The sequence below is a fragment of the Daucus carota genome, chromosome 4 (genome assembly GCF_001625215.2).
Source record: "Daucus carota subsp. sativus chromosome 4, DH1 v3.0, whole genome shotgun sequence".
Classification (NCBI taxonomy): Eukaryota; Viridiplantae; Streptophyta; class Magnoliopsida; order Apiales; family Apiaceae; genus Daucus; species Daucus carota.
The window spans coordinates 43,490,037-43,592,299 of NC_030384.2; the positions used below are offsets into that span (position 1 = coordinate 43,490,037).

General features: G+C 34.2%; 12 protein-coding genes and 1 non-coding gene across 24 annotated transcripts; 11 read left to right on the forward strand and 2 right to left on the reverse strand.

Annotated features, from left to right (window-relative positions):
* Nucleotides 1-489: 489 nt before the first annotated feature.
* LOC108215944 (protein FORGETTER 1) lies at nucleotides 490-12,366 on the forward strand. Its single transcript, XM_017388584.2, has 36 exons — nucleotides 490-822; nucleotides 983-1,039; nucleotides 1,161-1,247; nucleotides 1,355-1,414; nucleotides 2,261-2,326; nucleotides 2,479-2,652; nucleotides 2,721-2,851; nucleotides 3,034-3,110; nucleotides 3,720-3,901; nucleotides 4,051-4,128; nucleotides 4,700-4,832; nucleotides 5,390-5,450; nucleotides 5,547-5,628; nucleotides 5,734-5,862; nucleotides 6,015-6,164; nucleotides 6,267-6,366; nucleotides 6,440-6,559; nucleotides 6,880-6,936; nucleotides 7,051-7,151; nucleotides 7,235-7,407; nucleotides 7,564-7,657; nucleotides 8,059-8,156; nucleotides 8,236-8,371; nucleotides 8,546-8,652; nucleotides 8,793-8,888; nucleotides 9,006-9,093; nucleotides 9,218-9,341; nucleotides 9,503-9,575; nucleotides 9,657-9,780; nucleotides 9,859-9,936; nucleotides 10,016-10,134; nucleotides 10,265-10,315; nucleotides 10,428-10,530; nucleotides 10,948-11,076; nucleotides 11,820-11,931; nucleotides 12,050-12,366. Exons 1-36 carry the CDS (start codon nucleotides 640-642, stop codon nucleotides 12,100-12,102), a joined length of 3,786 nt encoding a protein of 1,261 aa, XP_017244073.1. The 5' UTR covers nucleotides 490-639; the 3' UTR covers nucleotides 12,103-12,366.
* Nucleotides 12,367-14,865: 2,499 nt separating this feature from the next.
* Nucleotides 14,866-26,995, forward strand: LOC108217424 (protein FORGETTER 1). The gene is made up of 34 exons (XM_064092210.1): nucleotides 14,866-15,021; nucleotides 15,113-15,151; nucleotides 15,290-15,343; nucleotides 15,475-15,648; nucleotides 15,731-15,861; nucleotides 16,038-16,114; nucleotides 16,757-16,938; nucleotides 17,087-17,164; nucleotides 17,720-17,852; nucleotides 18,317-18,377; nucleotides 18,470-18,551; nucleotides 18,663-18,788; nucleotides 18,878-19,027; nucleotides 19,124-19,220; nucleotides 19,295-19,414; nucleotides 20,048-20,136; nucleotides 20,219-20,355; nucleotides 20,510-20,603; nucleotides 20,833-20,927; nucleotides 21,006-21,141; nucleotides 21,291-21,397; nucleotides 21,519-21,614; nucleotides 21,750-21,837; nucleotides 21,955-22,078; nucleotides 22,205-22,283; nucleotides 22,360-22,483; nucleotides 22,560-22,637; nucleotides 22,720-22,838; nucleotides 22,969-23,019; nucleotides 23,136-23,238; nucleotides 23,518-23,646; nucleotides 24,218-24,329; nucleotides 24,454-26,189; nucleotides 26,766-26,995. The coding sequence occupies exons 1-33, from the start codon at nucleotides 14,866-14,868 to the stop codon at nucleotides 24,480-24,482; spliced, it is 3,450 nt and encodes a 1,149-aa protein (XP_063948280.1). The 3' UTR covers nucleotides 24,483-26,189; nucleotides 26,766-26,995.
* Nucleotides 26,996-28,387: 1,392 nt separating this feature from the next.
* On the forward strand, nucleotides 28,388-47,219 carry LOC108218393 (nuclear-pore anchor). Of its 5 annotated transcripts, none has more exons than XM_017391306.2 (48): nucleotides 28,388-28,845; nucleotides 28,926-29,072; nucleotides 29,645-29,743; nucleotides 30,030-30,158; nucleotides 30,244-30,336; nucleotides 30,416-30,481; nucleotides 30,761-30,850; nucleotides 30,946-31,023; nucleotides 31,213-31,322; nucleotides 32,140-32,260; nucleotides 32,413-32,505; nucleotides 32,693-32,741; nucleotides 33,441-33,544; nucleotides 33,621-33,689; nucleotides 33,898-34,041; nucleotides 34,128-34,232; nucleotides 34,344-34,457; nucleotides 35,485-35,563; nucleotides 35,965-36,014; nucleotides 36,107-36,180; nucleotides 36,485-36,587; nucleotides 36,691-36,825; nucleotides 36,944-37,042; nucleotides 37,124-37,165; nucleotides 37,245-37,298; nucleotides 37,507-37,686; nucleotides 37,782-37,829; nucleotides 37,958-37,999; nucleotides 38,463-38,549; nucleotides 38,641-38,715; nucleotides 38,801-38,985; nucleotides 39,075-39,177; nucleotides 39,529-39,645; nucleotides 40,369-40,461; nucleotides 40,686-40,844; nucleotides 40,919-40,972; nucleotides 41,231-41,344; nucleotides 41,450-41,527; nucleotides 41,621-41,770; nucleotides 41,845-41,916; nucleotides 42,238-42,393; nucleotides 42,484-42,537; nucleotides 42,650-42,758; nucleotides 42,831-42,919; nucleotides 43,006-43,134; nucleotides 43,363-43,464; nucleotides 44,723-44,900; nucleotides 45,629-47,219. In XM_017391306.2, the coding sequence occupies exons 1-48, from the start codon at nucleotides 28,540-28,542 to the stop codon at nucleotides 46,936-46,938; spliced, it is 6,237 nt and encodes a 2,078-aa protein (XP_017246795.1). In that variant the 5' UTR covers nucleotides 28,388-28,539; the 3' UTR covers nucleotides 46,939-47,219. The 5 variants fall into 5 exon arrangements, with proteins under 5 accessions (XP_017246795.1, XP_017246798.1, XP_017246796.1 ...); XM_017391309.2 differs by having other exon boundaries at nucleotides 42,843-42,919; XM_017391307.2 differs by having other exon boundaries at nucleotides 38,466-38,549.
* Nucleotides 47,220-47,649: 430 nt separating this feature from the next.
* On the forward strand, nucleotides 47,650-53,499 carry LOC108219117 (bifunctional D-cysteine desulfhydrase/1-aminocyclopropane-1-carboxylate deaminase, mitochondrial). Its single transcript, XM_017392405.2, has 10 exons — nucleotides 47,650-47,983; nucleotides 48,132-48,197; nucleotides 49,503-49,697; nucleotides 49,772-49,882; nucleotides 50,713-50,804; nucleotides 51,064-51,156; nucleotides 51,969-52,026; nucleotides 52,114-52,227; nucleotides 52,489-52,586; nucleotides 52,978-53,499. The coding sequence occupies exons 1-10, from the start codon at nucleotides 47,750-47,752 to the stop codon at nucleotides 53,180-53,182; spliced, it is 1,266 nt and encodes a 421-aa protein (XP_017247894.1). The 5' UTR covers nucleotides 47,650-47,749; the 3' UTR covers nucleotides 53,183-53,499.
* On the reverse strand, nucleotides 53,430-54,939 carry LOC108219118 (uncharacterized). Of its 2 annotated transcripts, none has more exons than XM_017392406.2 (2): nucleotides 54,800-54,939; nucleotides 53,430-54,035 (listed from the first exon to the last, which is right to left on the reverse strand). In XM_017392406.2, the coding sequence occupies exon 2, from the start codon at nucleotides 54,006-54,008 to the stop codon at nucleotides 53,622-53,624; it is 387 nt and encodes a 128-aa protein (XP_017247895.1). In that variant the 5' UTR covers nucleotides 54,009-54,035; nucleotides 54,800-54,939; the 3' UTR covers nucleotides 53,430-53,621. The 2 variants fall into 2 exon arrangements, with proteins under 2 accessions (XP_017247895.1, XP_017247896.1); XM_017392407.2 differs by having other exon boundaries at nucleotides 54,698-54,833.
* Nucleotides 54,940-55,532: 593 nt separating this feature from the next.
* On the reverse strand, nucleotides 55,533-57,796 carry LOC108216489 (peroxynitrite isomerase Rv2717c). 2 transcript variants are annotated; one of them, XM_064092575.1, is made up of 5 exons: nucleotides 57,524-57,796; nucleotides 57,289-57,429; nucleotides 57,131-57,199; nucleotides 56,559-56,633; nucleotides 55,533-55,649 (listed from the first exon to the last, which is right to left on the reverse strand). In XM_064092575.1, the coding sequence occupies exons 1-5, from the start codon at nucleotides 57,668-57,670 to the stop codon at nucleotides 55,644-55,646; spliced, it is 438 nt and encodes a 145-aa protein (XP_063948645.1). In that variant the 5' UTR covers nucleotides 57,671-57,796; the 3' UTR covers nucleotides 55,533-55,643. The 2 variants fall into 2 exon arrangements, with proteins under 2 accessions (XP_063948645.1, XP_017244748.1); XM_017389259.2 differs by lacking the exon at nucleotides 55,533-55,649 and having other exon boundaries at nucleotides 56,171-56,633.
* Nucleotides 57,797-61,195: 3,399 nt separating this feature from the next.
* Nucleotides 61,196-61,713, forward strand: LOC108218083 (uncharacterized). The gene has a single exon (XM_017391006.2). The coding sequence runs from the start codon at nucleotides 61,296-61,298 to the stop codon at nucleotides 61,530-61,532; it is 237 nt and encodes a 78-aa protein (XP_017246495.1). The 5' UTR covers nucleotides 61,196-61,295; the 3' UTR covers nucleotides 61,533-61,713.
* Nucleotides 61,714-67,490: 5,777 nt separating this feature from the next.
* Nucleotides 67,491-70,985, forward strand: LOC108215818 (aquaporin SIP1-1-like). 5 transcript variants are annotated; one of them, XM_017388402.2, is made up of 4 exons: nucleotides 67,491-67,644; nucleotides 67,774-68,090; nucleotides 68,324-68,596; nucleotides 70,639-70,985. In XM_017388402.2, the coding sequence occupies exons 2-4, from the start codon at nucleotides 67,800-67,802 to the stop codon at nucleotides 70,783-70,785; spliced, it is 711 nt and encodes a 236-aa protein (XP_017243891.1). In that variant the 5' UTR covers nucleotides 67,491-67,644; nucleotides 67,774-67,799; the 3' UTR covers nucleotides 70,786-70,985. The 5 variants fall into 5 exon arrangements, with proteins under 5 accessions (XP_017243891.1, XP_017243890.1, XP_017243889.1 ...); XM_017388401.2 differs by having other exon boundaries at nucleotides 67,495-67,702; nucleotides 67,789-68,090; XM_017388403.2 differs by having other exon boundaries at nucleotides 67,497-67,640.
* A 547-nt stretch (nucleotides 70,986-71,532) lies between these two features.
* On the forward strand, nucleotides 71,533-77,445 carry LOC108219335 (apyrase 2-like). Its single transcript, XM_017392734.2, has 9 exons — nucleotides 71,533-72,179; nucleotides 72,736-72,864; nucleotides 72,985-73,041; nucleotides 73,137-73,229; nucleotides 73,517-73,722; nucleotides 73,848-73,939; nucleotides 76,406-76,623; nucleotides 76,726-76,915; nucleotides 77,037-77,445. Exons 1-9 carry the CDS (start codon nucleotides 71,895-71,897, stop codon nucleotides 77,147-77,149), a joined length of 1,383 nt encoding a protein of 460 aa, XP_017248223.2. The 5' UTR covers nucleotides 71,533-71,894; the 3' UTR covers nucleotides 77,150-77,445.
* A 6,877-nt stretch (nucleotides 77,446-84,322) lies between these two features.
* LOC108216626 (NAC domain-containing protein 92) lies at nucleotides 84,323-86,321 on the forward strand. Its single transcript, XM_017389442.2, has 3 exons — nucleotides 84,323-84,666; nucleotides 84,936-85,240; nucleotides 85,628-86,321. Exons 1-3 carry the CDS (start codon nucleotides 84,465-84,467, stop codon nucleotides 86,264-86,266), a joined length of 1,146 nt encoding a protein of 381 aa, XP_017244931.1. The 5' UTR covers nucleotides 84,323-84,464; the 3' UTR covers nucleotides 86,267-86,321.
* A 2,240-nt stretch (nucleotides 86,322-88,561) lies between these two features.
* TRNAI-AAU (transfer RNA isoleucine (anticodon AAU)) lies at nucleotides 88,562-88,635 on the forward strand. The gene has a single exon. It is a non-coding gene; the product is annotated as a tRNA-Ile (tRNA).
* A 528-nt stretch (nucleotides 88,636-89,163) lies between these two features.
* On the forward strand, nucleotides 89,164-91,380 carry LOC108215697 (thioredoxin-like 1-1, chloroplastic). The gene is made up of 4 exons (XM_017388242.2): nucleotides 89,164-89,495; nucleotides 90,136-90,312; nucleotides 90,426-90,590; nucleotides 90,791-91,380. The coding sequence occupies exons 1-4, from the start codon at nucleotides 89,295-89,297 to the stop codon at nucleotides 91,076-91,078; spliced, it is 831 nt and encodes a 276-aa protein (XP_017243731.1). The 5' UTR covers nucleotides 89,164-89,294; the 3' UTR covers nucleotides 91,079-91,380.
* Nucleotides 91,381-94,216: 2,836 nt separating this feature from the next.
* Nucleotides 94,217-98,525, forward strand: LOC108218686 (uncharacterized). 2 transcript variants are annotated; one of them, XM_017391749.2, is made up of 5 exons: nucleotides 94,265-94,397; nucleotides 94,657-94,917; nucleotides 95,708-96,327; nucleotides 97,164-97,204; nucleotides 97,284-98,525. In XM_017391749.2, exons 3-5 carry the CDS (start codon nucleotides 95,931-95,933, stop codon nucleotides 98,229-98,231), a joined length of 1,386 nt encoding a protein of 461 aa, XP_017247238.1. In that variant the 5' UTR covers nucleotides 94,265-94,397; nucleotides 94,657-94,917; nucleotides 95,708-95,930; the 3' UTR covers nucleotides 98,232-98,525. The 2 variants fall into 2 exon arrangements, with proteins under 2 accessions (XP_017247237.1, XP_017247238.1); XM_017391748.2 differs by lacking the exon at nucleotides 94,657-94,917 and having other exon boundaries at nucleotides 94,217-94,397.
* Nucleotides 98,526-102,263: the final 3,738 nt, after the last annotated feature.

Genomic DNA, 102,263 nt, shown 5'->3' on the forward strand with positions numbered 1-102,263 from the left:
AAATTAATTATATATGCACTAATTAATAGTTACACGAGGGAATGTTATATCTAAACATATCATCACATTCACAAATTAACCTAAATAATGTTAAAGTGCTAATATTTTTAGCTTGTGCTTATTTAGATATTTTATTTGCAAGATACATAAAAATATTTCCTTTTTTTATGTAAAGAATGAAATCATTATCACACCATTTATTTTAATGATTGACTTGTTTTTATATGATGAGAAAAAATCACAAATATGAAAACAGATAATCACTCTCATAAGAGTCAGTTCCAAAAAAAAATTAAAAAATACTCCCATAAGAGTCGAAATGAATAGGAGAAGATTGAAACAAAAGCTTAGATATGCAAAAATTTATATTACCAATCTACCCTCAATATAATAAGTTTTGAAATTCAAACGGTCGACACTGCTTCCCTTTGACATATATACCCTCCGATATTTCGTTCGTAGAAAAAAGGTAACCCAAGCGTCTCGACGAAGAGAGCGGCAAAACCCACTTTCTTTTTGCCGCTATCATCTATTTTGTCATTTCCTTCTCTTCTCTCCACAACTCATACTCATCTCATTTATTCCCCATTCTCTTCTCGTGTTAACTTGTTTGATCTCATTTTCATCTAATAAAAAAAAATGGAACATCACCCGGCGGTGCTGCGTAATTCTCCGCCTCCGCCGCCGCCGCCGGAACCCTTGCCCGGCGGTTGTCAAATCAGTTGCGCCAACTGCGATGAAGTTCACACAGTCAGCCGATCTGTATCGGAGTTCGTGTGCTTTGGTTGTGGATTGGTTCAAGCGATTGGAAGAGCTGATGAGGTTGCTAAGCTTCTTTATACAACCATACTTATTTTCATTTGATCTGATTACTGATTAGGGTTTTTGTTGTTATAATTTGCGCCGATTGTGTGATTGCCTTTGTGATGTATATATGAATACAGAATACTTGTATGTTCCTATAATTATATTGAATGATCAGGTCTCTAGCGGTGATGTCGAGTTAACACATCCGCTGCCTCCCGAAGAATCCGACGAGGTCGTCTCTTTATACTCGTTTTTATATTTAACTAGAAGCTCGTAGATTAGTCTTCTCTATTTGTGATAGATGTGTTTGATGTATATACTTGCATATTATTTATTTTATGTGTAATGATTAGGGCACTTTCCATGATGTGAAGTTCTCAAAGCATTCTTCTCAGCAAGAGGATGTAACGTGTCCTCCGCCTCCGAGGGAAGTCAAGGAGGTTGCTTCTTTATCCTCATTGTTTATCATTAGGTTTTAGTTGTTATATGTTCGTTGACCATGCAAGTGTCTTGTTCGTTAACTAGTGGTATTATTTTTGTTTTTTAGGGTTTTAGCGGTGCTCCCAAGCTGTCAAATCCTCCTCCGCCTACCGAAGATGTCAATGAGGTTGCATCTCTCACTTCATCTGTATATCTTACTGGGTTTATTGTAGTTATCGTGTATTCTGATCGTGCAATGTTTTCATACGTGCACAATGACATATGCCCTTTTGCTTCTGTTTATGTGAAATGATTAGGGTTCTAGTCGTCTTGAACACCCAATCATATATTAAATCCTATTATTTAGGGAAGATATTTAGCATATATGCTAATGCTTATAGTAATAAGTAATGAACCCAAGATGTCTGCAAAGAGTGGATTTCAGCATTTATTTGTAAACTAGTGCTAATAGTGAACTCAAACTGAAAGTGGCAATGGTTTGCTTATAAAGAAATAAGCTTTTTGGGTCCTAGCTGAAATTTATTTTGCAACAGATATTTTTAGAAATAAAGGGTGCATGTGTCGTCAAAGCCTTTATTGTGACTTCAATGCTAGAATTAATGCGAATTATCTACGTCGTTAAAGCCTTTATTATCTATGTCGTTAAAGCCTTTATTTTGACTGCAGTGCTAGAATAAATGAGAGTTATTTACTTCTCCTCTTACACTGTCGGGCTCACTAGAAATTACATATTGTTATGCTTTACTTTTATCAATACGAGTCCATTATGTAAACTCTCGGTTCTAGAGATGCTTCAACTCACTAGTTTAATTACATATTTACCTTCCTTGGATTTTTTACTAAAATGATACTTAGCTGCAATTATTAGACACAACACACTTCCACATTTTTTTTCCTGATATTTACTGTATTAGTTATTCGCAGATGTCAATACCTGTTTAAAAACAGCAATAAGAAACATCATACTAGTTTTGATATCTCTAATGATTAATATTCTGTGCCTAAACTTTAGGTAGCTATTGAGGTGGAGCGGGAAGAAGATAGTGGTGGTGTTGCGGGAGAAACTTTTACCGACTATGTACATACTTGTCCTCCAGGCTGAAATCTCTATTTTTTCTGTAGATATTTATCTATGGTTCCTTGTTTCAAACCCATCAAAACTAGTGCAATATATTTACTTAAATTTCTTGTTGGTTCTGAAATTTTATAAATATTAATGTTTCAATGTAGCGTCCTCCCAAATTATCTGTTGGTCCTCCTCACCCAGATCCTATTGTAGAAACATCCTCCTTATCTGCAGTGCAGCCACCTGAACCAACATATGATCTACGAATCAGGGGTGACCTGGAAAGGACAGAAGCTTTGTCGTGCTTGCAGATCGAGACACTAGTATATGCTTCTCAGGTTTTGTCATATTATAAAAGCTTTTGATTTGCATTTGCTTCATCTACATAACTTTGAGTGCATTGCAGAAACACCTTCAACGCCTTCCAGATAGTACTAGGGCAGGATTTTTTTTAGGAGATGGAGCTGGTGTTGGAAAAGGCCGAACGATTGCGGGATTGATCTTGGAAAATTGGCAGTATGGGAGGAAGAAGGCTTTGTGAGTTCATGGTTTTAAATATTTTAATGTCATCGTGTATGCACAACTGTCTAAAAGCTTTATATTACCATCTTATTTTTTCTGGTCTGGTAACCTGAATGGTAACAAAGTTCTCTTTTAGACCTAGATGTCAGTAATTCATGCATTTTTATTTGAAGCCCTACCTTGATGATCATATTCAGGTGGATTTCTGTTGGTTCAGACCTGAAATTTGATGCACGGAGAGACTTGGATGATGTTGGTGCTAAGTTTATTGAAGGTAGTTTCAAGTTGCAATCATTGTAAATTTGTAATAGTAAATGTCTCTATGACCATCCTCTTCTTTTGGGTTATCATTGTTCTTTTTCAAAAGCTGGGCTAACATTTTATTTGGTGCGGGAATAAGCAGCCAAGTGTTATACTATTTAAGTGTTTACTGGTTCCAGCCCCTTTAGATCTATGAACATTGAAATGTTTAGAACCTTGAGGCATGAATTTTTGTATTTATCTTCGCTCATCAGATAAGTGTACTTTGTATAATACACCTCTAGAAGTGGAAGAGATAACATTTAGACAGCATTATGAATTTATGTGCATTTTTTTTCCTTTTATCGAATGAATGAACAAAACCATGTAGAAGGGAAAAATACACCAGTTAATATATGGGATTGGGGGGCTGTGGTAATGCATAGGAATATATGATGAATGTCACATTAGCTCTTTTAAATTTGGTGCAAGATATCACTAGTATGATGTTGCAGTTGATGTCAATAGCGCTACCTTAAATGTGTAACAAAAAGGCGGGTGAAAAAATATAGGTCAAAAAATTGGGGAATGGAGAGTGAATGTTCTCGTCTTGACGTCTTGTTTATCTTTACCCTAAATGTAGTGCATGCATTAAACAAGCTTCCGTATTCCAAGCTTGATTCTAAGGCTGTTGGGGTTAAGGAAGGAGTCATCTTCTTAACTTACAGCAGCCTCATAGCGTCTTCTGAGCAAGGGCGTTCTCGCTTAAAGCAGCTTGTACAGTGGTGTGGGAAAGATTATGATGGCCTAATCGTGTTCGATGAGGTACCCAATCTTATCCTTTGATAAAGATGATCCGTTTCTACGACCTCATAGTTTAACTTTTGTGGTCATGTATTCATGACTGTTACATCTTTAGTATTTATTACCTATCATTTGCATCTTGTCGCTAAGAATTGGGAAGTATGTTGTAGTGTCACAAGGCAAAAAATTTAGTACCTGAAGCTGGACAGCGGCCAACGCGCACAGGAGAAACAGTTCTGGAGATTCAGGTTTGGTTATCAAAGAGTTATGAAGCTCATTGCATACCTTTTAGGCTATTATATATTCTTTTGTTTCGTAGAAGACTTAAGGATGCATAACCACTTTGCAAACTGTGTGGCAATGTGACACTTTACTTTTTTAATTAAATTCTTTTTTGGCATTAGACCTCTATTGCACTTTGAAAAGATAACATTGGTACTATTTTACTTCTTCAAAAGTATGCTTATACCGGGTAGTTTAGTCTTGATCATAGATGGCACTGTACAAAATTACCTGCTGTGTTCGTGACACTGGATTTCATTTTAATATTCTTGTCAGTAGGCACCTAACCTGTTATGGAGAATGGCCAGGCAGACAGTGTTCTGTTTGATAAGACGATACTGTTGGTAGAAATTTTCATAATATATATTTTCGCCTGGTATATAATATAATTTTCTTTTTGAAATAAGTTTATTTCTTTGAATGAACAAACATGAGTTTACCCAATATCACTTCCTACAATTTAACTCACTTTACACTTATCTGATGATTGTCAAAATTTCATGGAATCTCTTGCCTGATTTATCATTTGCTTAACAGGCCTTGCTTCCTGAGGCGCGGGTTGTTTATTGCTCAGCTACTGGTGCTTCAGAGCCTCGCAATATGGGCTATATGATTAGACTTGGTCTTTGGGGAACTGGAACGTCTTTCTTGGACTTCCCTGATTTTATAGGTAAAATTATACTTAAAAATAGTTGCATTGCATAAGATGTTAAACTTTCCTTTGTATTTAGTATTCTGTATGTTTCTGAGACTAATTTGTGTTTTGCTCACAAGATGTTACATGTTGACTATAAAAGGTAGATAGATCTTGTGCTTTTTTAAGCTCTATTGAGGTTTATTCATCCAATTGCTATGGTGAGCTCTACTAGCAGTTGAAATTTTTATGATAAAATAATAAAAAATCCCATATGTATAGTTCGATGATCAATTGTTGTTGCTTAAATATATATTAACAGAAAACTAGTAATGTTGACATGTCACACCTTGGAAAAAACTATTCTGGCATTAAGTCCCTACTTATCTTTTCTATGTTCTGCAAGTTGCTATTTTTATGGGTGCACTTTCTCTTTGTGTTCTATTGTTTTTTATTTTTCCTCAATTGCTTTTTGTGTATAATTTTCTTTTATATCTTTAGGCATCACTCTGGCTATAGGTCAGTGCCCTTGTTTATGTTCCTTTCTACATTTGAAGTATTTGGAACTTTCTTATATTGAAAATTATTTACAGGGTCGCTGGAAAAAGGGGGTGTTGGTGCTTTAGAACTAGTTGCCATGGACTTGAAAGCAAGGTTTTATAGATTTTAATTTTTCTATATAAACTCTATTACAAATTGATCTATATTTAAAGAAAGTAAATTTTAACTGGAATATCTTTCATAATTCAGAGGGATGTATCTATGCCGTACTTTGAGCTATAAAGGGGCAGAATTTGATGTGGTTGAAGTTCCCCTAGAGGACAAGATGATGGTATTCTTTAGCTTACCAATTGAACATTTTAGTAATTAGTTGGTTCCTTTTACACGAACATAGATTTTCAATCAAGTTAACACATGGTCTGCTATTAAATTCCAGGTTATGTACAACAGAGCAGCAGAGTTTTGGGTTTACCTAAAAGAGAAATTGGAATCTGAAATTGCCTTGCTCACCACTAAAATGCCTAAAAATAGTCAGTTATGGCTCCTATATTGGGGAAACCATCAGGTTGATAACCTCATTTTTCATAGCTATTAACTTCACTCAATGCATTTATATTTTCTTAAGTTTATTTTGTCTGTATCACCCGCATATTAATTTTAATTAGCTATGTTTCTTTCACTAATATTGCTCGTATGTTTAATGGTTGTGTCCTTCAGCGTTTCTTTAAACACATGTGTATGTCGGCAAAGGTGCCTGCTGTTGTAAAAATATGTCATCAGGCACTAGCAGAAGATAAGTGTGTCGTCATTGGTCTTCAAAGCACTGGTGAAGCCCGAACCGAAGACGCTGTAGCAAAAAGTGTGAATGTATTGTCTGCTACATTCTGGAAACTTGTTTTTTCATCTTGTTCATTTCATGACAAATGAAAATGCATTGTTATTCTTAGATATTCATTAATCTTATGGCAGGGCATTGAACTTGATGATTTTATCTCGGGACCTCGTGAGCTATTGCTAAAATTTATTGAAGAAAGTTATCCATTGCCTGAAAAACCTGCATCTTCATCAGGTAAGTTGTTTGTTATCTGTGAGATCAAGTCCTCATGTTAAAAGACAGAATACCCAATTTTTACTAATGACAGGTGAGGATGGAGTAAAAGAGTTGCAACGCAAGAGGCGCTCTGTGACAACTGGTGTTTCATACACAGAAAGAACTAGGAAAGCTGCAAAATTGCAAGATGAAAGTGATACAGAAAGTGAAAGTAATTCTTTTATTACATAATTTTGACATGAAGTGCTTTGTGAATTCTTCTGTTTCTTCTTGGTTTATCTTTATTAAGTTTGACTTTATTCTTTAATTTACTATGAAATCTGCAGACTATTTGTTGGTTACATTCTAATGTTTTACCATTTCTCTTATTACAAGATATTATTATTTGAAGTTTATTTTCAGTATGTGCAGAAGGAATGGTTTTGTTTCTTTTTACAATATTTATTATTTCAGACATAATGGTCCAGTTAAAATTCTCAGCCACAGTTTTGATCATAATGCCAATTTTTTAAGTTTGCTTGTTAAATGCAGCTGATTCTGAGTCCGAGTCTATGGAATCAGATGATGAATTTCAGATCAGTGAGATTTGTAAGTATTGTTTTTTATTAAATATATGACTTCAGACATGATGGTCAGTTGAGAATCTTGAGACACAAAATTTTGTCTTAATGTCTATTCCTAAAGCTTGCTTGGTCAATGCAGCTGATTCTGAGCCCGAGTCTACGGAATCAGATGATGGATTTCATGAGTCTATGGAATCAAATAATGGATTTCATATTTGTGAGATTTGTAATTCTGATACGGTACACTCTTCTAAGTGATATACGACCTGTTTCAAGTATATTTTGTACCCGTATATATTGTGATCTATTATCCTTAACTGCAGGAAAGTGATAAGTTGCTCCAATGTTCACGTTGCAAGCAGGTCATGCATCCTGCATGTTTAGTGCCACCTGTGACAGGTTCGGTTTCTGCAGATTGGTCTTGCCTTTTATGTGAAGGCAAAGCTGAGGAGTATCTTCGACAAAAGCGCAAGTCTATAGCACAACAACTAGAGAGGTGTGTATACTGTATAAATACAGAAGGAATTTATCCTGGTCTAAATCTTATATTGTTTTTATCTTTACTAATTTAAAATGTTTAACCTTCCTGCCACAATGTGTGTTCAATTTAGAATCATACTACTTGATCAAGAATTGTGTGACTGTGATGTAGGTATAGTAAAGCTGCAGAGCGCAAGTCACAAATTTTGGACGCCGTACGTTCTTTGGATCTTCCCCTCAATCCGTTAGATGACATTTTAGATCAGGTTGTTCAAAAGGATCTTCAATTTTCTGTTTTCTTATGCAATTGTTGAACACTTACCTTAAGTCATAATCTCATCTTTTCCATTTTGGCTGTTGTGCATACTAGCATATTAAAAGACACCACTGAATTTTGTAAATCTATAAGCGTTATGTTTTACCTTTTCTTTTACGGACTGCTGCATTCCTCTTTTGATTAAATTGCTTGAACAATATCGACTCTACTGTAAATTAGATTTATGTTTATGAGATAGTGGATCAAATTTGTAAATATTGTTTCTTAGCCATGCCTCAGAGATAGGTACTAAGGTGGTGTGAGGTGCATTATAAGCATATTATATGGAAGTTCTTTCCTATAATTTTTTAAATACTGCATCTGTCTGAATATGAATTCTGATATTTGCAGCTTGGAGGTCCTGATAAGGTAGCAGAAATTACAGGTAGGCGACACAGGCTGATCAGGGAACGTGATGGAAATGGTGTCAGATATCAGCCTCGGAACTCGTGAGTTTTGGCTTAATTGCATCCCTGCGTGTTTGCTTTTATTTTGAGGCTGCTGACATGCTCTGTTCTCTTGTTCCAGAAAGGATGTGTCCATGGAAATGGTCAATATAAATGAAAAGCAATTATTCATGGATGGCAAGAAGTTAGTTGCCATAATATCTGAGGCGGGTTCTGCTGGCGTATCTTTACAAGCAGATAAAAGAGCGATAAATCAGGTATATACTTGACGATGCAGTACCATTCTATTTCCAAACTTTACCGCTACACGAACTGTGAATTTGTTCTTTCTTTTTTATTACTAGGAGAGATTTCTCCAACTTTATGCCAGTCATACCAATGATCTTTTCAGCTTGTATTTATATTTTGAATTTCATTAACTGTTATATCAGAGGAGGAGGGTACACCTTACTATAGAATTACCCTGGAGCGCTGATCGGGCAATTCAACAGTTCGGAAGAACGCACCGATCAAATCAAGCTTCTGCTCCAGAGTATAGGTGGGCAATAAATCCAATTCTATGAAATCATTCTTTTAGTTGGCAGCAATATGTAAATTTTCATAATAATCTTCTCTTATTCATTTTGTCCAGTTCTTATGTTGGATAAAGTAATTTTTGTTTTATTGCATGTGTGACAGGTTACTCTTTAGCAAGCTTGGTGGTGAACGCAGATTTGCTTCCATTATTGCCAAGAGACTAGAATCTCTTGGGGCACTTACACAGGGAGACAGACGGTAGGTTGGTTTATAGTTAGTGAGAGTATTTAGTTGGGTGAACATAGATAGCAATACGACCACTAATTTACTGTCTCAAGTCACTAATGTATTTTCTTGTTGCTGTTTGTGGTTTAGTGCCGGACCTTCACTTAGGGCTTACAACTATGATAGCCCGTACGGAAAGAGGGCCCTTGCAGAATTCTATGATAGAATTGTGAATCAGGTCTCAGGAACTAGTGTTTACTGTATTATATTTGTGTCATATATAATGCTTTTTCCTCCTGTCTTGGTTGGTGTCTTGGCAATATCAGTAGGTAAAATATGAATGGCTAATTCCTGTGCTACAGAGTTCTCTTCTGGACATACCTCCTGGATTTTCCATTGAAAAGCCGAATACGATAGAAGAGTTTATCATCAAGGGAAAAGCTGCTCTGGCTTCTGTTGGATTAGTCAAAGACAACTCATATGTTGGTAAGACATTATCAACTTCTTTTCTTTTTTATATTTTAGAATATACTGAAATATTTTCGAGCATATGTTAAAAATGCAGGAACCATTATAAAATAATAGGCGAAAAACTGCCTGTATCAGTATAAAAGAATCTGATATACTTTATCCGTTTGTATGTTTAGATGACAAGGACATTCACAATGTTGCACGTTTCTTGAATCGGTTGTTAGGGCTACAACCAGAGATGCAGAATTTGTATGTAAAATGTTGATTACATACCTGTACACTTTATTTTTCTTCTTTTTAAATGTGTAAAATGGGTGTTTTAATATGCAGGCTTTTTGAGTTCTTCGTGAGCATCCTTGATCTTTTTGTTCAGAATGCACGACTTGAAGGTCAATTTGACTCGGGAATAGCAGACCTGAAAGCCAATACAATTAAACTAAAAGGACTGCCAAAGGTTACAACTTTGCTTCAACTGTTATTTGGCTTCAACGTGATAATTTGAGTTGCTAAACATGTCCCATTTTCATTGCAGAATGTTCACGTTGATCATCTGTCTGGAGCGTCAACCGTTTTATATACATTTACATTGGATCGAGGATTCACTTGGGAGGCATGTTATCTCTGAATATATAAATGATGATGTTTAATGCTAAAGTTTCTTTTTCGATAACAGCTCTACTTGTTTGCAGGCTGCATCAACGTTGCTTGATGAGAAGAAAAAAGATATGATTGGTTCCTCTAGAATAGGGTTCTATGAATCCAGGAGAGAATGGCAGGGGAGAAGACACTATCTTTTGGCATTTCAAGGGTAACAACTTAATATTTGGAAGTTTATCTTTTGCTTAAAGACTTGACCTCTAACTGCTCTTCATGTATTATTAAAAACTCTAGTAAACTGGCCGCTGTTTCCAGTTTTTTAACCTTTGAGTCGTCTTTAGGTCTTCTGGAATGTTTAGAATTGTCCGTCCTGCTACCGGGGAAGCAGTAAGGTAGTGTGAACTTATACTAGCCCTTTATCTTTTCTGTGGCAATCCATTATATGATGGGTTGCTGAGGTTCTTGTATGTTGTCTTTATGCTACTTTAACTCTTCCATGACCAGGGAAATGCCTCTTTTAGAGCTTGAAGAGAAGTACAGCAAATTAAAATCTTTGAAGAAGGCTCGTACATGCTGGGAGAATGAGTTTCGTGTATCCTCTAAACAGGTTAGAGATACATCTAAATGTTACTTGGTGTTTGCTTGGATACATGCCAACAATCATGTTGCAATTCATTCATTCCATTTGACGGGTAATCTGGTAGCATCATTATATACTCATACTCCGCATTATTTTCATTTTTTTACTATCTTTTTATTGCACTGCATTATTTTTTAAAACCCTCATCGCTGTCTATCTCTATATAGATCTTCAGTCCCGTCTATAATTGCATTCCTAACTGATCTGTTCCAAATCAGATGCAACAGTGGCTACACAGATCACTTTTGTTTTCTTGATTTGATTTTGCTTTGAAATGTAGCTGTAAAAATGATAGTATGAGTTGCAAAAGCAAGTGCACACCCACACTATGTTTATCTTTGGTATTGATGATTTACCAACCTGTACATATAACTCAACTTGCAGTGCATGCACGGTCCCAACTGTAAGCTAGGTGATTACTGTACTACTGGCAGAAGATTACAAGAAGTAAATGTATTAAGTGGCTTAATACTACCTGTCTGGGCAACTATAGAAAAGACCCTTGCCAATCAGGTTAGCAAGAGCCCATTTTGTACCTCATTGCCATGTCTTAATTGCCTGCAAGTTCTATTCTTAACAATTATCTGATTTTAGTGGTTTAGTAATATTTGTTCTCATGGTCAAGAAATTATGATCACATGTTAGCGCAACAGTGCACATCTTTTAACGATGTATGTGCTGTGCATTGAAACAAAATGTTATTTACAAGAGCTTCTAGTTGCATATTGGTTTTACATATCTTATGTTTTTGTGTTAAAATATTACTAAACTCACGTAAAAAAAAATATTGGCTTCTGGTTCCCAAGTTTCAAAGTCCCATACAAGTTACTCCTATTCCTATATATATCATTTGTATTAGATGTTATACGACAATGACACATATTTTTGACCATGTAACTTTATGATTACTCCTATATGCGTCATTGTTATATTAGTGTTTTACTACATTGACATCAGTAGTTGCTCTAGAATTGATATGGTTTGAGTAATCTTCTTTTAACATGTCATTAGAATCATTATCTTTTATTGGATCTTTTTCTCATTTGTTTTGCATGCACATGCAGTATAACTTCAATCATTATGTTAATGATAATATGTCTCTGCCCTCGTGAAAAGTAGAAATGAATAAAAGATAGACTATGCCAGTGAGAATAGTACGTGGATCTCTTGTTTTGGCTACTAATTGGATCTCATTTTTCAAAAATTTCATTTACAGATTATTTGATGTTTATATTGACTTGATAACTTTTTTGTAGGTTCGTAAAAGTCATAGACGACTCCGTATTGTGCGTGTAGAGACTACTACAGATCACCAGAGAATTGTTGGATTACTGATCCCGAATGCTGTAGTTAACTCTATGCTGAAAGGTCCCTCACCCCCTCTCCCTCCCTCCCTGTATATATATATAGAGGCACTTGTTCAAGAGTATATATCTCAATATTTGACTTGCAATTCTAATGTTTATCAATTTGGATCTTTCTACAGATTTGGTACGGGGTCAAGATATCAATGACTCACTTGCATTGGAGGACAAGTAATACATAGTTCTCAGCTACTTCTTAGCCTTCTTTTGCTCGTCCAAAATGCATTTTTGTGCTTGTGAAGCAGCTCTCAACTCCGGGAATGCATATTGGTGATTAGTAATCTCCAAGTATATTACCTTAATAGGAGTATTTATTGGTAAAAGAAATAGTAATCTTGAAGCTCTGGCTAGACATGTGAAAAAAGATGTTTGTTTAAGAACAAAACCGAAAATTATCTTGAAATATACAAATTTCTGTATTGCAATTTTTGAACTAGAATGGGATGTTTATTTACATTAATCACTAACCTATCTTAATGGTGGTTGGATTTTTGAACTAGAATGGGATGTTTATTTACATTAATCACTAACCTATCTTAATGGTGGTTGGATTGATTAAGATTTATTTAACCCATCTTAATGGTGATGAGAAAGTTTACTCTGGTAACATACAAACAATGACTAACTTATTTTAATGGTTGTTTGACAAATTAGGGTTTGCTTTGGTACCAGGCTCATGGGACCCCTCGTTATAGTTGTTGATTATGATAATTTGTTATAGGTTATAAAATTACCAACTTCTTACAATTTATATAAAAAAGCACTGTTAAGTTGGATTTAATTTTTTTTAAAACTATTATTTTGTAAACTTTACAAATATCTAATTTACAACTTCTGCAATCTCATTTGCATCTGTTACAAATGAGGTTGGATAAAATTGAGGTTGCAGTTATTTGCAACCGTTGCAAAATATTGTTGTAAATGAGGTTTGCAGAGTTGCAAACTGTATTTTCATAAATAATATATAAAAAAAATAGTACTCCCTCTGTCCCATTTTAACTGCCTTTTTAGAGAGATGCACACTAGGGGTGGCAGTTTCGGGTAACGGGTCGTGTTCGTGTCAGCAATCGGGTCAATTTCGAGTCAATTTCGGGTCAAGCTAAAATCACTTAAAATTGAATAAAACTGAAAATTGAAGTTATTAGAAACGAAATTAGAATTTCGGGTCATGTCGGGTCCATTTCGTGTCAAAACGGGTGATTTTCGTGTCACTTTCGGGTTTTGTCTCAGTAAATCGGGTTACGGGTTTGGGTCGGGTTCGGGTCGGGTTCGGGTCGTGTCTGATATTGCCAGCCCTAATGCACACAAACCAATTTTTACATTTATGGAGGTGTTTATTTGAATACTTTTACCTAGTTACCCCTAATAAAGTCAAACTAAACCACTATTTGTATTGCATAGAAAATATAAGGTGCATTAATGAGGGGTAGAATTGAAATTCACCTGCCAAATAGTTCATGAAAACAAGAAAAAATCACTTATTTTGGGACAACAACCAAATTCTAAAAAGGCTGTTAAAATGGGACGGAGGGAGTAGTTTTTAAAATACTGAAAGTTGGTGACAATATTTTTGTAAAAAATTTCAAATAGTTAAACCGTTACGAAAAAAATCCTTTTAAATTTAGTAGTAGTAATTTGTAACTCGGCACACGTTAATTTTAAAATAATTTATTTTATCAATATGTTTGAAATATTATAAATTTATACGTCTTTTTAATTATTTTAAAGTAGAATATATGATAACAGTCATGATTTTTATATTAAAATAGATGTTATAAAAATTAAATTCTAAAATATTAATAGAAATTGACTCCAAATCCGAATTTATTTTTTTATCATATCTAATAACTTTTATAATACGAGTTAATTTTTTTTAACCAATACGATAAAAAAACATACAAGATATAATATTAATAAATGATATGGAGAATCACTTTTGATCGTGACACTTGAGATATTAATATTTGAAATTTTAATAATAAAAGGTATCATACGAGCAAAAAAAATTATTCATTATTCATCTATACTATACTATAATAAGCTAACATTGTTATATTTGTAGTCCAAGGTTTTAGTTATAATTTTTGGTTTAGTAATCTAAAAATTATAATGATGTTATAAATCAAATTACGTTGAAAATCGATTGATTAGATTACTGGATATTTCAAAGGTATTACACGATCGGCTATGTTTGGAAAAGATTTAAATTTTTTGATTTTTTAATTTTTAAATCTACGTGTACTAAATTCGGATTAAATGTACTAAAATCCTGACACACACACATATATATTAGGGTTTGTCCATTTTCAAATAATCGGGAGAAAATATAGTTAGTTGAATAATATAATTTAATTAAAATTCAATCTATTAATATTAAAATACTAATAAAATGATGTTAAAATTTAAATTATAAATAATAAATTACGAACCATACACCCACCCTTCGCACGGGTTAAAGGCCAGTACAATGAACAGAGGAACGTATATTTATCCATGTACATTTGTAAACGTCGCAAAACGAATATCTTCATATATTTTTAAATAAAAAAGCAGGCCCTAGAAAGATTTTAATAAGAATTTCAAAAAAGATAATACAGAAGTGCAGGGCAAAGAAGCGGAAATCGTACTTAAATTTACCATACAGCCCCTGAAAAAAAAGTTGCAAAAATGAAACGGTCGAAACTTGTGCCATTGACGAATTTACCCTCACCATATCTGTAGTATTATAAATAGCGTGGAAAGACATGCAAATGAGTTGTCAATAAACGTCGAGAGCTCCAAGCACACAACTCACTTTGTTTCTTCGCAGCAATTTCATTCTCAATTCAATTCTTTTCTTTTCAATCGCAATTCTCCTCGATCTCTTCTCAACTCGTTTAATTTCGGATTCTCCTCTATCTCTTCAACTCGCTTAATTTTATTTCTCTTTAATTTCAAAATGGCCAGGAACAAGGCACCGTGTTTTTCTCCGCCGCCGCCGCCGAAACCCTACAGCGGCGACTTTTTATTCGAGTGCCGCCGATGCGGTGAATTTATCACGGCCAGCCGATCTGAATCGCTGCTTGTTTGCTCCGCTTGTAGATTTGCTCAGAAGGTAATTAATTAATTCCCTCTGCTAATGCTTTTGTTATTCATACACACAAATTTTATTGATGCGTTTGTGTTTGTGTTTGTCTTAAATTTAGGTTGTTTCTTCTCCGCCTCCCGAAGAAATCAACGAGGTTGTTTCTTCATCTTCACTTCATATTTTCTCCGAATTTGACTAGTGCAAATCATATACATCTGCTAGAAATATGTAAATAATTGTTTTTGTACAACTATTAGTCACAATTTTGAGCCATCTGTATTCTGTATCGAAACAGGTGGAGCAGGAAGAAGACTGCGGTGCTGTTGAGGGAGAAACTTTTACGGACTATGTACGTGTGCTGTAATGTTGAGTTTGATCTGTTAAATTCATTTTTAATTAATTGCTTCTTTGTTTAGCTATTTACCTTAGATTGCTTACCATTATAACTAGGTCTAATAGTTTCTTTTTATTTCGATGCAGCGGCCTCCTAAATTATCTATCGGTCCTCCTCACCCGGATCCTGTTGTAGAAACAGCATCGTTAGCTTCAGTGCAGCCGCCTGAACCCACATACGATCTTCAAATAAGGGATGACCTAGAAAGGTCGAAAGCATTGTCGTGCTTGCAGATTGAGACACTAGTATATGCTTCTCAGGTCCCGTCTTATTACCATAGCTATTGGTCTGTATGTGCTTTTTCTGCGTGCTTTTATCAATGTAATTTTGTTTGTATTGCAGAAACACCTTCAGCACCTTCCAGATGGGACTAGGGCAGGATTTTTTTTAGGTGATGGAGCAGGTGTTGGAAAAGGTCGAACAATGGCAGGATTGATCATGGAAAACTGGCAGCAAGGGAGGAAGAAAGCTTTGTGAGTTCATCGTTACTCTTTTCCACATTCCTTATGCACCTTAGTCCTAAAAGCTTTGAATTTGCATCCTAGTTTCTATTTTATGTTTTGGTCTGATAACATGAGTTTTCATTTAGACATATATAGATGTCATTAGTTCATGTTTCTAATGTGAACCTACGTTGATGTTCTTATAGGTGGATTTCTGTTGGTTCAGACCTGAAATTTGATGCAAGGAGAGACTTGGATGATGTTGGTGCTCCGTATATTAAAGGTAGTTTCAAGTTTAAAAGCGTTGTGATAGTAAATATCTTTAAAAGCAATCCCCATTCTATTCTAAAAGCCGCTCTAACATGTAATTTTGGTGTGGGTACGTAAACTGATAAGTGTTATCTTATTTTTTGTGTGTTGAGTTTAGTTTAATTTATCGGTACCTCTCATCTTTTGTATATAATGAAATTGTTTGAAAGCTTGAATTTGGAGTTTCCTTCTTGGGGATTGGATTTTTATTTGTTTTTCTTTTGCATATCAGATAAGTGTACTATCTATATATATTAGCTTTATGTGCGTTTTGCGATTTTTCCTTTTCTGTTATAAATGAACAGTATTGATAGATTGGATTGGCATTTGAGAAAATTGTGGAGTGAATGTCCTCAATTTTAGAATGTTAAGTATTTCTCCATGTATTGAGTCATTGATTTGTGCTTGATATGTAAAGTGTTGAAGCAGCCTTGTAAATGTTTAATTTATTAATTTTCTTTAAGCAGGCCCTTTAATTACGTTACATTGTTGTGTTTCTCTATAATAATATAGTAGCATTCAAAAGATTATATATGTTTTCTTATGTCAAATTTGCGTACATGTGCGGTGTAAACATTCAAGGACGGGTACTTACATTAATTAATTTTATGTGTAGTGCATCCACTAAACAAGCTCCCCTATTCGAAGCTTAATTCGAAGGCAGTTGGGGTGCAAGAAGGAGTTATTTTCCTCACTTACAGCACCCTCGTAGCCTCTTCTAAAAATGGGAATTCTCGCTTGAATCAGCTAATACGATGGTGTGGGCAAGGTTATGACGGCCTTATTGTGTTCGATGAGGTACCCAATCTTATCCTTTAATAAGGATGATTTGTAAGACTTCAATACTAGTTCAACTTCAGTTCATATGTATGCACAACTGTTACAGCCAAATTATTTATAACCTATCTCTTAAATTTTGTTGCTGAGAATGGAAACTATCTTGTAGTGCCATAAGGCAAAGAACTTGGCACCTGAAGCCGGAGGGAAGCCAACACTCACAGGCAAAGCAGTTCTTAACATTCAGGTTGGGTCTTCTAAATATTTTGAAGCGTATTGCATACCTTTTAGGCAATTATATTTTATTCTGTTTCACGAATGAAAATACTTCAACATATCTTTTCATTCATAATTGTTTCTAAAGCCTTTTTATGCAAACTGCATGGAAATGACATGCTTCCTTTTTTGTGGAATTTTTTTTAGCACTAGACCTTTAGTCCACTTCAAAAATAAAATAAAATGGATAGTGTGTTTGTTGAATCTTCAATTGTATGGTTAGCCTGGGTAGTTAGTCCATTGACGTAGTTGCCACTATGAAATTATCTGTTGTATGTGTTACTCTGAATAATATAATTTTAATTTCACATGCATGTCAGATTCTAACATTCATGGAGAACAACACGAAGACACATAGTTTTTTTTTTGTGTAAAAATAGTACTATACAACTTTGCACAATATATGTTTTGCATGGTACCGTTTTTTGTATAAGTTTATTTGTTTGCATGAGCTCACATAAGTTCAGCCATTTTTACATCCTGCGCTGAAGCTCGTCTCTTTACACTGATATGGATTGCTTAACAGGCCTGCCTTCCTGAGGCCCGGGTTGTTTATTGCTCAGCTACTGGTGCTTCAGAGCTACGCAATATGGCCTACATGACTAGACTTGGTCTTTGGGGAAAGAGAACATCTTTTGTGGACTTCCATGATTTTCAAGGTACAATTGTTCTTAATAGTTACTTTGCACAAGATGCTTAACTCGCATTTGTATTGATTCTTTTGCATTCCTCAGACTAACTTTTGTGCTGTCCACGTGGTCGTGTTATATGTGGAGTGGATTTTTACTTGGCTACATGTTGACTTCTGAAGGCAACCAGATTTTTTAAAGCTATATTAATTAATGTGTGATTATGAAATTACAACTAATTCTGTCTTTCGTAATGAAATTGCTACTTTGGTGGTCTTTCTTGTTTTCGTAAGTTACTTTAACGCCAGGAATTACCAAAATCTATATCATTATTTTGCAAGTTGCTTTTGTGTTCTCTAGTTCTATTGAGTTTTGTGTATCTAAAATTTATCAAGGTCTTTAAGCATCTCTGTGGCTTTGGGTCAATTTCCTTGTTTTCGTCCATTTGAGATTATAAATAGATATCTCATTGTTATTTTGAAATTTATGTACAGGATCACTGGAAAAAGGGGGTGTTGGAGCTTTAGAACTAGTTGCCATGGACTTGAAAGCAAGGTTTTTGGGTTTTGCTATACTGTATTATGAATTTATCTATGTTTATAAGAAGTTAATTACAACTGGAATAATGATTATAATTTATCATTTAGGGGGATGTATCTATGCCGTACTTTGAGTTACAAAGGGGCAGAATTTGATGTGGTTGAAGTTCCACTAGAGGACGACATGATGGTATACTATAGTTTACTCATATTAATGGTTGAAGTACTTAGTTGGTGCCTTTCTTAGGAATATATAATTTTTTGTAATCAAGTTTAAGAATTGCATGTTATTTAATTTCAGGATATGTACAATAGAGCTGCAGAGTTTTGGGCTGACTTAAGAGTAAAATTGATGTCTGAAGTTACTTTGTACAACGATAAGCCTGAATCTGATCGCATATGGCGCACATACTGGGCAAGCCATCAGGTTGGTGGTCACAATTTTCATCTTAGTTAACAACTTATAATATCAATCAACAACGTATTGTTTATATGATTTATGGTTGTGTCCTTTAGCGTTTCTTTAAACACATGTGTGTGTCGGCAAAGGTGCCCGCTTTGGTAAAACTATGTCTTCAAGCCTTATCTGAAGATAAGTGCATCGTCATTGGGCTCCAAAGCACTGGTGAAGCCAGAACAGAAGAAGCTGTGGCAAAATATGTGAGTGTATTGTCTGCGACATTCTTGAAACTTGTTTTTATAATATTCATATCTGCACATCGATGCATTTTTGTTGTTATATATTCGTCAATCGTATGGCAGGACGAGCTGGCTGATTTCATTTCAGGAGCTCGTGAACTATTGCAAAAGTTTGTTGAACAAAATTTTCCAATGATCCCTAAACCTGTATCTTTGTCAGGTAAGTTGATGTTTGTTTTCTGGGATCAATTCCTTATGCCAAAACCTAAATTAACCAATTTTTACTAATGTTAGATGAGAACGGGGTAAAGGAGTTGCGTCAAAAGAAACGCTCGGCGGCAACTGGTGTTTCCTATAAAGGAAGGGCAAGGAAAGCGGCCAAATTGCAAGCTGAAATTGATGCCGCAACTGAAAGTAATTTTTTATCACGTAATTTGATATTGCATGCTTAATTTGTTATATCTTCAGTCTCTTGCTGTTTTTTTTAAGTTTTGACTTTATACTATAGTTTACTACGAAATCTGAACACTATGTATTTTTTACTGTTGAAAATATAATTAGATCCAATAAAGTTCACCTCCTGACACCTTGTCAGACAACTGATAACATAACATGGTATAGACTCTGGTTCGGAGAGTTCAATACCCTCCTACACCTTACTCCTTATATTATTATAAATAAAAATTTGCACTGTGATGGACCAAAAAAAAAAAAAAAAAACCTCCAACTATTGATAAAAAAATTTGGACCGGCTAGGACCAGAAAGGGACAAACCAACTAGTAATTTACTAATTAAACCCAAAAAATGGGGTTTCAAGTGAGGGAATATTGAAGATATAATAAGATCCAATACTTTGTAGTGCTTTCCCATACTCTAAAGACTCTTCTTTAAATTATAAAATTGATACTATATTTAGTCTGCACTGCTTTGGGGGGGATTCTTACTTTATATGCTAGTATGTTTTTATTGGTATTAATTACTTCAGACATAATGGTGAATTAAGAGTGCTGAGACTCAAGTTGCTTTCATAATGTATATTACTAAAGTTTGCTCGGTAAACGCAGCTGAATCTGAGTCGGAGTTTACGGAATCTGATGATGAATTTCAGATCTGGGAGATGTGCAATTCTGAAACGGTACTCTCATCTAATTCATATCCGAACTGTTTCAGTATCTTTACGTACTGTAAATGTTGTGATCTATTATCCTTAATTACAGAAAAGGGAAGAATTGCTCCAGTGTTCATGTTGCAAGCAGATCAAGCATCCTGCATGTTTTGTACCACCTGAGGAAGGTGCGGTTTCTGCAGATTGGACTTGCGTTCCATGCAATAAATATCTACGAGATGTAGATTGGTGCGTATACAATTTAGATACACAAGCAATTTATCCTGGTCACCCTCTCCTTTCATTTTTCTTTTTACTAATTCATAAAGCTTCACCTTCCTGCCACAATGATTCAATCTGGAATACAAATTAGTTGATCAAGAACTTTATGACTGTTATTTAGGTACAATAAAGCAGCAGAGCGCATGTCGCAGATTTTGCGTGATGTTCATTCTTTGGATCTTCCCAACAATCCACTAGATGAAATTATTTATAAGGTTGTTAGTAAAAACAACCTTGACTTTTCTATTCCTGTATGTAATTGTTGAATGCTTAACTTCTGTGATAATCCTCATCTTCTCCTTTTTGATGTTGTGCTTTCAAGCACTCAATAGAGTGAAGACACTGAATTAAGTGGAATCTTATATGATATTAAGTGGAATCTCCTATGATTTTACAAATCTATGACGATGCATCCTTTTGAAAATAAATTCCACTGGTTTGCAGCTTGGAGGTCCTGATAAGGTTGCAGAAATTACAGGAAGGCATCGCAGGGTCATCAAGGCATCCGACGGAAATGTCAAATATGAGCCACGAAACAGGTGAGTTTTCACTTGCCTGCATCCCCGTGTGTTGCTTTTATCATGTGGCGGCTGACATGTTCTTTTTTCTTGCTCCAGAAAGGGTGTGCCCATGGAAATGGTCAACATGAATGAAAAGCAATCATTCATGGATGGAAGCAAGTTAATTGCTATCATTTCCGAGGCTGCATCTGCTGGTGTCTCATTGCAAGCAGATAGAAGGGCATCGAATCAGGTAATAGTGGTTAGTCGACAATATTGCACCATCTATTTCCAAATTGAAGTGCCACACGAACTTCAAATTTCCTTTTTTGTTCCTACTAGAGATTGCTCCAACTTTATGCCTGCCATTTCAACAATAAATTTTAATAATTGTCATGTCAGAGGAGGAGGGTACATGTCACCCTAGAATTACCCTGGGGTGCTGATCGTGCAATTCAACAGTTTGGAAGAACTCACCGTTCGAATCAAACTTCTGCACCAGAGTATAGGTAAGAAGTAAATTCCAATCTTTTGGAGACATTCATATGTTGTTAGCAGAATATCTTCTCTTCTTCTGATTCAGTTACTATTTCGGATAAAATAACATATGTTTTATTTGTTGTATAACAGGTTACTCTTCAGTAATCTTGGGGGTGAACGCAGATTTGCTTCCACTGTGGCAAAGAGGCTTGAATCTCTGGGGGCTCTTACACAGGGCGACAGACGGTAGTAGAGAGGAGGGGGGGGGGGGGGGGGGGGCGGGGGGGGGGGGGGGGGATCTGTACATGTGTATCTGTAAATAAAAGTACTGCTGCTATAAGAAACCACTAATCTATCTTCTTATTGCTGTTTTTGTAGTAGCGCTGGACCATCACTTAGCGCTTACAATTATGATAGCGTGTACGGAAAAAGAGCACTGGAAAATTTTTACCATAAAATTGTGAAACAGGTTTTAGTAACTAGTGTATTAACTGTGTCTAAATAATCAGATATTGCTCCTTTCTTCCATCTTGGTTGATGGCACCGGTATGGAAAATATATTAAATGACCGATTCCTGTTCTGCAGAGTTCTCTGCCAGTTGCGCCTCTTGGATGTTCCCTTCAGAAGCCGGAGAGAATTCAAGATCTGGTTGTCAAGGGAAAAGCTGCACTTGAATCTGTTGGAATAGTCAAAGATAACACATATGTTGGTAAGATATTGACAGCATAAAGATTACCTTATTCCATTCCCAGTTAGTACCTTAATATCTGATAGAGCATAGTCTGCATATATCATTATACAAGAATATCACTTAAATTTTCAAATGTATCTCTAGGTCATGAGGACAGGGACATTCATGATGTTAGACGTTTCCTGAATCGGTTGTTAGGGATCCAGCCAGAGATGCAAAACTCGTATGTATTATGCTAATTTCATGCTACTACGCTTCATTTTTCATTTAAATTGTGTAACATGGGTGTCTGTATACAGGCTTTTTGAGTTATATCTGAGTGAAATTGATCTCCTAGTTGAGCAAGCCCGAGTTGAAGGTCATTTTGACTCAGGAATTGCAAATATGAAAGCCAATACCATCAGAATAAAAGGACAGCCTAAGGTTACGAATCTGCTTCAAGTATAATTTGGCTTCATCGTGGAAACTTGAGCTAAAAAAATTTCCATTTTTATTGCAGAAAGTTCACATTGACCATCTGTCTAAAGCGTCCACTGTTCTATTTACACTCACGCTGGATCGAGGATTCACTTGGGAGGTATGTTAACTATCTCCAACTGTTTAAATGAAAATATTCAGCGCAAAGGTTGCATTTCATTGACTTCTCTACTTGTTTGCAGGCTGCATTAACATTGCTTACTGAGAAGAGAAAAGACAAGTCTCCTGCCTCTAGTATTGGGTTCTACAAAACTAAAAGGGAAAGCTTAGGAAGAAGGAACTGTCTCTTAGCTTTTGAAGGGTAACAACTTGAGTTCTGAAGTATATTAGTAGTTTAGTCTAAGACTTGACATTTAATTGGTTTTTTCGCTTATTGGAAATCTATGGACTGACCATTATTTTCTCTTCTTAACTTCCGAGTTGTCTTTTAGGTCTTCCAGAAAGTACAGAATTTTTCGTCCAGCTATTGGGGAGGCAGTCAGGTAGCTTAAACTATTACCAACTCCTTATTTTTTCAGTGGTAATCCAGATGTCATGGGTTGCTGAAGTTCCGTTGTATTAATTAATAAGTAACTTTCTTCAACTCTTCAATGCCCAGGGAAATGCCTCTTGCAGAGCTAGAAGCGAAGTATGAGAAGTTTTCTTCTTTGGAGGATGCTCATGCTTGTTGGGATGATGAGTATATGTTATCATTTAAACAGGTCAGATACATATCTGAAAGTTAATTTGTGTTAGCGTGGATGGGGTGGAAAGTAATGCATCTGACAATGGAAAAAATCCATAAGGATTGCGCATTGTCCTACCCTGATCCATTCCAAAATGATTACAGCCCTTTACATGGGAATTTAATTCTTGATTAGATTCTATAGTAGATGCTTAAGTTAGCTGTAGATATTAATTTCAGTTATGCTCCCATACTATATTCCTTTTTGTTATTGATGTTTTACCAATCTGTACCTACTTTACAACTCAATTTGCAGTGCTTGCACGGACCCAGATGTAAGCATGGGGATTATTGTACCATTGGCAGAAGATTACAAGAAGTAAATGTACTAAGTGGCTTAATACTTCCTGTCTGGGCAACCGTTCAAAAGATCCTCGCCAAGCAGGTAAGAAATAACTTTTTGTGCTTGATTTCACTGTCTTAAGTGTCTTCGAGTTTTACACGTTTCTCATTGGCTTCTAGCTGCATAAAAATTCAGCATTTTGGTCTAGTTTACATATCTGTATGCCTTCGTGTTTAGATGTTGTCGAACTTACATTAATGAAAATATTGACCTTTTGGTTCCAAAGTTTCAAAGACCCATTAAAGCACACTTAACGTAGTGCCTGACAAATATGTGGCCTTGTATCTTTATGACCGCTCATTCTTGGAAAAAATTTCCCTTTGTTCCCGAATCTACAATAGAAAAGAAAAGAAAATCAGAAAAATTTTCCTCTCCAAATCTTTCCAAAAGTGGGAAGAAGATTTTGGATATATATATATATATATGTTAATTTTTTTTCCTGTTCCTTAGCTTTCTTTTCCTTTCCTTCAAATACAATTATAGAGAAACAAGTTTTAGAAATAATATTTTACCTTTGTTTTCTTTATTCCTAAAAATTGTTTCTGAACAGAACGTCTCAATATTATAGAGAGGAGTGTATTATTTTGGAGATTGACTGATAACTATTTTGCAGAATCGTGAAATTGATAGACGACTCCGCATTGTGCGTGTTGAGACAACTACAGATAGCAGGAGAATAGTTGGATTACTCATCCCGAGTGCTGTAGTCAATTCTCTGCTGGAAGGTCTGTCTCTCTTTTTCTATATATCGCTAGTACTCCCAATCGTGCATGTTTTAATATTTTGGTTATGATTTTTGCAATTTCAGTATTGTTTCTTTGAGTGTTTATTCATTTTGATCGTCTACAGAGTTGCCATTTCAAGATATTGATGAGTGAAGTGCAATGAAATGAAGATCTCTTTCGTCGAAGGAAAACTAATCATAGCCCTCGGATGATTCCCTGCTCTGTACTATTTTGCTTGAAATATTTGAACCAGGTTGAGCATCATTTGACATGGATGACTAAAAGAACCTAAAATTTGGTGGCTAACTAGGAAAATGCCTTTTTTAGAGATAGAAGTCAGAAAGTTGAAATCTTTGAAGAAGGCTCGTACTTGCTGGGAGAATGAGTTTCTAACTGGTTAGAAATACATCTGAATCGTAGTTTGTTTTTAGTTTTTACTTGGATACATGCCAACAATCATGTTATGGTTCATTGATCCCATTTCACGGGTAATTGGCTAGCAATCATTTTATTCTCATACTTTACACATTTTTACTATCTTTTTATTGCATTGCATTATTTTTCCATCTCTCATCTCCTATTCTCCTTGTATCTCTTTTAAGATCTTCAGCTCCGTCTTTTAGTGCATCTTTAGCTGATCTGTTCCAAAATCGGATGCAACCTTTGCTACACAGATCACTCTCTTTTTATTCTTGATTTGATTTTGCTTTTAAAATGCAACTTAAATGATAGTATGAGCTGCAAGTCTAGAGGTGGCCATTCGGGCGGGGCGGGGCGGTTCGGGCCGGTTCAACCGCGGGCCGAACCGTCAGCGGTGAAACCGTAACCGGCACGTCTGAAGTGGCGGTCCGGTCCGTGCCGGGCCGGGAGAACTGAAACCCGGAACCGTGTTATACGGTTTATACGGATTAGACGGGTTGACGGTTCGGGGCGGTTTGGACGGTTAAGTGGTTGACGGTTTGGTTCAGCGACGGTTTCTTCCTTTCACCGGTCTGTTGTTTCTTGTTTGGTAGCTTTTTGGACTTTTGAGTAGTCATTAGTCAGTGCTTTGTGCTTGTTTTTTTCTTTCAATTTTAAGTTTATTTTGTTTTTTCAAAAACAAGCGTAAATTTTATTATTTCTAAAATTTTAAAAAAATCGATAGTAAAATTGTATATGATATTAGATTTGTAAATTATTGACGTGATAGTTCAAATTAAGATGATTTGAGAACAATTTATGAAATAGCTAATATTTTCAAAAAATTATTATCGTGTAAACTTAATTAATAGGAAATTGGAATTAGAGATTAGATGAACTGAAAAAATTTGGGATACTGAGCTGGGGATCAATAAAATTAAACATGTTGTCAGTATTGAAGATTAAATAATTAAGAGTGTCAATGACTTTGACCTGCGCACATGCATTATGCAGGTAAGTTTTGGTGAACTTCCACGGTTCCGCGGTTCCATGCTTTCCGGTTCCGCGGGTTTCAGCGGTTTCGGGCCGGTTACGGTTCGGTTCCTTATTTCTCAACCCGTATTCGGCACGTGCTCAGTATCGGTTCATCCCGGTTTCGAACCGGCCCGTGTTTAAGCGGTTTCGGGCGGTTAAAAACCCGGTTCGGGGCGTGCCGGTTCAGTCGGTTCGGCCCGTTTGGCCACCTCTAGCTGCAACGCAAGCATACACCCACACTATGTTTATTTTTTTGTATTGATTATTTACCAGCATGTACCTACAACTCAACTTGCAGTGCATCCACGGTCCCGGCTGTAAGCAAGGTGATTACTGAACCACTGGTGAAGATTACAAGAAGTAAATGTATTAGGTGCCTGAATAGTTCCTGTCTGGGAAACTATAGAAAAGACCCTCGCCAATCAGGTTAGCAAAAGCCCATTTTGTGCCTGATTTGCTTTGTGTTAATTGCATGTGAGTTCTTTTCTCAACAGTTATCTGGTTTTGGTGATTTGTATCACTTGTTGAGCACATTGTATACCGGATTCTGATTAATATTGGTTCTCATGGTCAAGAAATTATGATGGATCACATGTAACCACAGCAGTACTCATCTTTTAACGATGTAAATGTTGTGCATCAACGACAAAATGTTATTTACCTGAGGTTCTAGTTGCATATGGGTCGTGCATTTTCTTTTTCCTTTGTGTTTTAATATTTGCTCGAGATTTGAGGCAGTTTAAACAATCTTCTTTTGACTAATCAAAATAATCTTTGTCTCTTGTTGAATCCATTTCCCCTTTGTTTGCATGCACATGCAATAAAATGTTAACAAATTAATACGTATCTGTCCCCGTGGAAATTATAAGTGACTAAATATAGCCTGTGATGGTGAGAATAGAACAAAGGTCTCTTGTTTGGGAGACGGCTGGGATTTCATTTTTTAAAACTTTCATTTGCAGATTATTTGAGGGTTATATTGACTTTATAACTTTTTTGCAGGCCCGTGAAGTCATAGACGATTCCGTATTATGCGCGTAGAGACTACTACGCGTCACCGGAAGATTGTTGTAATACTAATTCCGAATGATGTAGATAAATATGTTGAAAGATTTTTTCTCAATATATGGATGTATATTATTGTCCATGAGGCGCAAGCATTTCTGAGTGTTATGAATTTATAAATTGCTAAATTAAATGTTTTGATATCTCAATATTTGACTTTGCATTTATGTTGTGTTAAAGTTGAATGTTTTCACTTGATTCATGTTAGTGACTAATAGTTGTGTGTTGTTTGGTTTTCTGTTTCTTCAGAAGGACTTAGTTGTGAAATTTATTTAATATTATAAAAATTGATAATTAGAATTAGGAATATTTATAAAAAAAAAATTCACAAATTATTAGAAAAATACGATTTTTCAACCCTGCAATCTCATTTGCAACTGTGGCAGATGAGGTTGCATAAATTACAAATAAAATTTCTCATTTGCGATTGTTGCAAACGAGATTGCGAAATTTCAAGTTGTATTTGTGGTAGAATTTACAAATGAAATTTCTCATTTGTAGATTTTGTAAACGAGGTTGCAAGTCGTATTTTCGTAAATAACTTATAAAAACTGATATTTTTGAAAATATTGAAAACCGACAACAATATTTTTGTAAAAAAATTTCAAAATGTTAGGCGGTTATGATAAACCCTTAAAATTAATGAGCCACATGCGATAACAATTATTAAATCATTTTTAATTTATTTTAAGGATCAATATATATTGATTATTTTATACAGTGTAATGTATAAGTTTGTTTTCTCCGTTTATCAAGACCACATGGGTTGATAAATCGGTACAATCTTTTTTATAAGAAATATGAAGTTCGTTAAATTAAAAAAATCAAACGCTACTTATTTTATAAATTTTACCTATTTTGTAAAATAATGTTGACAGTGATACGACGGAAATTAAGAAATATAGTTCATACTGTATATATTCATACACATGTCGGCACAATTTTTTTTTTACGTGCTGGGCACAATTTTTATTTTATAAAAAATTTGAAATTCAATAAATTAGGAAAATTAAACATTACTTATTTGATATATTTTATCTATTTTGTAATATAATGCTGACATTGAAAGGTGGAAATCAAAAAATATAGTTCATATTCTATATATTCATACTTATTACATGTTAGGATATATTTACTTAAAATAATAATATATTTACTTAAAATAATAATATATTATTTAAATAATAATATATTTACTTATTCTATATTATTTACTTAAAATAATAATATTATTTAAATAATAATATATTTACTTATTCTATATATCATACTTATCATGTTAGGATATATTTACTTATTACATGTTAATATTTTAATAAAAATTGGGGTTACAGAGGACAAGTCTCATCTGATTTTTTATCAGGCATTTTCCAAAAATTCATTATTTTTCTAAATATTTTCAAAAAAATTAATAAAAGTTCAAAATTTCAAGAAAAATGATAAATTAGATAAATTCCCGTTTAATTTCAATAAATCCACGGCAAAAGAAATAAAGAAACAAACGGTCACACTACACAGACAGCGCTACAAAACAAATAAACTTCCTCCCCTCTCCTTATTGTTTGCACTCCCAAATTCACCTTTCATGTTTTAAATTCTGCTCTGATGCATAAACCCTAGCCTTCTCTCTATTTCATCCGATTAAATCACAATCTGAAAAATACTTCATACTCATACATCGTGCACGCATATACAATAACAATCGACGGAGATGCCGATATTTCTATCGGACGAAGAGTTCTCGCGGTGTTCGCACGACGGAGCTCTCGTGGCGGAGAAGGCGGACTCGTATATTAGGGATTTGTTTAATCAATTAGAAACCGTTAAGGCTCAGGCTGATGCGGCATCTATTACGGCGGAACAGACTTGTTCTATGCTTGAACAGAAGTATGTTTCACTCTCCGGTGAGTTTAGTGCGCTCCAGTCTCAGAACGAGCAGCTCAACGCTTCTCTCGATCAGCGCCTTGCAGAGATTGCGCAGCTTCAGGCTGAGAAGCGCCAGACTTATATGCAATCGGTTAGATTTTGTTTTAGGGTTTTGTGATTAGTTTTTTGTTTGTGTTGGAGGTGACTGTGATTTGTTTGTTGTTTGAGTAGATTGAGAAGGATGGAGAGATCGAGAGGCTGAATACTGAAGCGTCGGAGTTTCATAAATCGAAGAGACAGTTGCTGGAATTGTTGGAACAGAAGGATATTGAGATTAGTGAGAAAAATGTCACGATGAAGAGCTACCTTGATAAGATTGTGAGTAGCATATTTATGTTTTTATTGCATATTGTTTAAGTTTATTAGGAAGCCTAGGGGAACTTGTTGGTTTCATACTTTCTTCTTGTGCTTGTTCCATGTCTTCTAATTCATTTTTACGATTCAGAATTATGCTTTTATTGGTTATATTTCTGCTGCTGAAGTGCAAGCATCTCGCTGACAACTGTATGATTGTCTATATCCTATGAGGCCGGGAATATTGAAAGCATTAATCATTTAAGCAATATAGGGAGCTATATACACAGACTATACCCTTTTAAGAAGGGAATGATGTAGTTTATGGTATTGGCTTGCAATGAGTCTGTACCACCAAACTTAAATGAGGCATGCATGATGTTGGGATGTTCCTGCATCATTTTTAAGTTTATGCTTCCATAGCAGTATTGCTTAATATTGTGTATCTGAATATATTGTAGATATTGAATAATAAAGGTTTATATAATGTTCCAGATCAGGGAAGTTGTATTGTTTTTGGTTAACATTTTTGTCATAGTAATAAAGTTCTATCATGATGAATCATTTTGTTTCCCTAATTTATATCCTTTTGAAAGGTAAATTTGACTGAAAATGCTGCCACAAGGGAAGCCAAAATGTGTGAAGCTGAAGCAGAGGTGGCACGCTCTGCTGCTCATTGCTCACGTCTTTTACAGGTTTGTTATTAGTTAAGTACTTAATCTTCTACTGTGGTCTGCAAATATTATAGTCCTTATCGTTTAGTTGATTGTTGTTTAGCTGATTTACAATTTAGGACTCATTGGTTGATTGATTTTTTAATTTGCTGGCTTCAAAGTTTGCTCTTACCATAAACTTTTTTCTTAGCAATTGGTGGTTTTCTATTTCCTCTTTGAATTGCTGTAATGCATTTCACCTTAATAACTCTGTGTTGCTCTATAATATACTTTGAGTCTTGACCTTTAAATTTTTTGATACAAGCAGGAGAAAGAGCTTATAGAAAGACATAATGTCTGGCTTAATGATGAGCTGACCGCAAAAATTAATAGTTTTAACGAGCTCCGTCGAGCACATAATGAGTTGGAGGCTGATATGTCTTCCAAGCTTGCAGATGTAAGTTATATTGGCGAGTGCTACATGTTTGTCAGTCTTTTTTATTATATTTCTTAAAATCTGCCCTCTATTATATTTGAATTAGGCTGAAAAACAGTACAATCAAAGTCTAAGCACTTTGGAGCGCAAGCAAGACAGGGTTAAAGACCTGGAGTCACAGCTGAAATCTTTGCAAGAGGTTAGTGCAATGTTACAATCTCTTGAATTTGTGTACGCATACGAACGTATAATTTTCATACACGTTTTGTACTGTGAAGGATTTGTGTTCTACAAAGGAAGAGGCAGCATCTGCTGAAAAGGGATTTCAGGCGGAAGTATCTACGGTAGTTTCATCTACCCTCTACCTTTTAGACAATTTTCAAATGTTTTATCAAATGAAATGAAGAATTTACATTTTATTTGGTAAATGATTTGTCTAATGCTCTTATCTGTTCTTTGATACCTTTCAGTTTTATGACCTGCTAACTTCTATAATATTAATGCACAATACTAATTATAAAATACTGAAGCCTCAATGTCCAGTATGAATTGTGTTAAAATAAGCCTTTTTTCTTGTAAATGCTACTTGCTATGAACATCTTTTATTGCTCACATCCTTGCAGTTAACCAAGCTTGTTGATTTATATAAAGAAAGCGTAGATGAATGGTCTAAAAAGGCTGGAGAGCTCGAGGCTGTGATCAAGGCTTTGGAGGTTAGAGTTTGTTTTATATTTTTTCTGTTATATGATTGCGTCATGCTCTTATATGTTCTAAAGGTTTTGGAAGTCATTCGATCATTCTTTTTCAGATACATTCTAGTCAAGTTGAAAATGATTATAAAGAAAAGCTTGACAATGAAGTTTCGGCTAAGAAAGAGTTGGAGAAGGTATGCTGTTGGCTGGTATCTTTCGACACGACTGTTTTAATTTTTAAGAGTTTAATCATCTGGAATACTGATATTGAGTACATTGCTTTGTATTGGCCAAGTTCACGAGCTAAAGATAATTATTTGTAATTGCAGTTTGTTGCTTGTTTGCATGACATTGGCTTATGTTACCTTTTTGTTATTTTACAGGAAGTTGCATCTTTGAAGGAGAAGCTTAACAAGTGTGAAGTGCAGCTGGAAAGTGCTAGGAGTGCAAGTGAGATGAATCTTATAATATCTGGAGCTGAAAACCAAAAAATGTATGTCAGTTTGAGTGGTTATGAATATCATACAAGACTAATCTCTGTGCAGTTTTGCCTCTGAAGAAAATTGAACAAACTTGACCGATCTCTGCACTTAAATTTATACATTTATTGTACCAAGGCTGATTGGGGAGGTTTGTATTGATGAATTATATAAAAGACATGTCTTGAGGATATGTTAATTGCTTTTCTGTGCAAAGTTCTGAGTTTTGTGGATCCATTGAAGCCTATTTTTTGTTATGGGAAATGGTATAGGGGGGTTTGGTATACGTATATGCTTGTTTTACCTGCTGGACTTGCTTTTAATTACAATTAATTCATATACGCTACAGGTTATTATATGCTTGGTTAGTTTGATTGTTGATGATTGCTCGAATAAAAGGACATATGATTTTATGAAAAGCCTTCATATATATAAATATGTTATATATATATTAAGGAATATGTTTTTTAATCAAGTTGTGTTGCATTTTTGCCATTCCTTGTTGCTAGATGGTTTTTAGAATGGTGAAAAGTATAATTATTCATTTAAATATGCATTCTTAGATGTTGGTTTCTTCCTTTATATGTTGTTGAAGTGATGCACGAACTTTAACATATGTGTATTAGTTCTGAAATGCTGAATTGCCCCCCTAATGGTAATGTGTCCCTCATTTATCAATTATCACATTCAATAGCTGATGGCCTTGTACACAATTTAATGAGCCTTGTTATCAGACTGGGAGCATAATTTTTTTTTTTTTAATCTGCATTAATTGTAATTCTTGAATCTTGACCTGAGTAGTATTACATTTAGTGCCTTTTCTCGTTACAGTTGGGTTGGCAGAGAAGAAACAAGTGGCAGAGCTGAGGATAATCTTATGCTGGTGCCCTCTATTCCTGCAGGAGTTTCAGGAACTGCATTAGCAGCTTCGCTTCTTCGAGATGGATGGAGTGTATGTACCTTTATTAATTTTTATATTTTGTTTTTATGTTCTATAGAAGAACTGTTTTTCTGAAGGGAATGATGTTTGTGATCATTTATTGATTATTCATCCGTTTTTCTTCCCTTTTATGTGCTCCTTATTTGCTTTTTTACAATATGTAGCTAGCTAAAATGTATGCAAAATATCAAGAAGCTGTTGATGCGTTACGGCATGAGGAACTGGGTAGGAAGGAAGCACAGGCGATAATGGAGCGGGTACAGTCATCATAGTCATTCATATAATTGGGATATCATGTTTTTATTGTTGTTGTTGCTTATTTTGCATTTTTAAATATGAAAATTACTTCTGTTATATCTTGAATTGTTATTTATGTTCATTGTTGAAATAAATTCGTATGGATACTATTCTCAGTTATTCATTTTCTGTTTTGTTTTTACATAGGTCCTTTATGAGATTGAAGAGAAAGCTGGTCTAATCCTAGATGAGCGGGGTATGAGCTTATATTAACTTCCTGCCTGTCTGACTGAATTGACATAATTTGTTGTAACGCACAAAATTGGCACCTAGTCGAGGCTGCATGAATATGTATACATAGACGTGTCAACATATCATTTTATGTATTACTTGTAACAATTGATTTATGGATTTTAATTGCTTCGGACCCTGTTTTCGTCTTTGTTTTCCCTCAAAATTATCTCAAGATTACCGAAGACATGAATAATGTGACATGTTTCTCCATTTGCTTCATGAATCATAGTCATCATTGATATATCTCTAGTTCTCTCTTTCCCTTAAATTGTATTTTGATACAATTGCGTCTTAATAAGGTTTCTACATGATGATTTCTGCACTCATTAAAATTAAAAAGTTCCATTTGTTCCTTCTCTCTTGATTGCTTCTTTTGAATTTGATTTATTCTGTTGTTACATAAAGTGCAGACTACCTCCAGCCTCACTGGTGGTGAAATAATAGTTTGTGTTGAATCCTTATTTTACTGCAATGCAACGTGGAGCAAATATTAAAGTATTTATGTGCATAATTTTGCTAAGAGCAAATTGGATTTGTGTTTTGCGAAACGAAGGAATCTATCTAATTTTGAAACTACACTTATGTTTATGTGAGTTTATGTATTGTAGTGTACATAAGCGCTGGGACTGTTAAATTATGCAATTTCTTTTTTGTTTTACAGCGGAACATGAGAGATTGATGGAGGCTTACTCTGCAGTTAACCAAAAATTGCAGCATTCCCAATCAGAACAAAATAATTTAGAGAAGACAATCTTGGATTTGAAGGTTTGTTGCTTGTCAATTTAGTTTTCCCCTGTTACCCATGCTAGTCTGTGTTTTGTGCTCATGCATGTTATTTCAGGCTGATCTGAAGAGGCGTGAGCGCGATTTTGTCGTTTCACAGAAGGAAGTTTCCGACCTTCAGAAACAGGTTAGCTTTTGTAGCTACATCTGTTCTTCGGTTAGTATTAGCTGAATGTTCCAGTGCCAGCATTTGGGTTTTACTTGAATTTTGAAAGCTTTTTATTATGAATAGCATGTACTGTTGTTTTGGAACAGCTGTCAATATTGCAAGAAATGTGTGTGCATATCTGTAAGCTATGGTTACTAGTTGGTATGTTTCAATTTGATTTTTTCAGGTGGCGGTTCTCCTAAAAGAATGTCGTGACATACAGCTTCGATGTGGGTCTGTCAACCATGACATTGATGGTGATGCCATCAATGCTTCTTTTAATCAGCTAATAGCCGAATCTGATGCTCAAAGGGTTATATCTGAACGTCTGGTATGCTTAATCAGGCATGGGAAGTGAGGAATAAGCATTAGATAAAAGAACAGAGTCTTCATGTATTTAACGATAACTATTTACAGGTGACTTTTAAGGATATGAATGGCTTGGTTGAACAGAATACCCAGCTGCGAAGCCTTGTTCGTAGGCTTTCAGACCAGATTGAGAATCGAGAAGCAGAGCTAAAGGTTTTCCTAACCTATGCATACTAATTTGGTTTTTTGTAAATCTTATTTAAGGTTTACATGCTTTAAGATTGCTTCTCAATCGCAAACTTATATGTTTCTTTTGGTTGACAGGAAAACTTTCAGGAGGAACTTCAAAAACGTTCAGCTGAAGCTGCCTCTAGAGTTGATGCAGTATTAGCTAGAGCTGAAGAGCAACAGCTGATGATAGAGTCTCTTCATGGTTCGGTGAGCATACTAGCTGGTCTAAGTTTATTTTTTTTATAGAGTAGCACTCTGCTGCAACCCTTCAATTAAAGAACTTGCAAACGTCTTGAGATATTAGAATCTATATAAAACTAAATTAAAAAAAGATTAAATTTAAATTAAAAATTTAAATGATCCGTTAATTAATTATTTGCCGAACCAATGATTTTTTTCAGGAAAAAATTAAACAGAAGCAACTTTTTTCATATAAATTATGATCTTAGAATCACTTAATATTTTGAGATAAAATCTAACGTAAATTAACGGGGGTGTATTCGATTGGGATTTTAATGGATTGTTTTTAGTCTATGGATTTTAATGGATTGTATGGGATTTTGATTTTGTGCGGATTCTTGATAAAATGTCGCAGAGTTGATGGGATTTAGGTACAATGCTTCAAAATCCCATTGATTTTGATGGGATTTCAAAAAACTTAAAATACACTGAAGAATGCCACAAAATCCATCATTTTATGAAATGAAAAAAAATCCATCAGCATTTGAATACCATCAGATTTTAATGGATTTTAAACAATCCCAATTGAATACCATCGGATTTTAAAGCATATTTAAAATCCCAATTGAATACCACCAGATTTTGTAGCATAATTTAAAATCCCAATTGAATACCTCAAGATTTTATTGGATTTCAAAGAATCCCAATCGAATACCCTCAGATTTCATGAATGCAAAAAAATGCTTTAAAATCCCAATCCAATACACCCCTCTAAGTGTTTATAAAACCAATCTTTGTAGAACTAAACTTTTTTTTTGGTGACAGGTTGTTTTGAAATATTTAGAAGTTGAAGTACACTCTCATCAGAAAGTTTTATTAAGTTAAAGTTAATATAGACAATCAATTATAACATGACCAAATGTTTGTGAATTGATCTCACGGTTTAACTTTTTACGTTGGTTTGCAGGTGAATAATAGCCTATCTTATAATGGCAGATATATTATTAAAGACAATATTATTAATTTTGCTTTGTATCCTTTTCTACCTCTACAGGTTGCTTTGTATAAGAAGTTATATGAGGATGAACAGAAGCATCACTCTTCATCTCCTAGCTCACCAGAAGCTCTTCCTGGTGCTTTTTCGTTTCCATTTTGTAGACAGTCACTGACTATTGTGTTTTATTATATGCCTTGATGTTTAAGATGCTATATAATTAGCATAATCTAATGTCAGTGTTGGGACTGCAACTGTCCTAAGTGTTTCATTTGGATTGTTTAAACACATGCATAATAAGTGGTCTTAAATGCGCAATGGCCAATGGGGATGTTTTCATGCTTTATCTTTGGATATATCTGTATTTGCTTACTACATACTAAAAACGGATTTATAATCGTCCGATGTTGAAATATTGTATTTGTAGTGCTCGTTCCTGTATGATGCCTGTTCATATTTGTAGATATGACCTTTTGTTTTATTAAAATAGCTGCCAGTACTATTTGCTCGTTTGGTTTGCTTATGATGTTGTCTGTGCAGTCTCAGAAAGTCGAAGGAATGGTGTCAGGCTTCTACAGGAAAGCTCACAGGTGAGACCGAGTTGTATACAAATCAACTCTGCTTTCTGTGCATTGCTGGTGTGAGTGTTCTTCACACATACCTAAATGTCTACATACTGCAGGAAGCTGTGAGAAAAGTTCATGAGCAGGCATCTGCACGGGTGAGGAGTCTTGAAGAAGACTTGGCAAAACTGAGGTACATCTCTCTCTGTGTGTGTGTGTGTGTGTGTGTGTGTGTGTATTTGTCCCTCTTCCTCTCTCTCTCTCTCTATATATATATATATATATATATATATATATTTGTATGTATTTATGTATACCTTTATCTCTATCTCTATCTGCCTGTCTGTTTTCCATATTATGCTTACTAGATAGATATCAAACCTTGAAATAAGAAGCTTGCACTTTGTATTTGGAAGCTGGTAGAGTTTTCAAATTACCACTTTTTAATGGATTTATCTGAACTTGGGAATTGTCATTGTGCTTTTATTTATGTATAGGAGTGAGCTTGTAACACTAAGAATGGAGAGGGACAAAATGGGTTTAGAAGCAAAATTTGCACAGGAAAAACTTCATGGATCTATGAAAGAGTTTCAGCACCAGGTGAGCATTTTCTCAAGCTCACAAATTTGGATTCCATCTTCACTATATAACTCTCCTGTTATTGTGCAACAATCTGTTCATCTTCTCTGTATCCTTTTGACAGAGAGCTGATATGGATAACCTTATTTCAAGAAATATTGAGTTCCAACGACTGTTAGTCGACTATCAACAGAAAGTGCGTGAAAGTTCAGATTCTATACAGGCTTCTGAAGAACTGTCAAGAAAGTTGTCTATGGAGGTGAAGTTTTCTTTCTTTGACTGTCAGTAGTTTATAGAAATATTATTACTTGGAAAGTTTTTCTTTTGTTTTTGCATATTGTTTAGTTTCACTATTAACGCGATAGATTGCATGGCAGGTATCTGTCTTGAAACAAGAAAAGGAAACTTTGTTAAACTCTGAAAAGAGAGCTTCAGATGAAGTTCGTAGTTTGTCAGAAAGGATTCAGCGATTACAGGTTTTCCCTATATAATGTGTAATATGGCTTCTAAGCTTGTTATGCAGTTCTAATTTATTGACAAGTCATTATCTTGTGTAGGTTACTCTGGAAACTATTCAAAGTGCGGAAGAAGTTCGTGAGGTAGTCTTATGTTAGGTATTTTGTTTTTCATGGCAACCTTTTGCTTGAATCATATTAACTACGTTTTTTTGATCTGTAGGAAGCCAGAGCCAGTGAGAGGAGAAAGCAAGAGGAGTATATTAAAAGAATCGAGGTGATTTTCTTTTTTATATTTTTTTTGTAATATTGGACATCAATTTTGAGTTCTGTCTGCAGAAGCTATAGTTATATATTATAAGCCACTTAAACCTATATATATATATATATATATATTATATGTGTGTGTGTATATATTATATGTATGTATTAGAATTTATATGTAGCACTTGTAGCTTATGAACTTCGAGTTGCAATATATGCAGAGAGAATGGGCTGAGGCAAAGAAAGATCTCCAGCAAGAGCGTGATAATGCTCGCACTCTAAGACTTGAAAGAGAAGGTTCTTTAAGCAGTGCCATGAAACAAGTGGAAGACATGGGCAAAGAATTGGCCAATGCCTTGCATGCTGTAGCTACAGCTGAGTCTAAGGCTGCTGTTGCCGAGGTTCGGATATTTGTCTTGGCTTTTGTGTCTGTAACTACTTAGTACGTTATTCTGATCTCAATTGATTTTTGCTATCAATAACTTGTCGAATGCAGGCCCGACTTTCTGATCTGGAGAAGAGGATCAAAAGTTCAGAAATTAAGGTCTTTACAGTGATTCTGAAGCAACTTTTTAAGAATTACTAGTACAGTAGCAATTGTTTGACTTATCTGAAGCATCTGTTGTTGGTTATGTTGTTCCAATTATTCATTTTGCATTTGTTTATTTGCAGGTCACTGCAACTGATGGACACTTCCGAGATTCATCTGATGAGGTGCATATATAAATTTTGTTCAGTAATATAATGTAGTTCATGTCTGTATGAGTCGTCAAATTTGAAATTTGTATAATTTATGGATGTGTGGTTATCTGTAAAAGATTCACTGTAAAGTGCACTTTTTTGCTTGGTTGCCTGTGAGACTGATACGTAAGTTATAAGATCACATCTTACTTGATCAGACAGCAGGGTGGTCGGTGGTTGTGAAAATTTACCCATTTTATATATTTTCATGTATGCCATAAATTTGTTAGATCAAAACTTGTGAAAGGGTAGGCCTAAATGAAAAAACTTATCATCTTAAAGAGAAGATAAACTGTAATAATGAAGGTAAAAATAACACATTCTTGAAAACTGGTTGGCCAGGTGTGACTTTTTTAGGTCCGTGTAACATATCGATGTAATGTGCTGTGTTAATTGTAATAGCTACAAGAACAAAATCTTATCTACTGTGCTTTAGCAGGCTGTTGCCGACTTGCAGTCTGCAAGAGAGGAGATTGTCAAGCTGAAAGAAGAAGTGCAGTCTAGCAGAGACCATATGTTACAGGTACTCGCTATTCGTATGGGAAAAGCCAATTTAGCGAAGACTAATTTTGCCTGGTAATCAATATCTGAATCCGAGTTCTTATTAATGGCAGTATAAAGGAATAGCACAGGTGAATGAATCTGCTCTTAAACAGATGGAAGCTGCTCATGAGAACTTTAAAGTAGAGGTACCTAGAGGCCATTGTTAGACACATGTCTTCGATTAAGCTACACCTTGTTTATACAATTTTGAATGATGAAATTGCATGTCAGGCGGATAAACTAAAGAAAGCTCTCGAGTCAGAGATCTTATCGCTCCAGGAAAGGGTTTATGAACTTGAGGCTGAGTGTAATACAAAGAGAAATGAAGCCGCATCTGCAGCTGCAAGGCAAGAAGAAGTTTATACTTCTTCAATGTCTGAAGTTGCCCTGCTAAAGGAAGAAAATTCATCAAAAATGTGTGTTTTGACAATCAAGCAGTTTTTTTCTTCTTCATTTTATTCAATTATTTCCCTTTCCGATTGTTACTTTTTAATTTCCCACACAGGTCTCAAATTACGATTTTAGAGGCACAGCTATTGGCTATGAAGGATAGTCTGGAGGAGCAGCAGCAGAAGTGGCGTACGTCTCAGAACAATTATGAAAGACAGGTCACATATATTCTTAGAATTATTGACTTGATGTGCATAGTATATATCCAAAATAATATGTCAAATATTTCTGATAAAATTTTAGTGGTTCAAAACTGAAGAAATGGCGCGCGCACGTGTTTATGTTGAATTATGTTTGTCAATCTCAATTCTCAATCACTTAAAAAAACAATGCCCTTAATTATTGGTAGTTCTTGAGGAGACCCTGCCTTGAAAGCTTTACAATTGGTAGTTAAAAGTATTTGTTATATTGTCTCGTGTTCTGATATTGGTGTTCATTATCTCCTTTCACCAGTTATGACATCCAAGCATATTTTACATCGTATGTTAAAATTGTGTCTTTGTGGTCAGGTTATACTGCAATCAGAGACTATACAAGAGTTAACAAAAACATCTCAAGCTCTGGCTTCACTACAAAAGGAAGCATCAGACCTCCGCAATGTCGCAAACTTGCTTAAGGCTGAAAATGTATAGTTTCTTATTTGAAGTAGCTTCTCGGGTTTTAGTTGTTTGTAACTGGTACTGTGAGTACTCATATTATTGAGTATTCATCTAAAGGTTTTAGCTGTTTGCTATGTTGTGAGTACTCATATTTTTTACTATGCATCAGTAGATGATAAATTGCATTATCCCAGTGCTACTTTGATTTATGAGTTTAACATCGTTGAAGTTGCATCATATGCCAGATATAATAAATCTAATTTAGCAGTAGTATGTTTTTAACTAGAGAGAAGCTTGATGAGTGTAGCTCTAGAAGATCCCTGATTTGTGTTTTGAGTGTATTTCATCCAGTCTTCCTGTGGTTCAGGTAGCAGTATTGTGTATAAATACTGGCATGCATGCCCCATGCTTAAAATTTAAATGTCTACTTCAAAGACAGGGAAATCAGGAATTCAGTTACATATGAAAATTCGCAAGTTAGATTGGTTTGGGGTATACATCCTTAACAATACTACCAAAAGAACCAGATTTTTTACCTTTGGGTTTGCTTTGTTTATTTTTTGGATAGTAGTCAAACCTTTATCTTTAGGACTTGGACTCAGTTTTGGCTGTGTTTGCTACTCTATTTCTTTTATGGCAGTATGTTAGGTGTGTGTCTTTCAGATGTTGATGATTAATAGAATGCTAGTTTAGTATATTTATTGTGTTTTATCTTCTTGAATTTTAACCAATCTAGCATGTGCAACACAGAGCGACTTGAAAGTAAAGTGGGAGACAGAGAAGCTGATCTTTGAGAACTCGAAGAGTGAAGCGGAGAAGAAATATAATGAACTTAACGAACAGGTATAACGCAAAAACGAGAAAAGTGTTAGATTTTATCTTAATAGGTAGGTTGATAGTCTAAAATGGCAATTCTTTAGTGGCGACTGGTATTTAGATGATTGTTAAATAGTTCAGTTTTGCTATATCCTTTCGCTCTAGTTTACAGGCTAGCGGCACAGAAATCTCTGTTTTCCTTTTCTCGTTTTACTTTGTTTGGTAATGGAGATTTATGTTTTGTACATCAGAATGTGATCCTTCATAGTAGACTTGAGGCCTTGCATATTAAGTTCTCAGAGAGGGAACGTGGTTTGGCTGGAAACTCGTCCAGTAATGTTGACCAAGATTTTTCTGGCGATGCTGGGTTGCAAAATGTGGTGAAATATCTGCGACGATCAAAGGAAATTGTGAGAGTTGCACCTAATTCTTGTTAATCGTTTGTATATGGGGATGTGCTAATGCTCTTATTTTCTTTTTTCAGGCAGAGACAGAGATATCTCTGCTAAAACAGGAGAAGTTTCGGCTGCAATCACAGGTTAGCTCCCCTCAAATTTATATTATCTGTGAGGCTGAATCACATATGTAGTCGTATTTGTACCAAAAAAAAATTGCTTACCCATTATTGTCATAATTTTGTGCCAGCATATCTGTTCTTTGTTGTAAGCAACCTATATTTAATGTGTATTATCAGATTTGATCGTTACGGGTGCCCTCTGTGTTTCAAGTTATATTGATGTACTATGTTATCAAAGTGAATTGATTGTGGGTTATGTTTCCTGTATATTTTATACAGCTTGAAAGTGCTATCAAGTCAGCAGAGATGTCCCAGGCGACACTACGAGCTGAGCGAGCAAATTCACGAGCATTGTTATACACTGATGAAGAGTTCAAGTCACTTCAACTTCAGGTTTTATTCACTATCAGAATGATGTTTTTTGGTCGCTCTTTTACTTTTGATGTGATATTTTCGTTTACAGAACAAGTATATTGTTCAAACGCTATATGTCGTCAGGTCAGAGAAATGAACCTTCTTCGTGAAAGTAATGCTCAACTTAGGGAGGAGAACAAGCTTAACTTTGATGAATGCCAGGTTTGTTGTTAGATGTACTCTGTAAATATATAGAATGCCATCTTTTATGTGCCTGTGTTTTTCTCTAACAAGCAATATTAATAAATTTTTCAGAAGCTACGTGAAACTATTCAAAAAGCAAGGACTGAAGTTGAGAATTTAGAGAAAATACTTGCAGTGAGAGAAGATGATGTGGCAGCTTTAAAAAAAGACAAGGATATACTAAAGATGGAGAAGGAGCATCTCGAGAGGAGGGTTGATGAGGTATTCTATTAATTTGTTTGTTTATCCTTTTTTTTTTTTTGAAATTCTATTCCTAAAGATTGTTTGTTGTTTAGCTGCTTGAGAGATGTCACAATATCAGTGTAGAGGAATATGATCGCATGAGAGAAGATGTTCAGCAGATGCAGGTGACATATGTTTTCTTTCCATTTACTCTTTTGATGTTCATCTATGTACTGGTGTAGCGCTCTGTCTTCACTGTTCTCCTTAAATGATTAATTGATGCCTTGATATACTTCTTGCAAAATAAATTTTAAAGGCTTGTTATTTTGATTTTGGTTGCATATGTTTTCTGTGACTTAATAATTTAGTTATAAATTGCGGGATGGGCATGAAGTTATTGAGCTTAATAGTTGATTTCCTTGTAATACTATTGTATATGCTGAAAAATCTAAATTTTGCAAACCAAATTTTGGAATCATATCTTATCATTAATATCTTTCTATCAGCTAAATTTGAAAGAGAAGGATTCTCAGTTACAAGAAATCAAGAGATCCATGTCCGATAAGGAAGAACGGATATCCCACTTGGAGCAAGAATTGGAAAGAAGCAGAGCAGAAATAGGTGAAAGGGAGAGGCGAGTTGCTGAACTCCTAAAAGTTGAGGTACTCTAGACCAGCCACCTGACTACATCCAATTAACTGTTATTACATCTTAACCTTTACAAGATGAGTAATTAATTGCTTCAAATGCAGGCTTCTTTGAAATCTGATGCTGAGAAGTACAGGAAAATGTTGATCCCGTTCAAGGTTTAACAGCATGCTGCATTTTATTTTTAGTAACTTATCTGAATGTATTCTATAATGCAAACTCATTTGTAGTGAATTTTACATTTTTGATGTGATGTGAAAAATTCTGCAGAGGAAGTCCGAGAGCTTATCCAAGGAAAAGGAGAGCTTATCCAAGGAAAAGGATGAATTGACCAAAGAGAATCAAGCTTTGTCCAAACAGCTAGAGGACTCGAAGCAAGGTATTTCTGGCCAGAAACCTTTTTTATATGCTATAATCATCTGTCTACGCACTTAATTTTCTCATGCTTTAGCTTATGTGATAGGGAAGAGAGCTACAGCTGATGCTCCTGGTGAACAGACCATGAGAGAGAAGGAAAAAGAGAAGGACACCAGGATCCAGGTATGTATGGGTTGAGCGTCTTTCAGTTGTATCTATATAGTTTACTTTCCTTTTTGAGTATGTTCATGCGTTAACTCAATGAATAGATGCTTGAGAAAATGGTGGATAAGATGAGAGAGACTGCAAAGAAGCAGTCGGATGAGTATAAGCTGGAAAAAAGCCAGCGCATAAAAACCCAAAACACGATTAAAGATCTTTACGGTCCTATCAATCAGGTAAATATACTTCACATAAACTTTTCATGCTTAGTAATCTGATTATGTAATCTTCATATTTTCGGTACACTGAGCAGGTAACCTTATCGTTTTACCTTATTTCTGGTATGATATGAAAAATTCTGATATTCATGGTTCGAAATTGTTTTCTTTTGGAATTTTGTCTCTCCTTCCTTGTTAGACTCAAGTAATTCATCATACATATAATTATTTGCATATATACATTAGGAAAAGAAAAAGCTGGAAGAAGAGTTGACAAAACATAAGCATGCTTTGAAAATTGTTGCTGATGAAGTTCAGTCACTGAAGCAAGGTGGTAGTCAGTCAGAGGTATGTTCTCTGACCTGACGTGATGTTTTGAACTCCCTGTTTTGTTTCTTTACATACATGTATTAGTGACTTGTTGTTTATAGAAGTCATGCATCCTCAATCGTGAAGGAGCACCCAAGTTAAGTAATTAACTATTATAACTTCGTGTGTGTATAGAGGTGACTTGCACACTTTAATATGTTAAGTCTTGCATTTTGCATTTTACCCATATATGTTTTATATTAGTATTTAGTAATATGACTCTAATATTATTCTTTCAAGGCTAATGCCCGTTTAGATGAAGTTAATATTATCACTTATGACTCAAAGTGAGAAGTGACGACAGTATTATAAGTTAGTGCCTGTTTGGCTGGGCATTAAAAAGCCTTTTTTTTTTTTACTTATAAATTAGAATCAGCTTATTCATATCATTTTTGTATAGGAGTTATGTCAACTTCTGACTTATAAGTTAGAATGCGAGGAGTCGAAAAATCCAAACTTCTTTTAGTGACTTATTTTATTTTTAAATTTGACTCTACAAAACTGTATAGGATCACTTTAAAAATTATAATATTTTGTTATTATATTACTATTTTTGTACATAATAAGATGTCCATAAAATTTATCGAGACACATAAATTAAAAGTTACCTCTTACTTATAAGTAACTTCTCACTTATTAGCATAAGTACTTTTTTAAGCTAAGCCAAATGGCTCCTTAGTATCTGTTTGGATAATATGGTATTATGAGTAACTTATGAGTTATTAAAAATGTAATGACAGAATAAATTTGAGAGATTGTCTATTTGAATGATGATGTTGATTTTTGTCATTAGAAATCACTGAAATAAATTAAGTTGTTCAAAAAATACTTTCTGCCAATTTTTGAACTTTAAAGTCAAGTTCTAATTTATTGCATAAAAATAAAGAAAAATTAACTTAAATTCAAAAATCATTTTAAGCCCGTTGTCTAAAGATGAACCAAACAGGCTCTCATTATAGTCAGTAAAGCCCAATGGACAAGTGATACATTGTAAACTGTCATTGACATTTATAATTAAAATGGGAATTGTGCACTTCCAAATTTCTGACATTCTACTTCCCTGAAACGGATCCCGTCAAATATTTCACATTTTATATTTGATGTACTTTACTCTTTTTTTATTGATTTGTGGACTAGAAACTTTTGATGTTCAAAGTTTGACACCTTCAATTTTTGTTATGTCTTTTATAAAGAACAGTCTTCCTGACACATTTGCGATCTGTGTTGATCATCCCAGGGGACATCTGCTGTTCAGGTGTTTTCTGGAAACATATTGGATGAGATGGCTACTGCTTATTTACAATCAGTTGAGAACTTTGAGCAGGTTGCTCAGCCAATTATTAGCGAAGTTGAACATCCTGCTCCTGCTGATTCATCTGTAGCTGCAGACACCTTGGGTTCAGGATCTTCATCAGGTTCTTAACTTTTCTAAAGTTGATAATAGCACGCGGAGGAAGCTGGTCTAAATAAGAATACTATAGAACTCAATGTTATTATAATTGCATGTTAACTCATTATTCAGACTGGGATCTAGTAATTAGATTAAGCAAATTGTTGCTTAATCTACAATATCGAGAAATTTAAAAGTGTTAAAGTATGAGGCCTTTGAAATCTTATACTCCCCGTCCCATTTTAACTGCTTTTGACTTTTTGACACATAAATTAAGATATATAAAAAAAATATTATCTGACATAATTTTTTTAGTAAATTTATATCAAATAATAGTTTACGGTCTAAACTTCAATTCAAAATAGAAGTTAAATATTTTGTAAAGTATAATTACTATTTCTTATGCCTTCATATGCTTTCCAGAAAGTCAAATATCAATTAAAATGGGATGGAGTACCTCTAAATTACCTCCCCGACACTTTACATAGTGGTAAGACTTCGTTCCACTGGACGCGACAGGCCACATTCGTTTGTTGCTCTTTTATGCTTTAGAATTCATTGGTGTTTTGGTAACCACAACTATTTGCTGTGGTCCTTGAATAAAGAAGATTGTTCATGGGCAGCTTTTCATGCTATTTTCTACAATTGTAGAACTTGCACTCCATAATATATTTTTACTTCAACTGATATCCTAGGTCCTCTATTATATATCTATGTTTATTGACATAATCATTAATCTTCATTCATCAACAGGACAGCAGGTCCCTCTACCAGCTTCAGGTATAACATCTCAAGTACCTCCTTTGTCAGGCATCCCTCTAGCAAAGACTGTGGAAGAAAGAGAGAGGAGGGTTAATCTTACGAAACAATTTGCAGCGGAGACTCGCAAAGCCGGGAGGAAGTTGGTCCGACCTCGAATTGTGAAACCTGAAGAACCGCCTGCTGATATTGAGATGTCTGAAGTAGAGGAACCGAACAATGGAGGGAAACCTCTCTCTTCTCAAAATATTGAAAATCAGGGTAATCCTACTTTGTCATCCCAACCTGCTACTCGGAAACGCTTATCTACTTCGGATTTGCAAGAAGAGGCAGTTGTTGCACATAACAGTAACACAGAGCTACCTCTACAAAAGAGGTCTAAAGGTTCAGATTTCTCCACTGAGGGCATCGAATCACAGTCTTCTCTGAATGTTGAAATTCCTAAAGTGCCATCTATTGAAGCTTCTGTTGATGCCACTGCTTTACCCCATGGTTCGAAAGAGGAAGCTAGTGCTGGTGGGAAGGACGAAAGTGAGCTCGTTGCCGAGCAGGCTGAGCTCTCTAAACCTGATGGTCAGAATGAAGTCGAATTGCAGAATGAGATTACTATGGGCGAAGAGGTTTCGGCAGGACCCAGTGACATGGCTGGACAAGATAATCTGTTTACGGAGGTTGAGGAGGAACAACTAGCAGAATCTGGAAGTGATCGGGAAGAGGGTGAACTGGGTGCTGATGCTGGGGAACTTGAAGGTGATGGAAGCCCAGAAACAGAAGGACAAGATGAGGAGGTGGAAGCTCCAGTAGATTCACCTGATGAAACGGTTGTTCCCACTAATGACGACACTGAAGCAATAAGTTCTCAAGTTGGTGAAGATATCAAGAATGAAGAAGGTGAGATAATGGAAGAGGCTGTTGAATCATTAGATAGATCAGTTGGGGTTACTGATCTGGTAACTGCGGAAGTTGAACAAATTCCTACGACTCTAGAGACAGGTGGAAAAACATCTAGTACTGTCATAACTGGTGTCACAGACCATGGCAGCATTGCTGCACCGGCACATGATGAAGGTAATCAGGCATCGCCGTCTCGTAATAGGTCACCTTCGGTCGAGCAGGTGTCCCCTGCTAACAGGAGCTCAACTACTATTCATTTATCTACAAGAGCAAGGGAAATGTCTGCGTTAAGGCAGCGTCCACAACCTGGTGGGGGTTCTACATCGGTAGCTAGAGGGCGAGGAAGAGTACAGAGAGGACGTGTTTCTCGTAGTTTCCGTGGTCGTGGACCATCAGGCCAACAAGGCTAATATGAGCTGCTTCAGTAAATGACCACATGAATTTTGTTTTAGCCGACAGTCCTTTCTCAGTAGACCGGGAATATTGTGGCTTTCCTTTTGGAACAAATCGTCATTCACAAACAAGAAACTGGAAAATATATATGGTTGTTGAAGTCGCAGGTTTTTGTTGTGCAAAGTAGCTAGAAATATATTCCGTGGCTATTAAATGATGTCAACCCTTCATTATGTTCAGAAACGTACATAGTATCAAAAAATTAAAACAGTAATTTATTAAATCAGTTGTTCCGACCTTTTTGTAGGTGAAGTCGCTAAAATTTACAAGTACCCCCGAGGGTTAGGGGCTTTTTTTTAATTTGTTTTTTTCAAATGTTTCAAGCATAACGAATTTAAGCAAAGATATAATCACCAGCCAGATAGTTCAACGTAGTAAAAAGCTTAACACCTCCCAATTTCATTTTTTTTTCAATATGAAAATAAGATTAAGAAATCAAAAGGCCCTCTTATTCAAAATCCCAATTATAGTTCACATATATGCTTGATATAAAAGGGGATTTTTTTTTTTCTCCTTGCGTGACAAAATTTTATTAATGGAGAAACTTTTTCATATCAGGAGTTATCATTACAAATAAAATTAAAATTAATCCTAAAAAATTGTTATTAATGATTTTAGTAGGTGCACATGGATATAATAAACATTTAGATACTAGGCCGGCCCAAGAATTTACTGAAATAAATCTTTTTATATTTTTTAATCCACACTGGTCTCTCAAAATCCAATCAATACATCTCCTTCGGCCGTGTATAATTGTATATATAGGAAATGATGAGCTGTGGCGGAGTTGCTTTCTCACGAGTATTCAGCACTAATAACAAGGCCACCACTTTGTATCCGACAAGCAGGATAAAGAAGCAAATTTTCATAAGCTGCTCAGCTCCAGAAATGCACGCCCACAACTCATTCAACTTCGACTTTCTTACCAAGAAAACGTATGATCCACCTTCCTGGGCTACTCACCTTCATCCGATCCCCTCTCACACCTACTCTCTTGGACATGTAACTCTCTCTCTCTCTCTCTCTCTCTCTCTCTCTCTCTCTCTCTCTCTCTCTCTCAATCTCTCCCTCTCTCGCTCCCTCCCTCCCTCTCTGTATGTGTGTAATAGTTTTGGTTATTGATGAAGCGGGTTTATGGTATTTGTATCAGTTTCCCACGCCAATTCATAGATGGAACTTGCCTAATTTGCCCAAGAATACTGAAGTTTGGTTAAAGGTCAGTAATTAAATATGTATATATTCTTAGAGATGTATTTATTTGTTCGTAATTGTTCAGTTACAGTATATGTGTGTATGTATTGGTATGCTGTTTGTTTAAGTACTCACAATGTGTCAGCATAGTACTATCTTCTAATCCTATCTACAAAGAATCACAAAGTTCCAACTCACATTGTGATACTTAACTATATTCTGTCCATATCTACATATAACCAGAAAGACACCTTCAATGAAGCGTATAACTGTACTTGTATATGGGTCAGTGAGTTGAGTTGAAATGGCGCATGACTTTTGGTATATTTTGATTCTAGGAGTTTGCTACACTATACTGTAATTGCTTCAATTTTATTAGTTCAGTGGAACTTTTTTAAGATGATTGTTAGATTTGCAAGGGGATTTGGGGTGGTTAAAAAAGGCCTTTTTTGCATTTGGCTTTATATGCACACATATATACATTCACTTTGTAATTGAATCAAAATTTAAGTAGGCCTGCCCTTGTATATTATTTCACTTGTCTACAGATAGGGAAGGTCAATATGAGCATATAAATTGATTGAACATTAATGCGATTATACGATTGAGTATTTACAATTTTACATAAATTGAAGTTATGAACAAGTTGGAAACGTTTCATGCAAAACATAAGGACTGACCTGCTCACAGAGTGATGAACTATCTAAAAACGTTGATGAATATTTCTATAGCAGACTATGCTCCCACAACCTAACAATGCATAAACAAGAGCTAGGAATGTCATATTGATGTTCATTTTCATAGCTGAATTGTATCATATTAAATATAGACTTATAGGCAAGCTGTGTATGTGAAAAGCTGGATTGAAGATTAGAGGTGTTTTTGTTCAAATTAATTTTTATATCTGTTTTCCTGTTTGTTGTAAAACCTGCTTTCCCCAAAATTAAGAAAACGAAAGCTGCTTTTCACAACTTTTCATATAGACGTGGAAGCAGCTTGGCCAACATTTTTTTAAGGAAACACTTGTCATGTTGGAAAGCAAGGAAAGTTGCTCCGAGTGTTTGTGACTCAAAATATGTCATCTCGACTTGTACAAGATTAGTGATCTTCTGTAGCTATTGAGGAAACCTACATACCATTGTACATTAGAATCAGCTGAATCAGTGGTTTCACTTTGTCATAACTCAACATTATTAAGATGTCGCAGTGATATGGTGGGAAGATTGTTCAGAGTACTGAAGTCCGGTTCTTGATGTAGCCTTGCTCAATAAGTCTACTAATCTACTTACACTTATAATTAAACCCAACTAATCATTTTTGTATGTTATAGCGTGATGATCTTTCAGGAATGCAATTGAGTGGTAACAAGGTCCGGAAACTTGAATTTTTGTTAGCAGATGCTGTGGCACAAGGGGCAGACTGTATTGTAACTATAGGAGGCATCCAGAGCAATCATTGCCGTGCAACTGCGGTGGCTGCTAAGTATTTAAATCTCGACTGCTATCTTATACTACGCACTTCTAAGGTAACTCTGTTGATTTTTCATCTTTTTGTTGAATTAATATACCAATCCGCTGGATTTGTCTTTACGCATTGCAGGTTCTTTTAGACAAGGACCCTGGTTTGACAGGAAATCTTTTGGTAGAAAGATTAGTTGGTGCACATGTTGATCTTGTGTCAAAGGAAGAGTATTCCAAAGTTGGGAGTGTGGTATGTCCGATTGTCTGTGTCCTACAATTTGCTTCTTTTTTTAGTTCTAAATTCTGTAGTTTCCCTACTAATGCTATCTTTCGCTACCATTTATTCAGGGATTCTATTGTAATCACTGATTTATTGTTCCAGCAGCTTCTTTTAACCACTCCATAAAAAGAATTTTAATGTAATAGCCTACATATGTCTGATTGATAACATAACAATGACTCAATATAAACCAACATTGACAGTATTGGAGAAATTATATAGAGAAGTCAATTTTGTTTCTGGAAATTAGCACCCAAAAAAAGTAAGTTCCTGGACGACAGTCCCAATATTAGGATACTAGTTCCTGTTAATTGAGGAACTGAATAAACCCTAACAGATCGAAAACCAATTACCGAAGTACATGAGCCATAATTTCACTTGTTTAGAAAAAACACTAAGCCACGATAATGCCCCAGAAGCGTCCTATACAGCTAAGCTTAGTGGCCAACATTATGCTCCAAAAAACTCTTGGAGAATTCCAGAAGTGCCCAAAAAAAAACAAATACCCGGCCAAATAACATTAATAAGTCACTTATTTCCTCTGAAAGCTAGCTGTTTTTTTTTTCTCCCTATACACCACAAAATGTTAAGCTGTGTAAAGTAAGAATGCACGTGTACTAAATTCTGTTCTAGTGCCAGTTCAATTTCAACCCGTAGCTCCCTAACCTATGTCAATTCCAGCAGTTGAAACTATCTCTGCACTCCTGTGCAGTAGCTTGTAACTGCTAAATTTATATTCCTTTTTGTGCTTACCTAAAGCCTTCCTATCAGTTTGACTTATTTCTTGTGCTTGATCCCAGGCTCTTACTAATTTATTGAAAGAAAAGCTGTTAAAAGAAGGGAGAAAACCATATGTCATCCCGGTTGGTGGGTCAAATTCTCTTGGAACATGGTAAGTGAAGAAATACCTTAGACCTAGATTCGAAGGAATGTGGAGCCAGAAGTTTTATCATCCATGTTTACTGTGTACAGTGTGTTGCTATTTATAAACTTAGTGACCTCCCTAACCACCCATTATTTGCATAATCATGCTATAAACACATGTAAGTGTCTATAGGTTTTGAGTGTGTCTCAACTGATTGCATGAATGTCTCTAAGTTGCTGATAGAATATGATTGTTACTGTATTTACAGTAGATTTTCTCCTTACAGGGGATATATTGAAGCAATTAGGGAGATTGAGATGCAGCTTCAACAAAGTGCTAGCAGTGTAGGGTTTGATGACATAGTTGTAGCCTGTGGCAGGTGATCTTCAACAAAGTGTATTTTGTTTAATGCTTAACAAATCTGTATATACATCAACTTATTACTTGTTAAGCATGTTAATTTTATATTAAAGGCTTCAAATTGATAAGATATGAAAAGACAAACTATTCCCTAATAATTTGGATCACACCTACACACACACACACACACACATATATATATTAGCTTATAACACGGGTGACTTGTAATATATGTTATTTTATCATATATATTTAATATATAATATATAATTTTATCTTGAAGATAAATTTATGTTAAAATGATATGTATCTTTCAATTAAAATAGTTTTCAATAATTAATAAACATGTTTGGATTAATATATTTATTGGATATGTTAAATACCTATTTTTATTTAAAATGTTAAATAAGTTTTTAGATCCAAATATGTATAACCAACTATCGTCTTATGCAATATTATCAAGGTTACGATAAAACTGTATAAAGGAAACGTACCTAATTTCATAGCTGTAAATATTACTCCGAGTTATGAGACGTTCATCTTTAGTTGTATCTCACTCAAAAGAGTAGAGATTGGAACAGTTTTGGGGACCCAAACCCTATATTGTTCTTTATATAGTAGCCCAAGGTTACTTATAATAAAGCTTAAAGCTTACTATTGGGTATTACACATTATAATATCCATATACCAAATAAGATGATTTTCAGTTAAAGTAGTTTTTTGATAATTAATATACGTGTTTGATTTGAAAAGGTTAGTATAGTTAGCATTCCTTTTATTAATCAAATGTTTTATAATCTAACAGTTTGTTTCTTTACATGTGTTTCTAAGTGGAGGTACAATTGCTGGTTTGTCGATTGCATCATGGTTAAGTGAACTCAAAGCAAAAGTATAACATTATTTTTTGTTTTTTAAGTTCATCAACTTGAAAAATAAATTAAAATTGCTGTTCATTCTAAAGATTTATTGGATGCAGGTCCATGCTTTCTGTGTATGTGATGACCCTGAATACTTCTATGATTATGCCCAAGGCCTACTTGATGGACTCCAAGCTGGTGTTAAGTCACGTGATATAGTCAACGTTGAGAATGTAAGCACATTGTTTATGTCAACTGCTAAATTGATTTATTTATTGAAGTCTATCTAAATCTATATTAAATGGCAGTTCATAATTGTTAATTTATCTAAATAGCGTGCAACTAGTCATACAACTATTTTATATGTATATAATCTGAACAAATTAGTTGATTATGTTCATCATTCACGTCTTTATATTTAATTTTCAATCTTGTGCAGCTACTATTATTATGTAAGTTGTAATGTCTGATTTCTGTTATTTTATGCTCCACAGGCCAAAGGAGTTGGCTATGCTCTGAGCACAAGCGAGGAGCTTAAATTTGTCAAAGAAGTTGCCGAGGCCACTGGTGTTATACTTGACCCTGTTTACAGGTCTGTAAGATGTTAATTTCTGCAGTAAAAAGTTCATGAGTTCTCGAAGATGGAATATATGTGTTAGCCTCATTTTCTGCTCACAGATAATGTGAAGAAGAAATGACCTTTTTGTTTTGCTAACTGTAACTAAGATTAGAAGGTTTCCATGCCACCGGTCACCGAGATTATATAGCTGTCAAGAAAGTAAACCTTTTCTTAATCAACTGCAGTAGATGATCAGGTTGTGTATATGATGAGTGGTCCATAATCTGATAACTATGTTAATGATGTCGAATAAAAATATTATCTTGTTACATCTGTTGCAGCTACGTTTTCACTCAAGGCTAATCGCTCAGGTTTCATTTTCTTCCATTATTTTTGACATTATTCTACTGCATTCTTCCTGTAGTGGAAAAGCGGCTTACGGAATGATGAAGGAGATGACTAAGAATCCAACCAACTGGGAGGGAAGAAGGGTCCTATTCATTCACACTGGTGGACTCCTTGGTCTGTTTGACAAGACTGATGAGATGGCAGCACTTGTTGGAAAATGGCGAACTATGGATGTACATGAATCTGTGCCACGAGAGGATGGCACTGGGAAAATGTTTTAATGGCGAACTAAGCAACATATCTTATGTCTGAAATTGTTTCGCTGGATCAGTCAATGTCTAGCATATTTATTGGTGCTGTGTAGTCCCTGCCTGTCAGCCAATATGCATTGCTGGGTTGAGTTTGAGCTCCCTGTGTTCCAGAATAATTATTAAAGTTGCAAAATTTATTTCCGAATGATCAGTTATGTAATGGGAAAGGTATATTTCGAGCTCAGATCATCTTATGAATGGCTAGAATGCATTGGAGTCTTTTGTAAGCAAGTGAATATATTCAAATGAATTCTTTATATGAGTAAAACAAATAAATACTTTCTAAAGTCTAAACTAGCTATATGGCTCATCTTCTTCGGGCTTTCTACACATGCTTTGCAGTGACTTGGTTATGTCATTGATAATGCTGGTGCCGACCATGGAACAGAGATTAAACATCATCTAAAAACTAATACTTGCTCGATGGAGATGCACTATTATTATCATCATCGAGAATTAGTTTGACTCCATTGTTCTTGAGAGCATTGACAATTCCCCATACCTTGGTGCTACTTGCCAAGCCTTTCTTTGCAATTTCCTTGTTCACATCAACATGAATCCCCCTTTCTTGTCCCTGATCAAGACCCTCAACCTTTAGTCGCATTGCCAGCACCTCTCCAACAACCACCGCTGCTTTAGCGTTGCAAGATCGACCACATTCTAGATTGCCCTTGATAGCATGCTCTACTGTTGATGCTGATGCAACAATCCTTCCATTATTTCTGTCAACAACATTTGCTGTGATGTACTTTAACGATATGAACAGCCTCAGCACATACCTCTTTAACACTGTCATCCTTGAAATTTCAATGTACTACTCACTCTGAAAATAGATAAATGTTCAAACATCAATACTTCACTAAGAGGGTGAATCTCAAAACCGTAAAGGTGTCCTTGAATTACTTAAAAGCTAGCTAGAAACGAGTAGATAGCAATAATCTCCTAAATCCTTATTAGCCCTAATAACAAAACGTCGAATGTTCCTACTTGAATCCTTCCCAGGCTTATATTAGATAAAAAGCGATAAAAGCAAACCTGTTGAAGAAATAGCTATCCGATACTAATCAACATTCAACACAACAGTATAAGAATCATAGAATACATATAATCACAGATTCAGTAAAAATAAGTACAAATGTACAGAATGCATACGACAATTCGGAAAAGATAGCCATATGCCATAGCAACAGACCTCCATCCTTATTCTCGACATCCTATTGGGACCTGAGGCTAAAGCTTAATCTCGACAATAGGATAAGCCGGGAAGGGGGTTTGTGTTGCAAAGATCATCAGTTCAATCCTTTAAAACTATCAAATATATAAAGTGAATTGCAACATCTTCATTATACAAGGGCAAACCAATATATATTAGCCGAATCAAGAATGCAATCACAATAACAGGAACAATTAATTTACCATACAATATTAAACTTATATGATAAAACTGGGTAACAAAATGTAAATATACGCACAAAAGTAGCATACCTATACATACACAAGATGATGAAACCTAAAAACCAAACAGGACTGATTGAAAGGAATACATAAGTATTCGACTACTAGTGATAAATTATAATAAGAAGTCACCTTCGAATTTGAAGCAAATAGATTTCAAGAGCTGTGCGAATTGGGAAGGAATGGCTAGCAAGTAGCAATGATGAGAATGAACCCAACAGAGAGAACACAACTTGACTAAAAACAAATACAGAAAAATTGAGAAAAAAAATGATTTTATTTTGTGTTTGTTCTTAATTTCTCAGAGGTTTTAAAATGAAAAAATGGAGTAAATAAAAATAAAAAATTTCCGTTATTTTCAATTTCATTCACAACTCTTTGTTCTTTTTTTAAATGGAGAAAAAAATTCACTTCTACCCTAGCTTCTTTTTTTGATAGATTCAGGGGTGAATTAAAAATTGATTAAAAAAATAATAGGAAATAGAGTTAAAACTATATATTGTGAAGTTTTCGCTCTAATTCGAGGTCAGGTTGAAAACGATAATAGAAATTTGTTCTTCTCCTTTTTACACATTAGATATCAAGCAATTTAGATTCTTTTAAAAAAATATTTTCTATCCATCCTTCTTCAAGAAAAAATAAAATTTAAATAGATTGCAAAGGCTTATTTGCTTTGAATGAGAACAATCGATGAAATACATATTCATTATCAAAACCAAATTTATAAGTGAAATATGGCACATATCTGAATAGAATTGCTTCCAAATAGGTAATCTGGGGCCTCAGCCGAAACAGGATGATTAAAAACTATGCAGATGTTTTCATTTTTACAGAACTGGAGAAGAGGATCAAAATAGCTAGCTGAGATACAACCAGTGCAACAGTTCTTGCCTTCTACAACACGTAAATTACCCTTTCTTCCCGCAATTCGTCTCTGCTCTCCGGTTACCAAATCAATCAAACTGGAAAATTTTGTTTATATTTACAGAGAAATTCATATGAATTAGCATGACAGTCGTCATGTGAAATGCAAAACGGACAAGTCCTTGCAGACTTAGTACTTGACTCTGCATCTCATAATTAATTCTACTGAATCACAGAGACTGTACTTGTCAACAAACATGTGAAGTGAAATGGTGGTTTAGTAGTCTGTTGCCTGGCTGCTAGAGACTCGAAGAAGATGGTGAGACCAGATTGATGGCTAGACAAACTTATAGCTAGAATCACAAAGTAACAATCAGTTCTTATGAGGAAAAGAAAGATCAGTACTTCAAAAAACTGCAAGAATGATAGAAATTCACATTCCCCTCAACTATAAAATGTTGCAATAAATACATGAAAGCATAAAACTCCCAAAATCCCTTGTCAAAAACACGATATCAGTAAAAAGCATGAATAGGAGATTACAACTACGGGGCAGCTTACAAGTGGGTAAAATGGATTGCAATTCATGAAAGATATTATTAAGACAAATGAGATATGTAGGATAAATAAGCCAGATAGGATGTTCCCAGTTCCCACGTTATGAGAGCATTAGATCAAGGATTGAAAAATATACAGTATACACAAGTATAGTGTTACAAGGGTCACAGCGCAACGACGCACTAAATGCCAGCTACGAATTTTTTAACTCGAAACATCAAGAACTGTGATCTGCTAATTCCCAAATACCACATAACTTTTAGGCAAATGTTACTGTGATGCCACCCAGTCAGTTAACAGCTCGAACACAACTTGCTAGGAAAACATTTGCAGAAAAAGAAGCCGCAAAAGGAAAACTTGAAACTGGATAGAGCAGCATAAGCAACTTAACAATTTTTATACTTGGTAAGTAACTGGTTTTATTTCACAGCTTCTTCAGTGAGGCTTTCAAGTGGGGCTGAAGGCTTACAGATCCAGTTGCCATTTCAACTTCATAGGTGAGTTCATCATCAACCAGCTTAAAAGTCCGAGTAATCTCCTTCACCTGTTTGTAACAAGAGAATCATGAAATATTTTTAGCTTCTCCAGTAATGCCAAAATTTAACCTTTTTATCCAAATTTTGCTATGAATGTGCATATGTTCAACTATGGAAACAGAGCCACTTTAACCCTAATCTAAAGTACTTCAATTAAAAAAAAAACTATCCAGAGAAATTAGTTCAGGAAACAGAGGATATGCACTAGATAAAATATGTGCAGTATCACTAAGGAGCAGAGGCTAAAAATCATCTCCTCAGTCCTCATTGTGCAGGCGTCAAGAGTATAATAAATGAAATGGAGAGACAATCTCAAACTTATCAATCACACAAAAACAGCCGCCAGAATCCGGTAAACGTTCAATTACCAATAGCAACAATTGTCTGATCACTGCTAAAATTCTCAATTGTTGATAGGGCTTTTAATCAGCACCACAACAAATTAATATCTGCCTAACAGATATCGTGCACTTGTAAGTTGTATGCTCCAGTGACCATATAATACCTTAGCAGCATTGCCCACGAGTTCACTCCTAAGCTTCACCGCTTTCTCTTCTGCATCAAATGTTCCTTTCTGGAACCAGTAAATCCAATTAACACGACAACACAGCAAAATGAACACGAGAAAAAAGCGATATACGAACAATAGGGGTCAGGGTGTACCAGGACTTCTACAAGACCAGTACTCTGTGCAATGACGACTTCAATGGAGCCATCAGGTTTGGGCCTCCAGTAACCACTCTCCGCGTGCATCGGCTCTCCCGAATTCGATTTCCATGTCTTTTGTGTGTATATTATAACAGGCTATATTTTTTAATACAACAAAATTGAAATTACAAGCACATACATAAATAAAATGAGTGAAAATGAGTAAATGGTGATAAGAGAAAAGGAAGACCTTGTTACCAGGGTGAGAGAAATTGAGTTCCTCAGTATAATTAAAAGAAGAGATGGTTGGGAAGCCACCCTGGCCTTGACCTCTCCAGGTTCCTAGTAAGTATGAGAGTGGCTTTACTGCTGGATGTATTGCTCCTGGTTGACTCATCTTCTTTGTTTTTCTGATCCACCACACCAGATTACAGGAGCGCTGTGGTTGTGTACTTGTGTATCGCCTTGTAGTTTCCCCAACTCCAGCTATGTGGAATTGTGGATTGTGATTTTTTTAGTCGCAAGTTTTTGACTTCTTGCTATAGTCTGTTATTTCAGTTATCAAAATTGTTTGTCGCAAATAATAAAATAAATATTGAGTATGCAATACAACTCAAGAATTAACATAAATTTTTTTAAATTATATTGTCATAATATATAAATTGATCGTTGAGCGGTAAAAAAAATATATTAGAATTAAAAAGATTCACAGAATGACGTTAAAAATTATAACAATGAAAAGAATTACGTGAGGTTGAGAGAGTGACTTTTAATTACATGCATTGATTTCTAGGAACATTAAATTGAACTAGCTTCTTAACCCGTGCAAAGCACGAGTTGCTTTAAATTATTTTTTAAATATTTGTTATATCTTTTTGCTCATCTTTTTTAAATTGTAATTTTATATTTTTTATATTGAAGTCATGTTATATTGATGTCCATATGTTCACATATCCTTGCTATTATAATATTTATTAAAAGGGTTAAATGGCGTTTTGGTCACTCAACTGATCGGAAACTTGCAATTGGCTCATCCAACTCAAAAAGCTGTCAATCACATCATTATACTCTTATAAAATTTCATTCAGGTCACTGGTCGTTACACTCCGTTAAAAATTTGACGGAAAGCTGGCTAAGAGTTATGACTTGGCTTAAATAAATCCATCGTGGCATGTACAGTCAACCGAAATGGTATTTTGGTCACTCAACTGACTAAAAACTTGCAATCGGGTCATCAAACTCAAAAAACTTTCATTTAGGTCACTTATCATAATATCCGTTAAAAATTGAAAAAAAGAAAGAATTAAAAGCTATCATGCAACACTTTTTTTTCTCGCTTAAAGATATCGAAACTTATTAACAAAAGAAACAAATACACACACATAAAATCAATAGTTTCACCCACAAAAACTTAATCTTTGTTTATCTCTTATTGTTTTATATATCTTATGGCTGTTTTGGAAAAACTTCATACTTATAAATTTATTGTCATTTTATAACATCTTTTGGTCATTGTGGAAAAGTCCATCAAAAATTTAATGAGTTTTTCCAAAATGGCTTCAAGATATATATAAAATGATAAGAGATCAACAAAGATTAAGTTTTTGTAGATGAAACTATTAATTTTATGTGTGTGTATATTTGTTTCATTTGTTAATAAGTTTTGAAATTTTCAAGAGAGAAAAAAAGATGCTGCATGATAACTTTTAATTCTTTTTTTTTTCAATTTTTAACGAATATTATGATAAGTGACCTAAACAAAAGTTTTTTGAGTTTAATGACCCGATTGCAAGTTTGTAGTCAGTTGAGTGACCAAAATGCCACTTCAGTTGACTGTACGTGCCAACGTGAATTTATTTAAGCCAAGTCACGGCGCTTAGTCAGCTTTCCGTCAAATTTTTAACGGAGTGTAACGGTCAGTGACCTGAATGAAATTTTTTAAGAGTTTAATGATGTGACTGGCAGCTTTTTGAGTTGGATGACCCCATTGCAAATTTCCGGTCAGTTGAGTGACCAAAACGCCATTTAACCCATTATTAAAATATAAATACAAAAAATATATACTATTTGAAATTTTATTATATAATTAAATTACCACTCATCTAAAATTATTGAAAACTTAATATAAAAAATGAGATTCTTGCCGAATTAGAGTCTTTATCATATAATTATATATATTTTATAATAATTAAATATTCTAAAAATCGTCCGATTAATCGATAATCAAACGCATTTTATTTTGATTTGGTAAAATTCGGTTAAATCGATGATTAATTGGTTAAAACTGGATTAATCAGTCGAAAATCAGGTAGAATATTAAAATTTATTGTGGGGAAAAATTAAAATTTTAAAAATGATCATATAATATTAAATTAATTCAAAATAATGATCATGTTAATCATTTTGATTAATCATCGATTTTTTTTATTCCTTTTTTTTTATAATACTGGATATTTATTTATTTATTAAATCATAATTACAAATATCATACATATATGTATTGGAGTTTTAATTATAAAATAATTAATGTATATTAATGAATAGATATTAATGTCTAATAAATAGATTAGTATCAAACGTCAATGACCTCTTTATATATAAATATATTGATAGTGAGTAAGGGTAGATTAGTGTGACAACCTGGGTCAAATCCCGAGTCTTTTTCGAAAATCGGGTCAAGTCCCGAAATCCGAATCCGAAAATAAGCCTAAATATACTGGCCCAGCTGCAACAACTTGGGTAATCCACAAGCCCACCACAGGCCCCCAAAATATCGTGATTTGTTGGTGCAATTAGTAGTAATACTTATGCTTATAAACTGAATTAAAGTCTCCACTCTTCTTGATGTGGGACTGGGGCGTTACAATTAGCCTCTTCAAATTAAATTACGCATCATTGTTGTATTCGATATATAATAGAATTTGGCAAAATTCAGTTAAATCGATGACTAATTGGTCGAAAATTGGATTAATGGGTCAGGCAGAATATTAAAATTTACAAAATTTGTGGGGAAAATTTAAAATTTTAAAAATGATTATAGATATTATTTTTACATATATAATATTAAATCATTCTGATTAATCGCCGATTTCTGATTCCCGCTTTTTTCAATATTGGATATTTATTTATTTATTTATTATTAAATCATAAGTATAAATATAATATACATATATGTATTGAAGTTTTAATTATAAAGTCATTAATTTATATTAATGATTAGACATTAATGTCTAATAAATACGTTAATATTAAAAGTCATTAATAACCTTTATATATATAAGTATTGTATAATGAGCAAAGGGTAGAGTTGTCATTCCGAATTAAATTACTCAAGGTTCTTCTATTAGATATATAATAGATTGATTCGAGGGCGGAGAATAAAGGTTTTATATAGTTAAAAATGCTCTTAACTGATTTATGTTATATTATTTAAGTCAGATATACAAAAATTTGATTGATGATTTGCAATCCAAATCACTATATTTTATTAGTATGATGGAATCAGTGTTACAAAAATCGGAAATGAACTTAATCGATTAAGTTATCGGTTTCAGAGTTTAACCAAGAAATTTTCGAAAATCTCATGAAAAAGGTCTCGCATTTCTCTTAGCTTTTCCCAGAGGAGTTGGAAATCTGACTGAAAACTATGCTTCTCATTTATTTATCATTTTCTTTTACTTATTTGACATGTGTTTTAAAATGTATATGAGAATATTTATTTTTAAAACTCTTTTATATAAATATTTGAATATAAAATTTTAATTTAATTAAATTATATTTTATAAAAACATGGAATATTCCGTGGGGTTCCCAAAGGCCAAAATAATAGAGGTGACGGAAGTATCAATCACATATGGTGGACACGTGTATAACCAGAAAATGGTGGCACTCATGCACAGCCACCACGTTAGGCATTGAACTGCAAACGTGTCGCGATATGGATAATCCATCGAAAAATTAATTAAAGAGCAGAAGAGATAAATCTATAGAGATATCATACGTTTTCAGAAATAAGGCTTAGGATGTCAGGAGCCCAAGGAGCGCAGCCAAAGGAGTCGTTGTTGCCAACAACGTACGAGTCCAAGGAAGGAGGGGAGAACAAGACGAAGACAGATATCAGGTCCAGAGACGATGCGGGCGGCGTAGAGATTGATAAACTTCAAGATAAGGTCCAGGATGCTGCCGGAAAAGGGGGTCCTGTCTTCGGCGCCGGCAAGGATGAGAATAAATCCGACTTGGGGGTTACTGGAACCGGCTAACTGTGTACTCTAATTTCATAGGACTATATATCTCTGTACTAGTAGTGTTATAATTGTGTGTGTGTGAGCGTTACGTTGGTGTATTTTATTAAATTTGGGAGCGCTGTGTGATTCCTTGTGTTGTACTGTTGTGTATTAATACCAACTCTTCTCAATCTTCTACTGTGATTCTTGTTCTTGAGATCATGAGAGCTTTGTTTAATTATTCATGTTTCAATCCTGAGACTGGTAAGTTTTTATACTATACTAAAAATAAAAATAAAAATGCTAGAGGGGTGTTTGGCTGGGCTTTTAAGCCCAGCTTCTAGCTTATAAGTCAACTTCTACTTATTTCGTAGTGTTTGGGTAAAAAAGTTATAAGCACTTCTGGCAAAAAAGTTATAAGCACTTCTGGCGACTTATAAGCTGGAATTTTGGAAGTTAGAAATGCTAGTTTTTTTTCTTGACTTATTTTTTTTCGAAATTTAACTTCACAACAATGTGTAGGATCATTCTAAAAGATAAGTCGTGAATTTTAATGAATTTATCCAAACACTTAAACAGCTTATAAGTATAAAATTACTTATCACTTTTAATCAAGAAATCACTTAAAAGCAATAAGTAACTTTTTTTAAGCTAAGCCAAACGGCTCCAAAATTGGGTACAAAAATTTTCACATAATGGGTACGTCTCAATTTTTGATTGAAATGGCCTCTGTATATGCATTAATAGTACCAAATAAAACTCTCTATCTCACTTAGTCACCTATTTTGTGTGAAATTTTGCACTTAATTTTGTGCATGCAGCACTACTCAAAAATTAATTGTTAGCTTAGAGTTATAAAACCGGTTAAGTTTCAATCAATTGTCATAGTTTGTGTTTGTCAAAAAAAAATAAAAATTGTCATAGTTTGTGGTATTGAAAATATGTTTCTCCACAAATAAATTCTAAAAAAGGATTGAATTGTGTATTTCCCGAAAATTCATGTCATCAGATAATAAAAGGACTAATTGGTTAATATTTCGTTAATTGGTTGAAGATTCCTGCTTCAAAATGTTGCTCCACCTACCGGCTCGTCTCTGCAACTTCATCTCTAGTTGGTGGTTCTAATTCTCAGTGGTGTTCTGTGTGGTATCAGTTTAATATTTAAGGGTGTAGTATGATGTATTTAGGTTTAGTATTTTAAGTTTCAGAGTCCTAGCCGGGGGTTCATTTTGGTTGTAAGACCCCTGGTGCGTTTGTATTGGCTTTTAGCCTCCACCTCATTATATATTTCTGGTTTATCAAAAAAAAAAAAAATCGTAGAAGATATCAATGATATAAATAAGAGTAAACTGCATATTGTGTATCTCAACTTTGGACAAACTGCAAGGTGTGTACCTGATATTCTGATAATGCAAATTGTGTACCTCAGCTTCAGATTTTTCTTCAACATGTGTACTACCGTTAGGTTGCCGTTAAGTTTCTGTTAACTGTGCAGTAAGTTTACTGAATCATGCGTTCATTCACGCATAACCATGTTAACACATTTACTTTCGGAATTAATATTTGATGATATATTTCAAAATAGAAATTTAAGGATGATAAATTAAATTATTAGCAAAAAAGTTAAAATATGTGTCAGAAAATTCAGGGTCAATTAATTGAATATGAATATAGTGTATTTTTTAACATAGAAAATTGTCAAAACTTGTTGTGTCTTACTAACTAGCATAAAAAAATGAAGACTAATCATATCACACTCACATAAATTTATTTAAATTAAACAATTCATATTTTGATTAATTTGTCAAGTTTAAAAGAAGGTGAAAGATTCGAGAGAAAGGGTTCGACACACTTTTAATGCTCCTATAATATAAAAATTTAGAATTTTATTAAAATTACGAAATAAAAATTTAGTATTTAAACTTTTATACAAAAAAATAAAATAAATTATGAGGCTGTATTTTACATATATCATAAAATACGTTTCATGGCAGTGAAAAAAACTGTAATGGCATGGGTGGCACAAAAGGAATAATTTTTTTACTCTTTTTCATAATATGGAAATTGATTAAAATAAATTTTAAAAATATTGGTTTTTTGAAATATTAATTATTAAAGAAATTATGTTTTTTAATTTTTAATAAAATGTATTAAAAAAATTATTTTCTCTAATGAATTGCAAGCTATTTAGTTATCTATAAAAAATTAAAATTTTGGTCGATCGATAATTAGATTTAGAGATCTTGATAATTTATAATATATTTTAATTAACCTTTTTATTAAAATTAAACTATTATAACCAAAATATTAATAATTTTGGTAGGTTTACGTCGGTATTTGGATTTATCGTCTCCATAATCTATAACATATTTTGATGAGCTTTTTTATTATAAATAAAATACATTAAAACGTATAATTTCGAAAATATTACTAATTGGTCACTATCAAGAATTTATTCAACATATTAAATAAAACTCAGTCAACACATCTAATAAAAATATATTAATTCAAACATGTTTATTAATTATTTAAAAATAAATGTATAATATTAATTAAAAAATGTTGATTATTTTAACATAATTAAATATTTCTAATATAAATAATTAAAATATTATAAACCATTCGTGATTGATGTTATTTATTTAAATGCATAATTTAATTTTTTTAATAATATTATACTTAATATTATTATTTAAAATTTATTTTAATTAGAGCACAAAACAATCACATTTAAAGATATCATAAATTAAAAAGTATATTAATTCGATTCGTGAGCATTGAGGCTTACCAAATCAACAGTTCAATAAATAGAAAAAGTTCGGTAGTTTACTAGTTTGGTTAACGGCGTTAACATTGGAGTTAGCCCTTGTACACATCTTGCACTGAATCAGAAACTTGGAGTACACAAATTGCATTTTTAAAATTAGAAGTACACACTCTACATTTTGCTCAAACTTAAGGTACACATTATGCATTTTACTCTATAAATAACCATTTCGGGAATTTAGCAAACTGCTCAGCTTTTGTGTATTTAGGCAATTATTTGGGGATCCTCCTCCTCTATTTTCAACATCATCATCATTATCAAATCCGGGGGAGGCTGTACTTGCTACAACTGACAAAACATCTACCATCGGAATGCAACGGGGTAAACGGCTGAATATGGGACACTTGGTTTTGCAGTTTTAAATATTAACCGGAGAATTCGATGTCTAATAAAAAAGGAATTATATAATATATGAGACATGGAAATTAGTTATCTCTATAAATAAAAAAAATTAAAACTGATAAAAAAATGAATGATTTGTATTGATTTTTTTTTATTCCAACAGTTTTTAGTTATATAATATATAGTATATGAGATATTTGTGGAGAATGATGAGATGTTTTTAGATAAAACAGTTCGAACGAAAGTGATTTTTTAATAAACTGAAAATAGTTGAGTCGTAGGCTCGTGGCCAATGGTTGCTAAAAGCCTAAAACTAAAAGCTGGGAGAAAATTGACAGTTTTAAATTTTACCTGAATGTGCGAGAATAAGGAATTGTATTATTTAACTAGATTTTTTTTTAAAATTGCCATTTTTGAATTTCATGTGTATTTAACTAGAATTACAGAATATTAAAATATTAAGTTATTTTATTAGAATTTTAGAAAAAATAGATGATGAAGAGCTTAAACTATGTTTAGAAATCTGATTTAATTTATATTATTTAAGAGACGGTTTGTATACGTGCATTTAATTTCAAATTATAGATCTCAAATGATAAGATTTGAATTGTCATTCAAATTCTCATATTTTTGAATTTCAAATAAATATCGATGTGAGGATTTTAAATGAAATTTAGGCTTGTAAACTGGCTATAAAATTATATAAAACCTGATGAATATTTTGACTTTATCAATAATGAATTTTTCAATATTCTTCAATATAATTTATTATTTAAAACATATATGCATAATCTTGGAGTTTTGAAGGATTTTGATTGAATCATGTATGAACTCTGCATCAACTCTCTATAGCATTTACTTCAAGTCAGCTAGATTACATAAAATCAAAATAGTCATAATATATCAAAATTTATAAATCATTGTTAATATAAAATTTAGATTGAAAAGTAAAGATATTAATTTTACATTTGGATTTTTATTTGAATCCTGTGAAATTTGAATTAAAAAAAGGAAATTATGCGTATATTTTCATTTTTTTTTGGCTTAGAGTGTCAAAAATGTATTTTCTCCCCTCAAAATTTTATCAAATAATTAAAGCTCGACTATAAATTTTGAAATATAAATGAAGACTATTCTGAAAATTATTATTAATAATACCAAACAATAACGATGCTAGCCTGCAGTATATATAAATTTAGGGGCTGGTATTGTATCATGATTTTTAATGACAAATATTCGGAGGATGACTTTAGTGGATTTTATGGATTTTTAATGACTCTTGTTAACTTCTTAAGATTTCAAAAAAAAATTCATGACTCCTAAAACAACGACTTTTAAGAACTTTAACAGATTTTTTTTATAAATTCATGACTTTCAAATACTTTAATAGACTTTTATTAAAATTATAAATAGCCTCTTTGAAACCCTCTGGACCTTGCTATACCCTCTCGATCTTCTGCTATAACTCAAGTTGGGTGTATGTTCTCAAATGTGACGACTACAAAATCGATTACAGGGTATTATTGTTGTATTATACTCTCTCCGTTTCAAAATGTATGACGCTTTGATTTTTTGCACGTAGCTTAAAATCCTTTGACCATGTATTTATATTCATTATTTTTAAAATTTTATTTTTTTAAATAAAAGTATATAGTCAAAATTTTAAAGTATAATTTTTTTTTAAAAGAAATGATGATTCTAGGTGCTTGGTCAAAACACTTTGATATGTGTGTAAATAGTCAAAGCGTTATACATTTTGAAACGGAGGGAGTATATAATATAGTACAAGGTACTGATATGGTGTAGTAAGATTTTATAAAAGCGTGGCTGTTAGGTGATGTCTTAAGTTTGGAACTCAGAAAGGCATTAAGTAGGTGCTCCTGTCTTTTTATTAGACTCAGCAGTGTGATAGGTGATGTGGCAGGATATACTTGTCACATGTGCAATAAAATAAAAACTACATCTACTATATTTTTATAGTTGTTTGGAGGTCTATAGTGTGATAGGTGATGTGGTAGGATATACTACAAACTATTTTGAGTTGCTATATTCTAGCACTGAACTTCTGCAATTTATATGCAAAAATAAAAACTACTTCAGCTAGTTTCTGGGATATGTAAAGCTAGTTATGCTGTATCAACGTGCCTGTTAAAAAGGGTGTGAATCAGACATTGTTGATTAAGCTTTTGAAAATCTGTTGGTTTGATTAGCTACGATATAAAATTCATAACTGAAATCATGCCTGTATATCATGCCTGTATTTGCTATATGCATAGTTTTTGAATTAAAATGCATTCTGCTGAACATCAGCTAGTCTGTATACGCAATTGGTATCTTGAACTGTTATTTCTAAATTCTAACATATCTCTAGTTGATTCAAAAAATAATAGTCTGAGTAGTGAGTACCTGAAGCTAACTTCCTGTTTTATTTGCACATGGAACCAAAGATTAGAACAAGAAATTTTTCATTAACAGTTAGCGACCGATTAATTGAGGGAAAATAAAGTCATGTCAAATCTCGACAATAATGGCCTGACAATTTTCTATACAATTTTCCAAAGAAAGTCATTAAAAGTCTATCAAATATATTTTTCCACCCAAGTCATTGATATATTGAATAACAACTGACTTTTAATAACTCTTTAAAAGTTGTAATTCAATACCTCAAACTTTGAAAGACTTTTTAAAAATCCTGATACAATACCTCTTTACTTTTAAAGAGTATTTAAAAATCTTAATTGAATACACCTAGATTTTAAAAGTCAATAAAAGTCATTAAGAATCATGATACAATACCACCCCCTTAATATCCCTCGTGTATAGAATGGCAAATATTTTAAGCGGTTTGACAAGCAACTGAGCAAGCAGCTATCAACCACGAAAAGAAAGCCGTATCGGTGATGATGATGCAAGATTCCAATGTAACCGAAGAAGAATTATAATCAGTAAATAATTCTACTTTGGTAGTAGGACTGGTAGGTAATAATCTGGTACCCATTTTAACCTCCCAAATCTATTCAGTTTCATTCAATTAACGGTAGGTAAATCACCTCATCTTTACCCAATTATTACTATATATAATCTCGATTCTACTGCAATTCAACTCAGTTCTGTGATCATCAGCGAGCGATAACATGGGTGCGATAAAATCGGCGATCTGTGACGGAGTGTTGACTTTCTTGTGGGTCTTCTGTGTGTCTACTGTGGGTCCTCTTACCTACGTCATCGCCACTGCTCTCAGTATCAAAGGCATTTTCTCTCTCGCCATTACAACCGTGCTCGTGTTTCTTCTCTTGTTTATCTTCGGCTTTATCGGCGAGATTCTAGGCGGCGCTACTTTTAATCCCACCGCTACTGCCGCCTTCTATGCCGCCGGTGTTCGCGGCGTCTCCTTGTTCTCCGCCGCTCTTCGATTCCCTGCTCAGGTCATTATGTTAATGCTATTTGATGTTTAAATTCGGACTTTGATTGTAAAGAAATTTGGTTTTAAATAAATAGGCTGATGTATTTATTGCCTAAATTTTTATACATGTGGATGCTAATTAATTGAATTTGAGTAAATATATGGTATAAGGCTGAGGTAGGAGTTAATGTCGATGAGATATGAAGTGGTTTCGAGGGTTCTATAATTTATGATGTTTCTTTGTATGATTGGCAGGCGGCTGGAGCGGTCGGTGGTGCACTAGCAATCAAGGAAGTTATGCCTGAGCAATATAAGCACATGTTGAAAGGGCCTTCTTTGAAAGTTGACTTGCACACTGGGGCTATCGCGGAGACGGTGTTGACCTTTACAATTACCTTTGCTGTGCTTTTCATTGTTCTGAGGGGTCCCAGGAGCCCAATTGTGAAGACATGGTTGCTTGCCATGTCAACTGTAACGTTGATTGTCCTCGGCGCCAGTTATACAGGTCCTTCTATGAATCCAGCAAACGTAAGTGCCGCAATCTTTCTCTATTTTATATATTGAAAGGGGAAGACACTTTTTAACCTTAGAGTTGCACTAATCAATGCTTAAAACTTTTTCAATCGTGACAATCAAAGATCGGCACCTATAAGTATGTTAATATAAACAGCTTTCTTTTTCGCTTATTTTCCTCAAGCTCTTTGCCACGGCTTTTACAGTGTCATTCCACAAAACATAATATGCATAAGTGAAACCATTTCCAACATCTGGTTTAGTTGATTCTATGTACAACACATTTCTCTCCCAAATTTTTTATCCTCACTAGATCCCACAGCAACATCTCAGGTAAAGATGGGTAGCAACCTCTCAGGACTTGGGCTTTGTAAGGATCATTAATTCTTTTCCATCTGGAGCTAGGACACAGTAGATTAAATGTAATATACGATCCCTTTCTCCCCACAAGTTATGATAAATAAGATGACCTAGGAAATCGCTCCCATATTTGGTTCAACTACTGGAGATTCGGGTTACTACCACTTACCCTTAACATATTGATCACGTCGGCACAAGCTCCAGATTAAATGCTAACAGAATATGTTTGCAACCAGCCTATACTTTGGTCTTACCTCGTCTAGTTTAGTAGCATCCTAGATTCCCGCTCACCAATATTTCTGCACATTATCATCGGGTGTAGGTGCAGCTACTTTGTTCACCAATATTAACAGCCGCTTAAAAAAGTGTCAAATGAAAATGTATTTACAAACAAGATACACACTTTCAAGGTAAATTGTATCTAAGCTGGTGCAGGTCACACTTGGCATGTGTTTAGACGTGAGCACTAAATATTTTTTTAAACGTAGTTATTGCACGCCTTGCGCGAATATGTGTATCTCGACATCATGCTAATGTCTTTTTGCTTCCAGATAGAAATAATTTTATTACGTCATGATTGAATTTAGAGCTACAGTATACCTATGTATTAGGATAGAATTTGAGCATATTTTTTCTTTTGTGGTTAACCTCTTTCAGTTCAGTATTTTTTCCAGTTTCCTTTTAAACCGAATTTCTGGCTTGTTTCTTTAGGAAAGTTCTTACTCTACAGACTTGTTTGCAAATTTGTTTTTGTTCTTTATAAGATAAAACACTGTTGTTAAGACCCGAATCAGCTGCATGTGCTAGCACAGGCACATATTGTGAACCGGAAAAAGATAATTTTGGTGCAACTAGCCTACTAACTCACCCATGAACCAACACTCCAAGCATACTGCCAGCAAGAACCGTTACAATCCTTATCATTCGTTTAATGTTTTGATTTTGAAACTTTTCAGATATATATAACTATGTTCAGGTTTCCTAGTACCGTTGGAGCCGCAACTGGCCATAAATGATGGGAGTCCGAGTCTCTGTAGAAGAGGCTTGTTTACAAGTTAGTTTTAAAATTTAAGACACCTTAAATGAAAGCTTACGTAGGTGTCTAAATTCTCTGTTATATTTTCAACTCACATATTGTAAGCAGTTGTAGAAGCCTGATCCTACCGCCTCTACAGTTAACACATACCTTAGACTTGTGTGTCACACTGTACTAATAAAATAAGGCATGTATATCCACATTGTTCTGGGTTGCTTTTATCATACACCTCTTTTCTGTTTTGACTATATATTGTATGCCTGTTCTTGATCCTACGTCGAGGCATCTTATCAGTTTACTTTCTGCTTCTCTCCCCATTGTCACTTCATGCCATTTTTCTTAATTTCAACTATTACTTATCGCTGCCAAATACCTAATGAGGTCAGGTGATACTTAAGAAGGAAGTATAGTACTGTTTGCCATATGATAGTGTGCTTCATTATATCATCTTTTCAAGTATGAGTCCTGGGTATTCAACTTTCAACAGACTATCAATCAATTAGACGTGTATGTTAGTATAACTTGAATGTTGAGAGTTCTATGGTTGTATTACCATTTGTCCTAACAAATACAATTCAAAGCTTGTAGATAATTTCAGAATTGTTTTGCATTGGTTTTTTAATCTAATATATATTCACGGCATATATGTTCATCTCTGCAGGCCTTTGGCTGGGCATACGTGAACAACAGACACAACACATGGGATCATTTATATGTTTACTGGATATGCCCCTTTGTCGGCGCCATTTTATCTGCTTGGATTTTCCGTGCAATTTTCCCACCCCCTGTAAAGCAGAAGAAAGCCTAAACTGCCAGATGCAGAGGAATTCAGCATCTGTCCTGATATTCAGATACAAATCTGGATTATTATTAGTCTTAGATTTGAACTTGGATTGTGGATTAATGCAGTAGTAAACAAATTCAGCAGATTGTATCTGTATTTACATTGCTGAGCTACTGCTTTGCATAATATACCAACTTTCTAGTAAATTATTAGAAGTTACTATCTGTCTCGTGAACTTGGGATAATGCATTCGGACAAGGGCCTATGCGATTACTTAGGAGTTCTTAGCATTTAAACACAACCATCTCTTTCACAACCAACGGGTCGATAATTGAGTTTTGTCTTTATTTTTCACAAGATAATAATATTTCAGTTTTAGTAAGTTGAGCTAAAAAAACATATCAGTGTTGCATCATACTCCCTCGGGTTCTTTTTATAAGTTCTTTAGACTACTTAAAATTATTTTTTCTGAAATCTTTTTTTCTGAATTAAAATATAAGAAATATATTTTTATTTTAGAAAAGAAAATTTTAAAAAATTAGTTCTATATATGTGGTCAAAACGTCTAGATTTATGTGTAAAAAGGTGACTTATATTTTGGACCCGAGGAAGTAGATTATTCAAGCATTTCAGGATCAAATTTGTCTAACATAAAATTTAATTAGTAAATTTACTCATTACAGAGAGACATAATTTCTCACCTTAATCTAAAAATTAATACGAAGCAAGTTGTTAAATTAAATAAAATAAAAGGTTGAAGTAAAGTAGAATAAAGAAGAGTAATTCAAAACGAAGCGCCCAAGCCCAACTTTACTGAAAATTCAAGAAACAACTAACCCAAGCAACCAAGCCCCATTATTTGATAAATACTCTTCGGATCGGCCCGTTGATTTCACTCATCAGACCACCGGCGGCATTGCCTATTTCCGGCCGCCGTAATCTGCAAATACGTCGCCGGTCGATCTGTAAACACTTATCAAGCAGCACCAAAAGGAGAGCTGGAGTCCGTACAAGAGTCTCAGTCCCTGAAGCCTCCTTCAACCTCCGCCGGAACCGGTCAGATCCGGTACCGATCGCCGTCCGCTGCTGAACTCGTCGACGTTCAGTCTCAGTCTCAACTCGCTGACAAAACTATGAAGCGCAATCGCCAGTCGTTTTCGGATAAGTTTCATAGAAACCGAGGCTTAATTCTAGTCATTTCGGTGCCTCTAGTTTTAGTTACATTCGTTTTGTTTGTTATGCCTACTCGTGACGACGCCGTTCCGTTGAATCGCAAAATTTCGCCTAGTTCTGGCGGGGATTACAAGTACGCTGTCATTTTCGATGCCGGTAGCTCCGGTAGCAGAGTTCACGTGTTCTGTTTTGATAAGCATTTGGATCTGGTTCCTATTGGCAATGAGCTTGAGCTTTTCATACAGGTATTTTTGCTATTTCACTTTGTGCTGTATCTTATTGCTACGTTTGTTATATGAACTTTTCGGAAATAAACTTTGTATTCATTGAACTTTGCGTCCTGGCATTGGCTCGAAGTGAACTTCTTGTAATTAAATCTGTGTGGATCCTAATCAACATACGCATTAACTTTGGAATTAGTACAAGTATATATGTAACTCATTCTTGCAATGTACCTTACATTTCTCTACTGTTGAAAGCTAGACAGTGTCCTTGTTATTTAATAACTAATAATCATGTTTTTTTACTTTTCAGTTTCATGTCAAAATAAATCAGATGTGATTGTTTGATGAGTTAAAGAACTTAATATATATTTTAGAATTATGATATAGTAAACAAGAGTAATCATAGAAATGCATGAATAATTTTATCAGGATGCAGAGTAGAAAGTGCAACACATGGTTTAACTCAACAAGCAGGGATGCTTATTTGTTTTATAATAGTTACCCAGCAATTCATGTCGTCTTCTTTTTCAAATGATTTAATTGAAGGATCAATAACATACTGCTGTATTATAACCAGAAAAAGCCAGGGTTGAGTGCATATCCAACTGATCCAAAGGCTGCAGCACTCTCTCTACAATCCCTTTTGGAGAAAGCTGAGGCTGTTGTTCCTCCTGAGCTGCGGTCTAAAACAGCAGTCAAAGTTGGGGTCAGTGAGTTTTATGGCTTAAATGTTATATAATTCTATGTAGACAAGTACCTCGTAACACGTTTCAGTAATGTCTTTTAGTATGCTTTCCTGAATAAGATTGGTGTGTTGTCTATTTAGGCGACAGCAGGTCTACGACAATTGGGAGTTGAGGCATCTGACAAAATCTTGCAATCGGTAGGGGTGCTAGAAATCTATTTATATTTCTTTTTTAATGTTTTCCTTGATGTCTCTCTTACTCATGGCTTTGATCTTTCACCCACCCACCGAAGGTTAGAGATTATCTCAAGGATGGCAGCAACCTCAAAGCCAAATCTGATTGGGTGACTGTTCTTGATGGATCACAGGAGGGTGCTTATCAGTGGGTAGGCTAAGACAATTGTATTTTTATAATTTTTTTTACATATTTTTTGGTACCCTTAAAGTGTGAATTGTTATATTTTCTTAGGCTAACTGGTTAATTACTAAAATGCGTCTGACATGCATCGATTATCATTATTGTATATAATTTTCCCACACCTTCAAGGAGAATATTTAGCTTTACCACCTTCGAACTATCACTAATTTGTATATAAGCATAGGTGGTTTTGCAGTGCTTTCGCTATTTTCTTATGGAACAGTTTGCATGCTTTTCTCTTTTATGCTTGTGCAGGTGACCCTAAACTATTTGTTAGGACGCTTAGGGAAAAAATATTCGGATACTGTTGGAGTAGTTGACCTTGGAGGTGGATCTGTTCAGATGGCATATGCGATCTCAGAGAGCGATGCTGCCAAGGCTCCAAAAGCAACAAGTGGAGAGGATTCATATGTGAAGGAGATGTTCCTGAAGGGAACAAAATATTACCTTTATGTTCACAGGTTACCCTCTCTCTTTATCTCTGGTTAACTGTTATTTGCACTGATGAAGCATTACATTATCTCTTTGACATAGTTGCAGTTCTTTGTTTGAGGCATATATGTTTTTTTTCTTATACTTTGTACAGTTACTTGCACTATGGTTTATTGGCAGCTCGAGCTGAGATATTAAAAGTTACTGAAGATTCTGGAAGCCCGTGCATTGTGCCAGGCTTTGATGGTATGTCCGGTATTTTTAGTTGTGTAAATATTCTTACTAATTGATAACTAGACAAAGTACCTGTTAATATTTAGAATTAGAATTCAAAGTATGATACTGACCTTTTTTGAAACATATGATGCACTTTTTCCTTGAAAAATGAAATTATGGGTGGAATATGTTTTAATCCCCCACTTATGTGTGTGTGTGTGTGTGTGTGTGTGTGTGTGTGTCCTGCTTGGTCATCTGATAGAACTCCCCCACCAAATTCCGGAAGTCTCATTTCTAATGCTTCAGCTTCACGTGGTACATTAATGATTAGTGTATTAGAAATGTACATTATCTACTCTGCACGTTAATGAAAAGAATTAATGAAGTGATATTAGAAGTTGTCGACTTTTTGCTACATAGCAAATGACATGAATTAACCGTTCAACTGAACAGGCATAACTTGCAGATCTATTTCTATTATAAGTTGTTTGCTAAATTTTGTTTTCTTTAGTGTTGCATTTCAATACTACTGTACTGTGTAAGGTGTTAGCAACTGCCATTTCTTGTATAGGGTCATATCATAGCTTAATTATTAGGATTAGATAAGAGCAACATGCACAACAAACATGTACTTTCGAATACAAAATTGGTTTTCCAAGTATTAGAAAATATTGAAGTACTGTGGTGCCTATAAATAGGGTTAACTAAGTTCATTGTGAACAGGAAACGTGTACTTTAGGATACAAAATAGATTTTATAAGTATAAGAGAATACCAAAGTAGACTTAGAGGCTGCTACTAGATGCTTAACAAGACAGTAGGCACCAAAAAGTAATGATGCTGCTAAACTAGTACATCAATCCGGAAAGGTCTCGGGGCATTTGATTTTGGATTGGAACCGTGTTGAATTTAAAATGTTAATTGTATGGGAAGGCTCAAAATGTCAAAATTGAATGTATAGACAAGAATATGTCCGCTGTTTTCAGAAAAATGTTAGGAGAGTTCTTTAAAGCGTTATATACCAACTTTACTGTAATTGTGTACTACTGACTTAACTTAGGAGCCCCATGATTAGGTTGTCGTTGAACTGCTCTTGTCATGCAGGGAATATTATATGTTTAGTAACGTATCAGTTATAACTGAAAAGTAAAACCAAGGCAAAAGTAGTTTTGTGTGTTTGTTAAATTTTGACTTACGATATTGAAGTTAAATTTCAAAGAAAAAAGGAGAGGTGCTTATTCCCGCGACTTATTTCAGAATTGCAATATCTATTTTAAAAAATTAAAATTTAACCTCACCACATGTAAATTATAATTTTTTTTGTTATCTTTTTTTTTTTCCTTAGTGACTTGTGAGATACATTTTCATTTAAACAATCCAAAATGTTAGTGACATGTAAGGAAAAATATCCTTGTGTTTGGGTACGAATCCAGTTAGAAATAGACATCATATATTTCAACTTCTTAGCAAAAAAAGCATTTAATGAAATTTATATTCCTGAAGGTAGGCAAGTGAGGCAGGCAAAAGTATAAAAATACTTGTGTTGGGGACCTGGGGAGTGAATCCACCTATAAGCAAACAAAGACTTAAATATTTGAAGCCTGAGGGAGTGGCATTGCAAAATTTAAGCCAAATAATGAGCCCTCCTGTAATATATGCCATTTTCTTAACCTATAATTACATGCAGATTTACTTTATCTCGCAGTATTATTGAGCATGTGACATAAACCATGTCTGACCAACCAGCATGTATATAACACCAAAGTCCACACAGTTTGGGAAATGCAAATGGTTGAGAATTAATGCCCTCATCTCTGTGATGTTCACTATCAGATGGCAACTGATGTGTATAAACAAGTTAGGGAAAGGAGTGAACGTGAAATTACTTCTTTATTATATATGGGGCTACAGGCTACTATACACTGAAGAGGCACTACTGAGCTATATGTTACTTTGGGGTCAATTGTGGCATATTTAAGTAGCCAACCAATATGTATTAATATATTATCACTTCATTATTCATAAGAGCATACGAGGTAATTTCCTTGTGAAACTAACTGAAATAATATATATAGTCTTTACAAGTATCATGGGTTGTATAATATGGTCACTATAGATGGCAATTGGCAACTGATATTAAATAAACAAGTTGGTAACTTATCGTAGTTTGGTTTACTACTATTTTTTATTCATCTTGAGAAAACAGTGAACGTGTAATGCTTCTTTATAATAAAAGCATTACTGCACTAGTATTTACTGAAGAGGCACTACTGAGCTATATGTACTTTTTGGGTCAATTGTGGCATATCCAGACTCCAGTAGCTATTTGCTATTAGTATATCGTCATTTCATTATTCTTAAACTTGTTAAAATGATTTTTTAGCACAGGAGGTAATTTCCTTGGGATAATAATTGTGACAATATATGGTCACTTTGGTTTAGAATCATTGCCAACTTTACCTTGTCTTGTGACACCATAGCTAATAAATGCTTTTAGGGACTTACAAATACGGAGGAGCGGTTTACAAAGCATCACATTCTCCATCGGGTTCGAGTATGCAAAAGTGCAGAGAAGTAGCTACAAAGGCCCTTAAAGTAAACGAGTCTGTATGTACCCATATGAAATGCACATTTGGTGGGGTGTGGAATGGTGGAGGTGGTGACGGACAGAAGAATCTTTTTGTTGCATCATTTTTCTTTGATAGGGCTGCTGAGGTATGTCAGTTTTTTGTTCAAGTGTTATGAGCTCTGACAGTAGAAGTTAAATTTCGAGCAGTAGCTGCCAAACTGTGTTGACTGTTATATTGTTACACATAGGCTGGTTTTATCGATAAAGAACTGCCGGTTGTCAAAGTCCGTCCTGTAGATTTTGAGAATGCTGCTAAGCGTGCTTGTGAAACAAGTCTTAAGGAGGCCAAATCAACGTACCCTAAAGTAGAGGCGGATAATCTGCCATACTTGTGTATGGACCTTGTCTATCAGTTCACATTGCTGGTAGATGGATTTGGTAAGTTACCTTCTGCAGCATGACATCTTAAAAAATTGGAACTGTGGGCAGAGATTTTGATTTATTAATGACTTAATGAGCTCTTCTTAATCATTGACTGCTTGTGCCTTTTCTTAAATAGCCTTGGATCCGTGGCAAGAGATTACATTGGTGAAGCAAGTCAAATACCAAAATTCTCTAGTTGAAGCAGCATGGCCATTAGGCAGTGCAATTGATGTAGTCTCATCATCATAGCAACTCAAACTTCTGTAGCATTATCCACAATGGGACTGCAGTAGTGGTCTAACGTCCAATTGCTACTGCAGTTCTCAAATCCGGCTATCATATGCTTAAAGCTCTCGAGCCCGAGCAGAGAAATTGATTCACTTTGTTTTTGTCCCATATTTGAGTCGATAGTTCATATTTTCGGTTGTGTCAAAAATAATGATAATCCAAAGTTCCGTAAATCTTCTTCTGTAATTAGTATAGCAAATTATGCTGATTTAAGACTTTATGAAGTACTTATTGAAATTAATTGGTTCTGTTCGCCATTATTGTCACAATATGGTCTGCTAAGCGTTTGCGCTAACTCAAAGTCAATTACTTGTTTGCCTGCAATTTCCCTTCGGAATGCTGATATTCACACATGATGTTAATTTCTTCTATCATATCATCCCCACAGTATAAAAACAAGGTTTGAGAGAAGAAATACTTAACCTGGTAGAATCTGAATCGATGAGACATACTTTAAAGGTAGCAGCCTTTTCTATTTTACTTCACAGTTGGTAGCCGAAATGAAGAATGCTGAAAGTCTTGAATCAACTGTTTGAGAATGGAGTAATAATTTACTATTTATTCTTGTTTGTATTGCCTTAGTTTAGGTTAGAGTAGATGTGTTTGGTAACAGGAGGTAGAGAAGCAGAGAGTTAAGCTACGTGGCCAAACAAACTACTACTAAACCAAGTGATGAAAGTCACTATTATTGACCTTTTAGAAATGAAAGCAATCACAACACAAATGATTATGGTTTTGTTTTGTGTTTATTTGGATTCTTGGAGCATATCCAGATTTTAGCTAAAAATGAATAAGATATTCGACGAATATAATTAATTATAGAGAATACGTAAAACTTCTCAATCCCAACTAGATGTTCCTTTTATCTATCATAATATTAAATGAATATTTTTTTATTTATTATAATTTGAAATAATAATAATAATATTTTTTTTTAAATTATCATCCATTATAATCAATTTCATAAAAACATCTTACAAGTGCAGCAGATTATAAATAACTAATTATTAATTTATGTTGAAGTGTACCAAAACTAAGGTCGACGGATTGAGTTGAAATCTCATATGCTTGGAGGTTAGAATTATTATCCTAGCAATAAATAAATAAATACTCCCTCCGTCCCATTTTATATGACCTCATTTTCTTTTTGGGACGTCCCAAAAACAATGAACCATAATACTTATACTATTTTGAGTTAATTACAGTTTGTAATCCCTAGGATTGCTCCAAACGCACTTAAGATCCTGAACTATCAAACGTGACATAATGCACCCTGAATTTTACATTCCTGTGCAAGTTGTAACCCATAGTCACTATTCCGTCCAAATATGCCGTTAACTTTAACTATTTGAGAGGTAACAGTTTGTATATTAGTTTCTAACAGTTACTTTACCTCTTGTGACCCCTCAAAAATTATGTATTATATTTTGAAATGGGTTAATTATCAAACTCATCACTGAAGTGGACATATGGTATCAACTTCATCACTGATCTCCACGGGGTATCAAGTTGCTCACTAAACTCGCTTAATAGTATCAAACTCATCACTGCTGTTAAAAAAAATAACGGAGGTTAGACGGAGTGACAGATTGACGGTTGACGTGGCACATTAATAAAAAAATTGAAGAAAAACAAATGAAAGAAAAAAAAAAGTAGAAAATAGAAATGGCACATAATTTGAAGTTTATATGGAAATAAAGTATGCAAACTTTTTATTAAATTGATTTTAGGATGTAATTATCTAAATGAACGTATCGAACTAAATTTTAATATATAATTAACTAATAAACAATTAAGATTAACTTTTATATTTTTTTATTAGATTATAATTATTTTTGAATAATATTGAAATGTTTTCTCTTTTAATAAATTTTATTTATGTGAATATTATTGTTGGCAAAAAAATATTTTCAAACTTTTTTTATATCACCAACTTTTTTAAAATTTTAAGAAAAGTCTAGAGAAAGAACATAAGGAAATTCATTTCGATTTTTAACACTTCTATTTCTTTTGGAGTTTCTTGTACCAAACAAAAACATGAAAATAATTATATGTAAATTTAACATATGAAGCAACACACATTGTCCAAATCTTCAAAAACAACACATAATATTTAAAAATATTTTTTTGCCAACAATAATATTCACATAAATAAAATTTATTGAAAGAGAAAACATTTCATTATTATTCAAAAATAATTATAATCTAATAAAAAACATAAAAATTAATCTTAATTGTTTAGTTAATTATATATTAAAATTTAGTTCCATACATTTATTTAGATAATTATATCCTAAAATCAATTTAATAAAAAGTTTGCATACTTTATTTCCATATAAACTTCAAATTATGTGGCATTTCTATTTTCTACTTTTTTTTTACTTTCTTTCATTTGTTTTTCTTCAGTCTTTTTTATTAATGTGCCACGTCAACCGCCAATCTGTCACTCCGTCTAACTTCCGTTACTTTTTTTAACGGCAGTGATGAGTTTGATACCATTAAACGAGTTTAGTGAGCAACTTGAGACCCCGTGGAGATCAGTGATGAAGTTGATACCATTTGTCCACTTCAGTGATAAGTTTGATAATTAACCCATTTTGAAATTATTTTTGAACACACACAACGATGTAAAAAAATTTAAAATAAGTTTTAAAATATGTATCTAGATTTAGAATCTGAAAATTTATTATTATTTTTACATAAACGATGTAACTTATTTTAAAATTTTAAAATAAATACATATTTTAAAAATTATTTTAATATTTTTTACATCGTTGTGTGTGTTCAGAAATAATTTCAAAATATAATACATAAACTTTGAGGAGTCACAGGGGGTAAAGTAGCTGTTGGAAACTAATATACACACTGTTATCTCTCAAACAGTTAAAGTTAACGGAATATTTGGACGGAATAGTGACTATGGGTTACAACTTGCACGGGAATGTAAAGTTCAGGGTGCATTATGTCACGTTTGATAGTTCAGGATCTTAAGTGCGTTTGGAGCAATCCTAGGAGTTACAAACTGTAATTAACTCTACTATTTTTGAATACTACTTTTCACTATTACACCCACTACTTTTACTCCCTTCGTCCCAATGAATTGTATACAGTTTTCTTTTTGGGACGTCCCATCAATTGTATACATTTCAAAAGTAGTAAACTTTTATAATATAAAACATCATTTCACCGACTACTTTCTTCCATTATCTCCATTCTATAATAATATAAACACTATTACACCCACTACTTTCCTCCACTATCTCAAATCTATTATTAAATATTGATAGATCACACCACTTTACCCACTTTTCAACTACATTTACTACTTTTTTTCATGATCTCCATGAAAGTCAAACCAGCTCACACAAAGTGGGACGAAGGGAGTAAATAAATAAGCAAAAATCAGAGAGAGATACGAATGACATCATGTGATTGGATTCCATGCTTTGCGGCCGGCGGGAATCCAGGCCACACGGGATTGCAAAGTCTTCATCTACAGGTGGGAGTTTAAGGTCAATGATTAATCTACAGATTGCCTTTCCTTTACTTCTTTGTTTCTTGTACAAACTTAATCTACATCGCATGTAAACCTTTATAAAAAAATTTAAAAATCTGCATTGCATCTAATAATCAAAAAACTACGTGTCATTTTTTGTTTTAACAAATCATGAATATTTTCACTTAGAAAACTATTTTTGTGATTTTTCTTAAAATTTCATACAAGAACATGATTATCATTGTAACTACTACTAATATTGCGTATTTGCGTACCCTCCATGGCCCGGTATTAAGATTATGATTAGCAAAATTGACTAATTGTGTGGGGTTTCCTCTGTGGATATATGTGCACGGTTAATGTATATAAAAATGGAATAAATTTTCAATACCTTCCATAATCAAGATTAGGACAGGCATTTGTAACTTATAGACAACGCCATATTTTGCACGTGTGTGTTGATATATGATAATCCAGTAATTTTATTTTTGAATCGCATTATAAATAGGGATCAATGTGTTATTATATATCCGCCTAAATAATATAGTGGCTTTTTTTCTTGAAATAAAACAATATTGTTAATGTTTGTTTCCACTGTTTTTAACTAGTTTCGTAAAATTAACCTTCCTATCGGCCCATGCCAGAGACTGGAACGTAGTAAAAATCATATTTTTTTTAAATCAATTATCGCATTCGCCATTAAAAAATAGGAAAAAAAAAAATTCAAGTTATACGGGGAAGAAGGGGTGATCCTGATGGAGGTGCGTCTGACGTCAGGTTTGATCACTCTTACCTTGATTTGTTTCCAGAAGAAGAAAGACAGGATGAATAATGGTGGTGTGTATAATGTTATATAGTGGTGAGTAAGCAAAGCAGTGCTTCAACTTCAAGGAGTAGGAATGACTAAATGGCGGTGGAGGAAGTTGACACATCAATCTATGCAACGTTTTGTTAAGCATCCTTGCAAAATTGGTTGTTTCTATACCGTATGCGTTTAAACGAGTCGAACCGAGTTAAAGGGTGTCGTACTCGAATTCGAGCTCGTTTAGAGAACTCAGTATCTAGCTAGTTCCATTCAAACTCGATCAATTTGAAGATTTTAATTTAAAACTATGATTGGCACAATTTTAATAGGTTCGAATTCAATTTGAAATTAGTGCGACAGGCATAGAAAGAAGCTCGAATATATGTTCTACTCAAGTTTGACTTGACTTAATATTTATATCTAATTTAAATATTAAATATTTATATATATAATAGAGGCTTGATTAAATTCCGAACCTGATGAGCTAAATAATTTAAAACACAAATTTCGATTTGACAGACTATTTTGATAGATTAAGATCGAGCTTAGAATATCATTAAACTGAATTTGAATATTTATGGTTTGAACTTAATAACCTCAAGATCGAGTGGGACTCGATTCTTATTAAATTATATTCTTGAATATCTCGTGAATTATTAGACATCCATGAACGTTCCTAATAATATATACCACCCCATCTTAAATGTTTTTAGTAAGTTTTAACTAGATGTTTAAGAATATGTTTCAAAACTTTTTCCTTAATTAAATATTACTCTTAATTATCTTTATTTATAAAAAATATTCACAAACAAATTTTTAGCTAGTTTCGTAATCAAAGTATATTAAAATATGTATTAAAATATTATAAAGAATATTGGGAACGGAGGAAGTATATAAATACTCCTGTATATTTACCTAGTATATATACATAGTATGTAGGCTTCGGATACTGCGCGCATAGAAACCAATATATCACTGTGGAAATTTGGAAATTTCAGAAACTATTACTGAATTAAAATAAATCTAAAAATTAATATGATTAAATTTTTTAAATGGATTTGATAGTTTCTTATTATAATTCATTAAGAAAATGAGACAAACTTGCTTGTTAGATCGGTATGAGTACTATTACTTGACTGTTGTTTTTTGGTGACTAATTAATCATCAATTTTATCTCCAAAAACGGCTACCAAAATTAGATTGACTATGTTTATTTTGTAATTAATTAATCATCCATTTTGGAAAAATAAACTAGGAAAAGCTGGATATGCCTGTAATTGGTAGATTAGATTTAAGAGTAGGTTACTGCTCATACATAAGTTGCAAGGTCAATTTGTGTAATTGGACTTTTGAAGCAGTCAATTTGGTGGCACGTGCAGTATAAACAATTAGTGATTCAAAAATAGTGAACCCTAGTGATTTATTTATGGCAGTAAAGTGAGACTCTGCTACAAATGTCGCATTACAATTTACAAGTATCGTGCGTTCGGTTTCCTGCATCTTTCTCTCGATCAAGTCAAATTAGAGAACTTGATCAAACTGAATACTGTTTCTTTTAATATTATTGAAATTTTGAGGAACTGGATTAATTCGGTGGAACAAGTTAAACTAATTTAATTGTTATTGTTTCTGATCTTGTGTTGGAGTGGACATATTCACACGATGGAAATTCCAACAATGATGACATGGTGAGGAATGAAGATGTTCAAATAAATTAGTTCAATGTATCATGTATATATGTATGTGACTTCGTAACCCAACTCCAAATGTCTCCTTAAAAGTCGCCAGAGAACAAGATTGTTTATGCCCAAAATTGGAAAAGATCTTTTTGTTAAACACTTCTCGAGCCAAATGTATATAATACGAGTCAGATTTTGTGGATCCATGTTGAAACTAGAGTTTTGAAATTGGAGTATCCGTCTTAATTTTTCTAAATTTATAATAATATATTTGATTATTCAAATTTATATATTTATCATTTATAACTGGTGTTAAACATAATTATCAATTATTTATTAACATTTTCAAATTTTTACGATCACTAAGTCCATTGTTCTTCTTATAGTTATATCGCAAAAAAATTATAAAAATAATTGTTCAACCTTTTAGTTACAAAAATTAAGTTATAGAACATATTCTATAAATTGTTTGATGTTTAAAAAAATCATAAAAAATTAAAATTAAAATGAATAGATTATATTTTGTCCAGTTTTGAACTCCATTACTTCAGTAATTTGTGAACTGCATAGAACTTGGATTTATATAATTAATCAAATGAAGATAAAATCATATATATTACTTTTTTCAAAGATGATAAAAAAAAAGGTTTTGATAAAAATATATGTATATCAATTAATTAATTTTTATTTACAAACGGGGATAAGGTGATGCGAACGGGATATACACATGTATATTCGTCCAACCTCCCCCACCAGCCCCTACCTCAAACAAATTCACCTTTCTTGGAGATTATAGAAAACAACTCTTTCAATTCCCTGTTCACATTCTTTGTCAAACTTGTCGTTGTGCTCTCATGTCATTTAATTTAGAGAGAGCCAATAGCTTGAATTAGCAATGGATATATTTGAAGAATATTATTGTTTTACTACGTATAATACTACTAAAGATATTTTACTCGGCAGCCTTCCTCAACAGCTGCCTTGTGGCATACGGATCTATTTTTATAATAGCTTGCTATGCCACGGCTGCTCTCGTGGAGCCGCGCTTTCTCCCTATATAATCCCCTCTCCTTGCCTCTTTCTCCTTTTCTAAACCTCTGCTCGCTAAGTTTACCTTCATTTCGCAAAATATCTCTCTCTCTCCCCCTCCCTGCAAAATCTCTCTCTCTCTCTCCCTCCTCCCTCTCCCTTTCTTCAGCTCTTTTAATTGTTCATCTGCCTATTTTATATAAAAATAATTATTTATAATAATTATCTAGCTAATTCTACTGTTTAGAGTTGATAATTACAAAAGTAATGATGGAAGGAGGTCCAATAGTAGTTAACCTGGAAGGAGAAGAAGAGGTGCAGCTGGATTTACCACCGGGCTTTCGGTTTCATCCCACAGATGAAGAGATTATAACTCATTATCTCACCCACAAGGTTGTCAATCCCAGCTTCACAGCAACTGCTATCGGACAAGTTGATCTCAACAAGTGTGAACCATGGGACTTACCAAGTAATTAACTCCATCTTTACTTTCATTCAATTGCATATCATTCCATGCTTATGCCCATAATTTCCTTCTATATATAGTATAAGTGCAATTCATCAAATATTGATTCATAGGGTGTTAATTTCTAAGAACATCAACATTAAGAAATGACAATTTTAAATCTATAACTAATTTGAAACTAATATTATCATTGATCAATATTATTGATAATTCGCTTTTAATTTTTGTTTAGAAAAAAATGATCTTGGTTCTGATTATACAATTACTTGCAGAGAAAGCTAAGATGGGGGAGAAAGAATGGTACTTCTTCTGCCAGAGAGACCGGAAATATCCCACAGGGATGAGAACCAACCGGGCCACGGAAACAGGATACTGGAAAGCCACCGGAAAAGACAAGGAGATTTATCGAAAAGCGAAAGGCCAGATGAGCAGCGGTGGGCTGGTGGGCATGAAAAAGACTCTGGTGTTCTACAAAGGAAGAGCTCCCAAAGGAGAGAAATCCAATTGGGTGATGCATGAATTTAGACTTGATGGCCAATTCTCTTACCACAATTTCCCCAATAAGTCAGTAGCCAAGGTACGTACGCATTCTACATATACGTGTACATCCGCATCACTTTAATTTCTTTTCTTTTTACGATTATTATTTCAATTGCAGTAGTTAGTTCCTTATTGTTGTAATTACATCATTATATTCCATTCTGTTTAGGGTTTGTTATTTTTACTTCTGGTAAGCCTTTCCGGGGGACCACTACTCTTTTCTGTTTTGCAATTTATAGGAATTAAAAGGAACATATTTATAATGCCAAACAACCAGTGAACCATACTTTACCAACTTGGTTTTGACTATTCAACTAACTCTCCATCAGTTTTGGCTGTAGCAGGCCTCGTGTGTACATGCATATTAATGCCTAACTTACTAGCATAGTAGCATCACAATTTGATCATTTGAAAACTCATGCAGGATGAATGGGTTGTGTGTAAGGTTTTCCACAAGAATGCGACAATGATGAATAAGAAAGATTCGGTGACAGACTCTTTTGTCGTAGAAGGTGTTGAGGGCAGTCCATCTCTGTCATCACTCATGGATTCTCCGTATAATTCATATGTTTCGAATGCAAATTACAATGCCATCAAACACGAAGAGGGTTCGAAAGGGACAATTTTTGCACCTTCTTTCCCTGCAGCCTCAGATGGAAAATTTGCAAACCAAATGCAACAACATAGCTACATGACACCCAATACAAATCATCAATCTACTCAAATTACTTATTTTCAAAATTACGATCAAATGGCGCCAAACTCCATTTTAGCCTACACTCAAAATGCAAATGTTCCATACCAGGGTTCTTCAAGCATGGGTAACTACTTGCAACAACAAAGGTTCAGTTCAGTTGCCAGTAACGGACAGTGCAAAGTGGAGCCGTACTCGTCGAATCTCAGCCGTTCACAGGACACCGGACTCAGCACTGACTTGACGGCGGAGATATCCTCCAGGCAAGAAGTGGAAAGAAGCAAACCAACTTATAATGCAGATCATGTTGAGCGTGCTTCAGCTGGGCAACTTGAAGATTATGATTCTTTCTGGAACTTTCAAGTTTAAGATCATTTGTACACAAAAATTAATATATGTTTAATTTATTATTTCTTTAGGTCAAGCCATGCATATGAGTAGTTATTTAGTTAATTAGCTAGCTACCTAGCAGTGTATCATGAAAAATGTCTTATTGGGTTGTGTTTTCTGTTTTGTGGGCGGGAAAATTGTTGCCAAATCAAACTTACAGCTGGGTTGAATAGCTGTAAGAAATAATTTGGTAACTCCTAATAACGCGTTGAATTACAGCGATTTTTGGTAAACCAGCTAATGAAGTGGGTGTAGAGTTAATAAAACAAGTTGGAAGATGATCTGTAATGAGGAATGTTGCGAGTGTGAACGAATGATGCATAAAATGAGCTGGGGGCACAGCACCTACACTTGCTTATATTCCTAATTTACGTGCGTCAGAATGCACCTTCATTTCTTCGGACTTAATGATAGTGGAATCCAACCATTTGAGCCGTGTATTGTGCTGCAATTCTGATGCTCCAGTCCTCGGAACATATATTGTGGGTGTTTGGGAATTGAAGAAGCCCAGCTTCTTGACTTGAGAAGTACTTCTAAAATTTTGCATATTGTTTGGGTAAATAAGCCAACCCACTTATTTGATGAGATTTTGTCCAGAAGTTGGAAGCCAAGAGTTGTAGCTTTTTTTTTTCTTCTCAGCTTTTTTCCTCTCCTTTCTGTTTACAACAGCAGAATAACTTATAAATGAGATTAGCCAAACATTCCTTAAATTATAAATTCAAACCAACTTCTCATTTATAATCCACTTCTTTATTTTAATCAATAAGTTACTTCTTTTAATCTTAGCCAAACGGCCCCATTATATACATGCATCACACAGACGACTTCTGATATGATGCTCGTTGTTGTGCCTGTTTGGTGAAATATTCATAAAATTGAGTATAAATTTTACATGATAATTGAGATAAGTTTTTTTCCGATCGAATAATTGAGATATGTTATAATCAAAATTTAATACACGTCAAAAATTTTGTATCCAATATTATGTATAAAATATTTTTCATACTTAAACTGTCTTTGTAAGCAGTAATCAGCTATGCAAACTGTTTATGTAAGAACAATTATAAATGAGAATCGTTGTGAGTTCTTTTGATGTCTTTTTTTTCGTTAAAAAAATATACAAAAATGTATAGGATCATTTTAAGAATTATAATATTTTATTGTTAATACTTTATATATATATTAAGTTTTAATATTTTTTTGACAAAATAATAAGTTTTAATATTAAAAAAAGTTATTTAAACACATAAATGAAAAATTAATTTGCATATAACTTCTCATATATATAATAACTGCTTATTTTAAGTTAAGCGGGTTTACTTGAATTGGCTGGGCTTCTTATAAATAAATTAGTAACAAGGCAAGGAACACGCTTCTTCTTTGTGCCTTAAAATAAAATCATGTGCATGACATGTAAATAAAAGGACGGGCTACCGGCATCCGCTGCCGCCAAACCGCAGCAATATTCGTGAAGCAATAAAGGCAGGCAGAACTTTACTTGCACCGGAGTGTTGCAGCTGCTAAATTATTCTGTGTTCTTACACGTTTATATGATTAGGTTCAGATATAATCTAAGATTGAGCTGATCAATGAAAAAAATTTGCAGTACAAGTTTTATTTTTACTTGGTAAGTTCTAAGTTTTAACTACCTTGTGATAACCGAACTGAGCTATGGCCAGTTTTATTACTTAGAGCAAATCCGAATGGGATCCGCGTGTCATGTATATCATGTGGATTGTGGTATATCCTAGTTGATAGCTCACTGCAGTGCCGCTGTAAAAATACTTGAGAACTCAGTTTTTTACTGTGCTCAATATTGTGGCTCAGCTGAGCATATCCGATGGTAGCACCTTTCAATGGATGTGAATTTGACCTTTCTGCATAGGACTATCTCACGTGTTTTATCAATATTTTATATCTCTATCTCTGGTAAAAAATTTACCCTTTTTTCATCACAACTTATTTCAAATACTGTCAGTCAAAATCACTAAAATAATTTCACAAATACAATCATAATTAAATATAATACTTCGATATAAATTTATATACAGTATAACTTTGTTTTACGAGGGTGACAAAAGTCAATAGTTTAGTTCGTATTTCATCACACCAACGAAGAATCAAGAAAGAAGCAGCACTTAAACATCTTTTTGACACCCGAGTTGTTCCAACTCGTGTACGATTGTTACCGCTTGCTGGTATTGGCAATTCGAGATCTCCAATCTTTTTTGGCATATACAAATATATAGTTGCATTGAAATTTTTAAGTCATCGGGCCTATTAGCTCAGCTGGTTAGAGCGTCGTGCTAATAACGCGAAGGTCGCAGGTTCGAGACCTGCATAGGCCAACCTTTTTTATTTCCAGCTTTATCCCTGTCTGTGCACAAATTCGTTTCCTCCTTCCATAAACTATATTAAATCAAACTTAAAACAACTTACAAAAAAAAAACATTTTTCAAATACTGTCTAATTCGTTTAAATTATGAATAGAAAATATTTTTAAGGTAAAAAATAAAACGATGGTGAAGCTGATAGTACAATTCAATTAATCTCATTAAAATTTTCGATATTGCGAACATTAATAGCTAGATTAATCCCGTATTTGTGTTTTACAAATATCTTTAACAACAACGACCACACAAATGTTGACTGGAAATAAATAAAACAAAAATAATAAAACCCAGAGGCCGACCTAGCCAGAAACCACTGACCCAAACAAGAGAGACGTGTCATTTACTTATCCAAAAGCAAGAAAAGTAAAAGCAGGTCAACACGTGGCGCGTCGAGGAGCAACACCTTCATTATCCACCGTTAGATTAAACTTTGCTTGTGGATAACGATCCCCACATATCTCCCTTTATCCTCTTTCTCATTTTTCAAACACATCCACTTTTTTCATCTTTCCATTACTCACAAATAACAACCCCCAATTATTATCATCTCCATCCACTTTTTCCTCACCGGAAAATCTCGCCGCCGGCAGTTTGAAGATATTTAGATTATAATTATGGCTGAAGTTGTGTGCAAGACCAGCGTTTTGTCGCTTGGTAACGGGATTAATAGTAGTAATTTTAATCAGCATAAGCGGTATAGGCCTGGGAATGTTTCGGTAAGATCGAGGAGCTGTTTTTATGGCCGGAGAGTCGTTGTTGCGCCGTCGAATCGGGCGGTCGTTGTTAGTCCTCGCCGGAAAGCCTTGAATGTTCAGGTATGTTACCGTTGAATCTTTTAATTAGTAGTTACTAGATATATGTATGTGAATATATCTTTGGATTTATGTGTTTTGTTTTTGTTATGGATCTGTTAGGTTGTTTTGTTGATTTTGTTTTCTAGATCCATTTTTTATGGGAGAAATTGATACTCCCTCTGTCCCATTTTAACTGATGTTTGACTTTTTAACACGTATATTGAGGTGTAAAAAGACAATGTCTATGGTTAATAAAAAAATTCAATTCTTATATCAAATAAAAGTTTAGATTCTAAACTTTTATTTGATATAAATTTTATAAAGAATAATTATATTTAGATGTGATTTTTTTAACATCTTAAAATACGTGTAAAAAAGTCAAAAGCAGTTAAAATGGGACGGAGGGAGTATATAATACTCGTGCAGTAAAATTTTATAAATTAGATGATATTTATTGATTTATCTTTGCTTGTCTGTTATAATTTCTTAAGGTTAAGTTAAGAAATTATTCAGTGTTGATTGTTATTTTTTTACAGGTTTGACCTAGCTGTTACTGTTATTGCTTGTGTTCATAAATCTATGTGTTTTTCTTTATTTATATGTTATTTGGATGATGTTATGATCTAATTGTGGGGATGTTTATATCTGTTTGAATGTATAGATGAGTATTGGAATTGCAAAAGCTCAAAGATGGTGGGAGAAGGGGACTCAACCAAACATGAGACAAATCGAGGGAGCTCAAGACCTTGTCGATTCTCTGCACAACGCAGGGGATAAACTGGTTGTGGTTGATTTTTACTCCCCGGGCTGCGGAGGCTGCAGAGCTCTTCATCCTAAGGTATCGTATTTTGCCCAGGTTTTTATTTTCTGGATCTATGTTTAATTCATTTGTGGTCAGGTATGAAATTTGTGTATCTAATTGTCTTGAATTCTTAATTTTTGTTTTGGCAGTTGTGTCAAATAGCAGAAATGAACCCAGATGTGCAGTTCCTTCAAGTGAATTACGAGGAGCACAAATCCATGTGTTATTCCCTTAACGTTCATGTGCTTCCATTCTTTCGTTTCTATAGAGGGGCTCATGGTCGTCTTTGCAGCTTCAGCTGTACCAATGCTACGGTTAGTCTTCGTACCAATCCTTTTAGATGCTGCAATTCCGATCCTTATGTTAGGTTTTCAAGTTCTAGCTAAAAGATTTAACCAATTCATAATAGGGTCTTTATTTACTCCTGGTTTTGGGATGTTGTCTTTGTAATTATTATCCTTCCCTGTGGATTTTAACAAGAGTACTAATGGTTAATCATTGTAAAATGGTGCAGATCAAGAAATTTAAAGATGCTTTGGCGAAACACAGTCCGGATAGATGCAGCCTGGGTGAACCCAAGGGGCTGGAGGAGAAGGAGCTTGTGGCGCTTGCTGCCAACAAGGATCTCGCATTCACTTATACACCAAGGCCAGAGCAACCAATTACTCCACCAAAAGAAGGGGAGATCTTTACAGCCCCAGCATCGACACCTCACACAAGCACATACCCTCCACTTCCTCTTCCCCGCTCTCTGCAGATGAAAACTAATGATGCAAGGGATAAGACATTAGTTAACTCGTGAAGTTAGTTGATAGAGTTTTCGCAGCAAAAACCTTTGTACAGTTTCTCCTATTGGTGTCTCACTGGTTTAAGGCCGAAATAGTTAGCTGGATGAATTTAGTAGTAGTATGTGTTGTGTTGTGTTGGAGTTGCAGGCTCATAGGATCTCTTTCTTTTTAACCGTTCCAGATCCAAGCTGCAAATGTAGTGAAACAGGAAGGTGCATATAAATATGTTATGATCGTGGCTCTCGCTGTTTTAGCTATGAGAGCCTTTCGTTATAAGAAAGGATGTAATATATAAGAGAGCATCCTTTTATTTGTATTTATTATTTGAATCAGCTTGACTTGATCTTTGTACTCCCTCCATTTTGTTCCATGATACAGTGTGGTGTTAACATATTTTGCAGGAGTATGATTTTTAATACGGTATAAACAAAAAACTTCTCGGAGGTTTATATTTTGAAAGTATGCTTAGATTTTTTGCTGTAAGATCCAGAATACGAGTTTAGTTTCATTATTTTACAGAAGACTAGAAGTACAGAGATATATCTGGGCGACAAGTGAAGTGTAAAGGCCTGATTGAGGGCCAGGGACACAGACAGAGAGGAGTACATGTATTATCCAAATCGACGAGGAGGAAGTTGAAATGTGTGGGGGATAATAGAGCTTGTGTACGCGTCTGTAACGTGGCCTGCCTGCTTTGATACAAACGTGACGTGACTTCTTGGCTGTTTTTGCTAGCTAGCTACCAGCTGTCTCTTTATTCTTCTTCTGCTTTACCCACAGATAAGGGTGCCCATGGGTCACCAAAACCAAGCCCACCTGACCCGACCCTAAATCAATCCGAAAATATTTAAACCGGATTTTGATTGAGTTGAAAATTATTAAAACTGACTTAAATGAGTTGGATTAAGATTTTGCATATAACTCGTCCATTATAACCTGATCCGCATATTTTATTTGTTTTTATTGAAATAATTTTAGTTGTCATTCTATCTTTAAAACTAACATTATACAAACATCACTTAAATTCATAACAAATGTGTGAAACAAATTTTAATTTGAACGAATTATGTATAAGGGAATTAAAAAGTTCCGCTTAATAAGAATTAACTTATTGGCAAACAAACTCGATAATGAGCTCAACTTGTCTCGAAAAATTGTGAAATTATAAAACTACCTGATCTTAAGTCACGCTCATTTTCTAGTAACCTATTCTAGTCGATCCAAACCGACTCAAACCGAAATAAATTCTAACCGACACAACCCTATGAAATTTAAACCGAACTTTAGTTGGGTTAAAAATTAAAAAAACCGAACTAAATGAGTTGAGTAAGGGTTTACATATAAAACGCCCAACCCGGCCGCGGGCACCTCTACCCACAGACACCGACTCTCTTTTTTCAATTTTTTTTTTTTGCTACAATATCTTCCAATTTATGTATCTCTGTATCTTCCAGGAATAAATTGTACTGTTGTTTGTACATTATGACATCTTTACAAACTTATGACAAAACTATTATATAGACAAAGCATCGTAGCTTATTAAATTGATTTAAAACAGAATGTTTTTGGTTCTTTTAAATGTAGTTAAAATCGTTGTTCTAAAATTAAATATTAATTTTGATTAATTAATAATTTGTGGAACTAACTAAATTGTGATTAGATAATTAATTGTCTTAATTGATATCCTACTAAACTTTAGTGATTAATCTTGTTCCAAACCTTCACCAATTAATCTCATTCTAGCTTTTAACAATAGGGAAAATATGTAGCTTTATCGTTTATTCCTTTCTATACCATGTTTTTTACACGTCCCTTTCATTGTACAGATATCAAAAATATTACTACATTCACTGTTTTCTTGCATTATACTCACTCAATATATTAAATATTAATTAGTTTCACCTCTTTGTCCACTTTCATAATTTTCATCACTGAATTATACTTTTTTCAGCATGTTATTCACATCCTACATCTATACTATCTTCTTTTTTTTGTCACAACTCACAAGATACTTTATCCATACCTCCTCATTCCAAAATAATTTGTTTTGACTATTTACCCGTAATTTGAGTTAAAAATATATTTCTACATATTTTTTTCAAATTTTTATTTATGAATAAAATAATGATATTAAATTTTTATTCTGAAACAAAAAAATTGAAAAGTAATATATTAAACTATATCATTTTTAAACATAAATTTATGTACAAAAAAATTAAAACAAATATTATTTTGAAATTGAGCGGGCTGATCATCATAAAACAACTAGCCTTGTGTATCAGACTGGTATAATATTTTGGGCTGAGCATCACCAAGAGAACTTACTACAAGAAGCCTACTGGCCCAAGTATATTGATTTGTTCAACATCCGTAATCCAGCAAACAAGCCTGTAATTTCTGGGCCTACAGCCCCAACTTAGTTGGTTTGTCTCAAAAGTGATAGATCCATTAACAATTGGGACATCCGAGTATCCAATCATCTCAACAAAAATTGTTAACCATGTTTTTTACCCTCTTCATTGGGATTCAATTTTAAATTTATTTTCTTTTATAATATTTGGGCTATGTTGATGTTAAATCAGTTACATTTGATGACCGAAAAAGGTGAATTCATATGTCGTCATTATTATTAAAATATCGTTCATGTAGCAACTGTTTTCAAATAATGCGGCTACATATTATAAAAGCTAAAGATAAAAAAGCAAAAAGAGTAGGAAAAGGCGAAATACAAAACGTAAAAATAAGAAAAAAGTGGGCAACTAAAGGACCCCACCACCCCAATTATGAGAAATAAAGGTGTGTATGCTAAACATTTCCAATGCAGATTTGCTACGGATTGACTCATAGTGGATTTGTTGACCTAATATTCGATATATTCAGTGTTTCTAAATTCTATTCTATTGCTATGTTCGTTCGTTTATATTTCAATCTCAATATTATTTTGGTCGGTATTATTCAATTAATCCATTCGGTGCCTGAATAAAGATAATAATAAAATTAGAAAACATGGGAAAAAGAAAAAGGACGGGGTGAAAAGCAAGGAAATGGTGTGTGACAGCGATGTTCTGTTGCTTTCAATAACTTCATTTCCATTTTCACCTCCGAATCTTAGCAATTAAATCTCTCTCAATCTCCTCTCTCTCTCTCTCTCTCTCTATCTTTCTCACTCTCTCTCTCTCTCTATTATTAGTATATATGTATTCAATTCAGACACTGCCATATAATTAGACCCCACCCAAACAAACCCCTCTTCATCCTCATCTCTGTTCCTGCTCAAACCCTAATTTCATCATTGTTTCTTCCACCCTCATTCTGGACTTTCATCTTCCCCAAGTAATACTCTCACTTATGCCTCCATGTATTATCTCTCTGTATTTATTATTGTTTGGAGTGTTGGAATACTGGTTTTTCCAGCATATATGAATTGAATATTTTGATATAATTGTTTTTTTATTTATTCTTTGCAGTTTCTATGTTCTAATCTGTGATTATATCAGTGTTGCTAATTTGACTTTCTTGTTATGATATGGTTAGAAGTTGAATTTATGCTAGAGAATGGTACTTGATTTTGCAATTTCTATTGATTAATTAGGTGGGTTCTTTGAAGGCACTGAGGGATGATACGCAGGGTGTGATTGATTTACTTGGAATTCTTTTCGGGCCATTTTAGGATCCTTGAGTTTAAGCAACTTATAGAATATATTAAGTTATTGACTCATTATGATGTCTAGCAACACCATCAAAAGAACACGCAGGAAAGGTTGAGTTATAGAAGGCATTGATCATTTTGCTATGATTCAATAGAAATTAAATCAGGATGGCATTTTAGGAGATGGAAGTTATTTATATGATGGTAATGGTTTCAAGGCAGCGCCTTTATCTTATTATATTTTCCTGGAAACATTTTAATGAATTACACATTAGGTGGTAATGAATAGAATAGTTGGAATTAAATTTGTACTCTTTGTGAGATGCATATTCAGAAATTACATTTATTCTTCAGTTGGTTGATACGTATTTGAATAAAATGTGAATCCCATTAATGCAGTGATGAATGCTTCGTTGGTTCCTTCGACCTCCTTTTAGTATCTTTTGCAAATTCTGATTTTTGCACCACCTCTTTTGTCACTTAAATTTTTTCTTGTCTACTTACTGTTTTGTTCAAAAAAATTTATCCTATTTCTTCCAACCTAAGAGTTATGTGTTAAATTTCACTTGAACCTTTTTTGTTCAAAACTGTGATTTTTTATGATCGGAACACGTGACAAACTTTTAGTGTACAAGTGGTCATGTATTGCATGAATTATGTTTTTATACAGGAATTAAGTACTAAAAAAGTTTTATTTGAGGATCTCAGAGACTCTAATCTTGTATGCAGCATGACATGAAACACTTTACAATTTTGCAGTTGATATAACAAGACAATAATTGCCTTAAACATAATATGACAATATGTTATAATCTAATATCTGTTGGCCTCTTATTCTGTGAATTACTCCTGTGTAATCTATTTCCCCATACTATCAAGTATACGATTTAACATGCTGAATATTTCCTTTGAATTATCTTTATTGGACATTTTGTACACTTATTTCAATAATTAAAGATTGACTTTTGCTTTCTTCAATGTTCTCAATTCACAGGTGAATATTGTATAATAGGTCGCGCCTTGATTGACATATAAAGCACCGGTCATGAAAATGGATACACAATGTTGGGGCATTGTTCTTTCCCATATATCCGCATGAAGCTATAGTATACTGAATCTAAGTTTCATGCTATATTCACAGTTACACCCCCACTAATATTGTTGCAAGTAGTATCTGACCAAGACAAGTGTAACGTCTGCAATTAAGTGTAGGAAAGATGGGTGCACTTTGTTGTGTAGCCTCTAGGACACATGAGCAGAACTCAGGAAAAAGGGGACAAGAACATTCTATGGATCTTGTTGAACCTCAATGGAGAACAAACTTCAGTTTTTCCCCTCCTACTCCATCAAGAATATGGGACTGTAGGTTACAAACAGATACTTTGTTGAGTAGACCTGGGCGTTTAGTCCATGGTACATCAAAATACTCAAATAGTAAAGAAAGAAAAGATGTGTTTGGCAGTGGGAGACACACCAACCATCAGCATTCCGTATCAGATGGTATTCTCTCTTACCCTGGCAGCCAACCAGATGGTCAGGCTCCTCGGTGGACATCACCTGTTCAAAAGTTAAACCTGGAAGGCTTCTCTACTCCATCTAGAAAAGGAAAAATGAGTATGAATTTTTCTCAACATGAAATAATGAACAATTTCTTGAATTTGTACCTAACTAGCTCATTCTTATATTTTTTTTGAACATGATAATTTGTTATTTCTCTTTGGCCAGCATATTTCATCTTTTAATACTTGTTTTTTTAATTTGCAATTTTCATTTTCTAGGTTATTTTCTATATGATAAACATCTAGGTATTTGGTCGACTGTGTGCTTGTGTGTTTAGTGTCAAGATTGTATGTGCATTTGTGTGTATTTGTACTGCTGAAATTTTAAGGAAGAAGTTTGCTAATTCTTTTCAACTACCAAGCAATTCACAGTAATACTATATGCTCTGAGCTTCACTACTGAAATATGCAGGCCTTTGCCTTTTAGAGATTAGAGCTCAGCCTATCAAAAAGCCCTAATAGACAATTATTCACTAATGCCTGAAAACCAGTACTAAGTTGTCTAATGATTTGTTCTTTGTTAAAGATACATTTTGCCAAGTGCGGTGGACTGGTGGTACCAAGTTTGTGCATGAAGGAGTCTATAGTCGTTATCGAGAAATTAAGTGAGAGTGAGATGTTGGATCTCTCTGTTATGAATAACTTGAGGTTTATTATATAAAGTATAGACGACAGTTAATAAATGTGTTTCCCTAGTAGCAAATGAGCTTCAGTTTGTACTTTGTAGTTTGGTTTGGTTGATCCTTATTAATCCTTTAGACTTGGATGCTCATGGTTTGTGGGTTTTTGGACGTTCATATGTTACTGCAACTATTATTCACGTCATGTATGTTATTGTTAACTGTATTTTCTATTACCAATGTATGATTTAAATTGGCTATAATTGACCAGGTCCAAGACCAGAGATTGCCTGGGTTCCTCAATCCTCTCAGGTGAATGATTGTGTTATCACATTCTTTGCATAATATTAAGCCGAATTTGAAAGTATATAATATGGTTTTTTGATTGCAGAGGCAAAACATTGTTGCTGACACATATGCAGCATCCTGCAGTTACGGATCTCCTTTTTCGCTTTCTGAGTCTGGACCATGGGACGTACCCGGCAGACTGCCGTCAACTATTTTCCAAAGTCGCAACTTCCCTAGTCGCCGCTCTTTTATGTCAAAACCTGTTTATCCGTTACTCATGCACAATCCAGTGTCAGATTGCGGTGCAACTGATGGTTCTGAGACTTGCAGTACTAGCAGATTGACCCCAGACAGTGATATGATAGTACCATCAAATTGGTCTAGTGTTAGTACAAGGATTGATCAAGAGTTTCAAACTCTCAGTCAACTCCAGGAGATGGACACATCACCAGCCCCAAGCTCAATTTCTAGAAGAGAAGGTTATCGATGGAGTACTTCCAGCAGTTATGATATGGAATATGAGGCCGAACAAATTGATATATCTGAAAACATGGATGTAGATAGTCTAAGATCACCAGGTTACCAGATGGATGATACAAAATGTGGTATTTGTGTAAAGTTCTTGAGGCAGAAATCCCCCTGGGGTTCAAATAGAATCATGAGAAGCGGGGATCTGCCAGTAGCTGGAATACTACCTTGCAGTCATGTTTTCCATGCAGAGTGCTTAGAGCAAGTTAGTACCAAATCTGAGATTCATGATCCACCTTGCCCCTTGTGCTTAGGATTGTCTGAAGATTTGTCATCATTTTCAGAACCCTTAATGATGGCACTGAGATCTGTCCGGAGAAGAGGAGTTACAATTAGTGATACTCCAGAGACTTCTGGAATTAATGATGTTCTCAATTATTTGAAAGACAGTGACAGAGCTTTGAAACCCACATCTAGTGCAAGATCACAAACAACAAGCAGTAAGAGTTTCAGAAAGCATTTTTCATCAAAGGGGAAGTTGGCTAAAAATTTCTTTAGGGCAAAGGTTTTCCGCAGGACATGAATCTTGCTCGTCAGCCATACTGAAACAAGAACCAGACATGCAGCTATTTAGACTGTTCTCTGAAAAATCGAAGTAATTATCTAGAGCTCTGTCTGCTATGCATACAATCAACTTGCAATATCGTAGGCTTATGTAAGCATTGTATGTTGTAACTTGTAATTAGCAAGGTTTTCGTTTTTTTTATTGTCATATAGTACCTATTGAACATACTTGTGCTCCATATACCGGTGTCGTTCTTTTACTTTTTGGAACTTTTTTCCAGAAATCGTATATATCTGGTATTTTAATGTGTGCCAAGGGGATACTTTGGAATCATATTGCTTATGGTTGTGAGTTACTAGAATTTGAATACTTGTGAACTGAGATGCATGTTAGCATTACATGAGGTAAAGAGTACATTAATGATATACGGAACATTCAGTCATGAAAGTGATATGGGTTTAATATGTTTTATATTGTGTGCGGGATGCGGCAATTGGTAATGGTTGATTCCAGGGGCGCCTCTCGCATCTCTAGAGAATACCAGTTGAGAGATATTAGTGAGCCACGACCAGCTCAAATGGTGTATAATGAGGACCAGTAATACTGTCTGTGAAATTATGAATTAGGTCCATCGGTCCACCAACCTACACAATCTATATGCAGGCTGCGGCTCACTGCTCCAAATATTCAAATCAGTGTTTTTACTGGTAAGGTGCCTGCACAGTCAGGGAGTGCTATTACTGTCTTAATTTTATTTGACTGATATAAAAACTAAAGCATGGTACTCGGTTTTTCTTTTTTGTGTTACTATTTTTTGCATTCTACACAGTGTTGTAAAAAATGAGAATCGGATTTAATCGGTGAAATCACGGAACACAGATTAATCAGGGATTAGTTGGATTGATTGGAGATTAATCAGATAATTAATGGAACGGTTTTTCTATGGTGTGCCCATGGGCACACACTAAGTGCTAAAATCGATTTAAAACTTTTGATTGGTTTACACTATCTAATAATGGTGGACCCCCTGCATTTACAACAACCACGCCAATAAAAACCATCCAAATTCATAGAATTAAGTGCTTAGTGGGCACATACTAGACAAACCCTTAATGAAATAATAAATAATTAGATATTTAATCAGTTCGGCAAGCTACAGAACAAGATTAATCAGTGACTTTTAGAACAGAGATTTTAAACGGTAATCGAAAATGAGAGGGAGGATATCATCGGAACAAATAATCGTCCTACACCAACTTATCTTTGACGAAAGAAAGGCCGGGCAGGTTAAATTTCTATGTGTTGAAAACGATAAAAAGCAATGATAATTTGTGAAAATAGTGAAATGTGGGCGGAATGGGACGTTAATAGGTCTATGTTGTTGTAGGCCGCCTTTCTATGCCGAGGGGAAAAAGGATTTGCAAGTGTCCATGTGCAGCCTCTTCTCACTTGTGTGTCTTTGTATCGTCTCTTTTAGATTTATTCTACTGCTGCACATAACACAACTAACGCCTCTGTCTGCATAATGTCTTTATCGTTTTTCTTGTGCTAGGTGCGCTGCATCTTCTAATTTCATAGCCCTGCCTTTATTTTTACACACTTTTCACAAGTTGCAAACTTAGAAACACAACAACTTGATGCCTTGTTTCAATTGGATTTCACTTTATAGTTTGTATTTCAATAAAAGATTCATGTAAGAAGATAACATGAAATTTGATTGGATTGGAATGCTTGTCTTAGTTTCTACATGCTACATTCATGTCTGTATAAATTGACAATCAGAACTAATTAGTGAAGTTACCGATTCAGATTTATAACAGATTTATCATAGACTTTACGAATAAATGATCAAATCAGAATATAATAGATAAATTGATTAAAAAAATTAATCTGATTTTTTAGAACACAGAATGATCACATATCCAAAAGAGACGTGTCTGCCGCACATAAAAAAGGAGGCACAATGTGTCCGGCGGTAAAAACAACTTTTTTGGAGTGATTATTAGTAGTGGAATATTCACAAGATAGCTCACCAACTTTAGGTACTGCCTTCTAAACATCAACTTTACCACCCTGCACTTGTTTGCAGATTTTCTTGCAATGTTCGAATGAAATCGACACACGCATGCATGATATTAATTTACAATTATCCAATCGTATTGTATTCTATTCTGAACATGATTACGAATTTTAGTTTAGTTATGTTAAGCTGTAAAGGTTTATAAAGGAAGTTTATTCGCAATCTTTACAAGAATTGTGTTGCAGAGTATGCTTCAGACACAGCTAAGATTGTATAAAGGAGAAGGAAAAAAGGACCGGCCAAAACAGTATTAACAGATAACAAGATAAAACTCAAATACAAGAATTTCACTTTTTGTTTGCAACCTTGTTTTCGTATTAAGAATTATGTAACATGGAAGGTCCGCCACATGGGGTGGGGGGATTTTGTAAAGGGGTTTTGCTTGATCATATTTGAATGTCTTTAATTAAACTAGTTTAAAATTATTTCAATTTGAAATTAAAAATAAGTCGAGAGTTAAACATTGTTCATATAAATTAGACCTGAGTCGTCATTTTCTTTTCTTTTTCTTTTTTTTAGGGTTATTCCAGTGAGAACTTCTTAAAATGAGAACCGTGAGAACTTACTTAATTTATCATATTTTGACTAATCTAAACATCAAACTAGTGGGTACCCAATATAAAAAGTGTATATAAAACTAGTCTCTCCCTAACTAGTAAAAAAAAAAAATCAAAAAAAAAGTCCACTGCCACGTCATCAGTGATTTTTTTATATTTTTTTTATTTTTTTTTTCGGCTAGCTAGGTGGAGACCTTAATAATATACATTTTTTGTATTCAAATGAATGAGATATTAATAAATTAGAAAAGTTCTCACGGTTCTCATTTTAAGAAAGTTCTCATTTGAGCAAGTGCCTATATATTTTCTAGTTTGATAATATAATTTTATTCTATCAAATATTAATTAATTTCGGATATGATGTCCGCATAAGGTGTTACTCAATTTAATAAATAAAAAAATTGAAAATCAAATTGGAATAAATGAAATAGGTATAGTCTATTCGTAAAAATTTTGTAACTTTAAAATTTCAGTGTTGCGTATGAATTGTAAAAGCAAACCCAACAACAGTTATCCAAAAATCCAAATTTGAGACGATTATCCCAAATCCTCCTCGGGCGGGATCCAAAAATTGAACCATTCACTGATCTTTACGTTATTAAGATATGAGAGCCTATAAAAATGCGTCATCATCCTCATCTCGTCGTCATCGAAGTTGTCTGAAAAGAGTTAAAAGGGAGTAATTAGCAAGTGAGATTTGGTATTTGCATTAATCTGCCCGCTGCCTCACATGCGATTCATTAATTCCATCCACCATCCCCACATGCCGCGTGGTTCACCAATTTCACTCTCAAACACTTGAGATTAGCAACTAAGTCAATAAGACTCTAGTCGAATGATTGTTAAACAATCCTTAAATCATGTGACTTTACGTACATGAATTTTCTGGTATTATTTTTTTAAAATCGAGCATTTCGAGGGCGACTAATCTGCAATCAACACAAATCTAAACATGTTAGCAAGACGCTTAAGAAGCGATATTAATAAGGACATGTTAGCTAGTAGCAGTGTTTTGATGTTGACTCTCTGACTGCTTAATAAATAAAGAGTACGACAAAACGGTGGTTTACTTGCTTATTAATCCGTCCTTTCATAATTAATTTACAAATTACAAGCTACCCGTACTAACAGTACTCCTTCTAACTCAAGTTGACAAAATGCACATATTTCAAGGCTTCAAGTCGTACAGCAACTAGCAAGTCAGATTCTGGCATAATCGCACATGAACGTACATTTCATCTGTGCTACTCGCAGTTACTGTTGTATTATTATTCCTACACATAAAAAATCTGTCCGCTTAGAATCCTTCTTCCGAGTGGAACATATTTCGACAATTAACGTTTTGGATAAACCGATCTTATTGGCTATGAGCAGCGATTTCAGCTGTGAAGCTCCAGCTAATTGAACAAATTA

What these genes read in the sequence shown, in the direction of transcription:
- LOC108218686 (XM_017391748.2), top strand. Translation starts at nt 95,931, where the DNA reads ATGGGTGCACTTTGTTGTGTAGCCTCTAGGACACATGAGCAGAACTCA. An exon ending in ATCTAGAAAAGGAAAAATGA is followed by an intron (nt 96,328 to 97,163) that starts GTATGAATTTTT and finishes ATAATTGACCAG; the next exon opens with GTCCAAGACCAGAGATTGCC. An exon ending in GGGTTCCTCAATCCTCTCAG is followed by an intron (nt 97,205 to 97,283) that starts GTGAATGATTGT and finishes TTTTGATTGCAG; the next exon opens with AGGCAAAACATTGTTGCTGA.
- LOC108215697 (XM_017388242.2), top strand. Translation starts at nt 89,295, where the DNA reads ATGGCTGAAGTTGTGTGCAAGACCAGCGTTTTGTCGCTTGGTAACGGG. An exon ending in GGAAAGCCTTGAATGTTCAG is followed by an intron (nt 89,496 to 90,135) that starts GTATGTTACCGT and finishes TTGAATGTATAG; the next exon opens with ATGAGTATTGGAATTGCAAA. An exon ending in TCAGCTGTACCAATGCTACG is followed by an intron (nt 90,591 to 90,790) that starts GTTAGTCTTCGT and finishes AAAATGGTGCAG; the next exon opens with ATCAAGAAATTTAAAGATGC.
- LOC108219118 (XM_017392406.2), bottom strand. Translation starts at nt 54,008, where the DNA reads ATGACAGTGTTAAAGAGGTATGTGCTGAGGCTGTTCATATCGTTAAAG.
- LOC108218393 (XM_017391306.2), top strand. Translation starts at nt 28,540, where the DNA reads ATGCCGATATTTCTATCGGACGAAGAGTTCTCGCGGTGTTCGCACGAC. An exon ending in GGGTTATATCTGAACGTCTG is followed by an intron (nt 34,042 to 34,127) that starts GTATGCTTAATC and finishes AACTATTTACAG; the next exon opens with GTGACTTTTAAGGATATGAA. An exon ending in ATAATGAACTTAACGAACAG is followed by an intron (nt 40,462 to 40,685) that starts GTATAACGCAAA and finishes TTTGTACATCAG; the next exon opens with AATGTGATCCTTCATAGTAG.
- LOC108219335 (XM_017392734.2), top strand. Translation starts at nt 71,895, where the DNA reads ATGAAGCGCAATCGCCAGTCGTTTTCGGATAAGTTTCATAGAAACCGA. An exon ending in CTGACAAAATCTTGCAATCG is followed by an intron (nt 73,042 to 73,136) that starts GTAGGGGTGCTA and finishes CACCCACCGAAG; the next exon opens with GTTAGAGATTATCTCAAGGA. An exon ending in TCTTTGATAGGGCTGCTGAG is followed by an intron (nt 76,624 to 76,725) that starts GTATGTCAGTTT and finishes TGTTACACATAG; the next exon opens with GCTGGTTTTATCGATAAAGA.
- LOC108216489 (XM_017389259.2), bottom strand. Translation starts at nt 57,670, where the DNA reads ATGAGTCAACCAGGAGCAATACATCCAGCAGTAAAGCCACTCTCATAC. An exon ending in TCTCTCACCCTGGTAACAAG is followed by an intron (nt 57,430 to 57,523) that starts GTCTTCCTTTTC and finishes TAAAAAATATAG; the next exon opens with CCTGTTATAATATACACACA. An exon ending in TCGTGGGCAATGCTGCTAAG is followed by an intron (nt 56,634 to 57,130) that starts GTATTATATGGT and finishes TGTTACAAACAG; the next exon opens with GTGAAGGAGATTACTCGGAC.
- LOC108215818 (XM_017388402.2), top strand. Translation starts at nt 67,800, where the DNA reads ATGGGTGCGATAAAATCGGCGATCTGTGACGGAGTGTTGACTTTCTTG. An exon ending in CTCTTCGATTCCCTGCTCAG is followed by an intron (nt 68,091 to 68,323) that starts GTCATTATGTTA and finishes TATGATTGGCAG; the next exon opens with GCGGCTGGAGCGGTCGGTGG. An exon ending in CTTCTATGAATCCAGCAAAC is followed by an intron (nt 68,597 to 70,638) that starts GTAAGTGCCGCA and finishes TCATCTCTGCAG; the next exon opens with GCCTTTGGCTGGGCATACGT.
- LOC108217424 (XM_064092210.1), top strand. Translation starts at nt 14,866, where the DNA reads ATGGCCAGGAACAAGGCACCGTGTTTTTCTCCGCCGCCGCCGCCGAAA. An exon ending in TATCTACGAGATGTAGATTG is followed by an intron (nt 20,356 to 20,509) that starts GTGCGTATACAA and finishes ACTGTTATTTAG; the next exon opens with GTACAATAAAGCAGCAGAGC. An exon ending in CTTACACAGGGCGACAGACG is followed by an intron (nt 21,615 to 21,749) that starts GTAGTAGAGAGG and finishes TTTTTGTAGTAG; the next exon opens with CGCTGGACCATCACTTAGCG.
- LOC108218083 (XM_017391006.2), top strand. Translation starts at nt 61,296, where the DNA reads ATGTCAGGAGCCCAAGGAGCGCAGCCAAAGGAGTCGTTGTTGCCAACA.
- LOC108219117 (XM_017392405.2), top strand. Translation starts at nt 47,750, where the DNA reads ATGATGAGCTGTGGCGGAGTTGCTTTCTCACGAGTATTCAGCACTAAT. An exon ending in TCAAATTCTCTTGGAACATG is followed by an intron (nt 50,805 to 51,063) that starts GTAAGTGAAGAA and finishes TTCTCCTTACAG; the next exon opens with GGGATATATTGAAGCAATTA. An exon ending in ATAGTTGTAGCCTGTGGCAG is followed by an intron (nt 51,157 to 51,968) that starts GTGATCTTCAAC and finishes TGTGTTTCTAAG; the next exon opens with TGGAGGTACAATTGCTGGTT.
- LOC108216626 (XM_017389442.2), top strand. Translation starts at nt 84,465, where the DNA reads ATGATGGAAGGAGGTCCAATAGTAGTTAACCTGGAAGGAGAAGAAGAG. An exon ending in TGAACCATGGGACTTACCAA is followed by an intron (nt 84,667 to 84,935) that starts GTAATTAACTCC and finishes AATTACTTGCAG; the next exon opens with AGAAAGCTAAGATGGGGGAG. An exon ending in CCAATAAGTCAGTAGCCAAG is followed by an intron (nt 85,241 to 85,627) that starts GTACGTACGCAT and finishes AAACTCATGCAG; the next exon opens with GATGAATGGGTTGTGTGTAA.
- LOC108215944 (XM_017388584.2), top strand. Translation starts at nt 640, where the DNA reads ATGGAACATCACCCGGCGGTGCTGCGTAATTCTCCGCCTCCGCCGCCG. An exon ending in AAAACCTGCATCTTCATCAG is followed by an intron (nt 6,367 to 6,439) that starts GTAAGTTGTTTG and finishes TACTAATGACAG; the next exon opens with GTGAGGATGGAGTAAAAGAG. An exon ending in ATTTCAGATCAGTGAGATTT is followed by an intron (nt 6,937 to 7,050) that starts GTAAGTATTGTT and finishes TGGTCAATGCAG; the next exon opens with CTGATTCTGAGCCCGAGTCT.